This window comes from Leptidea sinapis, chromosome 32 (assembly GCF_905404315.1).
Source record: "Leptidea sinapis chromosome 32, ilLepSina1.1, whole genome shotgun sequence".
NCBI lineage: Eukaryota > Metazoa > Arthropoda > Insecta > Lepidoptera > Pieridae > Leptidea > Leptidea sinapis.
In genome coordinates, this window is record NC_066296.1 from 4,038,380 (window position 1) to 4,182,558 (window position 144,179).

At 36.2% G+C, this 144,179-nt stretch overlaps 1 protein-coding gene across 1 annotated transcript; it reads right to left on the reverse strand.

Annotated features, from left to right (window-relative positions):
- Nucleotides 1–59,834: 59,834 nt before the first annotated feature.
- LOC126974530 (vesicular acetylcholine transporter) lies at nt 59,835–116,215 on the reverse strand. Its single transcript, XM_050822045.1, has 3 exons — nt 116,079–116,215; nt 113,402–113,785; nt 59,835–71,639 (listed from the first exon to the last, which is right to left on the reverse strand). Exon 3 carries the CDS (start codon nt 71,470–71,472, stop codon nt 69,670–69,672), a length of 1,803 nt encoding a protein of 600 aa, XP_050678002.1. The 5' UTR covers nt 71,473–71,639; nt 113,402–113,785; nt 116,079–116,215; the 3' UTR covers nt 59,835–69,669.
- Nucleotides 116,216–144,179: the final 27,964 nt, after the last annotated feature.

A 144,179-nucleotide genomic window follows, 5' to 3' on the forward strand; every position in this document is an offset into this window, starting at 1 on the left:
GCGTGGTCACTCCCTTCTCGTTCCTGGGCACTAATGGCATCTTTCCAATCCCACTTCTGACACCAATTGACACGGGAGTGGGTCAGGGATTGGAAATAATACTCCGCTTATAGGAACGAGTCTTTATTTGCGTTCACTTTTTCTGAACTTGCACTTCGCCGGTCTGCCGCTGTTCCTCTTGTGGGCGGCGGTACCTTCAACGCGTCACACTGCACCGAACACTACTTCTCTTCTGTCTTCTTCTTCTTAGAACACTTCCACTTTTCACTACTTCTTCTTTTCTTCTTCTTCTTCTTTACACTTTCGAGTCAGAACTAGAACTGCCGTAGGCCATGCTTAGTACGGCTTATATACCCCCGGATCCGTTCTATTTTCAAAATGATTCTCCCATTCCATCTTTAAATTTAAATTGTACTAGAAAATTCTTTTAACTATTTTTATCCTGCTTACACATTTTCCATCCCTTTTTTTCTGTTCGATTTGATCCTGAACTTACTAGAAATTTCCTTTAACTTTACAAAACCCAAAAAAATCCATACACTGGTAGGGTGTATCGAACCCGGGTCTACAGCGTCTAAAGTAAACACTTTTCCGCTGAGCTACGAGTATTGCTGACAGAGCTGTTGAAATTAACAATGTCTTGAAGTTTGACAACTCTCGTCATATACTTCGAAGGGTTGCTACGCAACAATATGAATATATATATACATACACCGAAATAACATTTTTTACAATTTTCGTCTGTCTGTCTGTTTGTTCGGGCTAATCTCTGAAATAGCTGGACCTTGGATTTTGACGGGACTTTTATTGGCAGGTAGCTGATATAATAAGCAGTAACTTAGGTTACGTTTATTTCAGAAAAATCTTTTTTATAAGAATATCCCTATAAGAAAAAAAAGGTAATGTTGCAATGTCCAAGAACCGGTGTAACTCTAAATATAATTTATATGGCAAAACAACGTTTGCCGGGTCAGCTAGTAATCTGTGATTTTTTTCTTAACAAGTTATATAACTTTTACTGTGTCGAAGCTCGCTCAATAATTAATATTTCTTGTTAGAAATTAAACTATAACAAATATATTTGTATATGGCTCTTTACTATAACGATCTGTTAACAGTTAAAAGTACGTTTGTGTGTATTTCATAATACAGGCTATAACAGGTTGCTGAACTTGATCAAGAAAGATGCAACTTCCACAACGGTATTTAAGACACAACTTCGAAAGTGGCTTCTCGAACAAACGTTTTAATCAGTGGAGGAGTTTTTCAAGATGCCAAGATATTTGACTAAGTAATATTTACACAGGTAGACTTATTTTACTATAGGTAAAAATATATATATTTTTATATCACATAACAACAATTACATAATATTGTATTATTGAAGTTATACTTCTTTTGGCGCCATGGAGAAAAATGATGAGAGTGAATTTTTACACACCTGAATTCTACATCGTGAAGTTAGTTCTAGGTGACATGAAAATCGATAACTAAGTTCAAGTTGTATATTCTAGTATTTTTATATTTAGAACACGTGTTTCGTAACAGTACAATTAAACAGTGTGAATAAATAAATATAATTTTGGTGTTCTAATTAAATCAATTTCATATACGAACGGTGATAGTATTAACTAATAATTTATTTGTATATCAATATATATTGAATATTAGTGATAAAACTAATTTGAATAAACTGTTTTGAGTGCATTTATAGATTTGAGGTTAATTGTCGGTATGTATAATTTATTTACATCGTTAAGTCAAAATTATTAATTTTTATCTATAAAATTATTTTTTGGTATATTAACAAATTTTATGTATAAATAAAAATAAAAAAAATAATTTTCTATACTTGTTTTTATTAACCTTGAATGCTGAGTGTTTATACTATCTTTGATCTTAACTATTTGTTAAAATTTGATTTATTTTTCCATACGCTAAAGAAGTATAACTTCTAACGCGTGTACATAAGTACATACACTATTTATTTGCTAGGTACTTCCCCACCTATATATCTAAAATGATGATTAGAATTATTAATTTAGTTATTTTTTGACTTGTAACAATTGTGTTAATAATACCTGTGGGAGACTCCTTTGCACAGGATGCCAGCTAGATTATTGGTACCACAACGGCGCCTATTTCTGCCGTGAAGCAGTAATGTGTAAAAATTACTGTGTTTCGGTCTGAAAGGTGCCGTAGCTAGTGAAATTACTTGGCAAATGAGACTTAACATCTTATGTCTTATGTTGACAAGCGCAATTGTAGTGCCACACCAAATTTTTGGGTTTTTCAAGAATCCTAAGCGGCACTGCATTGTAATGGGCAGGGCGTATCAATTACCATCAGCTAAACGTCCTGCTCGCTTCGTCCCATATTATCATTAAAATAAAACTTGATTTGATTTCTTATTGATTTCTGTTTACCTGTCAAGCATCTCCTTATAATCCAGCAGGTCATCAATGTAGAGCGCGGCTAGGTCAGCCACCTCGTCGATCTTCGCGAAGCGCCGCCTCGGGAACACCATGCCTGGGCTTGAGTTGATGGGAAGTGGCAGCCTGATGTTCAGGTACATATCATCCAGCCACCATTCAGTTACCTATTTTTAACATTCATTAACATTAACAAACTTGTTATGCCTACTACTCGGTGTAGTCGAGTTAGTAAGTTTTTTATTTCTTTTATTTGCTGCAGAAGAGGGCTATTCGCGCTATATATAATCTAGGTCCTAAAGAATCATTAACAGAAGAAAATGCAATATATTCTTGTTAATGTTCTATTTGAAAAAAAAAGACTGTAGAGTAGTACTTAAGAAAAAATTAAAAGAGCACTTTCTTAAAGTCTCCACATAAGCCTTAATATTTAAAGTAGTATAGTTTAGTTATATGTATACAGGTAAGATTTTAAAATGTTTTTAGGAATATTATGAATTGATAACTAAGTAATGATATGTGTGTAATGTTATATGTGTATTAGTAATAGTGTATAATATAACGAACAAATTAGGTATAATTTATTATAGATGCACAATTGTATAATATTGTCTAAGAGCGTAAACTCGCCAACAAACTGTTGCAACAGTTTGGCGAGATGTAAAATTTAAGTACCAACTGTGCATATATTTATGATTAAATAAATTTGTAAAAAAAAAAAAATGTTCATACGCACATTGAGGAATTTGCTTGAAACTGTGACAATCATAATGTTAAACGAGTAACAAATTTAAACTTGTTATACCTACTACTCGGTGAAGTCGGGTTAGTAAGTCTTTTACGAGGCGATGTTTTACAATATGATCCCAGAAAATGTACAAAACAAAAGCGTTCCGAAATTTAAAAGAATTATTAAAAAAACGTTTGTGTGGGAAAGGTTACTATGACATAAACGATTTTCTTAATGATATCACAGACTGGGAATGAAGCGAACACTCAGGCTCTTTAATTATAAATGTTTACTGTACGAAATTACATTGTAATCCATATTTTGCTTACAAAAGGAACGCATCCTATCCCAATCTGCTGACTTGTAATGCCAAACCAGCTGAATTCCTTGCGCTCATTCTTCTCAGATCTGAGGCAGTCTATTTTGGATAAAAATATTTGAAATTGAATTTGAATTAAATACAAAATTTTGTAGAGAACAAAATTAGAACTCATTAATTCCAAAATATATTAAACTAGCTCTCACCCGCGGCTTGGCCCGTGTGGTTATTTGATAAAAGAACATAATATGGGAAGGCTTCCAACTTCAAACTATCGGTACTGAATTCCCGCTGACTAATGAAGAAGTTTCACAATATTCCAAATATTATATTCAACGTCTTAGATAATTCATACGCCTATATAGAGTCTCTTGTTGTTAGACAACTGATAAAAACAGGCCAGGAATATAGGTTTTGTGTGCGTGACAAGGTACATCTTACACTCGCGGTTTGTATGACACTGTGTTAGTATGCGTGAATTGCTCAAAATAGAGGGTAGTTCTAAAATTATTTTTTTTCGACGTTTTCACAGCCGTCATAGTTTAACTAGACGTATATATGATCTATGCTCAATGTCATGGTATAAAAATATCAGATTGAAACTAATCAATAACCACACACAAATTATAGCATTAATAATATGAAGTTGGATAAATAATTAGGATTATATATAACACTAGCTGACCCGGCAAACGTTGTTTTGCCATATAAAGTATAATTCACGCGATAGTTTTATAAGTAATAAAATATTGCCTATATTATAGCCTGTACACATTGTTCTATTGTCAATAGTTTTTACAGCGCACGCAAAAATAGGTTTTCGATTTTACACTTTGTGTTACAAAATAGCAATTTTATTACGGATCCCTAATTTTGAAAAAAAAAAACCACGATAAATGGAATACCCAACACTGAAAGAATAATTCAAATCGGACCAGTAGTACCAGAGATTAGCGCGTTCAAACAAACAAACAAACAAACAAACACTGCAGCTTTATATATTAGTATAGTATTAGTATAGTATATTATTAATAGGATTAGTAGGATTTCTTTTATATAGCATAGGAAAACTACTTTGTATGAGAATAATAATTAGCTAATAAGTTGTAATAAAGGATGCCAGGTGACTTCATACCAAATTATATTAGTGTGGCCGATAGATACACTAACACGTACACTATACTCACATATACTTACACAACAGATAACTTATTACTATCTACTTACTATTTATAATTATCTACGATATATATTTTATTACACTACAATATTAATATGCACACTTAATTATATAACCAAAGCAACTTAACTATATTAATTACAACACAAGGACACACAAACATACAGAATAATATTCAACATAAAATATTAAGTATTGTGCAGTGGAAATCCACCGCTTGTAACCGGTGAATATTGCGCCTGCGCAGAACGAATATCGTTCAACGACCCGCGCCCGCGCCGGTACAGCAGTCGTTTCTTGATCATTCGCAGCGAAGGCCGTGTCGCTTGTCTATAAGATTTACCTACTTTGCAACTGTCGTGTCGTAATATCTGTACCTCCAATTACTGTGTTTTCTCCTTCTTTCTATATTGTAAAGGTTTAACTTCATGTGTATCAGTGTACTTAATGTGTGTGTGAATTGTTAAAGTATATTAAACTGTCATAGTGTTAGAATTGAATTAGTTTTATTCAATCGCCATCAATACCACCATATCACTACTGATAGCCACCCAACGATCATAACTGGTGACCCCTGAAGAACACAAGTATACCAGATAATCCAGGTACCACTATGAGTGATAGCAGTGAATCTGTAACAGATGTTGGTTCGCGTAAGGACGACAACGTGACAACGCGACGAACTCGACGAGTGCGCGTTTCCACTGAGCGTGAAAATAAAGGAATGCAGATTTTAAAAAGTAAAGTTCCCCCGTTCTCACCCGAGGATCCGGAATTATGGTTCGCACTTCTAGAAGGTCAGTTTCTAAGCCACTTTATTACTGATATACGTCACAAAATTTTAATAATGTGACAAATAATTTAGACGTGCAGTTTGCAAAACATGTGAAGGATGTAATTATTAACCCTCCACCTAACAATAAGTATGACAAGATTAAGACAGAGCTTATTAAGCGCTTATCCGCGTCGCACGAGAGAAAGGTTGTGCAATTGTTGACGCATGAGGAGCTCGGTGATAGAAAACCTTCACAATTTTTGCGACATTTGCAAGACTTGGCTGGCCCCTCTGTACCTGATGACTTTGTAAAATCCATATGGTGCAACCGACTCCCGCATAATATCCAAACGGTACTGGCGTCACAACAAACCCAAACTCTGGAGCAGCTGGCAGACCTGGCAGACCGTATCCATGAGCTCACGTCACCATGTAACGTAACAGGGCATATACATCGAACCAGTCAGATTAGATTGCGGAGTTAAAGAAGATGGTTCAGCACCTGACTCTTAAGCTGGAAGAGCACACTAAGACTTCTTGCTATTCTATGGACCGCTCGAGACCACGTGACCGTCGCCGCTCATCTTCGCGACACCGGAACTGGTCAGAATCCAGTTATCGCAAGTTTCCTGTGTGCTGGTACCATAGCAAGTTCGGAGCACAGGCTCATAAGTGCCTGAAACCATGCGACTACAACAAGGCGGGAAACGCCGCCGGCAGTCGGTAGTGGCGACAAACGACTGTCCATCTTATAAGGGTCGCCTTTTCATCACCGACCGCAGTATGAATGTCCAGTTTTTGGTGGACACCGGCAGTGATCTTTGTGTCTCTCTCTGCACTTCGTGAACGTCGAGCCAAGAGTAACTTCGAGCTCACCCGGCCAACGGGTCTATTATAGATACATACGGTTTTATTGAGCTCAACTTAAATCTAGGCTTACGGCGCAATTTTCCATGGAGATTTATTGTAGCTAATGTAACCAAGCCAATTATAGGCGTTGATTTTCTTAGCTTTTATAATTTAATAGTAGATTGCCGACATCAACGCTTACTAGACAATACTACAACCTTGTCATCAAATGCTTGTATTGCTAATAATAATGTGTTTTCTGTTAAGGTTCCAACAGACGACACGCGCTTTCACGCTATTTTGAGTAAGTATCCGGAAATCACACGTCCCGCAGGTACGCCTGCGTCTCCAAAGCAAAATAGAGTACACCACATTAGGACCACACCCGGCCCTCCTATTTCATGTAGCCCTCGCGGACTGGCACCGGATAAACTTAAAATCGCCAAGCAGGAGTTTGAACTCATGCTTAGCAATGGTAGAGCGCGTCCCTGGTCTTCTCCCTTACACCTTGAAGAACTTACCCAAGAAGGAAAACGGCTGGCGACCTTGTGGTGATTATAGGATGCTTAATTCACGGACCATACCAGACCGTTATCCTATTAAGCACATTCATGACTTCACCCACGCTATTTCTGGATGTACTATCTTCTCCACAATTGACTTAATGAAGGCCTATAATCAGATTCCCGTTTTTAAGGAGGATATACCGAAAACCGCGATCACTACTCCCTTTGGCTTGTATGAATTTCCCTTTATGACCTATGGTCAAACTTTCCAAAAGTTTGTAGATGAAATGACGAGAGGCCTCGACTTTTGCTACTGTTTCCTTGATGATTACTTAGTCTTTTTAAGGAGTGAAGCCGAGCACGAAGCCCACCTTCATCAGCTTTTCAACCGCATGAAGGAAAACGGCGTCCTCGTCAACACCTCAAAATGCGTCTTCGGTGCACTAGAGGTAACGTTTTTAGGTTATCGAATATCTGCATCTGGCATTAAGCCGTTAGATTCTTAGGTTCAGGCTATAATAGACTACACCATACCTGCGACAGTCAGACAACTCAGGCGATTTTTGGGGATGCTCAACTTTTATAGAAGATTTTTACTCAAGTCAGCTGCCATACAAGCCCCTTTAAACGCTTTACTTACTGGCAACGTCAAAAATTCGCATTCTGTGGACGTTACAGGAGAAGGTCTATTAGCTTTCAATGAGTGCAAGCAAAGTCTGGCCAATGCAGGCGGATCTTGCTCTAGTAACAGATGCTTCCGACCTGGCGATGGGTGCAGTGTTGCAACAATATAAAAATAACTAATTCTAGTAGGCTTCATAAGATACATAATAGCTTTAAGGGTAAATGTATACACTTCTACAATAAAGTCCCAGGCACTGTTCAGGCATTATCTATAAATAAATTTAAATGTTTTATAAAAAATGGCTCTGTCGTAAATCCTATTACTCCACTGCTGAATATCTAAATGATCGGACAACCTGGGACTAGATTGTGATTATTTTATAGCGACTGTACGATATTGTATATTTTTATTGAAAAGAGCGCATAAAAAAAGAATGCTGGGAGAGTTTCTTGCGCCGCTTCTTCTCTCTCAGAGCGCCATTTGTTTCCGAAGCGGTAGTAGTATCTAGTAGTATAAGAAATGACATCAAAAAGAATTCTAAAGGAATCAGTTTTGAGAAAATAAATGCCTTTTTATGCCTTTTTTTATGCCTTTTTTATGGGAACCTCTCGCATTCTTTTCGAGAAAGCTGATTCCCTCACAACACTAACAACAGTACTCGCCATATGACCTGGAGCTATTAGCTATATATGACAGCATTAAACACTTTCGGCATATGCTAGAGGCAAGGCATTTCACTGTGTTTACTGACCATAAGCCACTCAGTTACGCTTTCAATGAAAGGAAAGCTAACTGCTCACCAAGGCAATATCGTCACCTCGACTACATCTCACAGGTAACGACCGATATCAGACACACATCAGGTAAAGACAATGTCTTCGCTGACCCACTGTCGCGTGTCGAAGAACTAGAGATGCCAGTAGATTTAAATGTTTTGGCCTCATCGCAAGTGTCAGACGTGGAATTGACTCAACTTTTGAAAGATTCTTCACTTCGTCTGAAAAAGTTGAAGCTTCCAAACTCTCACATGGAGATTTATTGTGACATCAGCACCACTACGCCTAGGCCCTTTGTCACTAAAGACTTGCGGAGAGAAATTTTCGATAGTCTTCATAGTCTCAGCCATCCAGGCACTATCGCAACGGCTTAACTTGTTTCCGAGCGATTCGTTTGGCCTGGAGTACGCAAAGACTGTCGAGAATGGTCTCGTCAATGTGTGCCATGTCAACGGGCAAAGGTGCATCGCCACGTTTCTTCTCCGGTGAAAATGATCGGATTCAAGCATCGCAGAACAACCGCGTATCACCCAGCCTGTAACGGGCTAGTCGAAAGATTCCACCGCCAACTCAAAGCAGCTATAATGTGTCACGCTGATTGTAATTGGGTAGACACATTACCCTTAGTCCTGCTTGGGATAAGGAGTGCATTTAAAGTCATCTTCTGGCGAACTAGTGTATGGTGAGCCACTACGCCTTCCTGGAGAATTTTTTCAGACTGGTTCTTTTAACAGCACGGATATTTCGGATTTCACCTCTCGTCTTCGCCAATTTACAGCAAAGTTAACACCGATTCCAGCTTCACGTCACTGGAAAGGCAAAATTTTCGTCTACAAAGACCTTATTACGTGTAGTCATGTGTTTTTAAGGGACGACACAGTACGTGGTGCTTTACAGCCGCCTTACACCGGACCATATGAAGTTCTAGAACGGGGTGAAAAGACCTATAAAATACAAGTCAAAGGGAAGAGCGTTACGGTATCCATAGACCGACTCAAACCGGCCTATATACTGATGAACCCCTCTAACGACCCTATTCCTATTCCCACTCCTATCAACAACCCCAACTACCTAGCCCTGTACTTCACCCTGATCCTATAGAGCAGAGTGCCCCAGCTCAGGGTGACATCAAAAGGACTCGTTCAGGCCGCACAGTCCGATTTCCCGATTATTATCGCCCATAGTGACGGTCTCTGGGGGGGAGTGATGTGGCCGATACATACACTAACACGTACACTATACTCACATATACTTACACAACAGATAACTTATTACTATCTACTTACTATTTATAATTATCTACGATATATATTTTATTATAATATTGTATATTAATATGCACACTTAATTATATAACCAAAGCAACTTAACTATTATTAATTACAACACACACACAAACATACAGAATAATATTCAACATAAAATATTAAGTATTGTGCAGTGGAAATCCACCGCTTGTAACCGGTGAATATTGCGCCTGCGCAGAAAGAATATCGTTCAACGACCCGCGCCCGCGCCGGTACAGCAGTTGTGTCTTGATCATTCGCAGCGAAGCCCGTGTCGCTTGTCTATAAGATTTACCTACTTTGCAACTGTCGTGTCGTAATATCTGTACCTCTAATTACTATATTTTCTCCTTCTTTCTATATTGTAATGGTTTAACTTCATGTGTATCAGTGTACTTAATGTGTGTTGTGAATTGTTAAAGTATATTAAACTGTCATAGTATTAGAATTGAATTAGTTTTATTCAGTCGCCATCAATACCACCATATCACTACTGATAGCCACCCAACGACCATATTAGTATATATATAGTGAAGAACAAACAGACAGATAAACAACACACAATCTTCTCCATTCCTTAGAATATTAGCGCCTATTTCTGCCGCGAAACAGTAATGTGTAAGCATTATCGTGTTTCGGTGTGAAGGGCACCGTAGCTATTGAAATTACTAGGCAAACGAGAAAATAACATCTTATGTCTCAAGGTGACGACTGCAATAATTGTAGTGCCGTTCAGAAATTTTGTGTATTTCAAAAATACTGACTGGCACTTCATTGTAATGGACAAGGCGTAATAGTCTACGCTAGTGACATCAATATTAAGATCACAAAGAACACACGTGAAATCACACCGCGACATGAAGTTTAGGGACAAGGGCATCGAGCGCCTCCACTACAGAAATATTTTCAGGCCTGTAGGCTGTGCCCAGGGCTATGTTTCCACCAGGCAGTTTAACTTCTAACCATAGTTGTTATAGCGAATATGGAGGGTTTTGTCGTACTCTAGTCACGATGTTTTTCCGTACATAAAAACCAACAGCTCCTCCTCTTCTTCTTTCTCTGGGTCTGTGTATAAACGTTTAATTTTATATTGCAGGAGCGAGAGACTCTTCCCCAGACTTAAGCCATGACTTATTAATCGCTAAAATGTCAGGTGAGTGATTTAGAAAAGTAACAAGGAATTCATCTTTGCCAGTGTTTAAGGATCTGGCGTTGACTCCAATTTTCTTTGCCAAACTAAGTACGATTTGAATGCAGTTCTCAGTCGTCTGCTGTGCAACCCCCGATAGTAGGGTCGCGCTCTGCAATTTCCACCTGCAGCTGCGCGACTGTGCTTTCAATTGTTTAGGGCGATGACTGTGCCTGCTCGGCCTTACTCTTTAGTATGGTAATTCTACCCTCAAGGTGTTCAATACGCGTGTTTTGACTTTTTATAGTATTTTTTAGTTCCACAATAGCCTGCCGAATATTCTCTGTTTGGCTGTCAAACAGTTCTCTCTCAGTTACTCACAACAGTACTCATTTCAATTCAGATAACTAAGAAGTTTCAACACGTTTATACTAATAACAAACAACAAATATTCAAAATTTTGGTAAAAAAATTACGGTTCATGGGGGGAGGGGGTCGAACTCGGTACTTCGCGATTCGTTTCCTCAGTTGTTGTGTGCTTTTCTTTTTATTATTTTTAATTTTTATTAATTTTTTTTTGGTGATGTTTGAGTGTTAATGTACTTAGATTATAATGAGGCTGACATTTACATATATTTAATAGCCCTTAAACATATAAAGGAATAAAATAAATAACCTTTTAAAAATGAAACAATTTATTGTCATTTAATTTATTATAATTACTAAAAATATCGATTATAAGGCACGGTGGGACTGAGGAAGAATATTGTCCTTCTTTTTCTTTTAGTTGTCGACCGAGTTGTGCCGGTTATCGTCGAGTCACGTTCATTCCACCAACTTCTTCTGAAGTAAGACAAGGGATCATGGAAGTTTTCAATCTCGTAGCTACTTAATATTTTCTGTAGACTGGACTCTGTAGTTTTTTTATAACTCATTAAATAATTTTTCAATGAATTAATTCTATCTCTTACAAACTTTGGCCTAGACTTAGCATGATGATTCAGCGGTTTCTCAATAATATTATTTATTCCATTTTCAATTTCATAATTGCCATCATTGACGAGTTCTGCTTTGTATGCTCTGTTAGTCGCGTATGAATTCTTATGAAATTCTACACCGTTTCCTATAAGTAATGGCTTGGGTCTAAAATAATTTTTGTCAATAATAATTTTTCTTTTATTTTCGATCGCATTAAAGTTGGGTCCTACTTTAGTATATTCTTTTACTCTCGGAGTTAGTATTAGACGATTATATTCAGTTGTAGGTCGATTCGGCTTAAAACGATAACGTTGTTTTGAAAAAAAGTCATTGCTGTTCAACGCGAGTACATCTTTGTTTTTATTTAAAGAAATTCTTTTCATCACTTTCCTATGATGTCTTAAATTTGATTTATCTATTGGAAATAAATGGGTTTTTGAAACAGGATCTTTAATAATCTTTGACAAGGAACCCAATTTCCTAAGATTTTTGTACAGATCCGTGTGATTCATTACTTTACTAACAGCATTCACCATGTGAGCGGTGTTCGTCGTTTGAGTGTAGAAGTCTATTTGAATATAGTTCTCCGTATTTGCCAATATCTCTGTTTGAAAGTAGGTCTCTGTGCGAGTGTAGTTCTCTGTATGGATGTAGTTTTCTGTATGAGTATAGTTCTCTGTATGAGTGTAGTTTTCTGTATGAGTGAAGTTCGCTGTATGGGTGTAATTCTCTGAATAGGTGTAGTTTTCTGTATGAGTGTAATTCTCTGTATGGTTGTAGTTTTCTGTATGAGTGTTATTCTTTGTATGGATGTAGTTTTCTGTATGAGTGTAGTTCTCTGTATAAGTGTACTTCTCTGTATGTGTGTAGTTGTCGGTATGTGCGTCGTTCCAAGTTTTGTAGTACTTCTTCGTTTGATCGATGTTCTCTGCAACATATTCTTTGAATGTTGTTATAGGTTTGTTTACGTGAACTAAAGCTGCAGGTATCTTTTTAACACTCTTTTTGTTTTCAAGTATGAATGTAGACACGTCAAGATCCTCTTCGATTTTTGGTTTAAATGTATTGTACACAATTGTTTTATATTTTTTGCCAACTTTATCTTTTGAATTATGCGAAAGTAATAAAATACTAGATCTATTGTGATTTGACTGTGCACGACTATTTTCTTTTTGCTTCATAAAATAATTTCTATCACTCAAGCTTAAAATATTAGCAATATTATTACTCTCCGTTTTGCTATAATTATTTATGTTTACTTTCAATCCATATGCGCCTCTTTTTCCTGTAGTAGCATTTGATACATCAAAACTGATTTTAATATCATTCCTTGAACCACGAGATTCAAATTGAATTGAATCGTGTAAAGTTGATTTAGTTCTCACGTTGTTTAATGCAGCACTCTTGTTATTCGTGGTTAATGTATTTTTCGGTAAAACGGTTAACAATCTAGAATTATGAATTGCTGAGCTTATCGTGTTTTGAGATTTTTCTATGCTTAACTGTTTTTTGCTTTTGCCTTCTAACTTATTGCCAAATACGCTACTCTTGTCCACACATTTGACCATATTTCTGTTCAAATTAACATCGATACTAATTGTATCACATTCTTGTGGCTTCCTGTTGTATAAAATAAAATTAGAAGGTTTTTGTTTGATGCCATTATATTTATTATTGCTTTCGTCTAAAACTAATGTTCTATTTGTATTATCATAAGTAGTGATACCATCGTTATTTGATTCAGTTGTTTGTGATTTTCTTTTATTATTATTTGATTTCATGATTTTATTTGTAGCTGATTTATTTAATAAATCATCAGAATTTTCTTGTGGTTGAATGGTAGTTAGAATACCCTTACTATTATTTAGTTTTGATTCTATTCTTGTATTTGTTTTAATTACATATTCATCGTAATGTTTCTGATGTTCTGATATTAGTCCCAGTATGTCTCTTTGATCAGGTTTAATTAGGGATAAAGTTTTTGTAATTTTATCAGAGAAAATGGATGTTTGTACTGTCTCTTTATGATGGTTGCTAAAATACAAATTTTTTGTTATTTTCGCATTTTCATAGTAAGATTTAGGTTGTAAATATGTGTTCGACATCAATTCAGATATTTTTGTAAATCTATATTTTGAGCTTGTTGATCTTACGTCATCGGAAAGGAAATCCCGTTTAATGGTCGACCACACCTGCTCAATAAAATTTTCACTTGCCCCTGTACTTTTCATATTTGTCTTATTAGAATTACTCTTATTTAATTTAGTTTGAATGTTGGATGACAAAGTACTTATGGTATATCCTCGATTTAGATATGGTTTTGGTATTTCTTTTGTATTTGTGTAATAATTATGTGGTTTTTGCTCCATAGCTGTCACATCCAATGAATTTATCAAAATTGTATCAATATTTGTTGGCTTAGCAAAATAAGAATAAAATTCATCAGTAATTGGTGAAATACTTTCCGTTTTGTTGTAATTTAAATAATTCTGGCGCCCACTAGACAATTTATGGAAACTTTTTCGGGTCTCATTTGAAATTGCGTTTTCTTCAGTGTTTATTTTATATTTCACTGTTGTCTTATTTTTGGTTTGGCTACTATATGCAATTTTACCATTTACTTTATGAGTAGGTTCTGTTCTAGTAATTGCCCGGGAATAAATATGTGGTTGAATAGGTGATATATTTTCAAATTTAGGTTCATTGGCAGATCCAGGCTTTGGTCTTGGTATATCTGTCGATCCAGTGGGATATTCATAAATATACGTTGAATATGTTGGTTGAAAATAGACTGGTGTCTGAGGAATGATTGACATTAAAGTCGATCTATTTAATTCAAAGATATTTGCAGTCTCATCATGTACATAATATTTAGTTTGCTTATAGTGAAGAGGATTCGTTGAAGAGGTGGTCAATATTTCATTATTACTTCCATAAGAATCTATCATTTTAGGTGACGTTACATTTTCATAATTATAATTTGGTTCTTGTTCCATGTTAGAAAAATAAGTGTTTGTTCTTGTTACATAATATGAGTTGAGAAACTGTTTAAGAGTTGATGAAAATTGTGAAGCATTACATTTAGTTGTCTCACCCGTTGTTTTATTTTTATCACTCTTATGCAGTTTTTGTACAACATTCGACATCGCCGAATTTCTGAGTACCAAATTTGATTTAGTTGTTTTTTCATAGTTCGTTTTGTATTCCTCATGACTCGAAATTAGTTTGGATTTGATATTTTGAGAGCTGTTTTCAACTGTGGGTGTGATGTTAATAATATCAGATTTATAATTGAAATCTTTTTGACTAGCCAGCGCCGGGGTTTTATAATATGAGGGTTGTGATATAGTTTTACCAAGAAGTATAAACTTATTTGTCTTAATTGAATTTAATTTCGCAGTATTTTTTGTTGATAATATATTCAAACTGCTTTTGTATGGTGGTTCTGGAATAGTTGACAATTTTTTTAAGCTGCGCATAGATGTCATATCTTCTATTGTTTCTGTGTTACTTCTTTCATACTTAGAAAGTGATTTTGTTTTTATACTTGAATAAAGTTTTAGATTGTTTTTGTAGGGTGGTTCTGGAATTGTAGCCATGCCTCTTAATTCATAATCATTTAATGGTATTGTTTGCAATGTTGATAAAACACTAAAGCTGCTGTTGTCACGTGGAACTGTTGTTATTACTTTATCAGCTTTGCCAAATGTATTAAGCGGTTTTGTTTTCATACTTGAAAATACATTTAAACTGCTTTTGTAAGGTTGAACGGGTAATGTTGTTATTTCACCCCTTTCATATTTATTTATTGGAGTTTGTTGTATTGCTGACAATATATTTAAATTTTGTCTTAAAGTTGAATCTGGATGCGTTATTGGGTCAGGTGATTCATAATATTTATTTTGTGAAGTTTGTTGTACTGTACGTTTGGAAGTCGTGAATGGTAATATAGTAACGTAAGATTTCTTAAACCATTTGTAAGTTGGATCTGGTAACATTGCTATTCCTGTTGGAACAGTTTGATGCATTGTCGGCCAAAAATTTAAACTTTGTTTGTTAATATAATCTGGGAATGTTATTTTGTTATTTCTTGTATACTTAAGTACAGGTATAAGGTGCATAGTGGACAAAACATTTAAATTACTTTTGTAAGGTTGCACTGGTGATGCTACATTTCCAGCTCTTTTATAATTCAAAATGCTTTTGTAAGATGCATCTGGTAATGTTGCTTTTCCAACACTTTTATAATTATCTAGTGGTAATAGTTGCGTTGTAAGCCAAAAATTAAAACCTTTTTTGTTAGAAGGATCTCGTAATGTTGATATTTGTTGCATTGTAGACAAATCATTCAAGTTACTATTGTATGGTTCAACTGGTAATTTCGATATTTCAGCTCTTTTATTATACAAACTGTGTTTGTTAATAAAATCTGGTAATATTGTTATGTCAGGTCTTTTGTAATCATGTTGTGGTTGTTGTTTTGTTGATAAAACATTTAGACTGTTTTTATAAATATCAAATGTACATTTTGGTATTCCGACACTGTTATAAATCGAACTGTTTTTAATAGTTTCATGTATTAATGCAGCTGTATCAAACCCTTCATAAGTATTAATTATTTGTGTCTTTTTTATTTCTGACAATACATTTAAACTGCTATTGTACTTTGTATTATAATTATTTTGTGCTGTTTTTGTCGTTGTTGACAAATTTGAATCAAATCTGGTTTTGTATGGCTTTTCTGGTAATATTGCTATTCCACGTCTATCATACACCAAACTGCTTTTATAAGTTGGATCTAGGAATGTTGTTACGTCAGGTCTTTCATGATCGTTTTGTGGCCCTTGTTCTAGTTTTGACAAGTCATACAACCTACTTCTATAGGGTTGAATCGATAATGTTGCTATAACAGTGTCTTTATAATTTAAACTGTCGTTATAGGTAGAAACTGGCAATGGTGTTATGTTAGCCCTTTTACGATCATTTTGTAGTTTTCGTTGCATAACTGACAAAATACTTACGTTGCTATTGTCAGGTGGAGCTACTATCTTTGCAATATCACCTTTTTCAAACTTATTGAGTGGTTTTGTTGTCATAGTTGAAAAAACATTTAAACTGCTTTTAAAAGGTTGAACTGTTAATGTTGTCGTTTCAGCTCTTTCATGATTATTTTGTGGTGTTTGTTGCATTGTTGACAAAATATTCACACTCGCTTTACAAGGGGAATCAGGTAATGTTGCTAATACAGCTCTTTCATAATTATGTTTAGGTATTTGTTTCGTTGCTGATAAAACGTTAAAATTGCGTTTATAAGTTGAATCTGGTTGTTTTATTTGGTCATAATTATTTTCTGAAGCTTGTTGTACTGGACCTTTGGAAGAAGTGAATGGTAATACAGTAACATCAGATTTTAACTCATTTTGTGGCAATTGTTGCATTGTTGGCAAGCTTCTTATTGTTATTTGTCTTGGAACTGTTTGCTTGTAAATATAATCTGAGAATGTTATTTTGTCATCCCTTGTATACTTAAGTGCAGGTGTAAATTGCATAGTGGACAAAACATTCAAATTACTATTGGAAGGTTGCACTGGTAATGTTGCATCTTCAGCTCTTTTATTATTCAAACTGCTTATGTAAGTTGCATCTCGTAATGTTGCTTTTCTAGTTCTTTCATAATATTTAAGTGGTGTTTTTTGCATTGTTGATAACACATTAAAACTGGTTTTATATGTAGGGTTAGGGACTTTTTTTGTTCCAGTTCTTTTATAATTATTCAGTTCTGTTTGTTGTCTTGTAAACAATCCACATAAACTGCCTTTACAAGGTTTGAATAGCAATGTTTCTTTCCCAGCTGATTTATAATGCGAACTCCTCTTGTTAGTTGAAACTGGTAATGTTGATTTAACACCTATTTCATATTTATTTAGTGGGTCTTGTTGCGAACTTGAAATGATATTCGGATCGCGTATAAAAGTTGAATATGGGAATGTAGCCGTTATAGTTCTTTTACAATTATCTAGTGATAATCGTTGCGTTGTTAGCAAAAAAATTAAACCTTTTCTGTAAGTAGGATCTGATAATATTGGTTGTTTTACTGTCGATAAATCATTCAAACTACTATTATATGCTTGAACTGGTAATTTTGACATTTCAGCTGTTTTATTATCCAAACTGTGTTTGTTAGTAAAATCAGGTAATATTGTTATGTCAGGTGTTTTGTAACCATTTTGTGGTTTTTGTTGCTCTGTCGACAAAACATTCCGACTATTTTTATAAAAATCAACTGTATATGTTGGTATTCTTACTCTGCTATAAATAAAACTGCTTTTACTGGTTCCATCAGGTAATGTCACTATATTAAACCTTTCGTAATTATTTTTTTGTGTATTTTCCATTTCCGACAAAACATTTAAACTGCTGTTGTACGTTGTATATAATAACGATGACACGTCAGGTAGTATATTATAACTCTGTAGTGTTTTTGCCGTTGTTGACAATAAATTAATGCTGCCTTTGTATGGTTTTATCGGTAATGTTGCTTTTCCACGTGTATTATAAACTAAACTGTTTTTATAAAATGGATCTGGTAATGTTGTTACGTCAGGTCTTTCATAATCGTTTTGTGGTTCTTGTTCCATTGTTGGTCTACATGTACTATCTGGTAATTTTGATATGATAGGCCATTTAAAATAATTTTTAGGATTTTGTTGCATTGTTGACAACACGTTCGTTCTATTTTTATTAGGTTGAACAGAATTTATTGGTATTCGTGTTCTATTATAACTCAAACTGCTTTTACTAGTTTGATCTAGTGATGTTGCTGTATTAGAACTTTTATAATTATTTGTTTTTGTCTCTTGCTTCGTTGAGAAATCACTCCATTTGGGTTTGTAATTAGGTGTTGTTATTTTGTTAGCTCTTGTATAATTATGTATTTCTTGCATGGTCGACAAAACATTTAAACTACTATTGTAAGGTTGAACTGGTCCATCACTGTTATAATAATTGAAACTTTTACTAGTTTGATCTGATAATGTTGCAATATCAGATCTTTTATAATTATTTGATTCTGTCCGTTTTATTGCTGACAAATCATTTAAGCTGCTGTTGTAATTAGCGGCTGGTAATGTTATTATGTAAGTTTTGTTATGAATGTTATATGGTTTTTGTGGCATAGTTAACAAAACATTCAAACTTCTATTGTAATTAGAGTATGGTAATAATGTTATAGCCGAACTACGATCAAAACCATATGGTTTTCGTATTTTACTAAATATTATAGTCGGTGAACTCGTATTTAGTTTTTGAATTAAATTAGATTTCAATTCCAAGTCACTTGTGTTAGGAGTTTTGGTTACTTTATTCTCCTCGCGTTTACTTTTATCATGCACAACACTTGATTGGTATATTAAATTAAAACGAGTTTTATTAAAACATTTTACTTCTGGTGTACTTTTATGATAATGTTGTGCTTTTTGTTGAAACATATATGTTTTCGTTTCATTTTTATTTGTGTAATTCATAGATGAATGTTCCATTATTCCATTTTTATGAAAATTTTGTTGCGTCGTTTTTGTTTGGTAATTGTAGGGTTCCTGTAGACTATTGGATGTCGTGTGTAAACTTGTTCCATGAACAGAAACTATCACCGGTCTCGTTACATATATTTCGAGCTGATTTTCTACATTAGACGTAGTTTCATATTTACTTCTATGCAAAGGCGTTATTTTTGTAGGTGTTTTACCAGTTACAAGAGTGAAACCATGTGACCAAGGGATATTTGATACCATTTCTAAAGAAGATAAATCAGAAGAGTTTGATATTATTGATTTGATGTTATGATTAAGTGGTTCCTGGATTAACGGTAGTTTTATTATATTTCTTTGAGGACTAGTTTCTGTTGAGGTCACGTAATAGTATTCTAATGTTTCTTTAATATTCTGCGTTACGTCAATAGTATTTCTAAGAGGAATGTCAGTTATTCTTATTCTGTTAGTTTTTATATCATTTCTATCAATAGTCTGTACCATTTGTGATCTGAAATTCAGTGTACTTTTTCGTAAGGCATTTAATGTTTTTTTACTCATATTATTATTCAGCTCATATGGAATAGTAGAAAACACACCTAACAGACTTGACAAAACTGGTGTTATTTCATTCTTTACATTCATATTGTCTCGTTCCGTTTGAATATCCATAAGCTTTTGAAGTGTCTTTCCATCAGAAATCATTGGTTTTGATGATATGTATTTTAGTGCCTCAGGAGAATGTATGAGTATCTTCATTCTTTCATTGACATATTTACTATTATCGTTCAGAGAAGTGCCAAACATCACTTTCGATGTATGGGCCTGATTTAATTTTATTGTCGATTCGTCATTATTAAATTTATTTGTGAATTCCTCAGAGAGTCTCTCTTTTCCTTTCAATTGAGTTCTAAGGGAATCTTGAGTGGTATTTTCAAAAAGATTTGTTTTAATCGTATTTGACAAATAATCCGATTGTATGTTTGTCGTCAACTCATCATTTTTAAATTCTTGGACTGAACTCAGTAATGTATCACTTTTTTGTGAATTTGATGTCGTCATACTATGTGGTTTTTCCGGTGTGGTTGAATAAACCCCCCGCGTTATTTTATGAGAAAATATTTTTGATGATTCTTTATAATGATTATTTGATGTTTTTGAATTTTTTTCATGCAAAATACTTCCATGTGTAGTTTCTGTATTCACCAACATTCGAAGCATTGGAGAGGTACCATATAAAATACTATCTTGTTTTGAATTTATTCGACTGACATTATAACGACGCTGTGGTTTCTCTGTAATGGTTGGCTGTATACCCAATACCTTATTTACAGTATTATGAACAAAGTGGTTAGGAGTTTTCTTTTTTTTTGTTACTTCTTCAGAATTCGTTAATGCTGTTATATTTTTGTTTTGGTAGTGACTATGATTTCCCAATGTTATCTCAGTCAATATTCCTTTGTGAGAAGTACCAACGTCTGTCCCATTACTATTAGAGTTCTGCATTTCCTGTTCATCTGCTGACACAACATCTAAATTCTTATTTTGATAAACATTTTTCATTAATGTCATTTTGTCATTCATATAACTAGTATCTTGACTTAGTGAAGAACCCAATACCTGTCTCAATAAAATCTTATTGAAACGACTGTCGCTTATGAAATCTAGAGTATTTTCATAACGAGGTATTGTTCCTGTTGTCCGTACATTCTGGTTCAGTTTGTTATGAAAAGTTTTCCGCATCATATTTAAAGTAGTTTTGTGTAGAGAGCCCAATATTTCGCTTGTTACATTAGTCATAAAAGTATAGTTTAATTTTCGAAGATTGCTTGATATAGCTGAAATTGTTCGTGTGTAATTGCTCTGTTGCATTTTATTTATATCTGAATATGTCGTGTATTGGTTTCTAAATGGATTACTCATAGTCGTATTTTGCAAATACAAATAAATAATACTATTGTTTTTTATCACTTTTTCTTCTAATTTAGCTGATGGAGTTTGTGTTGTTGAAGCTTTGAAAAAATTCGTCATAAATTTAAAAGAATTTGTTTCATGTTTACTGTTCAAGTTTAAAAATATGCTCTGTTTATTAGTAGCATTATGTGGTGATGATTCACTATATGAGCTAAATGTAGATGGTGTAATTTTAGTTGTATATACATGTTTCGTGCTATAGTTTTGTGTTTGACTACTAACTGAGAGTTCAGTAGTCGCACCAATCAGATTGAAATGTGAATTTGCAGCAAGTTCCTTTTTATAGTAAACAGAAGTAAAAATTTTATTGGCATCTTCAGAAGAATTCAAAAAACTTCTGTCCTTATAGACTTCAGGCGACAAAATTGAAGTTTCACGTTTACTGATATCATTCATATTTTGTGAACTATGTAGTGGTTTCTGGGTAGTGTCGTAAAGTTCTAAAATGATCGGAGCTACACCGTTATTGGTTATATTGTTATGATTCGTGCCCACTCTCTTGAAAACATTGCTACAGTCTGTATTGGTACTATTCAAATATTTTGTGCTTATCATTTTGATCAAAGATTTTATCTTTATTAAAGTGTCGTTATTGATTACAACTTTAGCTTCATACGCATTATCAATGGAGTTTTTATCTAAGATATCGTTTTTATGCAAACGCTGTTTGCAATAATCGTTTAGGATCACCGTGCCGTTTTCACAACAAAGTGTTGTAAGGTCGTGTTGCTGTTCTGTTATGATATCTATATAAATTTTAATAGTATTACTTACATGAAGTATTTTGAAATTATGTATCTTTTTCCATTCATTATGCAGTGACAAAAAATTGTATATGGAATTAAGATTGCAGTCTCTTACTAGCTCGCTTTTGTCACTTTTTGAATCACTTTCTAGAAATGGTAAGTACTCATACTTTGTATCTATAACATCTATGGAAATCAAATTATTCTGTTTCAACAAACTATCGAGTTCACTGCTATCCACGTGTTTACTATTCAAATGAGTATTATTGTCACACTTTAAAGAGAATATAACAATGACGTTATGTTCGGGATCTTCTTGTACGATTTTCTTATTTTTTTTACTATGTAGACTATATTTTCGGATACGATAATTATGAGAATGTTTATTATTAATCAGCGTACGATATAAAATATCTTCAACTTTACTTTCACTGTATTCCACTTTTTCATAATTATGTGTATTCATTTTATTTTGTTGCTGGATGAATTGTTGAATGAATTTTTCAGACACTTGATTCCGTAACTCTATACACGTGCGTTTATATACTCTTTTGTAAATATCAAAAGTTCTATGTTCATTACTCAAATTATTTAGACTTTTAGCGAACACTCTATTTCCTTTTTCCACTAAGGATTGATTCATACACGTACACAAACTCTGTAATAACTTTAGTGTCACATTGTACAAGTGTTCGTTGCTCTCAGCTAAGTCGATATACTCTAGTATTTTATTTATGTAAATATTGTCGTTACTTTGAGTTTCAACCGCATCTGACGCACTAACAGCCGGCACCAAACAAAATGAATATATAATAAGTAAAATAATTTTGAATTTATAAAACATGTTAAAATGAGAGATGTTTTATTCACTGGCATGTTTATTTTACTCAAGCGCTGAGTTTGTACGAAACAAGCCAGTCACGTAACTCAATTGTTTTGAGTTATGAATTTCTAAAAGGAAACTTCGTCACTTGCTGCTGATAAGAGGCAGGCGGCTGTTCTGAATTCTAATTTACAAAAATTATAATACTCTGTGTATTTTATTTACTAAATGTTTTATTATTTTTTAAATTTGTTTCATGAATTAAGCGAACGTGAACGTTATTTGGAATAGACGCTATGCAATATTGTCAGCGATGTCCCGATGTTCCCGAGAATCATTTTAGGCAAAGTGGACATCCTCCATGGCCGGTGGCCTCTACAATAACGTGGCAGTAATAATCTATAAACATTTTAAATGCGTTCTTATATTGAACTCATGCACTTACGCTTATTATTAACCCAGAGATTGCTGGAATAAAAATACTACAATACTATAAAATACAATGAGATAAACAAAAGCTTTTTAATTATTTTAAATCCATATTAGATCTAAACTTCGCCTTGCTCTCTATATGTCATCGTCGTCTCTTAGAGTACTGGTGACAAAATGACCTAAATATTTAATCTTCTCTACTTATTTCTATATAAGAGGGGGCAGTATGCTTTTTTCTTGAAGGTCCCTAAGTCGTATCTGTTCGGGAAAACCGCAGCCGGTAATTAATTCCACAAAGTGGCTGTGCGAGGCAAGAAATTTCTTGCAAGACGCGCTGTTGAGAAATGTCAGACGTCAACGTGATGCGGGTGCTACTTTGCACGTAATGTCCGGTTGTAGAATTCGGCTGCTGGAATCAACCCCAACAGCTCCTCTGACCACTCTCCGTGGTCATAGGAGATGAATGCAACAAATAAATGCGACAGAAGATGCAGAGAGAATCCACATCTCTACGCAATGCCAAAGAATGGCAAGAATCAAGGCGATCGTCGACGATTTTAGCCGTTCTTCGTTGTATGCGGTCAATGGAAGAATTCATCGATTTCGGTAGGCTTAATTAATGGATTCAGATTTTGCAACAAGTCTAGTGCCAATACTCTTCGTAATCTATCCACAATCAGAATAGCTTAGAATATCATGAAGTAATTTATGCGTTATATTTAGTAGCCACAGGGCACGCTAATTGGACAATCAGTGACATGCCTTCATCATTACTACCACTTTGGAAACGATTGACACGCCGAGAGAGACGAAACGGCGCTAGAAACTTTTACAGTATTCCTATTTGCGTTCCTTCAAAAAATACCATAATATAAAATTTTAATAAAAAAAAGTCGCTCGCCGCGTCATCTGTCCATCTCATTACGGTAAACTCAAAAAAAAAAAAATTGCAGTTTTTACTAAAAGACGTATTTCATGATGAAGGTTTTGGTGTATAATATGTTAAGGTTTTGTATAAAATGGTTGAAATATGATGATGATTCTTCAAGATGTTGGAAAGAATCAGGCCGGCTGCGAAATTTTCATTGAAAATGCTGCCCTTTGGGATATAACAAAACAATATACGGTGGGATTTTATTTTATACATCGACAGAAAAGTTTTCAGTGGAGTGTCTATCGTTTAAGGATATTTTTTTTCGAAGCGAATAGTAACTTATTATTTAGTATTTCCTACTATACAAAACTTAAAGACGGTCGCAATAAAACGCAAAAAATCAAAATAAAATTGTAAATATGTGAAGACTCCACATATTAACATTTTTTTTTATTCTTTAAAAAATTGCTCTATTTGCAATAATCACTACATATTATAAAACAAAGCTCTCCGCCGCGTCTGTCTGTCTGTTCGCGATAAACTCAAAGCAATAGCACCGATTTTCATGCTGTTTTCACCGATGAATAGCGTCGTTCTCGAGGAAGGTTTAAGCATATAATTTGTTAAGGTTTTGTATATATTTTTGTATATATGAACGGTGTTTGTTGGAGGTGTGAGGCTTTTCCGAGAGGAAAAAATAAGCTTTCTTTCAACGATAACGCTGTCTAAAACCTTAGAGATATAATAAAATAATGTATGGTGGAATTGTGTATCTTATATAGGTCTACAGAAAAGTCCATGGCATAGGTCTTTCTATTAAGAATATCCATTTTAATTTTTTTCTATTGACAGAACAGCATCAATCGGGTCAGAGAGTAAGTAATAAAAATAGAACAAAAGTGGTACTTATCATTTGTCAATGTTTTTTTTTTGTTGTTATATTGTTGGGAGATTGCATACTAATTGAGAACGTTATGTCTTACTTTATCAGTTACATGCTTTATTCTTTTCTTTTTTTGCTTCATTCTACTTCCATCTTCTTTCTCTTACTAGTATAAGTTATTTTAAACTTATATCAAGTTCGCATTTTTAGTTTGTTCTAAAAACAGATTTTAGGTTTTGATTTATGCATTCAATAACTTAAAAGGTGAGAAGTTCTTTTGAAATGAAATTTATTTATTGTGTCGAATACAGTTTACATAATAGATCTTAAATTAATTGTAGTGCCCTCTATTCGGCTTATTTAAATCAGCATGCAAAAAAGTTACTTAAAATTTATATTTAAAAAAAATCCTTAACACTGAAAATTTTTGTCGACTAACCATTGAAAGAAGAGTCCAGTAAATCGTTTCTGTGATAAGTTTTTTTTTCCATAATGGAATAATTTTATACTATTTAGGTATAATTTTGTTCTGGGACAGTTCTGATTGTTGTGAAATTTTGTTTTATAGAATGTTATTAATTTGTTACGCCTGAATTATTATCATGAAATATTATACCTATGTTGTCAGGGGTACAGTAAACGACAAAGAAGTTTTGATCCCGAAATTTTAAGATTTCCCGAGAGAGCGCAATTTTAATTTTAGGTCGGGTGCACATATTATTCGAATACTAACATCCCTACTAATATTGTAAATGCAAATATAAGTTTGTTTGTTACGCGTTCACGCCTAAACCACCCAACTGATTATGATAAAATTTAGTACAGAGGTAGACTAGAGCTTGAAAAAGGACATAGGCTATCTTTTATTACAAAAAAAATAAATGGAGGGTTGAAATAGGGGATGGCAGCTTGTATGGAAATTCGTCATTAACGAAGATAAAATCATGAAACTTTGTATTTAGGCACTTGATAAGAAATAATTTCGAGCATTTTTGAAACTTTGAAGTTCATGGGGATGAAATAGGAGATTAAATAAAGTACAGGGAGACTGTCCACTATGACAAGGGATATGCGTTGTATCATAGAAGAGCGCTGCCAGCAGGGGAAAGAGCAGTTTGTATGTGTATTATTTGAAATGTATCCTAAAAATCAAAAAATGCCAAAACTATTCAACGCGGACGAAGTTGCGGGTAATAGCTTATATTATATATATACAAAATAAAGTTATTGAGATACATAGAAAAAGATTCCCCGTAAGCTTTAAAACGAATTTGGTGTTATTTGTGAAATTTTAGTTGGCTACTGCGCAAAATCCTTAGTAATATTATAATTATCATTGTAATAATGTGCATATAAGTTCTATGGTTCTAAGGGATGCAGAGAACGAATTTGGGATATTTTTGAAATCCAAGATGGCTGTCGCGCAAAACTAAAATGTCAACGAGAGTGTTTAGACCAGGATCGATAATTTTTGAAACCAAAAAAAATAATAGTAGGATGAAACCTATTGGTAAAGGACGAGCATATAACAAATATGAAAGGAAAAAATAAATTACGGGCGATTGAGGTCGGGAAGTGGAAAAGGGGGGGTATTTTAGGGTAAAAAACGGTTTATCTGGATTTCCGGCAAAACATGGCAAAGTTGTAGAACTTTTGTTTTTGCATAACCTCAAAGTTTATGTGAAAATTACAAAAAACTAAGTTCTTTGTTTTTTATTTTTATTTTTAACATAAAACAATTAATCAAATCTATTTATTAATGTAGAAAGATAATGATTCAGTATTATTTTAACTTTTTTTTTTCATTTTTATTGTTTTTCTAATCCATATTTTTGCTGCTACGAAATAACAGGTATGAATTCTCTATGAAATGCCTTTTGATGGGCATAAATTTTCCGAACATTTACAATTGTAATTTTTTTTTATACCATCGCAAAGATAAGATTTCAACAAATATAAAGCACACAAACTTTTTGAAAAAAAATGATATTTAGACGGGTGAATTTTTGATTGAAAATAGGGGGTTCTTTTCCGATATTTCAGTCAAAATAAGGTGAAAAAATAAATATTTCAATTCAAATAAATTACAGTGTATTTAGGACACAAAAAGGTAACTTTTTACAATATTTCGTGAAAAATTTTTTTTTGTAAAAGATAAAAATAAAATTCCAAACACTTGGTTTTTTGAAAAAAAGTGAAATCAAAAGCTTTTTATTACCTACAACTTTGTCATTTGACTTTTTGCCATAGGACTTGAAGTGTTGCCGGAAATCGAGATAAACCGTTTTTTTACCCCTTTTCCACTTCCCGACCTCAGATCGCCCGTAATTTAGTTTTCCTTTCATTTTTGTTATATTTTCGTACTTTTCCAATGGAGACGTCCAACATCCTATCATCCTACTATTTTTTTTTCACTTTTTATCATTTTCAAGGCTTCGGCACTGGTCTAATTACAGAACAAATTTGAATAATTTTTGATATACTAATAATTACTACTACGTGAACGACTAGGAAGGCTATGGCGCAAGAAATAATATTTTATACATGGTTTTAGTATTCCGTACATTCGAGTGAATAAATCTGTAGCCAATCGTAATGTATTGTATATTTGTATATTTTTATTGCAAAGAGCGCAAAAAAAGAATGCTGGGAGAGTTTCTTGCGCCGCTTCTTCTCTCTCAGAGCGCCATTTGTTTCCGAAGCGGTAGTAGTATCTAGTAGTATAAGAAATGACATCAAAAAGAATTCTAAAGGAATCGATTTTGAGAAAATAAATGCCTTTTATGCCTTTATGCCTTTAATAACCTACGTGTCTAGGATTCTTGAAAATACGCAAAAATTCTGAGCAGCACCACAATTGCTCTCGTCACCTTGAGACATAAGATGTTAAGTCTGATTTGCCCAGTAATTTCACTATCTACGGTGCCCTTCAGACCAAAACACAATAATGCCTACACGTTACTGCTTCACGGCAGGAATAGGCGCCGTTGTGGTACCCATAATCTAGCCGGCATCCTGTGCAAAGAAGCCTCCCACTTGTAAGTTACCTTTCTGGATTGCTCCTTCTTGGAAAAATGCTCTCAAAATTTGTGACCGCTAGTAGCCCAGTCGTTAGTGACCCTCCCGGTCCCGGGTTCAAATCCCGGTAGGTGCAATTATTTATATGAGGAATATGAATGTTTGTTTCCGAGTCTTGGATTTTTATATGTATTTATGTATGTTTATGTGAGTATATTGTATGAAATATATCGTTGTCTTGTACCCATAGTACAGGTTATGCCTAGTTTGGGGCAAGATAATTTGTGTAACAGTGTGTCAATATTATTATTATTAATTATTCAGTACTAGCTGATACCTATAATACTTATAAATATCTTTATATCTTAAAACTTTATTAACTTTATGAACACATCGCCATACTGTGTCAATTAACATAAAAGTAATTTCATAGATAGTCAACAACTGTAAGTAATCCACCAACTATGGTAGCCTAAAATTAAGTTTATTTTTTACCTCCTGAGAAAGTTAGAAAGATATAAAAGTTCTAATTAGTTATTCATTTTTAAACTATTATTTTTATTTGATTTCTGAACGACGGGGGACACATCAAAGGAAAATCAAAATCGTTGTTTTTATTTCATTCCGAGCATTTTCATATTTATTCACCTTTTAAACCTTCTCTGGACTTCCACAATTAATTTAAGACCAAAGTAAGCCAAATTGGTCCAGCCATTCTCGAGTTATAGCGAGACTAACGAACAGCAATTCATTTTTATGTATATAGATTATGAATCCTACCCAATTAACTTTCTCTTGCTGTCGTTGTTGGAGTACCGACTGCAACTTAGGACCAAGGTCTTCCGCAAACTTCTTCACCAGCTCTGTCGTATTTTCTAGTTGCTGCTGGTTTGTGATTACTGAAGCGAACTCGAGGTATGAGTCCAGGGTCGCCTGGAGCTCGGGTACAGGCAGGTTGGCTACTTCGATTTGCTGAAAAAGTAAATTCAGTTGTATAATGGTGACTATATTTGAACGTAAACAATTTGTTATATTTTAAAGTGATAACCCTCACTTCTGGGACTAATTGAACAATTTTGATTTGAAATATTTTACCATTGGAAGGCTCCTTTGCACCGGATGCCAGCTAGATTATGGGTACTACAACCGCCTATTTTTGCCGTGAAGCAGTAATGTTTAAGCATTACTGTGTTACGGTCTGAACGGCGCCGTAGCTAGTGAAATTACTGGACAAATGAGACTTGTCAACTTATGTTGTCTCAAGGTGACGAGCGCAGTTATAGTGCCGCTCAGAATTTTTTGGTTTTACAATAATCCTGTGCGGCACTGCATTGTAATGGGCAGAACGTATCAATTACTAACAGCTGATCGTCCTGCGATGGACGCATTGTCCATCCCGGACGTGTCGTCCCTTATTTTCATAAAAAAATAATTAAAACAAAGTTATGATCCATGTTGGACTCGAACCTAGGACTTCCTTCCTTGCGAGTGTTCTTGCAATTAAGCTAACCGTTCGAGTGACGTATCGTCATAAAATCTTATATGCTTTGTCCGAATCTCTTGTGGCTTCATCTACAGGAACTACTTTACAGTTGATAATGTATGGTTCATAAATTTTGTTTTTAAATTTGATTCGTATATTTGTTGAAATCCAGACATTTAAATGTGTTCAAAGTCAATAAAGCATTTTAGTTCTTCACATATTAAACAGCAAAAAGCTGCAATATATCATCATCAGATAAATTACGTGATCTTCAATCTCCTTATTCATAAATACATATATTATTTATGGGTGATACTCGTTTTTTTTTGAAAATTCGTCTACCACACGTAGGATTTTTTTTAATAAAATAAGAAATATATTTTATCGTAATAATACTGCTACTTTTTGAGCTGTTAATTCTACTAAAATAACATTCAACACCGTGGAACATTTATTTTAATTCCACTTTCACCCATTCCACATTAATATATTTTTTTATGGAATAGGAGGACAAACGAGCGTACGGGTCACTTGTTGTTAAGTGATCACCGCCGCCCACAATCTCTTGCAACACCAGAGGAATCACAGGAGCGTTGCCAGCCTTTAAGGAAGGTGTACGCGCTTTTTTTGAAGGTACCCATCTCGTATCGTCCCGGAAACACCGCACAAGGAAGTTCATTCCACAGCTTTGTAGTACGTGGAAGAAAGCTCCTTGTAAACCGCACTGAGGAGGACCGCCACACATCCAGATGGTGGGGATGATATCCTAACTTGAGGCGTGTCGTGCGAAGGTGACATAATAAGTGTATATCTTATATCTTTATCTATGATCATTACTTAATCCTGTTACACATATCCTTAAGTCTTGTTTGTAGGTTGCTAATGCCCGCTTGTTATAGTTCACACTCCCGAGTCTTTTTGAACTACCACTTTTCTTTGCAGTTAAACAAGTTTTTTGGCATGGCAGGACGTATTTTTTAGTACTACTCTCAGTAAAGTTATTCTTATAGCTTTTACCTATTTTGTGTAGGTACATTTATTCAGATTAGTAGTGAATAACGAAGATTGTAAGCAAATAAACTATTTTCCACGCAAGAATTTTGAAAATATTGGCTTTGTTACATAAATGGCGAGCCAGCAGCCGTGAATTCATATCGCTCAAGGTCGCTAGCATTTAGTGTCGCCTTAAGTATCGTCATTACCTGGAAGTAGTCGTCTGCAGTGCCAGACAGCTGGGTACTCAGCCATTTTTTGGGCAAAGATAAGATTGACTCTCCCCATCCTGCAAAAGAAGTTTGACATTGATTTTTTTTTATATTGACACAACTAGGCAAAAAATACAACAATTTAATATTTGCTATATATATGAATATCGATAATGATCATCATATAAATGTTTGCACCTTCCGGGATTCGAACCCGTGTCCATAGCTTTGTAGGCTAAATGGATATTTTAATTATTTATGTATATTATATTTTATTTTTTTATTTTATTTCTTAGGGACAACAAACAGTTCACACAATACATCTTACAATTTCAGAGTATAGTAGATATTAAATTAATTTTAGTGAGAACCCACACCGTTATCCACATGTTAATTTTATAGTTACTAGTATCTTACATGATAAATAACAAAGTTTAACATTAATTAAAGTAATATGTACATACAAAAAGAGGAAAGAAATATAAAATTAGATGTCTTAAAACTAAGTTATTTACAAAATTACTTTACATTGAAACAAAAGAGTTACCTAATGAGATTTTATATAAAAAAATATGTTCAAATTCAAATTCAAATATTTTTATTCAAAATAGGATGTGAAATCACTTATTGAAAGTCAAAAAAAAACTACCACCCATTCCAAAATGAATACCTCAGGCCTGAGAAGAATGGGCGCAACAAACTTAGCGGGCTTTTTTTTTCATCAAAAATATGTTTTACAATTAAAGTAACATTTACAAAGTAACAAAGTAACATTGTACAATTAAACTTATTATTTTAATAGCCTGAGGGCAGTCGCTCCATTCCCAATCTGTGGTATCATTAAGAAAGTCATTTATGTTATAGTAACCTTTACCACACAAACGTTTTTTAACAATTCTTTTGAATAACGTAATACTTTTGTTTTGAACGCTTTCTGGGATCTTGTTGTAAAAGCATATACATCACCCCACAAAAGACTTACTAACTCGACTTAGCCGAGTAGTAGGCATTATAAGTTTATGTTAATCCTGTTATTAATCCTGTTCACTTAAAATATCATTTACTTGCTCTTTAAATTTTGCTTTTGTTGAAAAGAAAATGTCAACTTCATTAAATTTTTACTGGTTGGTATAGTATAATTGAATAGCACTACTACTGAAAGTAATTAATATAGTTATTACAAAACCATCTTTGTGCTGCAGAAGAGGGCTATTTGCGCTTTTTATAACCTAGGTCCTAAAGAATCACTAAGAGAAAAATTTAAAGAAATAAACATTTTGACTGTTGCATCTCAATATATTCTGGATAATGTTCTATATATTCATAAGCACATTGAGGAATTTGCTAGAAACTGTGACAATCATAATGTTAACACGAGGAACAAACACAAAGTTGTTATGCCTACTACACGGTTAAGTCGAGTTAGTAAGTTTTTATTGGGCGGTGTATATGCTTTTACAATATGATCCCAGAAAATGTACAAAACAAATGTGTTACCAAATTTAAAAGAATTGTTTAAAAAACGTTTGTGTGGGAAAGGTACAAACAATTTTAGAACATAAACGATTTTCTTATTGATACCACGGACTGGGAATGAAGCGAACAACCTCAGGCTCTTTAATTATAAATATTTATTGTACGATATTATATTGTAATCTATATTTTAATAAAAAAAAACTCGCTTCTTTTTCTTCTCACATTTCAGTTTCTTCTCAGATATGAGGTACTTTTTGACGTTCAAGAAGTGATTTTGAATCCCATTTAGTATAAAAATATTTGAATTACTTCTAATAGGCACCATATTATACTAACGGTATTCCTTTGAAACTGTCAGAGTAACCAACCTTAGTAATTAAAATTTATTTAAACTTAAATTAATATTAGTATTTTTTATTTACAATAATTATAACAGACAGCTCCAGGAATACCACAAATATTACCTTTTAATCTCTTAAAGGTTTATAATGTGTGGAGGCAACCCAAACAGACAGACAATTTTATTTTCCTAAACAAATAAGTGAATTTGCTGACACAGGGCTGTATAGGATGGTCCCGGGGGAGAAGGGGAGTGGGGGAATAGGGTGGAGGGGGTGAGAGATGTGTAATATCCTGCAGGTGATTGCACGAACCTGACTGTTGCACTGAAGACTAGCCTTATATATAAATAGTACTAGCTGATGCCCGTGACTTCGTCCGCGTAGATAAAGGGTTTTTAAAAATAGCAATTTTAGAATTGAAGATTATCTCATGTCCTATTCCAGTTCCGGATCCGTTTCCGCTCCCGTTCCCAACACATTATATGAATCTTATTTCGAGGTAGATTGCTATGGCAAACTAAACCTACTATTGGTATAGTTATAGCTCATCGACATGAATTACAGTTATCCACAAATCCCGCGGGAACCATGAATTTTTCGGGGATGTATGTGTCTAATAAAAACCTATGTCCTTTACCAAGCGCTGTACCAAATTTCATCAAAATCGGTTCAGTGGCTCCGGTGTATAAGCGTAACAAACTTACATTCACATTTATAATATTATAGTCGAGATTTTTGCGTTTACAGATCAATGCAAATAATGAAATAAATCAAAGATACTTTTTTTTTAGCATAAAAAAGCATTTAATTTTCTCACAACGTGTATCTTATACGAGTACATAATATTCTCGCGTCTCAGTATTTGTTACCAAACTCCTTCGAAACGGCTGAACAGATTTGTTTGAAATTTTGTGTGCATATTGAGCAGGTCTATGAATCGGCCAGCATCAAATTTTAATACACCTAAATGATAAGCCCCTAAATATTTTATTTTGTATTGTATTGTATTGATTTAGCATTGAAACATTAAATACATCTTCAAATTTTCACCTTTTTACGATAAACCCATTATTTTTAAACGCCATTTTTATATTATTCTGTTCCATCCACAGATTAGCAATGAGTTGCAAGATGGTAATCGAATATTTACTTTAGTTATATTTTTTTTCTCAATTTCGATTAACCTTCAACCATCGAAATGTGGCAAAACAACGTTTGCCGGGTCAGCTGGTAGCCTAGTAGTATGAGAAAAGCTTAAAATCGTTGAGTTTGGGTTTCTAGGTGAAGGTATGGAGTCCTGGTACATGTTTCTAGGATGACACATGATTTCAACCGCTATAAAAGACACTACTACCACCGCTACCATATTTATGTTCTCTTGGTGTCTATGAAGAAATACGTCATGCGAATGACGTCAAAATATATTATTAAGGTCTTACAATCATAATAATTACATAAGACAATCTCTTCTTTAACTATGAACCCCTGGTACCAAAACACTTTATAATGCTTCCTATCTCATTTTCTCCCACGTTAATTACGTTATGAATTTTTATATATATGTCTGTCTCTTTTACTGTATCGCTTTTTCGTTTCATCGACTTTCAAATCACAACGACGGTAAAGAAGTTTCCCATAGAGATGCATTGAAAATGAAGTTTGTTCTAGTGAACGTAAGGAGCGCTCCTAGTTCAAATATGATTGTTTTACTTATCTGTCGAATCACACTATCTCACAAAACATTTCTCATTACCAGCTTAAAGTTTCCGGAGCTAAATGTTAATGAAACCAATCTCGCTTCTACATTTAATTTACGCAATATTTGAGTTTGCTCCGTATACTCTATCTATTCGGACATTACAAGATAATATATCCACCCCAAAGAACGTGCAGTACAATGTTTTAATTAGCGCTGATTAAAGCACCCGGGGGCGGCTTGCACTCCATAGACACAGCAATGTGTAGATAGAACACTCTGAAATAAATGTTGATTTGTTGATTATCTTGGCATGCTACCATGAATTTTCTATGACTCTATTCAAGTGAATTACATCAAAATATTGTTTTATTTATCGATGGTGTATGTTGTCCATGAGGCAACTTGTGCACTGCGATCTAATATCAATGAAAATGATTTGTTATGAGAAATAGTGGCGCGACGACGAGCACATCATGGTAAGTGATACGCCCTGCTCACTACAACAGAGTGCTTTTCAGGATTGTAAGAACACACAAAAGTCTGTATAGCCCAGTTATTTATTTAACTACGGTAGTACTAGTATGATGTATCACAGTTCATAATAAAATGAAACATGAATAAAAATCAAAAAATATTAGAATTTGATCAAAAATTACGATATTATTTGACATAAAATAACTAAATAATAACATATAAACACTTTACACGTTGATTACTATTCTTAAATTGTATTACATACTACATTGTACATTATTTATAATTGTAATATAATACAATAATTTGTGTACAAAACTTTTAAGTGAAATAAAATGGCTTCTATGTCCGTTTCGCAATATTTTATTTTTTACAGCAGACTCACTTAATTAAATGAAAAATGTAATGATTAAACACCAGACATGTAAGACTTTTTCAACAAAGATTATTTAATGATACTTATAAAAAATGAAGAGTTTATGTTTGTAAATATGGTCATGTAATATAAATAAAATAGTCATTTTGACCGCTGCCATAGACCAGACTCCCGAAAAAGTTTCTTAGTGGATGATAATTTAGTAATTACAACACACTGTTTCTAATTTACTTTCTTGACTCAAAAGAAATAGTTCTTCAAAGTTAGTAGAAACAATTCAAAAAGCATGGAATTTATCTATCAAATAAAATTTTATCAAATTGAATAGATTTGCAAGAGCGACATCTCAAGTCAATTTCCTAATATCCAAATATTGAGCAGGTTATCAACTGTAAAGTAGATCTTGTAGATGAAGCCATAACCTGTGAGTTGAACAAAGAAGAGCACTCGTACGGAACGCGAGTGGGTTCGAGTCCCGCATCGTTCATCAAATTTTGTTTTCAAATTTTATTTGTGTATTAATCCAAGAAATGAGGGTTATCACTTTAAAAACATAACAAATTGTTTATAAAACAAATCATACCACCACGACACCTAGTCTTAACTAAACGAAGTCAAAGCAAGGCTCCGTCTAATATTTACAAGCTCTTAAACGTCCAGATAATATATCAAGTTCCCGGTCGCTCGAGACAGCTCTGTCTCTCATTCTCATCATCAGCGGGAGGCGGACATTGAATCAGTTGCTAATGTAACAGGCCACACAGAAGATTTTACGAAAAAAAGTTTTTATGTATCAAGTTCTGGCTACTTGTAATTATTTAAAAATATGTGATTATTTACGAGTAAAAATATCTTCGTTCGAATTTCAAATATCCCTCCATATTTTTTTGAGAGCTAAATTGAAGTATCGTGTCTTATTGGGAAATTGATCTACGTCGGGAACATTTTCGTACAACAATTTTTTATGACTTCAAACCAGACAAGTCATTTGATCGACTTCAAATGGTTATGGATGATGGTCCTTCAAATGCAACCTTCTACCGTTGGCATAACGAATTTAAGCGCGGTTGTCAATCGTTGAAGAATGAAAAGATCGTCCTTTGATGACTGTTACCGGGGAAAATGTGCTAACAGTAGAAAATTTAATTTAAGAAAACAAAAGAATTATATACGACGAAATTCAGGATGTACTGAAAATTGTATCAGGAAGCCTTACCAGATTCTACACGAGCACCTTCATGTGAGAAGGATACTTACGATAGGATGAGCTAACATGATCAATAAATATGAAGAAGGCTTCCCATCGTGCTATCGATATTGTGATAAGTGACAAATCCTGGATTTATCATTATGATCCCGGAAGAAAACGTTTGAAAACGAACCAACGCCTACTAAAGTGAAGCGATCGAGGAGCGCGGGTAAAAATTTTGACCGCTAATTTCCTAAGTGTGACGGTGAATTCCTTTACGAAATCAAAGCTGCATTAACGCTGCTAATGGTATACTACAAAATGTCTGCTAAGTGCTAGCAGTTTTCACTGCCATGAGCAACAGGCGACCGAATAGGTACCAAAACGCGTCCACGTCACCCTACTAACAATCCTGATCTCGCACCATGTGCCTTCTTTTTATTCCCTAAAATAAAAATAAAACCTGTTGCTGGAAGATGCGCCAATAGCGTTCGAGAGGAACTTGGAAGGAAGTGGTGTCTGCAGCAGAATGGAAGAAGTGTTTCGAAAACTGGTTTAAACGCATGAGACTTTGTGTAGAAGCAGGTATGGTGTACTTTGGAAAGAATTAAAAAGTTTGGTGGAATAAGAAGAAGGAACATCATGGTCATAGACTAGCTCCTTAAGCCGAACAATTTATTTATTTTTATTGAAAAGGAAGACAAACCTACACTCGGGTCATCTGGTGTTAAGTTATCACCGCCATCCACATTTTCTTGCAACACCAGAGGAATCACAGGAGTATTGCCGGTCTTTAAAGAAGGTGTACGCGCTTCTTTTGAAGGTATCCATGCCGTATCATCCCGGAAACACCGCACATGGTAGGTTATTCCACAGTTTCGTAGTACGTGGAAGATAGCTCCTTGAAAACCGCACTGTGGAGCCGCCACACATCCAGATGGTGGGGATGATATCATAACTTATGGCGTGTCGTGCGAAAGTGGAATTCGGCGGTAGGAATCAGGCTCTTCAGAACACTCCCCGTAATAGATACGGTAGAAAACACACAATGAAGCGACGTCTCTACGCAACGCCAAATGATTCAGCCGTTCACAGAGCACTGGGTCCCCGACAATTCAAGCTGCTCTGCGTTGCACGCGGTCAAATGGATCGAGCTAATAATAAAAATAAAACACCAAAAGATAACAAGGTGCTCCATTTTGTACTTGATCCTGGCGTGTAGCTTATTTTAATAGTAAGGGTTTCCATCCTTAGCACTGGGGGAGCCACAGCATAGATATTTTACTTATTTAGTATAAGAGTTACTTAGAAGTAGCCTAAATGATTCTAGTAATGGGTAACGTTTCTCCATTTTTATAATTTGTAAGTAAGGAACCAGTGGGAGGCTCCTTTGCACAGGATGCCGGCTAGATTATGGGCACCACCACGGTGCCTATTTCTGCCGTGAAGCAGTAATGTGTAAACATTATTGTGTTTCGGTCAATTTAATTAATTTTACTGGGCAATTGAGACTTAACATCTTATTTCTCAAGGTGACGAGGCAATTGTAGTATTGCCGCTCAGAATTTTTGGGTTTTTCAAGAATCCTGAGCGGCACTGCCTTATAATGGGCAGGGTGAATAAATTACCATCGGCTGAACATCCTGTTCGTCTAGTCCCTTATTTTCATAAAAAAAAGTATAATTTAAACAACTCACTGAAATTAACCATTAAAAGCTTAAATCAATTGCATTTCTTTTGCTAAGATACTCGTATAACTACAAAAATATAGCTCTTATATTCAAAACACCAAACTGTAAATTTGATGTTTTCCGCAACTATCCCTCCGTTATACGTTAGCTATCTCCAAACACAATTATAAATGCCACAAAATGTCGCTGTGGCTTCAACTAAATTAATTCCAAGGGTCTACCCTTAACTCTGACACTAAATATTTTAATATCATCTAATCTGCTTTCCAGATTGTTACACCACACATATTTGTTTGAATGACCTTGAACTTTTTACAACTTTGAAACAGGCGATTAATGGTATTTTTTTATTATGAAATAAGGGATGAGACGAGCAGGACGTTCAGCTAATGGTAATTGATATGCCCTACCCATTACAATGCGGTGTTGCTCAGGATTCTTGAAAAACCGAAAATACTGAGCGGCACTACAATTGCGCTCGTCACCTTGAGACATAAGATGTTAAGTCTGATTTGCCCAATAATTTCACTAGCTACGGCGCCCTTCAGACCAAAACACAGTAATGTTTTCACATTACTGCTTCATGGCAGAAATAGACGCTGGTAATTTTTCATACCCTGGTTTGGTTTGGTTGATTAATGAAAAATAAAGAACTTTTTCACTCACTTTTAAATTAGGTATAAATAATATTTTTACATATTTTGAAATAGAAACTTTTTCAAACTCAACCTAAAATAATAAAAACGTTCTAGATATTGTGTAAAGTTCAGCACAACTTCTTACTAAACTTATTTCGCAGCGAATCTTGGAGTGAATGAGAGAGTAACAAATTCAATTTACACAGTCTAGTCTTGGAAGCTGAACCTATTTTATTTTATTGAACCGACAGCCGGTACCCGACACCCGAGTACTCCGACTCTGGAAAGTTGAGACGAAGTCGGTGTAATGCAGACTAGAATTACTAAGAGAATCTGTGAAGATTCACACCATCATTTTATTCTCTAGCGTTATGTTTCCCAAACATTGTTCATGGCCCAGTAATTTTCACATATATTAATAGTAAAAGGAGCTCCATACTTTGGTATCGCGTATTTAGTCACAAAATTTTAGTGCGAAGTATGTTGCTGCTTATATTTTTTACTAAATAATTCAAACAATTTGTTATGTTTTAAAGTGGGACCCTCACTTCTGCGACTTTACAATTGATAACATGCTCGACCAATATATGCATCAGTAGATCCGGTAGATGAAGTCTGAGAGTTGTAAAAAGCGTACAAAATTTTGTCAACTATCGTTGATAAAATCACTAGGTCAGTTGTCTCAGTTGGAAGAGCGCTCGCACGGAACGCGAGAGGTCCGAGTCCTGCATCGTTCATAAAACTTGTTTTCAAATTTTATTCGTGTAAATAATTCATGTTCGCGGTAAATGAAGAATGGTCTTTTTCTTTAAAGAAGGCGGAAATGTTGCGACCCGGTATTTTTTTTTATAAAGGCCCGGTAACGGGTCGCGACCCGGCAAATGGGAAACGCTACTCTAGCATATGGAAATGTTGCAATTATTATTGAATAACACATATATTATATTAGATGTAGTATTGGAGTGATGTGAGAGTATCTCATATATCGTAAAGTTTTCTTATTGAAGTGAAAACTTCTGTTCATCGTTGTGAACTGAAAGTTGGTGAAACGAAAAAGCGAGACAGTAATAAGAGACAGACACATAAATTCGTAAGATTTCGTGGGAGAAAATGAGATAGGAAGCATTATATGGTATTTTGATACCAGGTGATCATACTTGAAGAAGAGATCGTCTTATGTATGACGCGAGTTTTCCTTCTGACGTCATGTGTATGACGTATTACTACATAGACGCAAGGAGAACATAAGTATGGTAGCGATGCGTAGCGTAGGTGATAGTAATGTCTTTCATAGCGGTTGAAATCATATTGTGTTTTCCTAGCAACATGTACCAGGACTTCATATACAGTTTGAATTTTGCATCGGATACAGCGATTCCGTTGATTGAGTTTAGTTAGTTGAGTATCAACAACAAGATCAGTAATAACGCAGTACTTTTCGAAATATATAGAGTATATTAAGACCAAAATATTTATTTCATACTTTAGTTACCTCTTTAGTAGCTTCTTGTATCATTTATCGAAAATGTAAGCTCTGAGTTTGAATAAATATATGTAATACTTAAATACGAATCAAATGTAAAATAACTATCAAACTTTGTATCACTATGATCATTAATAAAACCTACAATTATCCTCTTCCCAAAATTTTACATTCGTCTCATTATCTTGAAGCAAAATTTTTTTAAGGTTTCACTTCTGCCACGTGTAAATTGCACACATGTTAAATTTTTGATAACTATCGGTTCGTGGATGTAGTTGACATACCCGCATTTTCATGGGTGGTAATTTAAATTTCCATGATTGATGATATATTTTACCGAGTGGACGGCTGTGTTTCGTAAATACAAAAACAACTGTGTCTAGTCAACGGCTTATAGATCGTGTTATTTGGGTTGGTACGCTGAGTTAGCTAACAACTCAGCCTTACACCGAAGCCTTCGTGATTTTTTTTCTCTACGAGTGCAGACCGAAATAGCTGTGTTTTTAATTAAGATAAATCAAATTGTACAAGAATGTCCATATTCATTATATTTTATGATTATTTCACTTTGTTATGGGGATCAACTATGTACACATTTTCAATATTTTTAACATTGTTATTACAAAAAAATATTGTACACTTGTTATAATAAAGTTCTATTTCAAATTTGTGTCGTTCTGTTGTTTACCTACCGTTCAAAATTCTTTAGATATTTCTTATACTTAAACATTAGTCCAAGCTTGTCTAAGGTGTGTCTAACAGATAGATCATACATATTCTTAAGGAAAATTTAGATTATATGATGACAGATATAAGACTGTAGTCCGGTCAATTTAGAAATTCGAAGGTGCATAAAATACCAACAAGCTGAAATCAGTAAAATTGTTCAAAAAGTTATTAAAGGTGTTATCGTCATAATATACACACGTTTCCACGCCACCTTTGAGGTAGTGAGTTTGACGACTGTATAGCCGAGTGGTTAGCGATCCTACCTACTAAGCTAGAGGTCCCGGGTTCGAATCCCGGTAGGTGCAAGCATTTATATGATGAATATGGATGTTTGTTTCCGAGTCATGGAGGTTTATATGTATTTATGTATGTTTATATGTATTTATCTATGCTTAAGTAAGTATATTGTATTAAATATATCGTTGTCTTGCAACCCATAACACAGGCTATATATGCCTAATTTGGGGCAAGATAATTTGTGTAAAAAGTGTGTCAATATTATAAAAAAAAAATAGTGTACTTAGCGCGTTTTATAACTGTTTGAATCGTTTTATCTCAGAAACGGTGGCTCGTAGAAAAAAAAGTTTGAAATATCTTTTATAGATAATTTTATGATCTACAATTTTTGTTTAAAGTACTTTCATGATAAACCTTAACGTTTTGCCGAAAATCGTGATAAACTCATTTTCTTGACCTTTGACCATGAATAAAAAAAAATCCATACGCCGGAATGATGGGGAACTTTTAAATATTATTTATAATTATGATTTGAAAAATTTTACTGATTTTTAGCTTGTTGGGATTTTATGTACCTTCACTCTCATTTTTTCGTCTCGATTGACCGGACTACAGCTACCAAAAATTGCGTTCCGTTCCTTTAATTATTATTCCTTGGTTTATGTTGTGCTTAACGACTTATTAAATAAACACAAGCTAAACACCGTCTTGTAATTGAAAAAGATAAACTCAATTTTAGATGTCGTTATTGTTAGGTCACTCACGTTGTTATAATTAGATCACTGTCTTACAAAACACGTGTCTAAGCTATGTTTATTTTTTTTTTAAAAACACTGTTAATTAAATTACTTATATAACTTTTGTGAGTCAGTATTAAATTATTTATTAATACGGGAAATTTGGAAACCAGTGTTACAAAACGCGTCTTGCAATAAGACCCATAGTCTCGATGATCATGTGGTGGATATTGTGAGTACATTCTGTGCACCCGTAGACACCAATAATAATTATACAGTGTCAGTGATACCGTGCTCATCATCCTCACCCCGCGCCCCCCGCCCTGTCCACCCGCGACATACGAGCTCAAGTCTGCAGTAAGAGGTGCGACGTTATCGCGAACCCACCACACTCACCCTGATGAAGGACCTCCGAATGGTCCGAAACTAGTCGGTACTGACACCGACAAGACGTGAGAAAAGCCGTATAAATAAATAACACCGCTAATGTTAATAGTGATAATTAACAAACTACTAGTCAGATGCTACATCTTCATTTTATGACAATAAGGGACGAGACGAGCAAGACGTTCAGCTGATGGTAATTGATACGCCTTGTCCATTAAATTGCAGTGCCATTCAGGATTCTTAAGACAACACAAAATTTCTGAGCGGCAATACAATGCGCTCGTCACCTTGAGATATAAGATGTCAAGGAAACACAGTAATGTTTATAAATTACTGCTTCACGGTAGAAATGTAATGGATACCTGCCTCCTGCCGAGTTTACAATATGGGTGTCAAACATGGACATACACAAATAAAGTGAAACAGAGGTTACTTTCTACACAGACAGCAATGGAAAGAAGCATTCTGAAAATAAACAAAAAACAAAAAATAAAATGAGTCCATACGACAAAAACCAAAAGTTTCAGATGCACTGACACAAGCCCTGTAGCTTAAATGGCAATGGGCAGGATTTCACGATACACTTATAATCGATGGACAATCCTAACCACGAGATGGATTGGACCAACATTAGGCAAACGTAGAGTCGGCAGACGAAATAAACGGTGGAATGATGACTGAAAGAGATAGCAGGAAAAGACTGGATGCATAAAAGCAAAAATCGAACACTTTCAAAAAAAACTGGAGGAGGCCTTTACTCTAACAAGATCCACAACTCAAATAAATAGAAGCATAAGCAACTAATCTAACTAACACCAAACTATTACAATTTTATCTTACCTACTAATACTACTAATAATTCGCTTTGTGTAAGAAAGAGTTATGGAATAAATGAGGCTTTATTATTATTATTATTATGAAATTTAACATTATCTCATGTCCTATTCCAGTTCCGGTTCCCGTTTTCGCTCCCAACACATTATATCAATCTTATTTCGAGGTAGATTGCTATGGCAAACTAAACCTACTATTGATATAGTTATAGCACATCGACGTGAATTTAAGTTTTTCACAAATACCGCGGGAGTCATGGATTTTTCCGGTATTTAATGTAGCCTATGTCCTTTCCCAAACTCTAGGCTATCACTGCACCAAATTTCATCAAAATCCATTCAGTAGCTCTGGCGTAATAGCGTAACAAACAAACTTACATTCGCATTTATAATATTAGTAGGGATTGCTTAGAAATAATGAATACATATAACTTAGTGATGTGCCAACTCATCCCAACTGTTAACTGAAACACGAGGCTTAAAAATACATTTAAGGTAACAGGAATTGTGAGGTAGTTAACCTCCCTCCTCCCCCCAGCAACCCCGACACTAGCTGACGTACCACGTGTCGATTCCCACGGGGTCTCCCCGCGTTTACTTTGTAACTTATAGCGCTGACTTAAAGTGGATCATGTTGGATCAATACAAGCTCACAACAAATATACAAAAAGGAATTTATTTTCTTAAAATTGATTCATTTAGAATTATTTTCGTGGCTATTAAATCATGACCGCCGTATTAAAAGCTAATGCCAATCTGAGAGAGAAGCAACGGCGCAAGAAACTCTCCCAGCATTTTTCTCATTATTAATAATATTAACATTAATACAAAATAACAATTTCCATAATATTTATCTTATCCAAATACAATAAGTAAAAACTATCATTACAGGGAACCATACCAAGAATACTGGCAGCATTTCCACGTTGGATAGGTAGGCTGATCCGTTGACCTAAATAGCTGCCAGGGCTTGGATTGCCAGTAGCCCTATTGAGGCGAGAAGATAGTACTTTGTACATTCTCCGCGCCTCTGTGCCCCACGGGCAAAGTGTCTCGACACCAAACGGCACTAAACATTTTATAAATTACATACAAAAGGAAGTCAGAAAGCTAAAGATTGATGATTTCAAATATTGCTTATAATGTAATTTTGAATAGCATTACAATGTAATGATAAATAAATCATGTGAGTCTCCAGATTTCTATTTTATGAGATAGTGACCCGACGAGCAATATGTTCATCTTATGGTAACGCTATGTCCATTACAATACAGTGCCGCTCTGGTTCTAGATTGAATCCAAAATTATGAGAGGCATCACAATTATGCTCGTCACTTTGAGACACGAGATGTTAAAATATCTCATTAGCCCAATAATTTCACTAACTATGACACCCTTTGTCAAAAGTTACCTTAATACACTTATGAAAGTTTAATAAGTGTCCAAGTTAAAATTCAGTCAAACCCAAATAGACTTTATTCAAATAGGCTTACATTATAAATATTTATTTTAAATTACTGAATCTACCATATGTTCGGAAAAAGTAGAGCTCGTGAGAAGAACCGTGGCCTGGCACCACTTAAGCCGAAAGACAATAATGCTTGTACATTTTTGTTTCACGGAAGAAAAACGCGCAACAACAAACTAAGCTTATACACCCAAATATCCAAAGTATACACCTTTTCCGATTTCAAAGACTTTTTGTGAGTGATACAGGAGTACTGCGGACACAGGTGACAGTGTCCTTACCAGTGGGAGGCTCCTTTGAACAGGATGCCGGGTAGATTATGGGTACCACAACGGCGCCTATTCCTGCCGTAAAACACAGTAATCTGTAAGCATTACTGTCTTTTGGTCTGAAGGGCGCCGTAGCTAGTGAAATTACTGGGTAAATGAGACTTAACATCTTGTATCTCAAGGTGACGAGCGCAATTGTTGTGCCTCAGAATGTTAGGGGTTTTTCAAGAATCTGGGCTGGCTGGGCGTATACATCATCTGAACATCCTGTTAGTCTCGTCCCTTATTTTCATAAAAAAAAGTGATTGTGCTGATGTGTGACCTGATGAGTGACTCGCCAGCTCGCTCGTCCCAACTATCTGTAACGGCTGATTACTACATTCAATCGCAATTTGAAATTGACGATTCGAGATTGGTTTTTTTATATCTATTTTCTACTAACCGATCTATGGAACATATCTCTCTTTTCAATTTATCCCGGCCATAAGTAAGCCTTATTAGTGTTTTTAGATTGCTATTTGTATGAATGTCACAGATAAGCGTTTTCTTTACTATGGGGATTTGGAAATTAAGGTTACCATCTTATACTGGACTCTAAATAATATTAAACAAGAGATGGAATCCCAAAAGCGGCCGTAAGAAAAGGCATTTATTTTCTCAAAATTGATTCCTTTAAAATTATTTTTGATGTCATTCCTGATATACTAGATATTACTACCGCTTCGGAAACAAATGGCGCTCTGAGACAGACGAAGCGTCGCAAGAAACTCTCCCAGAATTTTTTTTGCGCTCTTTTCAACAATATATATATATATAATATATTTTACAATTTTTTATAGTCATTGCTATTGCTATAAAATAATCATAATCCAGTCTAAAGCTGTTGGATTACTTAGATATTCAGCTGTGGAGTAGTAGGATTTGCGACAGAGCCATTTTTGAATGTAACAATTAAATGAATTTATAGATAATGCCTGAACAGTGGCTCAGACTTTATTATAAAAGTGTATACCCTTAAAAATGGCGTATAACTCTCGCTCAGTTTCATCCGGGCGGCCTGGCGGCTGCCAACACCGCACTACGCAGGTGCTGTATCGATCGTGTACACCTCGCCCTTACTGACACACACACACACACACACCTGTCTCCACCTGTACTATACTCTACAGACCTTATTCAATCTACTGCAAGCGCGATCATAGAAACTGTAACTGTATTTATTCACTTGGAATTAAAACTGTACGCTGTATATAGATACAGTTTAAGGCTCCTTTGCTCAGGATGCCGGCTTGATTATGGGTACCACATACCCCATGGATACCACAACGGCGCCTATTTCTGCCGTGAAGTAGTAATGTGTAAACATTATTAAGTTTCGATCTGTAGGCGCTGTAGCTAGTGAAATTACTGGGCAAATGAGACTCAACATTAAGATGATGAGACATAAGTGTCATTTTAATTGTGTAATTTTTGGAAGAATTTTGAAGAATCCTTCGCGGTATTTCACTGTAATTGGCAGAGCGTATCAATTAAAATCAGGTGAGCATCCTGCTCCCCTTGTCCCTTTTTGTCATAAAAAATACGCTCCATACTATCTCTATTTATATATAGGTAGATTCCATCACAAATTGCAGTTATTAAAAAATCCCTAATTTTTGTACTTAAACTGAATTAATAATTATACCTATGCATATGGAAATAGTATGTACAAAATTCATTAAGTTGGTTAAAAACATGTTTTACAAACTAGAATTTTTATTTGTGCATAATATATGAATAAAAGATTTTATAAAGTCTCCATTTCCTGTCACGATATGAAAGTTGCCGAAAAGCCGAATGTGTAACAGAAACTTTTACTTTTGATTTCATTAAAATAAACAATATTTATAAAAGCTCTATTAAAATAATAAAAGAAGAAATGTTATTAATTGGAGTGTTTACGTCAGTATCTGGAAATTAATTAATAAAATACTGTTTTTTATTAATTTGTCAATAATATTTCATAACATCAAGAATTATTTCGTAGATTATGCTCCCTGTTGTTATAATGTAATTGTTTCACAGCAGAACTGTCAAACCATGCGTCAATAAATTATCTCATAGCAAATATGTCCATAAAAAACAAATATTTCCAAAAAGAAATAAAACTATCCTATCTCTCAAGTTGGACTAAACTGCACTCCATGAAGTAATCCCCATTAAAATCCGTTCATTAGTTAAGGAGTTCACTGGAAACAACCATCGGGACATGAGATTTATATATTATAATAGCTGACCCGACAGACGTTGTTCTGTAGATGATAAAAAAAATACTGTTTTATAGAAATTCGCCAATAATATTTCAAAACATCAAGAATTATTTCGTAACGTATGCTCCTTGTTGTTATAATAAAGTTGTTTCACAGCAGAACTGTCAAACCGTGCGTTAATTAATTATATCATAGAAAATATGTCCATTCAAAATATGGTATTAAAAATAATTATGGGTCCCAAATCGGAATAAAAACTATCCTATCTCTTAAAATGGACTAAAATGCACTCCATGAAGTAATCGCCATTAAAATCCATTCATTAGTTTAGGAATTCACTGGAAACAAAAAAATAAACACTGGATTTATATATGTTAAGATTGGAAAACTCAACAATAATAATTTCACTGTTAATATCGGTACATTCCGTATGGTAGTGGTATTTAATCTGTGGTTTTTGAGAGGTTGTTGGTTCAGTAATTCCTATCTCATGTTATTAATTAATTAGCCCATACCGCTCTCCTGATAATCCACCTCATACAAGATACGTGTGTGTGTCTTCGTGTATTTATACCCTCGAGGAAAAACACCGGGTCATGTTGCGTGATACATGTTTATTAATTTCAGCACACTGTAGAGGGTCGCTTACCTGTCCCCGACTAATTTCAACGTCTGATACAACTTTAACCTCCAATAGATTGAATGAGTTTTCGACCGATTCTTTTTATTAATTTATTTATTAGGTTTATTTACAATCACTTACAGTTTACACAAATATAAAAAGTAGAACTAAAAACTAAATGTAGTGATTACTTACAAATAAACACAGCAGAAGTAATTATTTTTAGGTATTATATTTCTATATTATTAAGTTACGAATTAAACATTTTTTTTTTTAAATTAATAAATGAGTTATACACAGTTACATCAATTTTCCAATTAAAACATTATTAAAGATTACCAATGATGCTGCAAATCTTGCGGAATTTAGCTAAGGCATCAGCAAATATGTCAATATCAGCTACGCTATAAGAATTTAAAATTTTACATAATTGAAGGACTGGGGAATTGGTACCTAGGATCGTTCGACGAAGCGGAGGACAAAGTGGAGTAATAGGCTGCTTACGTGGAATTCTTACTGGTACTCTTAGACCAAATTTATTTAGCAATTCGGGACAGTCTATCGTAGTTTTCATAGTTTAAATTTATTATTTAATAAACTTTCACAAAAATCGCTTATTGCTCTTTCATTATTATAAACTGGAAATAAGGGATTGCCTGCAGCAAATTCTAGTAGGCTTCATAAGATACATAATAGCTTTAAGGGTATACATTTTTATAATAAAGTACCAGCCACTGTTCAGGCATTATCTATAAATAAATTTAAATGTTTTATTAAATATTGGCTCTGTCGTAAATCCTACTACTCCACAGCTGAATATCTAAGTCATCGGACAGTATGGGACTAGATTATGATTATTATAAAGCGGTAACAATGATAGTACAATATTGTATGTTATATTAAAAAGAGCGCAAAAAAGAATGTTGGGAGAGTTGCGCGCCTTCTTGCGCCGCTTCCTCTCTCTCAGAGCGCCATTTGTTTCCAAAGTTTCAAAAAGAATTCTAAAGGCTTTAATGCCTTTTAGTTTGATGACTAACCGAGTGCATCGGTCGAGCGATGTATTATCAAGTTATAATCTTTAATATATATATTTCATTTGTGCGTCTGTTGTAACTGAACTCCTCCTAAACGGCTGGACCGATTTGATGATTTTTTTGTATATTCCAGTGAATTTGAGATTGGTTTAGAGTCTCAATTCCGTCCATATAGCATAATCCTCCTGCTCATGTGTATGTAAGTGAACTCCTCCTAACGGCTGGACCAATTTTGATGATTTTTTTGTTGTGTTCCAGTGAATTTGAGATTGGTTTAATTTCTCAATTCCGTCTATATAATATAATTCTCCTGCTCATGTGTATGTAAGTGAACTCCTCCTAAAGGCTGGACCGATTTTCTCAAATTTAAGACGTGTGTACAGGACATCGTCTTTCGGGTCCACAATATATATCGAAAATTTATTATTTGTATCAGTATATGATTATTATAAAATACACTTTCAATTTAAATGAATTAATTTTGTAATGTTCAAGAATGCTCCTTTTAAATATTTATAACGAGTTAGTTGTGACTATCAGAAGAGTGTTAGATAGTTTTGAGACATTATAACAGAAACAGTAAGCACTCTTTTTTTATGACAATAAAGGACGAGACGAGCAGGACGTTCATCTGATGGTAATTGATACGCCTTGCCCATTACAATGTAGTACCGCTCAGGATTCTTGAAAATCCCAAAAATATTGAGCGGCACTATAATTGCGCTAGTCAACTTGAGACATAAGATGTTAAGTCTCATTTGCCCAGTAATTTCACTAGCTACGGCGCTCTTCAGACCAAAACACAATAATGATAACACATTACTGCTTCACGGTAGAAATATGCACCGTTGTGGTACCCATAACCTAGCCTGGCATCATGTGCAAAGGAGCCTCCCACTGGTAAAGCTGTAATAGCTGCAAGTCTAGCTGATAATTGGACGTTATTCCAGAAAAATCATGTCGAAATTGAGTTAAGACACAAAACTGGTCACGTAATTTATATTAACGGACTGACAAAAATGGCAGCCCGACGATCTTTTTGTGTGTCTCTTTAAATGACATCATGACTTAGTAGCCCAACCCACATGTATGGAATACACTAATATTTATTAAGCTTTAAACACGAATTCCTTAAAATGTGATGTTTGTGGCTTGGAACGTTGTTCAGGAACTACGTACTATATTATAAAAATGATATTTTGTGTTAGTTTTTGCAGTTGTGAGAAGGAATTACTATGGGGCTGAATATTAAAGTAAAGTTGTTTATGTTTCTTTTCGGCCAATGAACTACCAGCTAAATTAAACAATGCCTTACAACGAAATAAACAGAAAATAAACACCATTATTAAATTTAAAGAGTGTCGAATGTTTAGCTATTTAAAATTGCTATTGATATCTTTAATTAATGTCTACATTGTTGTAAATAAATTATTAAAGTATTCCTTATGATGTAAATGTTAATAGTTAAAGAAATAAAGGCAATTTTATATTGAGGCATAGTGGTCAGCGGAAAACCATTAGAGAATCGATCGTAGTGTAGCGTTGGCTACGATGTAGCTGGTTACGTTTTGCTACGATGCTACGTGCTACAGTATACAGACTTTATTTTGAAGATGTTTTTTGTGACTTTAAAAACATAACATTTAATATATTTCAAAATCATAATCAGATATTATTCTTGCTTAATTTAAAAAAAAAAAAGTCATAGCCAAGAAAGATTACGATTCGTAATTTTTATTATTGTTAGTTGTTATAAAATAATAATAATAATATTAACAAACTATTACACAAATTATATTGTCCCAAACTAGGCATAGCTTGTACTATGGGTACAAGACAACGATATATTTTATACAATATCATACACAAATACAAATAAACATCCATGAATCGGAAACAATTATTCATAATCATCATATGATTGCAACTACCGAGATTTGAACCCAGAACCTCTAGCTCAGTAGGCAGGGTCACTAACTACTGGGCTACAGGGGTCGTCAACAAAACAAAATATATACAACTAAACAAAAATTATTATTAACATTCAAATTCAAATATTATTATTCAAAATAGGATATGATATCACTTATTGAAAGTCATAAACTACCACCCATTCTAAAAAATATGCCTCAGACCTAAGAAGAACGGGCGCAACAAACTCAGCGGGCTCTTTTTTTGTTTTGAGGGATGAGATAAAGAAGCATACATAATTACACAAAGAAAACATTAAATGGTTTGAAATTCAATTCTATTTTATCGGCATAATAAGTAAAGTTGGATATATTTAACGTAAGAATGTTTTGAGTAAGACTTGCAGCGTGGCACTACTGCAGCTGGCACAGCTCGCAATATAAACGATGTCTTTGGACAGGAGACGGCTAATAGTTACACCGGGCGTTTTATATTTATTCGCTTCCGTAAAAGAAAAAATTGTATGCGTAAAAAGTTCACATATCAGAAGTGAAACCTGCATTTTGCATAAACCTCTAAACTGCATATGAAGTCCTGGTACAGATTGCTATGACACACGATTTCAAACGCTATGAAAGACATTATTATGACCGCTACCATATTTATGTTCTCCTGGTGTCTATGGTGTATGTTAAGGTATACATAAGACAATCTCTTGTACAACTATGATCGCCTGGTACCTAAACACTGTATAATTCTTCTTATCTCATTTTCTTCCACATTAAATCTTATGAACTTATGTGTCTGTCTCTTTTTACTGTCGCGCTTTTTCGTTTCATATACTGTTTACCACGATGCATTGGTATCAAAACTGATAGAGAAGCACGCTTGTCTATGTTGAACCAGCACAGAAATGAAGGGATTTTGAGACGAATTGTGACGCACGATTATAAGTGGATTTTCTATATCTATACTATAATCGCAACGAAAACCACAATGACTCCATGTTGAACGCCGCAATATTGCCCTAAAACAGTTCAGTAGTAAATGAGAAATTGCAATTATTCAAAGAGTTATGACATGACTCCAATATGACGAATCAGTTTCTTGTGATTGGATCAAATTTGATTAACGACAGCAGAATATATTTGATAACGAATTGCTTAATTGTACCTTCAATGTAACATTTTGCGTTAATCAGAAAAGAATACAGAAATTTGTAGGCAAAGCGCGAGCCGCACTATAATGAACGGCTTAAATATTTGAGTTCCACCCCGCTCCCAACAACCCCCTTCCCTCGCACCCTAGTCCTGTCTTACCTCCGGGCAGAGCTTGTTAAATTTTCACGGGTCGGGTCACCCCTTCGCCGGTATACGTTTAGCTTAGATGGACGAGGGGATTTTTTTAGCCTTTGTGGAGACAGAGTTTTAGAAATATTAAATTATTTAAAGGTTACTTTTTTTAGCCTACACAGGTCGCTGTCGGCATTTATTTGAAGCGAATGTGTACTAGTGTAATAGACATCCACAATGATATTACCGTTAGTACGTTTATTTTGAACAATTATTTGATGCTTCGAACTTTCTTTTTTATATGGAAGAGGACGAACGAACATACATATGGTATATGAAGACTATGACATACTATTTGGTAACAGCAGGTTCACAGAAATCACAAAACTGGGTGTGTCAGAAAACGGTTCTCCACAGTGTAGTTTTTAAGGAGCTTTCTTCCACATACTACAAAGCTGTGGAATGAGCTTCCTTGAAGTTCCTTCCTTTTTACTTCAAAAAAAGCGCGTACACCTTCCTTAAAGGTCGGTAACGCTCCTGTGATGATGCAAGAGAATTTAGCGGCGGTGATCACTTAACACTGGGTGACTTATGTGTTCGTATGTCCTCCATTTCCATAAAAAAAACCAATGGTTCTATCTATTGCACTTCCAACGCTAACCTTCCGTCTGGAGAATTTATTGCTGTTCACCGGTCTCTCATTTAAAGTAGTTTCAGTAATGAATTTCCGGTCACGGTAGTTCTCAAAGGAATGTAGATGTTTGATCCTCTCTCAATACAATTTAATTAAGGCGCACCTTCGATGGTCCGCAGCTAAGCTAACACTCACCTCTCCAGTTAACTGTTCAGTTGAAAGGGTCGAGTGACTCAGAGCGTAAACTCAAGTAGTGGGTGAGCTTGTTGACTTATTTGTAAGTCCCTTTCTGTCCGTATTGAATCAGCAAGATTGTTAAAATAACAAGTAAAAATATTGTCTAACTATTGGATAGCAGATCAGTTAAGGCCACTGTTCTAAGAAATCAAAAAAACCAAAATAGCTCATAGTTCAACCCATTTCTTGACGATTTATATAAAGCTTATATTTTTCCAAAAAATAATTAAAAATCTACAGAATATGAGGAGAATCTTTTTACATTTCAATTTTTTATAGACATTGCGAACAAAAATCACCAAATTACCCTAACTATTACAGTTAGTTGGAGCCATGCTAACCATTCAATAAAGATAAAAATTGTTTAGTTGTTTGTTTAGTTTTATCGTTCTCTTATTTTATAAGTAACAGGGGGGGGGGAGACACATACCACTTTGGAAGTGTGTTTGTGAGTTTCACGCAAACTATTCAGTTTAGAAAAATTTGTTATTACAAACCTCAATATAATTTTTGAAGACCTATCAATAAATACCACACATATAGGTTTGATGAAATAAAAAATTTGAGTTTCAGTTGTACGTATGGAGAACCCCGAAATTTTTTTGTTTTTTCTTTCTATCTTTGTGTTAAATGTTAATGCGGTTCACAGAATACATCTACTTACACAGGTTTCAACAGTATAGTTCTTATAGATTTGAAAAAAAAAGAAGTCATGACGAATCTATAAGGGTTCCGTTTTTTTGCCATTTGGCTACGGAACCCTAAAAAAGATACTAAATAAATTTTAGGAAGTTGTCAAAAAATGTAAGTCACAATTCCATTGAATTTGAATAAGAATCCAAATCAAACAAGGTCACCCTCACTAATTTGACTAATTGCCAATAAATACAAATTCAAGTTTTGTATATTTTGACAGCTACACGCGAACTTCGTATTAATAACGTTACTTGTAAGGTTCAATTTACCTTTGACCTTTATAAAATCGAAATATAATTCTCGTTTAATGTGAAATATGCTTAAACTCAAAGCCATAAAGTTTAATCTAAAACAATATTCTATGAAAGCTCTATCACTAATTCCGGTATGGAATTTTGAACTCTACTCAGTCGTTATTACGTATATATTGTTAAAACAGTAGAATGAATTATTAACGGCGTCCCTAATTGGTTGATTTGCATCTGTAAAGGCTCTACTCTATACCTCCCTGTGTATATTTTTGTGTTTCAAGTGAGTTATAAGTGGCACGTTCAATTCAGATACTTTCAAATATATTTTACATTCAAACAAACGTTTCTTTAAATAATCATCTGGAATCCGAACGCGTTCTCTTGTTGGTTTTTGATCACCGCTGTCACCACATAAGCTCCGTAAAATCTTCTCGTCCCAAATACCACAGGGTCTGAAGACGAAGGTTTTCAACCAGTGTGTGTTGCCAGTGATGTGTGACTTACGGTACGCAGACGTGGTCGCTGACTATGGGCTTGATGATAAAAGCTCATGGTCACTCAGAGGGCAAAGGAGAGGCAATGCTCGGAGTTTCCCTAGTTAGAGGAGATCCGTAGGAGAACTAAAGTCACCGACATAGCCCAAATGATTGCGAAACTGAAGTGGCAGTGGGCAGTGCACATAGTTCGACTTACAGATGGCCGTAGGGGCAGTAAAGTCCTCGAATGGGGACCTCGTACCGGAAGACGGAGTGTTGGTAGACCCTCACAAGATGGACTGACGATCTGGTCAAGATCAGTATACGTTGCTTGAGGGCAGCGCCTGACCGATCATCGTGAAGATCTTTGGGGGAGGCCTTTGTCCAGCAGTGGACGTCTTCCTGATGATGTGACCACATCACTCGTATGTTGCGTGATGTGCACATTTATATATCAAATGATACCTATCAATGTTTAAATATTGACAAAAAAATATATACTCAAAACCTATACGAAAGCAAACTTGTCTTCTAAGCTACATGTATACGTACTTCTCGCTACGTTAGATCAGAATCCTCAGAGATTTAAATATTTCAAAACATTAGACAAGAAAGTGACAAATCATTTGTGGAGCTTTACAGGCAATTGTGAGTTTTAATATTAACATGAGAGAAACATAGCAAGCAATAACTTTTAATAGTTGTACTGACAGTTGTTTCTTGACATTTTATCATTCGGAGGCTCCTTTGCAGACGATGACGGCTACATTATGGGTACCACAACGGCGCTTATTTCTGCCGTCGAGCAATAATGTGAGAGCATTACTGTGTTTCGGTCTGAAGGGCGCCGTAGCTTGTGAAATTATTGAGCAAATGAGACTAACATCTTATGTCTCAAGGTGACAAGCGCAATGGTGGTGCCGATCAGAATTATTGGGTTTTTCAAGAATCCTGAGCGGCACTTCATTGTAATGGGCAGGGTGTATCAATTATCAGCTGAACGTCCTGCTCGTCTCGTCCCTTATTTTCATAAAAATTAAAATAAATAGTCTTAGCAATTAATATATAAATATTATATGATTTAAAAGATGACTGGGAGTTTCTTATCAGTTTTTCTCCCCATGTCAAACCCCTTTACGAACTGATGCAGCTTCATGACGTTTAGCAAGTTTTGTTGCAATGTGTTATGTGATTGTTCTGTATGGTAAATAAATTATATTCCAAACTAGCTGACCAGACAGACATTGTTCTGTATACAATAAAGGAAATAATGTTTTTATATGAATTTGTCAATAATATATCATAACATCAAAAATTACTTCGTAAAATATGCACCCTGCTGTCGTAATGAAATTGTTTCACAGCAGAACTGTCAAACCGTGCGTCAATAAATTCTCTCATAGAAATTATGAATGGACACATCAAAGTAAAAACAAATTTGTTGTTTTTATTGGTATTTAGCAGCATTTTCCTATTTATTCACCTTTTATACCTTCCCTGGGCTTCCACAAATAATTCAAGACCAAAATTAGCCAAATCGGACCAGCCGTTCTTGAGTTTTAGTGAGACTAACAAACAGCAATTCATTTTTATATATATAGATAGATAGATATAATATTTTTATACCCACTACCCTCTTGATTCGAGTAATTAGGTAGTAATAGATCTGCTAACTATCATCATTTCATTTATAAATATTAATGAGCGATTTTAAAAACAAACATAACATAAAAATATTGGAATTAAAAACTTTATGCGTTCACCCGTACATATTTTAATTGGCTATTTAAGCTTCAAAACTACTTCGGATACTCGCTTAGGCGAATCTCTCCACGTCTCAAGTTACCGTGAACAGATCTACAAATGTAACGGACTCCATATTTCGAGTCTGCTCATAACACCGTTTATAATAATATTGATCACTGGTGCATTTAATTGACAAGTTTCTATTACATGTCCAACTATGTTTGAATACTATTGAGCAAACAATGTTTAACTAAAATTAAACAAATATTTTACGTCTTTAGACCTATTTCTGTTCTGTCTATTTCTGCCGTGAAATGTGTAAACATTACTGTGTTTCGGTCTGAAGGGCGCCGTAGCTAGTGAAATGTCTCAAGGTGTCATAAGACAGTAGTGTCGATCAGATTTATTGGGGTTTTCTAGAATCCTGAGCGGCACTGCATTGTAATGGGCAGGGAGAATCAATTACCATTAGCTGAATGTCCTGCTCGTCTCGTCCCTTATTTTTATAAAAAAAACTATGTTTAAATTCTATTAAACATACAAAGTTCGACTAAAATAAGACAAATAAACACATCAAAAAAGTCTAAGCAATATCATGCATATTACAAATTTACCATTTATATTAATTAACTTCTAAGTTGTTTTTTTCATAAAATTAAATGAAAGGGAATTTGTTTGAATTTAAGTGCGTTTTTATTGCTACGTTGAGTCTTGATTTTATAATTTTACCAACCATTTAAATAAAGTTAGCGACAAAATTGAATTGTTAGATATTCTTTACGTCATGGAGCGACGTCATTTGACGGCAAATGAAATGCAAAGAGCTGTAGGGATGTTGCAAGCGGGATGTTGTAATCAAACTCATGTATCTCGGCATTTTGGCATTCATAGAAGTTAGAAGTGTCATTTGTCGTGTTTGGCAGCGCTACAATAATACAAGGGAACCCGCTGAACAGCATTCAGGTCGTAAAAGGAGTACAACCACTCGGCAAGACCGGTACATAAAACTGACTGCAAGACGCCGGCCGATGTTAACCGCTCGAGTGATAAGTTTGAGGCTACAAAATTCAAGTGGTGTTGATGTAAGTTCCCAAACTGTGCGAAATCAACTGCATGTGTACGGCCTACGAGCTACACGCCAAATTAGGTGCCAACCGATCAGTCACGGGAATCGCGCTCATCGAAATGAATGGTGTAGAGAACGCAGAACATGAACCCAGGAACAATGGGATAAAATTATGTTTTCCGATGAGTCGTCACATCGAGCACGCATGGGACATGCTCTAGAGACGTGTTTTGAAGGTCTTGGACGGAGTTACAACAACTCAACACCTGAAGGATTTGCTACAATTGGATGAATGGGAGCGAATACCGCAAGATGACATAAACAGTCTCATTAATTCAATGAATAATCGTTGCCTACAAGTTCTGAATAGCAGAAGAGGCCATACTTTGTATTAAATTATCCTATTCTTTCAGTTTCTGCAGTATAATCCAATATTGTTAATTTCTGTTATTAAAAAAACTTATAAAGACAACAGCTGTTATTTTTACATCATAGTACCCTAAAAATGTTATTTTAAAAATAAAAAATAACGTTAATGTAAAAAACCATCTTAAAATTTAAATTAGTACATATTGCTAATACTTTTTTGATGTGTGTATTTTACGTTTTTTAACGAGTGAACATCTTGCATATCTCACCTATTCTACATCTCCCGAAGAAATGGTAAATAATAACAAATTTTGAGCTGGCTTATCTTTCACCAGTAGGAGGCTCCTTTGCACAGGATGTCGGCTAGATTATGGGTACCACAACGGCGCCTATTTCTGCTGTGAAACAATAATGTGTAAACATTGTTATAGTGCCGCTCAAAATTTTTGTGGTTTTTAAGAATCCTGAGTGAATATTGAAATGGGCAGAGCGTCTCAATTACTATCAGCTGAAACAAAAACTTCGCTTGTTTACTGATCGTTGTCCAAAATCCAAACATGATAAAATACATGCAAATATTATGGAATAGCAATGTGACGTGGACAATTGTGAAATAAATAAAATGATTAAATTGGTGTAACAAGTATATTCGATCACTGAATTATATTTGACCACAAATATTACAATCAAAGATATATCTACTATAATATTTGATTAACACTACAACGCTACTGCGGGGCCCGCGCCGCACCGCACCGTGTCCGCACCGCACACGGAGCGGCTGACACGTCTACATATTACATACGACAGCTTCAATACGACAACAACATTTACAACAATACAATCGAAATATACAGACTGTGAGAGTACGTGTAAGTGCTACTAACTACAGTTACACCTACATAGAATATAATTTATTAGAATTAGTGATGGGCGTTGAATGAACGGATCAGTTCAATCAACCGGTCGACGATTCACATATTTCAAATGGACTAGTTCAATTCATTGACTATGACAGACGTAAAAAAGGAGTTCGTTTGTCGTCCGTTTAAAACAGAAAGTAAATAATGAACTAATTTTCACCACTAGATACTAATCATGTACAAAAAATCTGTTGATATTTTAAGTACGCCAAAATATGTATTTGTATCTGTGTAATAATGCTTTTATTAACTTTAGCTAGTAGAATCCTCAATAATTTATAACAATAAAATTTTAATATTACGAATTTATTCAATATAATCGCGACGAACCCATACAGTCGATTCGGTCTCGCAACGTAATAGACTGTCTTATCTTATTATTATTAATATGAAGGTGAATTACAGTCCACGATTTGAACTAGTCGATTGACCTGTCGGATCGATGAACGGTCTAGTATCGTTCACACTAAAACACGTCGACGACCCATCGGTAATTAGAATTACCTATCGGATTAACATCTTTTATAACTATAATTTAATATTTTATATGAGTGATACAACGGAATATGTTAGTAAGTCTGTTTAGCCACAGGTTTTGCTACAATATCAATCATTATGTATTAATGGGTTAATATGACTGAATCCACAAAAGCAGCGGGATTTGAAAATAAATAAAATTGTCCAAATTAAAAAGAAGAAATAGAATTTTGGATGTTATAATATTATACAGTTAGATGTGCTGTTACCATTAAAATAACTGGCCTAACTATAGAATTAAGGTTATATGTTTGGTTGACCTTCTAAGTTACCTTATATAATTATATCATTTATAAATTTTACAATAACTGTCCTCAATTCAATTAAGGTCCACTTATCCTATACATTAATGAGTTTACATTTTAAATATTCTTAAATTGTAACAAGTATTCAACTATCGACTTTAATATTTTTAAAATAGACATTTCGATATACATACATTCAAATAGATATATTTAGTCTGCTGACCTATAATTTTTTAACAATTTTAATGATAATGCAATGGAAGTTTTAAAGTTGTTCTTTATATAATTTAGTATGACTGTGTACAGACATTTGAAGTGTTCCACTAATATAATTTATTACATTATGATTTAATATATTACTTTTCGAAGCATTCGTTTGATGAATAATTTTATATTTCCATATTATTATAATAGTAAAACTAATAATCATTATATTTATTAAGTATATTTTCCTTAAGTATTATCAAGCAAAATTTAAACAGTTAAATATGTCAGTTGGGTTTCAGAGCTAGATCTAATCCCACACTAGATTTAATCAACTCGTTCAAGGGTTGAGGACTGACTATATATATACAGCCATTAGATACTTATAAACTATACTAATTACAGAGAGAAATTTAATCTTACATCAACGATTACTTACATTTATATAGTCATTCAATTTATACCTAATTTAGATAAATGTTACTGATAACTATTTTTTCATTCAGACCAGATACAACACTGCAAAATACTTATATAATATTATTTACAACAATCTCTGCGATAAATACGTTTTATTATATGAGCGTTATGAAGTTAGTCAGGGAATATCAACTATATATATGGAATATATGGAAGATGATTTACATCAAATTAATAAAATGCAACCAAGTTCTGCACTTAGTTTTATGATTGTAAATGTTTTTGTTCTCTTTAAAATTTATACTCTATGGTTTATTAAGGCTCCCAAAGATCTTACATCAAAAAAGCGAAACTTAACTCAATGAAAATTTCTAAACGTTTTATATTAAGCCTTAATTTTTACAGAAAAATAGTTATAGGTATAGCTACAGAATTTGACAAGAAAAAATATTTTTTTACATTTCTACCTTTCATAGACATGGCGATACAAATTCACCAGAGTACCCTTAACTTTTATAGTTGGAGCCATATTAATGATTCAATCTAGATAAAAATTGTATGAAAACTTATTAACTATTTACCAATACTATTTAACATAACATAGTTTTGTTAATTTTGGAAAGAAAATGTATTATGTTTGTAATAAAAATACTTCTAATTCTGAATTTAAACTATGGCGATTTTGTACGGTAGAGGTAACCTAGCTTCGCTCGATTCCTCAAGGCCGTTGGCTCAGTCCCCAGCCTTAAGTAGACGAGGGATACGATGAAAGTTAAATTTAGCAACCTTACTTATCAGTTACACTAAAAACTTGTTCAGAACATTGCCCACAATACAAGAAAATTAAGATAAAGATCTAAAATGTAAATCAAATAAAAAAAATACTATAAATAGATAAAATATCGCCAACTCAATTTGTACGAGATGAAAGCTAGCGTTAACGATCCAATGAGCGAGGGTTCCGACATCAGCGAAACAAGATTTACCCGCAATTTGATTACAATCAACCGATCAACTGATCTATGTATCAACATCAAACAAACTTATTTATCTCAAAAATAATTACAAAATTCACTTACTGAAATAATACTATTCTAGTAGCAGACAGAAAAAAATTAAAAATAATAACAAAATAACATCTACTATCTATGTGATTTTATTTGAAATCGCTTATAAAATGCTCACAGAATACCTTTATTTATTTACGGTGTGTGTGGATGATGCAGCTACTGTACTTAATAACTTTGTATTAATATACATTTACTTTTTTGACTTACTCGTGTAAGGCATTTACTATTTGACGTTTGAATATGTTTGTTGCATAACTTTACATATTATATTGTAATTGAAATGATTTGTAAAAGGATGAAAATGTAAATCATGATTTAAAAGAGGGCAATGAGTCTCTTGCTACTTCCTCGTATTAGCTCAATCCTCTACGAAGTAGAAGTATATTCAATAAGAATTTTGTTTTTTTGACATTCTTAAGTGTCATTTCCGTGACCTGCATGAATAAAGTGATTTTGATTTGATTTGATTGAGAGTACCTACTTAAAGGGATCCACATATGATGTTGTTATTTTTATTTATTTAATAACACAAAAAATTAATATAATCTACTAAAATGACACAATTTGGTTATCTTTGTTTACGAAAAATCTTTTAAAATGTGTGTTTTTACAAAAACATAAACTTTTAAATCAATCAATTTTGGTACAACATGACTTGGTATATTTAAATCACTTGGTCGTAATCACAAACATTTTATCTAAGAATTACTGCAAGAACTAGTAGAGTATATAAACACATTGTCCTTTTGGACATATTATATACTAGAACTAGTTATTTTGTTAAGCTATTGAGTCGATTTTGCACACAAATAAATATAAAGTGATATATAATGTGCTGATAAGTATTAGGCCTATCGTAGACGACAGACTATCCGTGACGCACTTTTAGTCTGTGATAATAAATCATATAGAATTATATGCAGTACAGTAAAGTACAGTATAGTCTGACACACAAAATATCTACGTAGATCTGACGGACCGCGCCGCACCTCGACGTACACAAAGTGTGACAAAAAAATAAATAAAGTTCGCGTTAACACGCGCTAACGCAGACGACGCTCACTTTGGTCTATAGCCATCACTTGCTAGTGATTGACGTGTATCATGGCGCTAGACATCGATGTATCGATGTTGATTCAAGAAATAGAAAACATACTAGCACTGTATGATACATCTTTAGCAGAGTATCATGGCAGAAATTAAAAAATGAAAATTGTGGGATGAAGTGTGCAAATTTATTTGGATATAGTTTTAGAACTGAATATATAAATATGAAACAGTCCCTTTTATAATCGTTCTTAAAGAATAAGATGAACCCAAAATTCTGTATTTCTTTTTCTTTTTTATATCTCAAGTACGAAATAATACACCACAATCTCTGTTCTTCCATTGCGTGTACATCCCTACAGTTCTGTCGACAAAATGAGCGAAAGTGTATGTCGTGTGCGTTGAGTCTGTAAAATATCTGAAAAAGACATTTTGCACGCAATGCAGACTTTTTGTGTACCGCAGACTCGATAGCACAAAAAGTGTGTCATCTGCGAAAGGCCTTATTGTTATCACTCATTCTGTGTGCCTTTATTCGATATTTACATTTTTGAAAAACATATTGATATCTATTAATATCATTATTTATAATTAAGAATTTAAATATACATGTGACTAGAATGTGAATTAAGTTTTGAATTTATGTAACTTACTTTACATAAAAACTCTCTGAATAAAAGGCGAGACATGTTGAGTTTAGTTTATGATTAAGGTGAAACATACGCGCGCTTCCAAATTTGAATATTTACGACCGTTTTCAATTACCTATCTATCCTTAGTTCAGCTTACGAATACATTCCTGTCACCGTTTAATGACAAGATCTTATCTATCCATAGTTATGTCCAATATAGTTATAGTCCAATGCTCTCTGTCAATAGGTTATTGAAATGTAATTATGCGCAAAAGTATAGATTTGTCTACCTCTGGTAAATTAAACTAAGGGTAGATAGGTTATTGAAAACGGCCGTTATTGATTTATGAAACGGCAACCGTTTTCTATCATTTAGCCTCATTGGAAATTGACGTGCATGTCATCATTGTACTGTTATGTGATCGTTAAGTATTAAATTTAAATAATATACAATTTTAAATAGACCTAGCGGACGGGTATCGATCTAATAGACAACGTTACTAGCTGCAAACACTAACCATTAGAAGTATTTAAATACGGCGCCTATTTCTGCCGTGAAGCAGTAATGTGTAAGCATTACTGTGTTTCAGTCTGAAGGGCGCCGTAGCTAGTGAAATTACTGGCCAAATGAGACTTAACATCTTATGTCTCAAGGTGACGAGCGCAATTGTAGTGCCGCTCAGAACTTTTGGGTTTTTCAAGAATCCTGAGCGGCACTGCATTGTAATGGGCAGGGTGTATCAGTTACCATCAGCTGAACGTACTAGTCGTCTCGTCCCTTATTGTCATAAAAAATACTTCAGGATATATTTTACTATGATCCTAGATCACCGTTTCTGGTGCTATCGAGTCAGAGAAAGCGGTCAGCGCGGGGCTGTAGAAAGTTCAATAAATAATATCTAGATCTGTATATGTGTATTCGAATATATTTTTATTTTTTATTATTAAATATATTATATGATACGCCACACATAAACTGTCATACATAAACATTTGCCAGAAACTGTCATAACCATAATGTTAACACCAGGAACAGGCATAAACTTATGATGCCTACTACTTGGCTAAGTCGAGTTAGTAAGTCTTTTGTGGGGCGATGTATATGCTTTTACAACACGATCCCAGAAAATTTCAAAACAAAAGTATAACGTTATTCAAAAGAATTGTTAGAAAACGTTTTTGTGGTAAAGGTTACTATAACATAAATGACTTTCTTAATGATACCACAGATTGGGAATATAGTGACCACCCTCAGGCTAATAAATAATAAGTTTAATTGTACAATATTACTTTGTAAACATATTTATTCGATGAAAAAAAAAAGCCCGCTGACTTTGTTGCGCCCATTCTTCTCAGGTCTGAGGCATTCATTTTGGAATGGGTGGTAATTTTTTGACTTTTAAAAGTGATGTCACATCCTATTTTGAATTAAATATATTTGAATTTGAATTTGAATAACTTTAAAAATAATAAAATTATTTGGAAGAGAGACTGTGCCAAACACAGTTTTTTATAGTTTGTAATTATAATAGACGGAACTAGTGCTTGCAGCTTGTAGCGAAGACATGGAAAGATTACTAAAGTATATCTCTACATACACACAACACACAGAACCAAAAATCATACATTCACAAGCATACAATCATTCGTAACTAATAACTCTGTAAGAATGAAGCGAGTAAAAATATGGACTGAAGATTTATGTATTCATTACAATGGTAAAATTCTTTTTGTATACAGATAATTGGTTATCACAAATGTTAGTCAAATTGGCGCCAGACGATATGTATTTTGCATAGCTCAATAATAATTTATATTGAAATGTAAAATCTAATATAATATAGTAATATATATACTTAAATGGCAATGTACCACGTGGGTAGCCGTGTGCGTAAATTCACAACATTCATAAAAAATACTTACAATAAGCCATGTCCACACTATCATACCAAGAGTCAGTGACGCTGTGGTCGCTTTACTGAACTATAATACCTTCGCGCTTATAAATTTTGTGGTATTCAGACAGCAACTGATACTTCCTGTTTGTGATCATCCTTCTGATGTCACTAGTCCCAATTAGATAGCATCTTCTGTGCTATATCCCAGCGGATACTCCATAGGGAGTGCCGCTTGCGCCTGTCTCTCCCTAAGAGAAGGTCGCCTTCGATGAAGGCTTAAAGGGCACTCGCCCAAAGCCAACCTCAGGTTGTGTTTAGGCAGGTGTGATTTAAGCAATTATGTTTTACGTGAGTCTCACATATCCAACACAGTCATAGGCTGCGTTGGTATGCATTAGCATTCACCACCTCCTTCCCGTTATCCTGGAGGGTAGCCCTTAGTCTGGGCGTAAAAAAAACAGCAACCGATATTACATCGAATAATCGCTACAAATTGCTTGAAATAATCTTATTTAATTACCCTTTCTTGACGTGCGTCCGTGCAGAATGGGAAGTCAGTATGCCAACTTAATGGCTGACAGGCTTGCCCTGCATCTTTCAGTATGACAACTCTCTCTGTTGATGATTATTCTCATATTAAACATTTTATTGAGATAAAACCTTTAGTTGCGAATGCAACGGGCAGCTAATAGTTTTTAATATTTCGGTTACAATATGTAATACAAAACTAGTATTTGATATTTCTAGTCGTAAAACTGTGCGTGTTTCCATATCCATCAATGCGGCGCGAGCATATTCGTCACGCGAATCGTTCGGTGAAGGCCTGCTAGTGTGGCCATGGCTTTATAATGTACTAATCCTAATTTATATAATTAGTTGTATAATCTTAACGCTAATGATATGTATGTGATATATAGCTGGTTATATTATTGCTAAGATAAAATATTAGACAAAATACCTTACAATTAATATAAGCGATATAATAATGTTACCGACACATGTACTTCTACGACAGTTACCATATTAGATAACTCTAAGAGATGCCACGGTACGGTTGACCTCTGTTTACATCGCACTCAGAACTATAGATCGCCATTCTCTCTATAGCGACTAACAAAACATACACAGACACTTAGATGATAATAATTGGTGACCGCTGCGATCCAACTAGATAGCACAGGCATAGTCGTAAAGTGCGGCAACTAATACTACGCCCGTGGGCGTACTCGAGCCAGTCTCTTGTGGCCTCGTGGAGAACAATGTGTGACGTTGACGTGCCACAATATCAAACTTTGATAATAATTGAAACTAAAATACCCGGGTTGCATAGTAAAACTTTGTAAAAATAATACAACAATAAATAAGAAAGACACTAGGATCACATATCATCAGTACCTAAGCATTTTGTATTTTATTAATTTCAATGTAAACGAAGCGTATGTTAGAAAATTTGTAAGATGAGTGTCAAGATGCCACGCACATAAGCAACTAATAGTTACCGTAATAAAAAAGCTATTGTTCTTAGGTAGCGCGGTATCTAGTAGTCCAGTGGATACCAATCCTTAATCTAAGCCCAGACAAATCACTGTGTAAAGCACTTATCATACTTTACTTAAGTTTTGATGTGTAGTAATAGTTACGCTCTTTTTAGAGTCGAAATTTATCTTGATTTTATAATAAATTACCTAATTTAATGTGTAATAATATATTAATGTGCCTTACTTACAACACGCAACTGTCGTAGAAACACACCAGTAGATATACATTCTCTTATAAACACTTCTCAGCGCAAACTACTAATTAATTGAATTTCGGGAGAATTTGACACGAAAATTGACCTTAAATTACATCGTTACAGATCTCTCTGATCGACTCTTCATTAACACTACAATAATTACTAAAAACATTCAAATAATGACAACTATAAGCAGATATTACTTACAAACTAATTATACCGCTTTTAAGAGAGCGACTTAAATAGATGGATACGCGATAATTATCTCAATGGCATAAAAATGTTTGCCAATGTCACAGACAATATAAACTTACAAAGCGTTAGTCAAATTTATATTTTTTACTGCCGGTTTGCAAAGTTTTTGAAGTTAGCATGACTTTAACTTGGTCTTTGACCTGATTTGATATACTAACAGTAGTGTGCTTTTACAACATACAGAATTGTGACCGAGAACTACATTTCCTATTGTACTCTGCAGGCTAATCTTATGGTATAAAAATTACTAAATAATACATTAATTATATCGCTCGACAATAGAATATGTTTTTAAATTATTAAAGTCCTTCTCATATGAACTTAGTTCAGCAGAACAGAAAGAAATTGTTGTTGACAATTTGTTATGTTTTAAATTGATAACCCTCACTTCTGGGATTATATACACAAATTTAATTTGAATCAAAATTTATGAACGATACGGGAATCGATTCGCTTGTGTAGCACTGTGTGAGAAGGACTTTAAAATTTCGACACAGCAAACTTTAAACTCGAAGCCATAGTCACACTCCCATCACTAATTACTTAGCTCGCTCGCTTCGCGTATATCTATTAATAGATAACGAATATATCTTCATTCATAAAATCAAATTAAAAACGGTACATTTATATATATTTGAAAAAAATTATGGTCAATTTTGATACTAAAATGGGTTGTGGTTAATCTTACGAAACCTGTCGTGGCCGGTTTCTTCCCAACCCGTCAATTTATACTGAAAAGGCTATAAATATGATGTTCTGACACAGTGTTTTTTATCTTTAGAGACCTTTTCAAGCAGAATATGTGCGATTTGTAGTAACTAGAGTTAAATATAATACGCTTTCCCTATAACACGGTACGCTAATAACGCGTTTTCATAATACGCGATTTCAATGATACTTATAATACGGCTATGTCTCGATATAACGCGAGAATTCTCACATACATATTTCTGTACTGTGATATTTTTAATTATTTGTATGGTTCTTAATTAGCTTCGCGTATCTTTGCACGTGTGTCAATTGTGTTATTACAAAATTAATTAATTTTATTAAATTTGTGTATTAAAAACCCTAATAAAATCGTAAAACTAGGCAAATAATACTTATTACGAATTCTGATTAATTATTATTATTATGAATTACGAGGTCGTAAAAACGCGTTATACGAATCCTATAAAGCGGCTTTCTATGACGCGGAACGCGTTGTTATAGGAAGGAGCACATGTATATATCTCAGCAACATTATGAATAAATTGTTAATAATATTGAAAGTTAAATATATTGAGAGCAGCGTGGCTATGGCTCCGTGTTCTATCACCGCACTCCAACAATTGACGAATCGGTCACGTTGCTATAACTGTCACATCTAACATATTGCTATAATTTTATTCGTACAAACTGACAGATCTGATGGCCGCCTCTTATGGCTATGGTTGAGGTGATTCGGATGTTACGTCATGAGAAATGGACAATGTTTTGTTCTGGTTAAGGCGACACTAAATGCCAGCGATGATGTATGAGTTCACGGCTGCCGGCCCGCACTCTATGTAACAAAGCCAATATTTTCAAAATTCTTGCGTGGAAAACAGTTTATATGCTTACAATCCTCGTTATTCACTTCTAATCTGAATAAATTAACCTACACAAATAAGTACAACTTTTCTGAGAGAAGTACCAAAAAAATGCGTCACGCCATGCCAAAAAACTTGTTTAACTTCAAAGAAAAGTGGTAGTTCAAAAAGGCTCGGCAGTGTTAACTATAACCAACAGCGAGCATAAGCAACCTACAAATAAGACTTAAGGATATGTGTAACAGGATTAAGTAGTGTTCATAGCTCGAAATGCTATACTTTCACCACAAAACTTGTCTAAAAACACCATGTTTGCGTGTTTTCTGCTTACGCTTCGCCTTAAGCCATTCGTTTCGCAATAAATGTAAATGAAACTTTAATGTCATCTCAACGTTTCTAGTTTTACATTTCACCAGAAAATTACGTTGAATTTATTTACCTTGATTTTTATTTTATATATCAGAAATAACGACGAAACACGTGTAGTCAACCTTTAAATATTTTTTGATGACAAGAATTATTTAAATGAATAATTACTTCGACTCAATATTGATCACAACTTATACAATATAATAGTGTAATAATTGTATAATAATAAAACGTGGTAATGCCAGTTGTCCAAATAATATGCAACCCTTTCACTAACCCGTAACTCCGCACTTTCACTAACTCGTAACATAGAGGATCCCAGGATCCTCTATGTTACGAGGACCGGCCATTATCTTTATTCCAATTATTCCTATTCTGTTCACCTGAGTGATTTACCCCACAAATACAGTCCACTTAAATTCCCTGGCGCAACCAATGCGTTATTATTATCAGTGATTTTATTTTTACAAAAATGTTGTTTCTAAGAAAAATACCGTTCTTAACTTCTTCTTAATTTTGTACTTCTTGATACCATAAGTTAGAACTGAAGAAAGCGTCTCAAAAATTAAAACTCTTGCTATGAAACGTGACATTTTTGAAATTGATATTGAATCCATTCATTTATTCAAATATGAATCAAGTTTTCATTTCTCAGGTTCGAATCACCTCAATAATATGTAAGTTCTTAAGTCTATATTAAGTATTATAATATCGATTAATATACAAATATAACTAGTTGTTATACAAACAAAAATATATTTAATAAATTATCTTAAGCTACGGTGAATCAAAAGATTCTGATATGTTTGGTTACCTTGGTTGCAACGAGCTATCACAAGTTGAGAGCTAACTTACCTAATTGATATTATAATTGATATATCGTTACTCTTATATCTAAGTAAATATAGTAGCCTAATATTGCTGTAAGCCAATACAAGTAATGTCTTACGTAAGAACCTACTTCAAATATACACACATCGAAGACAATGTAACTAGCTACGTGAAAAATTTAAGACATATTTCAAATATGATCTTAAGATTTAAAAAGTTAGGAAATAAATATAATATATCATATGATTTAACATACTTATTAATTTATGTGGGTAAGAAAGTAGATTGATTTAATTTAGGCCAGCATTATGTGATTTATATTCATGGCAGAATTAGTGTTGATATTGTGTATTTTACTCGAATAAAGATTACAGTTTCTTAGATTAAAAATATTAAAATACGACATCAAATACAACACAAAGTATCGATGCTGGTTTTAGATATTTACAGCAAATGTTAGAAACATTTTAACGGTGGTAATCAGTAAAATATAATATTAAAACAATTAATAGAGAAAGATAAATGCTGAGAAAATGGCGTCTCAATAAATTGAATGTTTCATCCAATAACACAACTACAGCGTCAACGTACATAAATGTTGAGATACCATTTTGTGAACAAGTCAATAATGTATAAGTACTACACATATAGCACGTTACTAAAGACATCGAGTAAGATGATGATGTCACACGAATGCGGCTCAGTGATCGAAGACTAGAAGACTATAATTACACAACAAGTTAAATTTAAATAGACAACAATACTACTGAGCTCTAAAAGCCTTGTCGGAATGGGTTCCGCACTGGATTCTGTACGGGAGGAGCCGCTGAGGGTGCGGGGGCAGCAGCAGGCCCGGGAGTGGTCGCGGTTCTGAACGGGTTACTTGCTTGAGGTTGCGGCTGGACTGGCAGTTGCCGCGGTTGGCTGTAAGGCTCCTGTTGGTAGCTTTGTTGCTCATATCCTTGGGAGTAATTCTGGTATTGCTGCTGATATTCCATTCCCGTGCCGTCTACATTCGACTCCTGCGTGGTATCTTGTCCCTGCACGCTAGAATACTCTAAATGATTCTTGAAATCCCCATTCACAGGTCTTTGATCTTGCAGGGTATACGTCTGATACTCCTTATCGGGGGGATCAGCCATTAGTATATTTGCCTCGTTTTCAAATGGCTTAAAGTCATAAATATGCCTTAGATACATCAAAACTGGAGCATACAGTAGATTGCTAAACGCGATGAATATATTAAGGGCAGTAAAGCCTATTGCCTCCACAACTTCACCAGCTATTATAGGTCCCACGGCGTAGGCGAACGAGTACGAGATATCCGCTATAGCGTAGATACTTCCATACACTGACACGTAACGGATGTCAACGAGATATCCCAGGGTTGGCAATAGAGCGGTGTCGATCAAAGCAATACCGAAACAAATTCCACAAATAGGAATCATGAGCATTTTGTACGAACTGGCAAAAGGTATAATAAAACAGCACAGCCCTTCTAAAGCCAAGCCACCGGCGGCCATCAGCCACTGGTGTTGAGGATATTGCTTTGCCATTTTTACTGTAATTACGACACCGAGGACGTGCGGAAAAAATGCTGGCAACCAGATCATACCAATTTTCCAATTATCCTTAGTCAGGTTATCTTCCATCCACAGTGAAATTGTTGGTTCTATAAAAGCTAGGGCAACGTTGGACATCATTAGTGCACCTGCACATACTGCAATGTATGGGTCCATCAGAAGTTTCCATATTGGAGTACCCGCTGTCTTCGGCTGGGATGCTTCTCTTATTTGAGTTTTTAGAGGTTTCATTACCAGTAGTAACATGAATCCGTCCAATAAAGAAATCAACGCAAGTATCAAGAATGGTACTTCTTTCCCCGCAAACTGGTATAGAGCTCCCCCAAACGGTGGAGCGACCAAGCAGCCAAAACTGATGAACGCTAAAGCAATTCCTAGAGCTTTTGATCTCTCATTTTCTTCAGTAAACCTGTCCGCAATCATTGCTAATCCAGACGTATCAGCGAATGCGGAGCCCACGCCTTGCAAGCTTCTAGCAAAAAAAAGCATTCCGTAGCTTCTCCCACAAGCAAAGATAGATGTCGATAGAAACATTATTATAAGTCCAAACATCATTGGTAAGTCGTATCCAATACGATCGATTAAGGCACCAGAGAAAGGGTTTATCATGAGTTGTACTATAGCTTTCGATGCAAAAAGAATTCCGGTTGCGGAGTCTTGACCCTCATGTGAAGCAGGGATGATTTTAGTAGGTATGATAGTCCTGTTGCCTTCAATGATAGGTTCAAGGGTGACGACGTGGTCGTAGGCATCCTCGCCCCACGCGCCAACGTAGCGCAGGTAGTCGGGTATGATGGGCACGATCACCATATACAACATGTTGTCTAACAGCAGAGCGATACAGACGATCACCAAAATTATTTTTCTTTGCGAAGTTGGCTCTTGTATTTTCTCCCATAAAATCTCCCTCATTTCTCGCACCTCTAAGTTGACAAAAGGAACCATCGTGCTGTCTATTTTCTGCCATATTGTCTGTGGCCCTTCCTCCGCCATGATTGCAATTTTTTATTTGATCTAGTGGGTGTGGTTGCCAGTGACTCTCATTGTAGTTTGCACGGGTTTTCTTATGGCCGCTCGCGTCGGTGTGTCTTGAACCGTAACTGCTGGATTCATTTACGAAGGGCGCACCTCGCAGCGAGCCTCGAGTGGGAGTTCGGAACCTGACAACAAACAGAAACGATCATTAATATCATTTCGTCGTCGTGCAACTGTCGCTCTGTCGTTCCCGGGAATGACAGCTATTTCAAAAGGAATTTGAGTCGATCTTTGTTTCTGTCTGTTGACATGGTTCCTCGATCCCACATTACAACATCTTCCATTTTCAAAGACGATTCAGAGTCCTTTTGAACATAGCACAATAAATATATTAGAAGGTAACATCTTGAATCAACAATATTTAATTCATATTATATAAAGTTATTTATACTATTCTTATTGCTCTTGGCTGTACAAACTTAACATATTTAATGACTCATTGGTGGTATCTTCGATTATAACCATAGAATAAAAAGTTATTATCCAGACATAAAGGAACACCTTCTAAGAAGTACCTTCTTTAAATGCCCGCTAAAAACATTCATATTTAGTCGTACTCAGTTCGCAATTACCGTGGACTCACAATACCTTAGTAAATTATTACAAAACGTTGGAATAATACGCCTGAGGCGCGAGAAAATGGCAAAAGACACCATTTTCTTTCATAGCTCTTTACTTGTGGCTGTAAGATCAAGGACCCATCTGATAAAGCCAAATTTTACTTACAACTTGTATGGTGGCAGAGGAAAGAATTACTGACTTAGTTTGCCTTATCTGGTACCTAGGTGGAATATATGTGTATCCTGAACTCTTTATAAGTTGCTCCGTGATTGAGTTTCACCTTTACTTCTATCAAATGAACAAATCGAAAAAGAAACTACCACCTTGAGGGTTTCCCACGTGTGTTTTCGTATTTAAACATACGGTGTGAAACGTGCCTGTCTTAACATCTAAAGTGTTTGATTTATAGCAATCCGATCATAATTTTATTTAATGGAAAAGAAGCACAAACGAGCGTACGGTTCATCTGGTGTTAAGTGATCACCATTGACATTCTTTGGCAACACCAGAGGAATAACAGTGGCGCTGTTGGCCATTAAGGAAGATGTACTTTTTTGGAGATACCCATATTATATCGTCCCTTAAACACCGCACAAGGAAGCTCATTCCACAGATTTGTAGTACGTGAAAGAAAGTTCCTTTAAATCCGCACTGTAGAGGACCGCCGCACATCCAGATCATGGGGATGATATCCTAATTTGTGGCGTGTCGTGCAAAGGTGGAATTCGGCGGTAAGAATCAGGTGAAACAGCTCTTCGGAATACTTCACGTGATAGAATTAAACTGGGTCCCCTGGGTTCAGAAATAAAGTAAAGTAAAGAAGTTAATACGCGGGCGAAGCAGAGGTCGCCGACTTGTCTTTTCTAAGGTTTTTTCCATCTATGTGAGAAACAACCAAATCCAACATTTAATTTTTTAGAATTCAACGTCAGAGTGTAACAAATCTCTCTGACACAAATCATCTAACGACTTGTTTAGCCCAAATCCAATTTTCTCGGAGCGGGTCCCTCGTCCTTCACTCACCGCGCCCCACCCCGCACTCAGCAACCTCATTATCGGTACCCACAAGAGGGAACGTTTCTGTGATGTTTCAATAACATGAAATATTCGAATGCCTCTCATGTGACAGGTAAAGAACAGTACAGGTTAAGTTGAATTAGGAACTTTTGATTTACTAGCTCACCCGACAGACGTTGTTCTGTACGTAATAAATAAAATACTGCTTTTTTATGTATTGGTTAATAATATATTTTCATAACATCAAGAATTTTTTTGTAAAAAAATGCCCTATTTGATTATGAAATGTCAAACCGTGGTTATATAAATTCTCTCATAGAAAATACATATATCAATACAAAACAAATATTGGAAATAAAAATAATTATGGGTCCCAAATCTAAATTAAAACTATCCTATCTCTCAAGTTAGTTTAAGATTATTATTAGTTTAAGAGTTCATTAGTTTAAGAGTTCACTGAAAACAAACATCAGGACTCTGGATGTATATCAATTGTTCTGTATTCTGATATTATATTAAGATAAGTTCCTACGAACGATCTACCGAAGAAACTACAACCTACTAGCATGAAAACTGCCATTAATTATCCAAAAGCTAAAATAGCTCCGACAGAACCCTACGCTCGACTTATTATCATACAATAATCATTTCTCTTCTATCAACACCATCAGCAATCGGTCGTAAATCTGCGATGTCGAATAATCATTTGAAGCCGTAACAAGACATAAAAATTCAAAGGAGGGGAAATCCTTAAGATCTGTGACGTGCACGGGATTGTAATAGGATACCTCACTGAGGTGACCAGGGCTGCCACGTTTTTATATTTATGAATATCTTCTTAAGATATATAAATAAATAAAAATTGCGTGCGTACAAAGTACACATGGCAAAAGTGAAACATGCATTGTGCATGAACCTCTAAAGGCAAATGAAGTCCTGGTACATGTTGCTAGGATGACACATGATTTCAACCGCTATGAAAGACATTATTATCACCGCTACTATATTTATGATCTCCTGGTGTCTATGTAGTGGTATGTCGTGCGCGTTACGTCAGAATATATTAAGGTATACTCGCATCATAAGACAATCTCTTCTTCAACTATGATTGCCTGGTACGAAAACACTGTATAATGCTTCCTATCTCATTTTCTTCCACGTTAAAATCTTATGAATTTTTATGTGTCTGTCTATTTTTTCTGCCGCGCTTTTTCGTTTCATCGACCTTTAAATCACAACGATGCTAAAAATGTTCATAGTGCTTCAATAAATAAATAAATAAATAAATAAAAATCATTGACTGACTAATATTATCTGAGTATTATTAATTGCTGGCAGTGTTAATTTCCAATCTTCTATCATATTCAGACATCGATCAGTTCCGGTATTATTATAGACCACTGGGAGACTACTTAGCACAGAATGTGGGCTAGGTTCGGTGGACGTAGAGGCGCCATTTTCAGCCGTTAACCAAACATGTGGGAGTATTATTGTCTCTCGGTGTAAACGTCGCCGTAGTTACTGAAATTACTAGACTTAACAGATTTAATATCGCAACTATCAGAATTTTTAGTTCAATCAAGAATTTTAAGCGGCACTGCATTGTAATGGACATGGCGTATCACTTACTATCAGGTAAACATTTGCACTTTACACTTTCTCATAAAAAAAATGTATTACAATTTACTACAAACTTAATGTAATATATACACTGTGCTGTTGGCAGCCCTGGTAGCGGGTGTGGGTCTCGCCGGGGGGAGGCGGGGGGAGACAGCGGAGCTTGTTACACGCTCGAACGTACTTACAGGTGTAGGGGTGAACTTTGGTGAGGAGAGAATGTTTGCTTAACGATTCATACCAATTATATACAGCGATAGAATTTCAATATTCAGCCAAAAGTTTTTGTATTATTTTGAATGACCAACCATTATTTACATTATTTAAAAGATTATTTCAGTATTTATAATCAATGTTGTTGCTGTTGTTAACATGTTTTATAAATCTCTCAGGGTTATATTCACACACAATCACTTATTGAACGGCATTATCATTTTTTATGGAAAAGGAGGACAAACGTGCGTACGGGTACCTGGTGTTAAGTCATCACCGCCGCCCACATTCTATTGCAACACCAAAGGGATCACAGATGGAAGAAAGCTCCTTGAAAACCGCACTGTGGAGGACCGCCACACATTCAGATAGTGGGGATGATATCCTAATTTGTGGCGTGTCGTACCAAGCTGGAATTTGGCAGTAGGAATCAGGTGAAACGGCTCTTCGGAACACTCTCCGTGATAAATCTTTATGAGGATTACAATTTACCGGATTAGAATTGTAAGGGGGCACTATGCCCTAATTATCTTTTGATTTTAATAATAACTGTATATTTTAATTCTAAGTGGAAACCTTAAAATACAGATATAACAGTTATATTATGTTCTCTTAAATTACCAACCCTTTCTAAATAACATATCATAGGCTGACATCTCTCGTTATTCACATGGCACGAAACTTAAATTGTATGACGCTGTATATCTAATATAGGTAATGCAATATTTCCATGTCAAATGTTTATGGTTTCCGAGAATACGTAAACTGTTTCCAAATGACCTCAATACCGTTTCCACCGCCGCTGTGTCCTTGAGCCATATTTCAATTTCCCAACAACATTACATAACCCTTTTTAGATTGCTTGCTTTTACCCGCAACTTCGTCCGCGTTGAATAGTTACTTTGGGAAATTTTTATTAATTTTTTAGGATACTTCTCAAATAGTACACATACAAACTGCTCTTTCTGCTGCTCTTAATATTATACACCGCATATCCCTTGTCATTGTAGACGGTCTCTTTAATAGTATTTCCTTGCGAACTATTATCTCCTATTTCCTCCCCATGTAGGTCAAAGTTTCAAAAATGCTCGAACAAATGCTCATAAATTATTTCTTATCCAGTGCCTAAATACAAAGTTTCATGGTTTTATCTACGATAATGACAAATTGCCATACAAACTGCAATCCTCTATTTCATTTCTGCCGTGAAGCAGTAAAGTAAAATTACTGGGCAGACTTAATATCTCATGTGACGAGCGTAGTTGTAGTGCCGCTCAGAATTCTTGGGTCTTTCGAGAATTCTTAGTTGCCCTGCATTGTATTAGGCAGGGTGTATCAATTACTGTCAGCTGAACGCCCTGCCTACTCGTCACTGATTTTCATAAAGGTTAATTATTCACATAATTATGGTAGTGGTCACAGAAAGGTGATACATTAAGAAAATTTTAAATAATTACTATTATAGGACTATTTAAATCCTTTTACTTCAGGAAGCAAATCAAAATCATATTATTATGTGCATTCAAATGGGCTTTGGATACTTAAAATATAGATTATTGCGCCCCGTTGTGTAGCCGTCCGCCGCCCGGCGCCCGGGGCGCTCCGGCTTTGTATTGAAGGTAAACAGACGCATTAAATTATAATGAAATTGCTATTTCTGTGGACGTGGTACGGCGCGCCCTGCGCCCTGGTACACACACAGGGTACCGCGTAGCTCAGCGAACGACCAATATCGTTCTCACATGTTATTAATTTAATTCTTGTATAACTTTCTGACGTTCAGTACGATTCCTTTCCTTTTTTTCGCGTGCCTCTCCGACTAGCGAAGATTGGCAGTCAGCTTTGTAATTTCAACTTTTTGACCTTCGCGAGGCGAAATACTACTGTTGCACTCGCGATACCAGTCCACTCTCGGATGTTGCGCAGCCAAGACTTTTTTCTGCGACCTACGCCTCTTCTTCTGACAACGTAGGAGTTCCTACCTCTCGTGCCTAAGCACGTGCCCTAAATATGCGACTTTTCTCATCTTGATGGTTTGCATAAGTTTGCGTGTTTGATTCACTCGGCGCAGAACTTCATTCGTGACCTTGTCAGTCCAGCTAACAGTCGACATACGTCTATAAGCCCACATTTAAAATGCTTCTATTAGTTTCTTGAGGTCTTCTTTAATAGTCCACGCCTCACATCCGTATAGAAGTATGGGCCTGATATAACAGCGCAGTAAACGAGTGCGCAAGGAAGCAAAAGCAAGTACTTGTTTCATTTTACTAAAGGTGCTTCGAGCCACTTCAATTCTGGTTTTGATTTCTTTGTCGCTATTCCAGTTCTCATTTAACCACGTACCTAAATATTTATATTTGCGCACTTTTTCTAGTTTTTGGCCTGTTACTTCGCTACGAATGCCTAACTTAATACAATTCATTCAATCAATTCAAACTTCTTCTCAATCGGTCACTCTGATAAGAGTGGTCATGGTCGCTAAGATGATGCAACATTAGTCGTCGTTGTTCTCCTTAGTTTTGGGTCACAATGCCTCCCGCGCGATGTTCCTCCACTGGTGGCGGGTTGTAACATTGCGGGAGCACTCCACCACAGTCTGGGCCACTGCTTTGATAAGATCCGTCCATTGTGTGGGTGAGCGTCCTCTCGCACTTTTCCCCTCTACCTGGCGCTGCTTTATCAACCGCTCAATCGATCCTTAATTTCAGGAGATGTGACCAAAGAACTTCAGAATTCATAGTTGCACAGTCGACGATAGCCTTTCTTTTATCTTCAGTACTTTTAATATGGAATGGTTGGTTTGGAACTTTTAAGAAAGAGGCCGTCCAAGGGATCTTCATGAGTCGCCTCCAACACCACATCTCTAAGGCATCAATTTAGCGGCAGTCTAGGGGACCAGGTTTCAGCCCCTCATAACTCGAACCTTGGTGGTTTTGATGATCCTTCTGTCCTTCCAGATCCTCCTATGCTTCAATTATTGTCCCACATTTATTATTTGTAAGATAATAGTTTCATGTTTTGAAATATCTGTTTGGCTAACAATAACAGTTCATAGGTAAGTAAAAAGCTCAATTAAATGTTTCGAATTAAATCAGAACTTTGAAAAAAATATTTTAAGCATCGCTCGGAATCAATACACTCTATACTTTATACACACAACAAAGACACATAACTGCAGACAAAACCTGCTTTGAAATATATATAAACACAATAAAAGAGATAATCTTATTACTTCTATGAATTAAATTCGTACGCAATGATATATGTAAACCCTCCTTGACACCCCGATGACCTTAGGCTTCGAGGTTATCAAGCCTGTTGAAATAATTGTCGATTGAAAATTGTAGATAAAAAACTAAATAATTAATTCTATTTATATTGCTTGACATATCCAAGGTATTCTGTGGGTGTACTACAGTCGGCGTCTTTAATGTACAGGTGAGGGTAGTTTCAGAGGGCGCGCTCCCGAGAGAGCGGCTCACTGATCTGTCTCACTCTACTACTGACTCTGTGTCCTAGTTCTACGATCATAAGGATTAAACTCGAGTGTTCACTCTGGATGTAATCAATATTCAACTTTATACACCAAGTGTTAGGTATGAAATTGAAATATCAAATTTATTTCAGTGTAACGCGCACTGAGGATTTATGGGGAAGGTTTTGAATGTTTTTATGAGTTTGTATTTAACCCCGTTTGAGCGTTTTATCACTTCAATAATCAAAGTGCGTTTACGAAGTAATTTGTAAAACTTGCAAGGTTGAAATCCATGCTACCAAGTTTTTGTTCTACAGCACAAGGTTCGATAATTAATGATTAAGTTTTATACAAATAATAATATTTGGTTTTGATACTTTTAATAGTTCGATTAAAAAAACAAAGTCAAATAAACTTATTGTACTATGCTTACACTAAGCGTTTTTGAATCGTCACTACAAATATTTCTTTTAAATAATTGATTTTACCATATGTTCTTAAATAGTTGTGCTCGTGAGAAGAACATATAAGAAACTCAATGGCCACTCTTTTCAATCAAATAGAGTATTTACAAAGGCTGTAATATTCAGAACAGTTATTAAAGGAACTAAAATTTTATAGATATTTTATATGGTGGCAAAATAGTTAAGCGACTTTATACACACTATTTATATTACTAGATATATATACTCTATATCCAACCAAAGTTAAAGGTATTTTCTAATTAGAAATTCAAAAAGTTATATTAATGGTGAAGTAGGGCTAAGAGGAATGAGAGGGAATACTCCTATTTCTAACTGAAAAGTGTAAATTTTAAAAAAATAACTTTTTTGAAGTTGGTGGTAATTACTACCAAAGAGCAATACCGATACGGTACTTAATAAAAGTATTGAATATCTAAATTTTCATGACATCTCTATTAATATTATAATGTGAATGTAAGTTTGTTTGTTACGATTACATGAATGATGATTGGTTAATGAAATTTGATACAGCGATAGCCTAGAGCTTGGGAAAGGATATAAAAGAAAAAAAAATTGCGTGTGTACAAAGTACACATGTCAGAAGTGAAACCTGCATTGTGCATGAACCTCTAAACTGCATATGAAGTCCTGGTACATGTTGCTAGGATGACAGATGATTTCAACCGCTATGAAAGACATTACTAACACCGCTACCATATTTATGTTCTCCTGGTGTCTATGCAGTTATAAGTTGTGCGTGTGACATAAGAATATATAAAGGCATACCTACTCGCGTCATACATAAAAATAAAATAGTATGCATATTTCGGTCTCATTCTTTGCCGGCTTCATCCTACACATTTTTGTATTTGTGTCTCTTAACTGTCGTTCTTTCCGTTGCATCCGGTTTGAAACCACAACGATTCTAAAGAAGTTTCACTTCAAAAACCAAGACTACCGCAGATTTTGTATAAAACTGAAAAATAGTAGGTTTAGTTTGCCATAGCAATCTTCCTCGAAATAAGAGTCATATAATATGTTGGGAACGAGAGCAAAAATGGGAACCGGAACTGGAATAGGGCATGAGATAATCATTAATTCCAAACATGCTTATTATTTTTAAAAACCCTTTATCAACGCGGATGAAGTCGCGGGCATCAGCTTGTATATTATATAAATATTGTTGAACATTTTTAGTTTGGTCACCTTATACTAAAGTAAATGAAGAGAGGTAAAGAGTCGGTGTTTTTTTAATATTAATATTTTTAATGGAACGCATGGAGGTCTTAAGTCGAAATGAAAGACCAAAAACAAAGTGAACAGTTTTTTTTGTAAAAGTGTTACATCAATATCAATCCAATCAAAATAGATGACCCAATCGAAGCTAATAATTGTACTACCGCGCAGGTAAATGACGATCAATTGGGTCCTGTAAACTAATTCCCATGGACCTAGATGTAAAATATCATAAGAAAATATTGTCACAGGTCATTGCGCTGTTTTTTTTCACTATTGACTCGCTACTACTAACTCATTTAACCAATATTTCTTGAGGATTTGTTCCCGTGTCCTTTTAAAAAAACTACCTGTTCTTGTTGTTTTGCCAGTCTATAAATTACCTTATGGGGCATGGCAGTTCGCTGGCATGGGAGATAAGATGGTCAATGCAATGGTCCTGTAATTGTTGCAGTTCTTGACCAAGCCCTATTTTATGGAAGAGAATAACAAGTAAGCGCGTCACCTAGTGTTAAGTGATCACCGTCGCCCACATTCTCTTGCACCATCACAAGAACAACAGCAGGGTTGCCAGACTTTTAGAAAATGTACGCGCTTTTGAATGTACCAATGTCGTATCGCCTGTTTATTTATATCGCCTTATGAAGAATGACGGTACCTTTGTTACCGCGTGATTTGAAGGTGCTGTTTACATTTTCTTAAATACACTACTCAATACTCCATATGTGGCTGAACCTGCGCTTTGTGGAACACTAGAATGTGGGCCTGCTTGAAGTATTGCCATGCTCTATTTATGACGTCCAGTTTCTTCGCAAATGATGGAAGTCTCTAGAAAACCGCCTTGTGCCATAGAGTTAAATAATCACAAACAAACGTAATATACAAAAACTTTCTTCTAAACACACTGCTTCTTATGGTATAAGTTTTATTCTATCAGTTTCTTAGTTTTCGCAGTATAACTGAACAAAAAGAGGCTCACTATTTATTAGTAAAGATAAAAAAAAAAACTATTTTTGAACAGGCTTAACAATACCAAAGGGTGACATCACCAGCACAACCCCACTGCTCGTATAGACAAAGAGCTGTTGAACAACTCTTGACTCGTTTGGCACATCGATAGGGCACGCTTGACCTTTCTGCCAAAAGCGTTTTCTATGAGAGGGGACTCCACGACGTACACGAGTGCTCTCAAAACGATTTGTATATTGTTACAAGCTCTTTGTTAGATTTGTTAATTAATATTCCTGTTTCAAAAACTATATTGTGCTGATGAGGAGATAGTCTGCACGTTATTTGAGGGTATGTCATTACCACCCGTGCTCACCAACACAGCAATTACGTGGCCTGCTTTAAAAACCAGCAACTGTAGAAATGAGTGAGAGATGATTTTTTGAAGTGATTTGAAACTCTATGAAACGAAAAAGTGAGATGACACAGAGAGAAGACAGCTGAATTCAGATGGCGAGAGAATGAGATAGGAAGCATTATACAGTGTTTTGATACCAGGTGATCATAGTTGAAGAATTCTGACGTCAAGCGCACCACGTATTACTTCATAGACACCAGGAGAACATAAATATAGTAGCGGTGATAGTAATGTCTTTCAATGCGGTAGAAATCATTTGTCATCCTAGCAACATGTAAAAGGACTTCATATTATGCAGTAAAATAAGTGCGGATTTTAATGTAAATTTTGCATCGGCTACAGCGATTCCGTTAATTGAGTTTTTGGACGCCAAAATTAAAAGACCAAAAACAGTAATTGACGCAGTATTCCATATTAGAACCAAGGTATTTATTTCATATTTTAGTTACAAAACACTTACTGGTAATATGTGATCCCAGTGTCTTTCTCATTTCTTGTTGTATTATTTTTACAAAGTAACTACGCAACCCGGCATTTTAGTTTCAATATTTATTAGCAAATTTTTACACAATATGATGCACGTCAACGTCACACATTTTTCGAGAATGGGACGAGTGCGCCCACTTGGGCGTAGTATTAGTTGTCGCACTTTGCGACTAAGCCTGCGGTATCTAGTTAGAGCGCAGCGGAGACCAGTCCTTAATCAAAGATTATAACAAAGTTTTTATAGATGCTATTTAAAAAGGCAAAGGTACGAGTTGGGTCAATACCGAGCTTGACCTAAATAAACTCATGTTCGTGTTTTCGCAGTCCAAGGGACCGAGCCCTTAACGAAGACACGTCGACCCGTAAACTCCAGATTTATATATTTATGTAACATTTACTCACGATCATATATTAAGTAAGTTAAATGTCAAATTTACACAAAGTAAATATTTTTTTTGTTGATTCGGATGAATTTATTGTGTATTTTATTTATTTTTTATTACTGTACTTCAACACATTAACATAATAATATACTTTTTGTTTGTTTCAATCTCTATTTTTGATGTTATGAAAAAAAGGATGTTATATTATCCTTTTTTCATTTATAAATAGATTTGATAATCTATAATGAAATATATAAGATATATAGAATAAATGATAATATATAAGATAAACAATGAAATACAATTAGTAATCCATATTTTTGCTGCTACGAAATAACAGGTATGAAATGCCTTTTGATGGGCTTCAATTTCCCCAACATTTACCATAGTGATATTTTTTTTTCACACCATCAAAAAGAAGAGATTTCAACGAACAAAAAGCCCACCGACTTTTTTGAATAAGCTGATATTTGTATTTTATGATTAAAAATGTTTGATAATGTGCTGCCCCGGGGCGTAAAAAGAATAGGGTAGTCCCAGGTCCAAGGGTGTCGTAAGAGGCGACTTCGGGCTTTTTGAAAGTGGGAGAGTCACGCTGCTGTCTTATGACGTCAGCACAATCGGGCCAGACTCGTCCGGGTTACTTACCACACTCGCACAGAATACCGGCGTGAAGTAGCGGCCTAGTGCCGCTATGTTTCGCATAGGTTAGTGTCGAGGACCGGAGGCCATTCCCCCCCGTCCTTCCCCCCCCCCCCAACAAAAAAATGAGAGCGGTCCTAAAAAAGAAATTACCCCAGGAGGGTACCGGCTCTTGTAGAGCCGGAGAATCCCTCCCCGAGCATTCGCGCTCGGGCTGCCCCTCGTATTCTGGGGAGGGCACAGTACCGCGTATGTCACAGGACAAACAGGGCAGCAACACCACGGCACCCCGCTCCACGCTTAATGTGGACTTTTGTAACATCCGGGGAATTCACTCCAACTTAAACGCCGTCCACCACCACCTTGAGACGGCGCAGCCGGCCTTGTGTTTCCTTACGGAGACGCAGATATCTCGACCTAGCGATGCGATATATTTAACGTACCCCGGGTACAAAATTGAGCATAATTTCATGCCTCATGCCGGGGTATGTGTGTACGTTAGGGAGGATATCTGCTGTCGCCGCCTCGGCAATTTTGAGGGTAGGGGCCTGTCTACTCTCTGGCTCCGCGTAGATTTAGAGGACCGCGTCCGCATCTATGCGTGTGTCTACTGGTCCCATAGTGGTAACGCAGAAACGGATCACCTCATGGGCTGCGTTCAAGCGGCATTTGATGACGTGCTTGCTCAGATCCCCTCCGCTGAAATCGTAGTCTTGGGTGATTTCAACGGGCACAATGCCGTATGGCTTGGATCACGTACCACAGACTACGCAGGGCGATCTGTGCATAATTTTGCATTGGCGTATGGTCTGTCCCAATTGGTTGAGTCGCCAACGCGGCTCCCGGATGTGGATAGCCACATGCCGTCCTTATTACATCTTCTGCTGACTACACATCCCGATGGTTAACAGGTCTCTGTCGACGCCCCTCTCGGAACGTCCGACCATTGCGTGGTCAGGAGTGTAGTGCCTATCCGACGCCAACGTCGCAGACCACCAGCGACCCGCCGCGTTTGGCACTACAAGTCAGCAGATTGGGATAGGATGCGTTCCTTTTTTGCATCCTACCCTTGGGGCAGGGTTTGTTTCCCTTCGGATGATCCTAGTGCCTGCGCCGTTGCAGTAGCCGATGTGATACTGCAGGGCATGGATATTTTTATACCAAGCTCTGTAGTACCGATCGGTGGCAGATCACAGCCCTGGTTCGATGCGTCAGTTAAAGCAGCATCTGACTGCAAAAAACAGGCGTATCGAACTTGGGTTGCGGCGCTGGGCTCAAAGGATCCGAACTGCAAAGTTCTGAAGAAGAAATATAACCGTGCCTCCAGATTTTTTAAGCGGCAAATCGCCCGTGCGAAATCGAAGCACGTCGTCAAAATTGGCGAGCAGCTTTCCAGTTACCCGACCGGAACACGCAAGTTCTGGTCGTTGTCGAAAGCTGCTCTTGGTAACTTCAACCAGCCGTCCATTCCGCCGTTGCACATGAGGAATGACACCCTGGCCCATACTGCAAAAGAGAAAGCCGATCTCCTGTGCACTCTTTTTGCCTCCAACTCGACTCTTGACGACAACGGAAAAACACCGCCGACCATCCCGCGGTGTCAGAGCTCCATGCCTGAAGTACAGTTCCTACAGAAAACTGTTAGGCGATCTCTGTTTTCGTTGGACGTCAGGAAGTCGAGCGGGCCGGATGGCATTTCTCCAATCGTGCTTAGAACGTGTGCCCCTGAGTTGACGCCGGTGCTAACGCGTTTATTCCGGCACTCTTATTCAAAAGGCGTAGTCCCTGATTCATGGAAGTCAGCCCTTGTCCATCCGATCCCAAAAAAAGGAGACAGTTCGGATCCGGCAAACTACAGGCCTATTGCTATTACTTCCCTACTCTCCAAAATCATGGAGAGCATAATTAACCGCCAGCTCTTGGTATACCTTGAGGGTCACCAGCTGATCAACGACCGGCAGTACGGCTTTCGCCATGGTCGGTCGACTGGCGATCTTCTGGTATACCTAACACATAGATGGGCGGCGGCTATTGAAACCAAGGGGGAAGGCCTGGCAGTTGGTCTGGATATAGCGAAGGCCTTTGATCGTGTATGGCACAAGGCGCTCCTCGCAAAACTTCCATCATTTGGGTTTCCCGAGAGCTTATGCAAGTGGACCTCCAGCTTCCTCACTGGGCGCATCTCCCACGCTGTTTCTTCTGCATATCAATGATATGTTGGACACCGTCAACATGCATTGCTATGCAGACGACAGCACTGGTGATGCCGTATACACGGGCCATGCAGGTCTCTCTCGGGAAAACGTCGACCAGTGCCGGAAGAAACTTGTGTCTTCTATCGAGTCCTCTCTCGAGAAGGTCGCGGAATGGGGTAAGTTGAACCTTGTCCAGTTTAACCCCCAGAAGACTCAAGTTTGCGCGTTTACCACTAAAAAAAGCCCATTTGCCGTATCACCGCTCTTCGAGAACACTTCCCTTAAAGCCTCGCCTAGTATCGGAATATTGGGTCTCGAAATCTCAAGCAATTGCCAATTCCGTGGCTATCTGGAGGGCAAAGCCAAACTGGCTTCAAAGAAACTGGGCGTCATAAATAGAGCACGGCAATACTTCAAGCCGGCCCACATTCTAGCGCTCTACAAAGCGCAGGTCCGGCCTCACATGGAGTATTGCTGTCATCTCTGGTCTGGCGCACCCCAGTATCAGCTCGATCCATTTGACCACGTGCAACGCAGAGCAGCTCGAATTGTCGGGGACCCAGTACTCTGTGAACGGCTGGATCACTTGGCGTTGCGTAGAGACGTCGCTTCATTGTGTGTCTTCTACCGCATTTATCACGGGGAGTGTTCCGAAGAGCTGTTCAACCTGATTCCTGTCGCCGAATTTCACCTTCGCACGACACGCCACAAGTTACGATATCATCCCCACCATCTGGATGTGTGGCGGTCCTCCACAGTGCGATTTTCAAGGAGCTTTCTTCCTCGTACCACGAAGCTGTGGAATGAGCTTCCTTGTGCGGTGTTTCCGGGACGATTCGACATGGATACCTTCAAGAAAAGCGTGTACACCTTCCTTAAAGGCCGGCAACGCTCTTGTGATTCCTCTGGTGTTGCAGGAGAGTGTGGGCGGCGGTGATCACTTAACACCAGGTGTCCCGTACGCTCGTTTGTCCTCCTATTCCATAAAAAAAAAAAAAAAGATTAAAAACTGCGGTTCTTTTTATGAGTCAAAATAAGTTAAAAAATTCAAATTTAAAAAAATACAGTTCACTTGGGATATTAAAAGGTAACTTTTCACCAAATTTCGAGACAAAATTTTTTGGTTTTATGAATTTTTTACACAAATTTTGAGGTTATGTGAAAACAAAAGTTGTAGATCCTTTTAATTACCTACAACCTTGCTATTTAACATTTTTCCAAAGTACTTGTAGTTTTGCCGAAAATCAAGATAAATCGTTTTTTTCCCTTTTCCACATCCCGACTTCAGATCGCCCGTAATTTATTTTTCCTTTAATTTTTGTTATATTCTCGTCACTTTCCAACAGGTTTCAACCTACTATTTTTTTAAGGGGATCCTCCAATCTCACCAAAGAAGTTGCATGAATCGTTCCATTTTCAACCGACTTCAAAAAAGGAGGAGGTATTTTTTTAATTTTTTGATTTGTTACCTTAGAACTTTCGAATGGGTGCACCACTGATTTAGATGATTCTTTTTTGTGTGAAAGCTGGTGCTTCCGGTGCGGTCCCATTGTAATTTAAATTGAAATATTTCCTTGGATGCATTTAGAGATACCAACAATACGTAGCACATCATACGCACTTCCCACAATTCTTAAAATAAACAACTCTCTGCAGTGTCGTATGCTATAAATGCACCACCAGCCATACCAGTGGAAGGCTCCTTTGCACAGGATGCCGGCTAGATTATGGGTACCACAACGGCACCTATTTCTGCCGTGAAGCAGTAATGTGTAAGCATTATTGTATTTCGGTCTGAAAGGCACTGTAGCTAGTGAAATTACTGGACATATGAGACTTAACATTTATGTCTCATGGTGACGAGTGCAATTGTAGTGTCGCTCAGAATTTTTAGGCTTTGTCAAGAATCCTGAGCGGCACTGCATTGTAATGGGCAGGGCGTATCAATTACCATCAGCTGAACGTCCTGCTCGTCTCGTCCCTTATTTTCATTAAAAAAAGTCAGCTGGAATTGACAGAAGCAATGAATAGCGTCAGGAACGAGGCATAACCAGTTCAAAATACAAAAAGGCAAATGGCATTTCTGAATCCCATTTGGCCGTAAGAATGATGAAACTGGATTAGCCCGACTCGCTCCCCGGGGATACGGACACTCGGTACGGAGAACGGGCCAGGGGAGACGGGGGTGACTCCCATAGTAATCTTGTTTCAACAGTTTGGTTAGCGGCGCGGTCGACCTCTCGCCGCGGGCTATGCGCTTGTGATAGAGTTTCATGGAGCAGCATGAATATTGTAAGTAATTTATTTTCTGAAGAGGTAAGAATTATACTGATCTTTTATTTATAAGTTATTTAATTTATTGGAGACCAAAACAGCAACAAAAGATTAAATACACATTCAAATAATAACTAACTTAAATAATTCCCTTGGAACCGAGAACTTTGAACACAGATGTTAGGCCGCGTTTCCACCTGCAAGCAAACTCGCGGAAGTCTTGCATGAGTTCATGCAATAGTGTTTACATGTCGTACTTATTCCTGCAATTTATTTCTGCTATGAATGTCTTGTGTGAAACTCGCGGATCATCCTATCGCAATTTATTTCGGAGGTGTTTACACACAATAGCTTCTATACTATGAAATCATGCCGTCAAGACACGCACCTGTAGCAGCTGCATTAACAATTTTATTGTTGAATAACAAAAAAAGATCAATTTTGGTTCGAGAAAAGATTTCTACGTGATGTGAAGCTGGTGTTTACCATAATTTACGTGAAATATAACTGATAGATGGTCAACAATATTTCAATTTTATTCGTATGACCGCAATTGATGTAGAAGTGTTATAGGCAAAACTTGGTGACGTTATAAAAAAAAAACAAGTCACAAGACACACATTTCAGAGATTCGATATCACTGAAGGAAAGACAGTTGTAGAGAATTCTCTTACGATGGATTTCAGCACAGAGCTTTTTTTAATTTGATTTTTATAATCCGCATGCCGTTTCTCCCATAAGGAACGATTGCAGTCATAAAATCCTATTAACTTTATAGTTTCTTCATGAGACCATTTACGACTTTGCCCTTTATTTTCAATTTAAACAAAATCTCTCGGGTTTTCTCTTCATCTTCTACCGCATTTATTACGGGGAGTGCTCAGAGGAGCTGTTCGGGTTGATTCTAGCGGCCGAATTCCACCACCGGACACTACGTGCAAAATACCACCTGCACCACGTAGACGTCTGGCATTCCACAACCGCGCGTTTCGTTAGAAATTTATTGCCTCGCACAGCCACTCTGTGGAATCAATTACCGGCTGCGGTTTTCTCGAACAGATACGATTTAGGGACCTTCAAAAAGAAAGCATAAAAAACACAAGCCGTGCGGATGACATTTGCTGCGAGATATACGAAACTAGAGCGATAAGCAGCGAGATCTGTCGCGAGTCGATGCAGACATGTCTAGACATGCTTTCGCAACTACTTGCAAGAAACGCTAAACAAACTGTCGCGACAGCCCTTGCAATGGGGTTTACACTCGCAAACTGCTGTCAAATAGACTGTCAGACATTTCTCGCGGAAGTTATCTTGCAGGTGGAAACGTGGCCTTAAAGATAAAAGCGACATCTGCTTAGGTGCAAGCGTGCACGTACAATTTACAATAAAAGTTAATCGCAGCAAAGGTAAGTAATATTTGGTAAACGTAAGCAAAAATAATAAGATTTAAGTTTGATTAGAACTGAATATTTTTTAAGATTAGTTTTATAGGTAAAAGGGGAGCACGAAAACATGTCAATGTGAGATATATTCAACGTGAGATTATATGTAGTGTACATATTCTGTGACTTTGCCTATAAATATATAGGTATATAGTAAAACACATTCACATTTCTCAGTATAAAACCCAGCGATAACCGTATCTGGTCTAACATGCTCTTCAAACATCACGATGAGTCGCGGTGAAGAGCAGCTAACATAAAACGTTACTTTATTTTGTTTTATGTTACGTCCTAAATTAACTCGGCCCAGCCCGTTGTGTCCCAATATATTCCCGGACGGTTCCCTCGGGAACTGGAGGCGCGAGGCACTCAGCAGTAACTCACAATGAGCTCTGCCATTTTGAGTTCCGATGAAGAGTGGCCCTTTTGTTTGGATATTAGATTGCTCTTATCCGGGTTTTGGGAATTTCTGATTTTAGATAGTTTAAAGAGAATTCAATACTAAATAAAAATTTGAGCTAAAAGAATTTATGACGTGAAAACTTCTTTAGCATCATTGTGATTTGAAAGTCAATGAAACGAAAAAGCGAGACAGGAAAAAGAGACAGATACAAATTCATATGATTTCGTGGGAGAAAATGAGATAGGAAGCATTTATCACTCTTTTAGTACCAGGCGATCATAGTTAAAGAAGAGATTGTCTAATGCATGACGCGAGTATACCTTAATATATTCTGAGATTATGCGCATGACGTTTTTATTACTATATCGACACCAGGAGAACATAAATATTATGGTAGCGGTGATAGTAATAATGTCTTTCATAGAAAGTGAAACCTGTGTCAGCCTAGCAACTTAAACCAGGACTTCATATGCAATTTAGAGGTTTATGCACAATGCAGGTGTCACTTCTGACGATGATGTGTACCTTGTACGGGCGCATTTTTTATTATTTTATTTATATTATCCTTCGTTGTTGTTCAAGTAATAAATTGTGAAGATCCCATAATCTAGCCGGCATCCGGTGCAAAGGAGCCTCCCACTGGTAAAAATTGAGCTCGTGAGACTCATCGGCCACTCTTTTTTTTTATTGATAGAGTATTTTATAATCGCTGTAATATATAAAACAAGTTTGTAAACGCTTATAAGAAATATATTATGAATATTGTTACTTATAAGCGTTTTAAATATCAAATATTTCAAGTAATAAAGAATAAACTGTATGCATTTAAATTATCTTATATTCAATGCATGCTTACCTACTTACTTTTCATTTTTGTCAAAGATTGGATGTGTATCTGTTTCAATAGATATATAATAATTATCTAAATATAGTATATCTCAATCGCGAACGGCTAAGGTGAGCTTATAAATAACTACGAGGTATTACCTACTACGTAATATCGCTACGGAGCTACAAGTCTTAATGCTATGTTTCTACGATGATATCTTTGCATGCCCTTTGCTTTACATGCTGTGCATGGTATATAGGCATAAAATATAACTATAATAAATAATATATCTATAAATAACGTAATATTTTTAAGAGTAAAGGTATACTTTTTAAAAAAACATTCCCAGTCTTTGTAAAACTTTGACTTTAGAGTCTTTAGTATTAATTTTAGAAATAAACATAATATTAACTGTAACGTCTCAATATATTCTTGATAACGTTCATAAGCACACAAGTGAATTTGCTAGAAACTGTTATAATCATAATGTTAACACCAGGAACAAACATCAACTTGTTATGCGTACTACTCGGTTAGATCGGTAAGAAACCCTTTTGTTGGGCGATATATGCTTCTAAGTCATCATCCCAGAAAATGTACAAAATATATGTGTTTCGAAATTGAGAAAGTTGCTATATCGTAAATGACATTCTTATAATACCACAGATTCAGAGAGAGAGACTAGAGTAGAGAGACTGCCTTCATAATCGAATAAGAGAGGTAAAGTCAAAGTCAAAGTCAAAGTTTTTATTTGAATAAACATGTTAGATTGATGTTACATAAATATTATAAAGTACATGTTTGCCATATTTTTGACGGGCAAATTTTATAAAATACATTTCTTAATCATTAGTAACAATAATATCAATTTAACAAAAGATTATTAGCAGTATTATATAATATATAGTCAAGTTTTTAGTTGAAAATATTCGTCTAATGAATATAAGCAGTTTTTACTAAGGTATATTTTCAATTTAGATGAGAAATTCCTATTTGACGATACCTCTCTTATTATTTTTGGGATGTGATTATAGATTTTTATGCACATACAAAAACAATTTCTCTGAAATAATGTAGTTCTACAACAAGGTACTTGTAGTTTGGTGGGGTCCCTGGATGGGAAAAGAGAAGTGTTTTCCTGTTTACTGAATTCGCAAAATTTTTTTCGAACAAACATACACCGCTCAAATATGTATAATTCAACAATTGTTAATAAGTTATATTTTTTAAATACGGGTCTGCAGCTTTCAAGGGTCCTTTTCCCGCTGCAGCCCTCAAACATTTTTTTTGCGCTATAAAGACTCTATTTATTACTGTTGAGTTACCCCATATTATGATACCATACCTAATTATAGATTCTACGTAAGCATGGTACGCCGTTAAAGCCGCTTTTTCCGATATAGTTTGTTTTTATTCTCCTTATTGCAAAAACAAACTTATTAAGACGTTTGCATAATGATTCGACGTGAGCTTTCCAATTGCAATTATTATCCATTATTATGCCTGAGAATTTGGTATTTTCAAACTCATAAATTTTAATTTCATTGTATGTTATGTTTTTAAGGGGTTGATAAATGATGTTAGAATTTTTAAATTGTATAAGTTTTGTTTTTATTATATTAATATTTAAATTTTTATTTTCTAACCATTTGCCGATTTTCATAATTTCATCATTTATGACCGAGTCGTATGGTCTTTTTGAGTTTGTGTCAGGGATAATTATTGTAATGTCGTTAGCATATAACACACACTTATTTTCTGTAATATTTGGTAGGTCGTTGATATATAGTAGAAATAATAATGGTCCAAGGACACTGCCCTGAGGTACCCCGGCTTTAGTTTGATTATCGTCTTGGTATCGTCAAATAGGAATTTCTCATGTAAATTGAAAATATACCTTAGTCAAATCTGCTTATATTCTATTGATATGAATGATATTTGACGAATATTTTTAATAAAAAATTTTACCATTTTTTGAAATACTATAATAATAAATAAAAGTGCTACTAATATTTTGTTTAATTGATATTATTGTTAGTAATGATTTAGAAATGTATTTTGTAAAATTTGCACGTCATAAATGTGGCAAACATGTACTTTACAATATTTACGTAACATCAATCTAACATGTTTATGCAAATAAAAACTTTGACTTTGAGTTTTGACTCAGGTTCCTCACTTATACGTATATAAATATTTATTATATATGTATTATAAGTATATTTACAATATTACGACTACATAAAATTAAAACTATCATTACGTGGAAGCGTACCAAGAATACTGGTACGTTATATTGTACTAAATTAAATTGTGTCGAAATTTTATTGTGCAGTAGTGTGGGGTGGAAGTTTTTGACGTTCAATAAGTGATATATGAATCCTATTTTGAATAAAAATATTTGAATGCGAATTGAATTAAGAGAAATTAAAAAATAATGCTAAATAAAAACTATAAAAATGAGACCCATTGAAATTGCACAAATTAAAGATCCACAAGGATACATTCACTTTCAGAGATAAACGTAAAGTTAAGATGTTTTCGTAACTACCCTCACGCACACGTTGCGAGGACAGGGGGTGCGGAACGGCGAGGGGGACGGTCACTCTGCGCTGTCCATTAGCCATTTATTATTTCCCTCTGTTCACTCTAATATATTTTATCAGTGTTTAGCACGAGGGTGCGAGAAAATTCCTTGTTACGGTTTTGTTCAAATCAGCTCTATTGTGTTTAAAAGCCCTACAACCTACTATAACAATTTTTCCTGTACTTGTACTATAGGTACCTGGCTACTCGCCATATCTCAGAATCTTGGTAAATGAAAAGTACTCCAGCCTAGCGAAACTCTCTGAGAAGAAAGCGACTCACTCGATTATATGAAACGTGCAATCATTGATTGATTGACAGATGACGGCTATAATCTTGTAAAAAACGGAGAATTTTATACTGACATAATAAAAGTAGAATCAGAAACGTTGCTAAAGGATGTAAGGAAATCGTTAAAAACATCTGGAGGGATATCAACAAAGTTAAATTTAGCCACTACTTTATTTTATAAAAAAATATTTCATGTTAATATGTTTGTTTTTACAAGATTTAGAGTTAGATATTAGATTTTATGTATTGATCTTAGATTTAGTATTGATCTCCGCTGCGCTCCAACTGAATACCCTACTACCTAAGAAAAATGGCTTTTTTATTACGGCAACTATTGCTATATGCTTGTGTGCGTGATCTTGAAACTAAGTGGCATATTTTATATTTTGTAACTTATATGCATACGCTTCTTGTTATTTTATATTGAAATTAGTAAAATCCCAATGTTTTTCTTACTTCTTGTAGTATTATGATACAAGGGCTTGAAAAAGGATATACAGAACAGGCCTACCTTTTATTGCAAAAATATTAATGAAGCGGTTGAAATAGGGGATGGCAGTTTGTATGGAAATTTGTCATTATCGAAGATCGATCGAATCATTAAAACTTTGTATTTAGGGACTTGATAAGAAATAATTTATAAACATTTGTCGAGCATTTTTGAAACTTTGATCTACATGGGTCGAAAATAGGAGATTTAAGTTCACAGGGTAATACTATTAAATAGAATGTCCACAATGACAAGGAATATGCTCTGTATAATATGAAGAAAGAGCTGCAAGCAGCGAAAAGAGGGATTTGTATGTGTATTATTTGAAAAATATCCTAAAAAATAAAAAAAATGCCCAAAGTAACTATTTAACGCGGACGAAGGCGCGGGTATAAGCTAGTACATCATAAACATTAGAGTACTAAAAATACTTGATAATTTAGACGAGTGATTAGACTGCTTGTAAGCTCCGCGACAATTAAATGCCGCGCTACTTCAACTGCACTTAGGCCCGGTATCCGCCAAAGAGGAGCGGAGAGGAGACGAGAGGAGATAATCCGCAAAGCTGTCAGTCTATTTCCACCAAAGCGGAGAGGTGATGTGAGCTGTGAGAGCTCGAAATCAGTCAACTGTTATCTACGAAAGGAAGACGACATTACGCCTGCCTTAACTATCACCGCTCTGCCGCGCTTGATTACTCGACGCGGCAGTTCTATAGAAAAATGAGACATCTCCTCTCCTCTCCGCTTGATCCATTTCCACCGAAGCTAAGCAAAGAGTAAATGTGCAAATAACGAAATATGACTTGGTTATCAAATATATCTCCTCTCCTCTCCGCTTTGTTGGATACCGGGCCTTATCCTATTCCTGCCACTCATCTCGTCCCCGACAACCCTCAATGTATCACAACGCTTCGACAACAATCGTTCCCGCTACCACATCTATTTGCTACACCAGAAACTTATTAACGTACAATGGAGACGGAACAATTTAACACGACCCCAACAAAGACGAAGGAAGTGGAAACAATAAAGAGTGAGCCGCAATGCGACCCCCCTCACACACCCCCCCACACCCCCCGTAGCCCCAGTGGTTGCGGCACCCTTGCCGAGGGTTCATTAACAAAGGCCAGCTTGCTTTATTAAAAATTATATAATCAGTTCTGGATCTGAACACCGATTGGGCTCAGAATTGCTTTACCTATCATTTATATTTAATAATATTGGTTGCGCCGCAATTTTATGTTATGGCAATCTATAGTCCAGATTATTCCTGTAGAACTAGAGAGACACCTATAGACCACAGACGCAATGGTATCTGATTGGCTATTCGAATGCCAAATGACTCTCGTGCTGGTTAATAATAAATTGTCACCGAACTCAGTCGCACGCAATACGCATATAATTGAATACTTCATCAGTGGGCAACCATCTAATCACATCGCATCAAAGTACTCGGTGTAACACATGTCGTTCTACAAACGCCGAGCCCGAGAGTACAGTAAAGCAACATTTGCACCAGGAGTTCCAAGACAATAAGAGGGCGCCCCCAGCTGCAGACCATCTCTTCCTCGGAATCTCAGGTATGTCTGTCTATCATTTCGCCATAACTGATTTTCATTTTTAATATATTATATTTTCCTACGCACGCGCTAATACAAATATTCTAAAATATAATACTAGGCAATTGTTCCACTATCTATTAAGCTGCAGTAAATGTAATATTATGCGTCTTTGTAGTAGATAAGAAAGCATAGTAAGTTTTTCATCCAATCTACTCGAAAAGGACGACTTAGGTTGCCTTTAAATGCACCAATAGGTGATGTTTTCTATAAGAAACTTGTATAATCTCACACGTCAAACAATAAATGCAATTGGAATATACTTTTAATGCATATACATCATAATTCGTGAATAGAACCCCATAAGATGATAAGATCAGGTGTAACGCTGTCGTTATAACAAATAGCTCTATCGAGAGTGTAATGGTGCGTAACATGACGCACTAAACATCGGGACACGGGACACGGGAAGTGGGAGGACTATTATACTGCAATAATATTTGCGATGCGGGCTCCAAACAAGGATAACCGACCCACCAATAAATATTTATCTCGGAAAGTAATAAATCAGATTGTTGTGACGCTTTGAGATGATGTCGTTACAGATAAAGTAAACATTGATGACTATGTGTTGATGGTATTGATAATAATGAAAATGAAAAATTTAATGTTTTGATCTTAGAGGTTCACTTTGAAAGATACCACAGATTAGGAATGGAGCGACCGCCCTCAGGCTATTAAGTAATAAGTTTAATTGTACGAAATTACTTTGTAATCATACTTTTTATGAAAAATACGCCCGCTGAGTTTGTTGCGCCCGTTCATCTCAGGTCTGAGGCATTATTTTTCTAATGGGTGGTAGTTTTTGACTTTCAATAAGTATATCACTTATTGAAAGTTAAGAATTACAACTACACATCCTATTTTGAATAAAAATATTTCAATTTGATTTCGTTTTCAAAATTGTGGAATATCTTTAATTGCCCCAAGGTTCTTGTAGGCAGTTTTTTTACGACTAAATCTTAGTAAAATATCTATCTACTTTTATTACCATAATACTATATTTGTATCTTTATTATCATGTAACATATTTACCATTTAGTAGCTTACGACATAATATGATCACATATTTTTCACGTTAAGGTCACAAGCTATGGCTGACAGGCTGGTAAGAGCTCTTCTGTTATCCGGTATGGTACGGTTCCAGTTATTTCCAGTGCTCTTGAATAACTGCCCAGATTGATCCAAAATGTCATGCAAGGATTATATATGAAATCCAATATATGTCCCTCTCCTAGCTTTCCATGTCTAGAGAAGATTATGGAAGTATAAAGTATTGTTGACCAGGGCAAAGAATGGCACTAGACCGCGCGGACAAGGGCAGAGTGAAAGAACTAATCTGGATGACCTCGGAGAGAGGTGGCGGGAGATTGTAAATATTAATGGTGATAGTTTATAACAGGTAAAAGCAACGTCCTTCCTTGGTTTTCAATTAGACCTAACTTCGTCTTGGGATCACCACATCGAAGTGAAATGAAAAATTAAAATGTAATGAAAATGAATTTATTTTGGAAGAAAAATTGACACATTCACAAAAAAAAGTTAACGAGAACAAAATAAATACTCTAAATCTAATACTTAACTTACTTAATACAAAAGAAACAAAAGCAAAACTTAACGTGGCAGTGGTCTTCCAAAACTAAGGTCCACTCAGTTATAGTTGTGTCCATACATGAGTACAACACTTATTTTCAGTGACCCCATTGTGTGAAGTAAGGAGCTGAACTGACATATTTTAAAAGGAAAATATAACTACATGTGGCACTAAAATAAATATTATACAAAATTGCAGGTCTAAATGAAACAAAGTCATTATTTTGATAATATGAGCTGAAAGGCAAGCGCTTAAAGGTGAGCAATCTTAACAATCGTTCCAGTTGTGTAACAAATTCTCTCACCATTTTCAAACACAACAACTGCGGCTCCCCTACACATGTTCAATTTTCTCCGGTACCCCGCGCCAAATTGGCCGGCGGTAATGCCGCAAGGGATGATAATGTCAGAGGGGCGGGGGTGGCGCGGTGTGGGGGGTGAGGTGCAATGATTTGTGTTGTTGATAAGGTGCTGCTAATGTAACACTGGTGGTAGTATCCATAATGCGATCTTTATTACTTTATTGTAATAACTTGCAGAGAATGGAGGGCGAAGAATAAACTCAGAGGTTCCAATAATATATCGTATTTTTAGTGAAAGAGTTGGATTTTCAGATATGAAAATGAAATGTACAGCATTAATTATTTCTGCTTCATATTCTTAGCTTATTATTAAATAAGCTTATTTTTATTTAAATCTTGAAAAAGCACAAACTGTAAGGATTTTCTAGTTTTCCATCAATCGTCTGGCAATCAATTAACTACTACAACATACAAGACAAAATATAATTAAATAAATAAATAATAGTTTATTCGCTGGAATAAAGGCATAAAAAGGCATAAAAGGCATTTATTTTCTCAAAATTGATTCCTTTAGAATCCTTTTTGATGTTATTTCTAATATACTAGATACTACTACCGCTACGGAAACAAATGGCGCTCTGAGAGAGAAGAAGCGGCGCAAGACTCTCTCCCAGCATTCTTTTTTTGCGCTCTTTTCAAGAAAAATATACAATATTGTACAGTCATTTCTATCGCTATAAAATAATCATATTCTAGACCCAGGCTATCCGATCACTTAGACATTAAGCTGTGTGGAGTATTTACGACAGAATGTGGGAACAAGCAGATCTTACATTAAATTTAATCACCTTACATATTCCACCTAATCTTGGTGTGCAAATATTACTGACTCGTTAGTATTAAAATTATTCTAGTTTGTTATATAATAAAATTAAAATTTCAAACATTACTGAATTAGATAAAATAAAATAAGAAATTCCATGTCATTATAAGTACCAAAAATAAAATGAAATATACAGTTATAACACAATATGAGCTAGTCAATTAAAAAATAAGATCACAGTTTGTCAGCGCACATAAATATCCAGATCCATCAATAATTATTATATTATAATATTTTACCAATGAAATAGTCATTAATTTTGATGAATTTAAATTATGATTCACACATAATATAACAAGAACTCAATGAGCAACCCGTAAACCGAACACTTATCTCATATTGGTACATTGTTCCAACGACATCGTCAAATGTTTAAATAGAAATGACGAGGAATGCCACAGAGGGGATATGAGGGATACTCGTGATCGCCAACATGCAAGGGACACCTGCCGGTCGATACTGCATAAACTGCGACTATTGCTACATAGCTCAATTATCGTAGGGTATCAAAATTATCCAATTGATATCACTACAGATCATGTAAGCTGACTCAAATTCAAATATTTTTATTCATAATAGATTATGATATCTCTTATTCAAAATCAAAAACTACCACCCAAAAAGTATGCCTCAGACCTAAGAAGAACGGGCCTCAACAATAAATAATAATAGTTTGTGGGCGGTATCTCCATTCCAAATCTGTGGTATCATTAAGAAAGTCATTTATATTATAGTTATACCTATATATATATAACTTTACCATACAAACGTTTGTAACAATTCTTTTGAATATCGTATAATACATTTGTTTTGAAAATTTTGTTGTAAAAGCATATGCATCGCCCCACAAAAGACTTACTAACTCGACTTAGCCAAGTAGTAGGCATTATAAGTTTACGTTTGTTCCTGGTATTTTTGTTTGGTTATCTGCGTCGTGGCAATCTGTTATTTCTGAAAGATTCATTGTCTAGAGCCCGAAATTGATGTAAAATTACTTTGCATCAAACTCTCCATTTATTATTGATATCTGGTATTAACATAATGTTTATGCCAGTTTCTGGTAAATTCACTTATGTACCTTTGTACATACATAACATTATCAAGAATATATTGAGAAGCAACATTCCACCTTCAGAGAAAGGACAATTGTTATGAAAATCTATTTATAATTTCAAAGGAGTGTTTGTTCTAAATTCTTCATCTCAAGTAAAATAAGTTATGTTTCTTTGCAAATATCGTGTGAAATTATTATTGAATTTTTAAACTGAAGTCAAAGGGTTTTCCTGTGCTCGGTGGAATGTTGGCCACTAGCCCTATGTCATAATTAGTCACACGATGTAAAATGTATCGGTTGTTACAAGTAGCACGTGCCAACCGGCGTCGACCACCACTGTAGGTTTTAATCATTACTGACTATCACATTCACTTACAGCACTTACCTACATTACAATAGGGTCATTCTTAATACAAATCAGCCTTTCAGTTACTAAACGTATAATTGTTGTCACGTGTTTGATGAATTCAATGAAGTTTCATTATTATAACACTAGAAATAAGGGATTGCTTGTAACTAATTCTAGTAGGCTTCATAAGACACATAATAGCTTTAAGGGTAAATGTATACACTTATATAATAAAGTCCCAGCCACTGTTCAGCCATTGTCTATAAAAACATTGTCATTGTAATAAATTTAAATGTTTTATAAAAAAATGGCTCTGTCGTAAATTCTATTACTCCACTGCTGAATATCTAAATGATCGGACAGCCTGGGACTAGATTGTGATTATTTTATAGCGATAGAAATGACTGTACAATATTGTATATTTTTATTGAAAAGAGCGCAAAAAAAGAATGTTGGGAGAGTTTCTTGCGCCGCTTCTTCTCTCTCAGAGTGCCATTGTTTCCAAAGCGGTAGTAGTATCTAGTAGTTATTAGAAATGACATCAAAAAGAATTCTAAAGGAATCAATTTTGAGAAAATAAATGCCTTTTATGCCTTTTAAGTTGTACTTCAATGTTCATAAAATGATTTAAGTTTTCTTTAGTGTTAATTCCGCCAATATTTGTGTAAAAAAAAAACAATTCGCCACGTGTTTCGCCTCTATACGAGGCATCCTCAGGACGTGTTGTTTCGTGCCAAATTTTGGCGAGACAGCAGGTCTCGAGGATGGCGAAACACGTGTCAAATTGTTTTTTTTTTTAACAAATATTGGCGGAATTAACACTAAAGAAAACTTAAATCATTTGTATAATTATGGATTTCCGCAAAGTAACGCCTAATTCAATAAATTTTCTTCAATGGTCATTCAAAATTGTTTAACTTAATATAATCACTGAACTGCCTGAACCTAAAACAATTACTATGGTATATTTAATAACTAGCTTTTACCCGCGTGTTCGTGTGCGTGAAATAGTTACTTTGGCCAGCAGTTTTTATTTTTTAATATACTCACTTTACAAATAATACACAACAAACTGTTATGGTTAATACAGTTTTATAAGCTACCAACTAAAGAACTTTCGTCCCCCTTTTTCATCTCCACACAGGTCTAAACTGTAAAAACGCTATGACATATATTTATTTATTTCCAAGTGCCTAAATACAAATTTTCATGATTTTATCTTAGATAATGGTGAACTTTCATAAAAATATCCACCCTCCATTTCAACCCTGCCAAGCCTTTTATTCGCAATAAAAGGTAGCCTATGTCCTTTCTCAAGCTCTTGTCTATCTCTATTCTAAATTTGATCAAACTCGGTTCAGTGGTTTAGGCGTGAAAGGTAACAAACAAACTTACATTCACATTTATAACATTAGTAGGAATTATAAGTAATACGTCCCTTACAGCGGCTTTTTAACGAAAGCCTCTTCAGATTTTAATCGAAAATTTTCGCTATTAGAAATTAACTATCATCAACCTTCTTATCAGACAGCGTAGCCTCGTGAATTAGGACTGGCGATTTTTTTAAAGTATAAAAAGATCTTCACCACATAGGACGGTAATATCTGACACACCCATATTAAAATCTATACTTTTATTGAACCCAATAATTTACACTTAAGTAGGCATGAAAATTATCCTAATTTTTCATCATTTGCTTTTTCAAATAAAAAGAGTATTGGGGTCGCTTGTTGCTTTACCTCCGCCGCCGCTCGCTCACCCGACCAGAGATCATACGAGAGTTGTTGGCCTTTGAGGTATATTATTAACAATGCTTAAATTCGACAATAGACATGTATGTTGTATGCATGTAATTGTAATTGTTAGTGTATTGATGACTGTCACTCGAGGATATACACTGGCCTGCAAAAGTAAGTATCACACTTTTCAAATTATTTTTTTTTCTTAACTATAGAAGGTAGAGATTTAAGATTAAAAACGTTTTGTTGCAAATTTTATAGGCTTTAATTCTTAGAAACTAAAATTATAAAGTAGTAATAATAGTTATAGTAGTAATTATAAGTGTAAAAAAATTCAACTAAAATGTATTACATGTTATTTAATTTTTAATAACTGGTATTGCCTCCTCGAGCTCTGATTACAGCTTCGAGCCGGTTTGGTATACTGAACACTAGGTTTCGGAGCCGATGTTGGGGAATATTCTCCCATTCTTCTACCAGGGCCTGCTTTAGTGCCCTGAGGGTAGTAGGTGGTGGTCTGCGATTTCTGACTAGCCTCCCGAGCTCATCCCAGGCGTGTTCAATCGGGTTGAGATCAGGACTTCTTGATGGCCAAGCCATCACGCTGATACCGACCCCCTGAATATACCCTTGTACGATATGAGCCGTGTGTGGCCGGGCATTATCGTGCATCAGCATCGATCCATCACCCAAATTTGCTAAATACGGCCCTGCATACTCATTGAGAATCTCTTGACCATATCTTTGCCCAGTGAGGGTGCCATTTTCTATGGCTACTAGCTCTGTGCGACCTTCTGAAGATATGCCAGCCCATACATGTACACTGCCTCCACCGTATTGGACTCATTCTGAGATGCAGGCTTGAAGGTATCGCTCACCAGGTCGCCTGTAAACACTTCGCCTTCCATCAGAAGTGTAAGGGGAGAATCGAGACTCATCTGCAAACAAAATTCTTGACCATTCTTCTTCATCCCACTGCATGTGTTCACGGGCGTATCGCAGTCTCGCTACTCGATGCTGTCTCTCGAGTTTTGGGCCACTCGCTGGTCTTCGCGGTTTCAAATTTGCTTCAGCAAGTCTTCTTCTCACTGTACTGTCACTAATGTAGCCCCTCCGGGTTGAAGTAGCTGTTGTTGGACTTCAACTGCATTTTGGTGGGAATTTCTTAACACAGTGGAAATAATATAACGATCTTCTAGGGCACTGGTACACCTGGGTCTACCATTACAAGGTCTCCTCAGATGGTGTCCAGTCTCTTTGTACCTTCGCTTTACCAGAAGGTAAAGCGAAGAAGTCCAGAAGGACCGTTCGTACCATCACACCCACCATTCTTGCAGTGCGACGCATACTGATGCCTAGTTCCAGAAAAGCCATGATCCTAGCACATTCTTCAACTGACAGAGGCATGATAAATAAATGTTATGTGCTTTTTAGCATAAATAAAAAAAATTTAAAACAGAAAGAAAAATGTGAATGGTAAAATTGTAATTCGGAAACGTCCACTTTGAAAACGGAATGGTTTTGTTTTTGAAGTTTTTTTTCAGCCAATTCTGAAAAGAAGGTTACCGACTATAAAATTTTTATGTACAAAATTAAATTCTCTTTGGAGTCCTTTTTATTTCGAAAGTATATCTTGTGAACTTAAAACGTTATCCCAATTTTAAAAGTTTGATACTTACTTTTGAAGGCCAGTGTATTTTAAATTCAAGGGAGCCAATAAGATTCCATTTAGGTATTTGAACCGTTAAATATATGATGAAAGAAAACGGTGAAGCATAAAACGACTTCTTCTCAAGATGATTTTTAAACATTGGTTATTTTTTATTTTTATTTATGAAAATAACGGTTAACAAGACGAGTAGGACGTTCAGCTGATGGTAATTGATACGCCTTGCCCTTTACAATGCAGTGCCGCTCAGGATTCTTGAAAATCCCAAAAATACTGAGCAGCACTACAATTGCGCTCGTCACCATTAAAAATAAGATGTTAAGTCTCATTTCCCCAGTACATTCACTAGCTACGGCGCCTTTCAGACCGAAACACAGTAATGCTTACACATTAATGTTTTAGGGCAGAAATAGGCGCCCTTATCCTATAGCCGGCATCCTGTACAAAGGAGCCTCCCACTGGTGAAATTCGGTATGATTTAACGACATAAAAGCTAGTATGAAATAGACGTAGATGCAATATTATGATAGAGTTATGATATTGGCATGTGGCGCGGTAGAGAACGAGCGGGTCGCGCCGGGAGACCTATCAAATATTCATGCCCTGGGACGTGATCGCGATTGTCCCCAGTCTCCCCCATCCACCCCAATTCATCGCTGCAGGTACTCTGAGTATACTAATACTGCTCATGATTCATGTGAATATTTTTGATTTATTGAAATACAAGAGAATCGCGAAAATGCCCGTCTTATCTCCATCTGTTCAGAGAGCTACAATTGATCATACGTCTACGTTACTTATCAATATAAGGTATATACTACATTTACACCAAAGCTAAATTATAATAAGAAATCTTAAAATGCCTACTACTCGGCTAAGTCGAGTTTGTAAGTCTTTTATGAGGCGATGTAGGTATATGATTATACAACAAGATCCCAGAAAATGTTGAAAACAAATGTATTACGAAATTCAAAAGAATTGTTAAAAAAGTTTGTGTGGTAAAGGTTAGTATAACATAAATGACTTTCTTTAATGATACCACTGACTGGGAATAGAACGACCGCCCTCAGGCTATTAAATAACAATAATTGTACGATTTTATATTGTTACCATATTTTTATATTAAAAAAAGACGCCTGCTTAGTTTGTTGCGCCCGTTCTTCTCAGAGTTGAGGCATACCTTTTGGAATGGGTGGTAGTTTTTGATTTTCAATATGTGATTTTTTATTCTATTTTGAACAAAATATTTGAATTTGAAATAATTTATAGTATAATTAATAATTGCATTTTGGGAAATATAGAAGCAACTTTCTAGTAAGATTTTCCATTCCTCCTCATTTTTTCCTTGTTACATTCTTTTTGAAGTTATACTTCTTTAGAAGCGTTATGAAAAAATTATCAGTGAAATAAATTATGAGTGAAATTTTAAGATCCGCCCCCATCACTGTAACACAAAAGTAACAGGGTGAAGTTAGTTCCTAAAATTTTCTGTCGTTTGCGGCATTCGTTATTTTTTTTCGTTTCTTCGTCCATTATAGGATAGGCGAAGTATTCAAGACCATACAACCGTATTCCTAATTTAATAATTAATCGTAGCAAGGCTTTACAATGTTGTTCTTTCTAGAAACGTACGAGGAATAAATAATTTTAAGGATTTTTGCTTTGTTCGGCCAAAGAAGTATAACTTCTTCCGTGCATACATAAGTACACACACACTGTTTTCCTCCTCAGGAACAGTTACCCGAATTGATTTAATACTCTTATTTTAAATTGCATCTAACAGATAGACTCAGCTCTGCGGCATATGCCGTTAGAAAGATTAGAGAGTACACGAATGTTGCGACCTGTGATGTTGCTAGAGAAGTGTACTTCAGTTATTTTCACAGCATCATGACGTGCGGTATTTTACTGTGGGGTCATGCTGCTCACATTGATATAGTGTTTGCTCTGCAAAAGAGAGCTGTTCGTGCTATATATAAGCTTAGTTATAGACAGTCTCTCAAAGAAAAATTTAAAGAAATAAACACTATGACTGTTCATTGTCAGTACATTTATGAAAACTTATTAAACGTTCACAAAAATCGTCACCTTTTTGCTCTTAATAGTGATTTTCATTATTATAACACTAGAAATAAGAGATTGCTTGTAAATAATTCTAGTAGGCTTCATAAGATACATAATATCTCAAAGGGTAAATGCCTACATTTTTATAATAAAGTCCCAGCCACTGTTCGGGCATTATCTTAAATGTCTTATAAGAAAATGGCTCTGTCGTAAATCCTATTACTCCACAGCTGAATATCTTAGTGATCGGACAGCCTGGGAATAGATTATGCTTATTTTATAGCAATAACAATGACAGTACAATATTGTATATTATTTATTAAAAAGAGCTGAAAAAAAGAATGCCTGGAGTTTGTCTGGCGCCGTTTCTTCTCTCTCAGAGCGCCATTTGTTTCCGAAGCGGTAATAGTATCTAGTATATTAAAAATGACATCAAAAAGATTTCTAAAGGAATCAATTTTGAGGAAATAAATGCCTTTTATGCCTTTTTAAATTCACGGTAAATACCGATCGGGTTACAGGTACGAGGGCCTTCCGCAGTAGAGGGCACGCAATACGAAGCTCGGGAGTCGGGAGGCGAGGACGCGAGGGCGCCTAATTGTTGCTTGTAATTCGATTTATGTCGTACACTAATTGGGTAATATTAACTGAGTTTTCTCTGAACACCATAATTGTGGAATCCATTAGAAAATAAGATAAAGCTTACTCCAGTTTTGGGGATTAGCTACCTTGTTGTTTGATAACATTTTTAAATACCTATAGAACCTGAGCCGATTAGTGGTGGATCCTTTTTATCAGTAAGAGATGAGACGAGCAGGACGTTTAGCTGCTGGTTATTGGTACCCCTTACAATGCAATGCCGCTCAGGATTATTAAAAAAGTGGCGTTACAATTGCGCTGATGTAGATGATAAGTCTCATTTGCCCAATAATTTCACTAGGTACGGCGCGTTTCAGACTGAAACACAATAATGTTTACACAATACTGCTTCACTGCATAAATAGGCGCCGTTGTGGTACCCATAATCTAGCCGGCATCCTGTGCCAAGAAGCCCCCCACTGCTGCAGGTTTTTGTGCTGTGAATGTTTAAAATCGATCCAAATAATTAGACGTTGGTGGTGGAAGCAAAATCGATTAAATAGCAATGAACTTTAGAATACTTAACAAATAATTTGAAATCAACGGCTCTATTTCAATTTCAATTAATTGCAATTCCATAAATATAGTCCTTAAATATAACATTTGGAGTTTATACTATAATTATTATACAAGGCAGTATATTATGGATACCCAGTTTGGGTGTCGCAATTTGGTCTGAACAGCAGACCGTAGTAGGGAGACCCATATTTTAATTTATTTAAGTTTGGCTCGTTTAAAAAATCATTTACGGCATAGTAGCACTTTTCTAATAAAAAGTTTTTCAGTGCTTAAATAAATTCATTTTCATTATTTATGCTTCGAATTTTATTTGGCAGATTATTAAGTAGGTAACTAAGTATGGATTACCTTAAGTGAGCTCATGCGTTGATTATGAACATAAAAAAACCGTGGGTTAGTACTTTTTGTGTAGCAACAACAAAACTGGGCTAAACAGACTAATTTAAAAATGAGGAGTTTCTCAATTCGATCGGTATTTTTATATGTTTGTACACCGATTACGCTGCGATTTATGAACCGATTTTCGATATTCTTATGCTTTAGTTTGATGCGGAATAGTCCCCATAAAAATTTCGCATGGTTTGGCCCAATAGTTTTTATTTTATGAACATTGATGTTTAAAAGGCATAAAAAGCATTTATTTTCTCAAAATTGATTCCTTTAGAATTCTTTTTAATGTCATTTCTAATAACTACTAGATACTACTAGCGCTTCGGAAACAAATGGCGCTCTGAGAGAGAAGAAGCGGCGCAAGAAACTCTCCCAGCATTCTTTATTTGCGCTCTTTTCAATAAAAATATACAATATTGTACTGTCATTTCTATCGCTATAAAATAATCACAATCTAGTCCCAGGCTGTCCGATCATTTAGATATTCAGCAGTGGAGGATTTACGACAGAGCCATTTTTTTTAAAACATTTAAATTTATTTATAGATATTGCCTGAACAGTGGCTGGGACTTTACTATAGAAGTGTATACATTTACCCTTTAAACTATTATCTATCTTATGAAGCTTAGTTTAGATGGATAATGTTCACCGAATCGGATGGCACAGAATTATAATCTATAGGCAGCACATATAAATAAAAGTATTTTATTAATAGTAAAAGTATTAAGTTATTTTATACTTTTAAGTTTTTGAAGTCGGTTTTCTAAAAGTAGTTTATTTTTTATTATATAATATCCGTAAAGCAGTTTCAAAAATTATTTCAAAAACAAACACATAAAAAAATATTCTTTCCTAGTTTTTTTGAGAATTCTTTTAATCTACCGGTCCGAATTGTATTCAAAATCTAAGTTTGGTCAAGCCCTTTCGAATTACACCAACCGGGAAAAATCGGTCGAGCCGTTCAAAAGTTAAAAGAGGTTTACATGCACAGGAAGCCGGCTAGATTATGGGTACCACAACGGCGCCTATTTCTGCCGTGAAGCAGTAATGTGTAAGCATTACTGTGTTTCGGTCTGAAGGGCGCCGTAGCTAGTGAAATTACTGGGCAAATGAGGCTTAACATCTTATGTCTCAAGGTGACGAGCGCAATTGTAGTGCCGCTCAGAATTTTTGGGTTTTTCGGGAATCCTGAGCGGCACTGCGTTGTAATGGGCATGGCGTATCAATTACCATCAGCTGAACGTCCTGCTCGTCTCGTCCCTCATTATCATAAAAAAAAAACCTTTAGTTGCGAATGCAACGGGCAACTACTAGTATAGTTTTAAATTTCAAAAACACGCACAGATTAACGATTTGTATCGTAGTCATTACGTTACGCTTGTGTGCCCCTGGCTCGCCAAGGAGTCAGGGAGCGCGGGAAAACAGGGACGAGCTCCGGGGGGCTGCTGCAGATGACATCAGGTTAATGAGGTGGCTCCGAGGTCGCAGTTTTTGATCAGGTACAGTTGGAGCGTGGAGCACAACCCCCTTCATTGAATTCATTTGTTATTGATGCGTGAATAGTGTTACTATTCAAAAAGTTTCAAAGTCAAATATTTATATTCAAACTAGGATTCATAATCACTTGCTGAACGTCAAAAATACTCTTTCGAAAAAGTATGCCTCAGATCTGAGATGAATGGGCGCAACACACAACTCAGCGGACTCTTTTTATATAAAACTAGCGGACCCGACAGGCGTTGTTCTGTTAAAAAAACTCTCGCCGATGGAATTTCGTAAATCACTTATTTTTAGTATTAGCATACATAATACATAGGAATAAGTATAGTAGGTATGTTATTCTTCTACTGTATCGTGTGTAAGAATATAAATAAATTAATACCCTGAATGTAAATAAATCGCCGTTCTTAGATAATGTCTGCCCCAAATGAGGACATTTGGAAACAAAAATTGTATTTTTGAGTGTTTTTTCTAGAAAATGTCGTGATTCGGTAGTTTCCCACTAAGGCAGCACAATCCTGGCGTTTCTCCGGAAAATACCGGATCCGGAAAATGGTGTAACTAACATGACTTTGTTTTAAATATATAGATATCGTTGCAATATATTATCGTTCAATTGCCTGAGGGTGGTAGCTCCATTCCCAGTATATGATATTATTTAGGTTATTATGTTATATTCACATTTACACACATAAATACCGCTGGCGTAGTCGCAAAGTGCGGCAACCAATCCGACGCCCATGTGCGTGTCCTCGAACCTCTAACAATATGTGACGTTGACGTGCGACATGTTCTCTTAAACCTTGCCAATAATCAAAACTAAAATGCCGGGTTGCGTAGTAAAACTTTCTCTAAATAATACTACAAGAAATAAGAAAGACCCTGGGATACATATCATCAGTAATTATTTTGTATTTTATTAATTTCAATATAAAATAACACGAAGCGTATTTTACAAAATTTGAAAGATGCCATTAAGTGTCAAGATGCCACGCACATAAGCATCTAATAGTTACCCTAATAAAAAATCTATTGTTTTTAGGTAGTGCGGCATCTAGTTGGAGCGCAGCGGATACCAATCCTTAATCTAAGGTGCTGCTATAGCCTGAAAAGGTATTCTGATTAAAATGAGACTCGAGTGTATCCTACTAAGAGTCATACAACCATACAATTTATGATTGCTTTTCATTTTTATTTCTGAAAGTAGTTTCAAGAAAATATGTCGTTTCTTATAATATTCCAATAGCATTGAAAAGGCGAGTCACGCGATGGCTTCACAAAGCGGTCCAAGAACAAGCTTATGTTTCAGATACGTATAGTTCCGCACGGTCTCCGTCCGCCCCGTGTCCGCTTTCTATCCGCTCGTCATCCGCTTTTTGCAAGCGCTCTTATTGAATATCATATTAGACATCGTTCCTTGTTTTATCAAACAACTAGCAATGCCTCGCGATTTGCCTCGTGAAGATACCGATCACGAGATAGTGAATAAATTTATTTTTGTTAAAAATAATAGTTTGATTTCACTTAGTTATTATTTTATTATTGGATAATGTCTCGTCGTAAAAATAATGAGATCAATTAATTTATTAAAACAACTATTTCAAGTGACCCGGATAGTTTAATCTCGACAGTAGGTACGAATGTATAACAGAGAATTACAACATCTTACAAAAAATTAAAATTGAATTAGGCGTTACTTTGCGGAAATCCATTATTATACAAATGATTTAAGTTTTCTTTAGTGTTAATTCCGCCAATATTTGTTTTTAAATACAATTCGACGCGTGTTTCGCCTGGCACGAGACTGTCTCACGACGATCAGTCTCGTGCCAGATTTTGGCGAGACAACACGTCCTGAGGATGCCTCATGTAGAGGTGAAACACGTGTCGAATTGTTTTTAAAAACAAATATAGGATGGAGGTACTGGAGGATACTGAGGTAAAGACTTTTTGAAATCAGTCAAGTAGTTTTTATGTGGAAACATTACAAACATACATACAAAAACACAATTTATTATATTAGTTTAGTATCAACCAATCAAGTCGTAATTTTTACTTTTCTTTTAAGGATTTCTTTTCAACTTATGCTACAGACTAAGGAAATGTCAAAAATTTTACTTAACACAACCTCAAGTACTTGAAGGAATTTTATTTATTTATAATTAATAATAAAGTTGACATATTTTATTTTCATACAGTCATACATGGGAATTTAAACACCTATAAATATTAATTTAACCATTTAAGAAGTTCTTTACTCTCTTTAGTGGGAGGCTCACTTTTTGCACAGAATACCGGCTAGATTATGGGTACCCAAACGAAACCTATTCCTGCCGTGAAGCAGTACTGTGTAAACAATATTGTGTTTAGGTCTTAAGGGCGCCGTAGCTATGAAATGACTGGGTAATTGAGACTTAACATCTTGTCTCAAGGTGACGAGTGTAATTGTTTTGCCGCTCAGAATTTTTGTGTTTTTCAAGAATCCTGAGCGGCATTGCATTGTTATGGGCAGGGCGTATCAATGATTATATTCATTAAAATAAACTCCTTTATCATATTTTATTCAATCCTGAATAAGTAGATAAATATTATAGTTAATTGTTTTATTGAGTCATTATCCATATTTTCTGCTCATACTATTTCAATATTTAATTATACTTTTGTTACAACTTGATCACGAATCAAATACTTATTTCAATGAAGATGCAATTTGATGGGGAAATCCCGAAGCAAATAACAGTAGGTTTCCTACTACAAGTATATCATTTACAGAAGATAGAGATCTAGTGCAGACTACTGTTCTGCTCATCATCATCTATTTAGCTAGAAGACGTCCACTGCTGGACAGAGCCCTCCCCATAGATCTCCATGACAATCTCCTGCGCTGCCCTCATCCAACCCGCTAATAACAAGATGTAAATATTTGAGAATCGTTATAACACAGGGCGCGAGCACGGAGGGTTGTATTACGAGCGTCTTAACAAACACTCCCTTTTGTTGTTTTGTATTTTAATAATTTAATAGAGACATTGCTATTGGGAGGGCTTGACTGAACCTCATACAAGTTGCAAGTTAAAAATAATGTTATAATATTGATTAAAAAGTAATGTTAAAGTCGACAATACAAACCAATGACTAATTATCACTACTAACAACACTAGAAATGGAACTGAACTGATTTGGATGAAATTTGATACAGCAATAGATTAGAGATTTGGAAAGGACATAGGCTACAATTTATCCCAGAAATCTCCATGGTTGTCGCGGGATATGTGAAAAACTGAAATTCACATGGATGAGCTATAACTATACCAATAGTAGGTTTAGTTTGCCATAGCAATCTTCCTCGAAATAAGACTCATATAATATGTTGGGAACGGGAGCGAAAACGGGAACCGGAACTGGAATAGGACATGAGATATACTTCAATTCCAAACTTGCTTATTATTTTTACAAAACCTTTATCTACGTGGACGAAGTCGCGGGCATCAGCTAATATGTTATAATTGATTGTTATGCACCCTTACTACATCATAATAAACCCAGTCATATCTTATCTAAATGTTTGTATGAACATACAAATAGGAAATCAAAAGGCGGAATATTGTCTTAATTCATGTGTCGAAGCTTGTGGCGTTTGATGTGTGGTCAAGTCAAAAAAATCTTTATTCACTGTAAAACTTTATAAGTTAATAGCTGACCCAACAGACGTTGTTCTGTAGAAAATAAAATAAAAATACTGTTTTATAGGAATTTGCTATTACTTAGAAACATAATAAATTATTTCGTAAAAAATGCTCCCTGTTGTTATAATGAAATTGTTTCACAGCAGAACTGTCAAACCGTGCGTCGATAGATTCTCTCACACAAAATATGTCCATACAAAACAACTATTGGAAATAAAAATAATTATGGGTCCCAAATCGAAATAAAATCTATCCTATCTCTCAAGTTGGACTAAATTACACTCCATAAAGTAATCCCCATTTAAATCCGTTCATTAGTTTAGGAGTCCATCGCGGACAAACAACGTGTCACGTAATTTATATATATTAAGATTTAGTGCTTGGTCAGGATGAAGTACAAAGTTACAATAGCATTCAAATGAGTATAACAATATTCATTAACAAAATTTAGAACATTAATTCCAACTATATTTATCATTCAAATAATCTTTCGCATTATGATGCCTTAGATTAGGCCTTAGATGTTAATTTATTTTTTCACGATACATTAAAATTTTTTAATAGGTAATATTTTAATATCATTTGGGAGTTTATAATAAAATATAACACAATCCACTTTAAAAGATTTAGCAATTTTACGGAGCCTAGTAGATGGAAACATCCATTATTATGTGGTTTAGATGCCCACGCCTGACTAACCAAATTAAATTTAAATATTAATGCATATAATATAATGATGAGTCTATCGGCGCCGGGTCATAAAGCTCGGTCTACGCAGTCTTGGTTGGAAACGTTTCGGACTTCATCAGAGCTGAAGACTGGCTGTCGTCTACTCCTACTGGATTATGATTTATGGTCAGTTTTAGAGAGTACGGCTTGCTCTAAACGCCATTATAATTTGGAGTCCCTAAAACAATCCGTACGATTGGCAGTCAAGAATTTTCCCATTGAAAGAGTGCGTGCTTCTATTGATAACTGGCTTCAACGTTTAAAGGACTGTATTGCAGCCAATGGAGACCACTTCAAATAAGCTTTTTATATTTCAAATTGTTTTATATTTATGTATTTAACTAACACACTATAAAAGTAATAAATGTTTTTTGCAATAGAAAAATTTCTTTTTTTCTTTGTGTGAGTATTTATGGCAAGAATAGGTATATTGATATAAATATATGTCCAAGGAGCTAGCGTGATGGGAAGTGATGAGGCGATCACTCATCAACGTCCTCATCATCGGGGATCAAGAGATGCGTTGCGTTTAAGATGAGAATGAAGATCTCTAAGTGGTATCAGTATATATTGACATAATAATATTGACAAACTTTTACACAAATTATCTTGCCCCAAACTATGCATAGCCTGTATTATGCGTACAGGACCACCAGAGGGAGGCTCCTTTGCACAGGATGCCGGCTAGATTATGGGTACCACAACAGCGCCTATTTCTACCGTGAAGCAGTAATGTGTAAGCATTACTGTGTTTCGGTCTGAAAGGCGCCGTAGCTAGTGAAATTACTGGGCAATGGGACTTAACATCTTATGTCTCAAGGTGACGAGCGCAGTTGGAGTGCCGCTCAGATTTTATGGGGTTTTTCAAGAATCCTGAGCGGCACTGCATTGTAATGGGCAGGGCGTATCAATTACCATCAGATGGACGTCCTGCCCGTCTCGTCCCTTATTTTCATAAAAAAAACACAACGAAATATTTAATACAATATACGTACTGAAACATATATAAATACATATAAACATCCGTGACTCTGAAATCGTGCATATTCATCATAATATAAATGTTTGCACCTACCGAAATTTGAACCCGGACCTCTAGCTAAGTGGGTAGGTTCACTAACCACTGCGCTATATGTGTTGTCATATATTATGTGATATAGATACAACAGGGGTGGCTCACCTGAGTCTCTCAGCTGCAGAGAGTGCACCTTATCGCTGAGGTATCCTCGGAGGGAGCTGGCCACTCGGGAGGGCGAGGCCGCCGCGACGCCGCCTCGCAGCGCGCCTTGCAGCCGCCCCAACAGCGCTCCTTCCTCCTCCACGGTCACGAGTCGGGGGCGAAGCCCCACGCAACTTACAAAACGAACACTAACTTATCGAAATACAATTCAAAAATTCACTTCTAAAGGTACGGGTAGATAGAGTTTGTTTGTGCGAGAGTATACGTTAGACTTAAGCTATCAGTGCGTAGTTGATATGTAACTGTTGTGCTCAGAGCCCGCTCATGGTGTGTCACTACCGCCGCCAGCTGGGTGTCACCACCGCGCGCCGCCGCCGCTCGTTTCTGTAACAACGTGTCGCGGTCATTCACGGTTCTGAACATACACACATCTTTTACCACTTTATATTTTATCTTCATATTATCACAAGTTTATACCTAGTTTAAAACGTAGTTATTATAATACCAGTACCAGGGATTATGGGTACCTCAACGGCGCCTTTTTCTGCCGTGAAGCTGTAGTTTGACAACATTGCTGTGTTTAGGTCTGAAGGGCGCCATTGCTAGTGAAATTACTGGGCAAATGAGACTTAACATCTGATGTCTCAAGGTGACGAGCGCAGTTGAAGTGCCACTCAGATTTTTTGGGTTTTTCAAAAATCCTGAGTTGCACTGCATTGTAATGCGTAGGGCTCGTATCAGCTGAATGTCCTGCTCGGCTCGTCCTTTATTTTCATAAAAAAAAAATATGATATAGAAATTTAATTTAATGTAAACGGCAGTAACTCCCCAACAATCAGTATATTTTCAGTATATTCACTACGATTATAGTGTAGATATAGAGCTTCCTGTTCCAGTTTTTAAAAAATTTAAAACAAAATATTAAAATAATTTTATTTAAATTCTCATAAAGTTTATATGATCTCTATAAGTATTTTTATATATTTGTGTTATTCTAATAGACTGTTCGCTATTAAACATGTTAATTAAGGAAAGTATAGGTCTGGTATCTGTTGTTAAATTTAGTTAATCATTTCTAAGACTGTCTGTTTCTGAATAAATAAATAAAATAAAATCATATTATTATAATAAAAAGTGACCAAACGATAACTTCTTCACTTGATAATGGTTCATGTTTCCCACTATAATGTTGAATTCAATACGTCAAATCCCAATAGCACAGAATAATCCGCAGCTACGGCGCTCAAACCGTTCCACAAATAGTGCTTGGGGACAGAAGAAGACTGCAGTGGTACCACCTGGCTGGCAACCTCCAAAAGAAGCCTTCTAGCGACGGCACTATCACTAAACATGTGCTTTTTATATAACAGACATGTCCTACAGGCAACAAACTATTGTTAGTTAGTTAGTTTGCTGTTGGAACGCTGGTGATGAGACCCGTTTTAATTTTTAGGGTTCCATAGCCATATGGCAGAAAACGGAACCCTTAAAGATTCGTCATGTCTGTCTGTCTATCCGTGTATGTCACAGCCATATTTTCCAAAACTATAAGAACTGTACTGTTGAAACTTCGTAAGTAGATGTATTCTGTGAACCGCATTAACATTTTCACACAAAAATAGAAAAAAAAACAATAAATTTTGTTCCCCATACTTAGAACTGAAACTCAATGATAATACTAAAACAAATATATGATATACGTGCAAACTTCCACCGATAACTGGTTTGAACGAAATCTAGTTAGTAGTTTTTTTAATACGTATAAATTATGAGAGCAATACTTGTTGAAAGTATTTCAGTTTTTGCTTATAAAACAATAAGTTAACTTTGACATTTTCATAGCCTGTTTAGAAGTTATACTTGAACGAACATTGTAGCCCGCAAGAAGTACAATAAAGCAACGGAAGTCATAAACCAGCGGCCTTCCGCAAAATGGCGGCCGGAAGCGTCTCGATGGTCTGTTTCCGGCGTTCTACATCTAAAATACTTGAATCAAAACTATACTCTTTACGCAGTATAGTATATGTTTTTTCTGTATTGATTATTTTTGACAAAATATTGGATTTTGAACAACATATTAATTCTTTCATTAACTTAATGCTTATTTTACGAACTTATCAAAATATTTTTGTATAATTATTAACTTAAGTTATTATAATATAATATTTGGCTTATAATCTTTTCGAATGTGTGGTTAGATTAAAATCATTACCCATCCTAAAGATTAAAAAAATTTTTTGAATGAATTAACTTAGATAATGAAACAGGTCTATATCAGGTAGAGTCGCATTGTCTAAATAATAATATTAAATAATTATTTTATATAACTGAACAATTATCATAATCAAAATCGCAAATGTATGTGTTTATTTTGAAATTAACAATTCTTTAAATTATTAAATAGTTCTAACTTTTACAATCATTTCGATGTTATTTTTAATTTAATTTTAAACAATTTCTAAAACCGATGTATCTATCTCTTTTCTTATCATGTGGTATAGTTGGCGTCTCACTCGCACACGTATTACGTAACCATCTATTACATAACAAAATAACGGCGATACAATATATTATCAATAATGTTGACACAACCCAGACAGTGCACTCCGACATTAATGTACAATGACGTCACAGATACGGTTAAGGTAATTAGATTAGTTAAAAGTGAATATAGAACCTTTGTTAATGTTGGCGTGATCTCTGCACACCGTGCGGCTGCGGGCCCAGACTGGCAGCCTGCGGGCGAGCTCCGCTGAAGGCTCCAGCGCCATGCGCACAGCCTGCGGCTCCCATTGGCTGTCGTAGCTGCGTGACGTCATAGGCACTCCGCCAATCGCGTGCATCTGAAATTCATGTAGGTACTGACGGTGAGATGGGTCGATTACTAAAAATAGGACCGATGGCGAGCGGTGCACCGCGGACGGTAGTGTCGAACCCCCGCCCCCCGCCTGCCCCCCGGCTTACCCCTCCTACATCATGATGACGATATACTGTGCTTTATTACCAGTGTATACACGTACCGAAGAGTAGTTTAAGTTTGTGTCCTTAATTCCAAATTTAGAAGGGTTGAAGACTTGACACTGAAGAATTAGCTTGTTCTTAGTTGTACAACATATGCGGTTAAAAAGATTAGACAATAATTAACTGACATAGTATATTGTTGTGGGGCAATGCAGCCAATATTAATACTATTGCTAAATATAACATATGTCCTAGCAAATCATTCTAGATGTTGCGCCACCTCCTCTAAGTGCAGTAAGTGGTCTATTGCGGGGCGAAGGCTTTTACACGAGGAACCCAGAAAATGTACAAATACATATTGTGTTGCGAAATACGTTTTTTTTTATAAAAGTTTGTGTGGTAAAGGAAATGATCAAGCAATCGCCCCCAGCATTATTTATTGCACCAACAAAGTATACACTTATACCAAAGATTAAGGATTGGACTCCGCTGCGTTCCAACTAGTTACCGCAGGCGTAGTTGCAAAGTGCGGCAACTAATACTACGCCCAAGTACTCGAGCCGGATTCGAACAATGTGTCACGTTGACGTGCCACATGTTCTGTTAAATTTAGCTAATAATTTAGAAGCTAATACGGGCTACGTAGTAAAACTTTGTAAAAATAATACTACAAGAAATAAGAAAGACACTAGGATATATTATCAGTAAGTATTTTGTATTTTATTATCTCACTCATCACGGTATCTCTGAAACTATAAGGCCCGGAGTCTTGAAATTTGGCAGGAAATATTCCTTTCGCCGAGTAGAAGTCAGCTTAGATTTTTTTACGGATTTTTATGAAATTCCACTCGCACGAGTTTTTTATATCATTAACAAAACAGCGTCGGTTGGGTCAGCTAGTATAGTATAAAATGTAAATACATATATTTTAAGCATATTAGTGATGACGTGGGTGAGTATAATCAAAAACCAACACACGTGTTTCATGACCCTCTGGTGGTGACTGCGTTAATAAAAACTCGAGCGGTGGAAACGTTGAACAAATATAAATGTTCTACGGCCATAGTACATACCGCTCATTGCATACGTCGCACAGTATAGGCTGTGTGTACTGTGGCCTCGTAAAATCAATCTTTCACTGCATCACTAGTATTAATGACAATATCAAATGACTCACAACCTATGTTCAGCTGATGGTTAAAGGAGAATTTGTACAGAGCCACCATTTATTGAATTAGGTTTTTTTGCGGATCTCCATAGTACAATTGGAGAGCTATCATGGTTATAGTAATGATGAGAATAGAAAGCAATGACTGCGGAGCCGGGCTCGCGGTGATCGATCGATACAGTCCATATCTTATGCCTCTTCTCCACAATCGGCGATGATCGTTACTTGTGTGATCGTTGTCATTGGCAAGTTAATCGTTAATTATCGTGTCATCCACACAATCGTCCGTGATCATTTATTGTGTGGCATTCCTTCAAGATGGACGTAATGATTTTCATGATTCAATAATATTATTCATATTGGTGAGCGATTATAAACCTCATAGTAACGATAAATATCTGAGTACCTACCTATATACCTTCCTTATTTTTATCTTTGTAATATTTATGTTTGGGATTCCATACTTTTGGGTAGTTCTATGAATTTAAATGTTTCTTCATTTGACCTCCCAGTAGTTATTGTATCGTACACGCGCTATGTAAATACAAGGAAACGCGTGTAGTTGTGGGTATGCGCATATAACTACACGCGAATTCATTTTGATGCGTGCCCGAAAAACCGACAAGTCACTGATAGCCGCGATGAGCGATCACTATGGCCAGTATAGACGATGATTAACTAGAAGCGAATATTTTTATTCAAAATAGGATGTGTCATCTCTTATTGATAGTCAAAAACTACCACCCATTCCAAAAATAATGCCTCAGACCCGAGAAGAATGGGCGCAACGAACTCAGCAGGCTTTTTTTTACCAAAAATATATGTACAAAGTAATATTGTACAATTTAACTTATTATTTAATAGCCTGAGGGCGGTTACTCCATTAACAATATGTAACCTTTACCACACAAACGTTTCTTAACAATTCTTTTGAATATCGTAATACATCGCCTTTAATCGCCGATTGTGGAGAGGTGCCATTAAGTAGTCATTAACAATAGCAGCCGGCCGTGAACAGGCCGCAGCGTAGCGTCTACTACGACACGTGCGCAGGTGAGATTGTATGTAACGCTCATATACGATGTAAATTACTATATTATGATAACCTGAATTACAATCGTCCTCTTAATTGTGCAATGTTATTAAAAATTGGTATATAAATATGGCCAATGTATGATCAAACAATAGTATCATTTACTGGTTTAGCGTCAATATGTCGTTTGACGACCCATATAGCCGAATGGTTAGTGATCCTGACTCCTAAGCCAGAGGTCCCGGGTTCGAATCCCGGTAGGTGCAATCATTTATATGATGAATATGGATGTTTGTTTCCGAGTCATGGATGTTTATATGTATTTATGTATATTTAAGTAAGTATATTGAAATTAAATATATCGTTATCTTGTACCCATACTACAGGCTATGCCTAGTTTGGGGCAAGATAATTTGTATAAAAGTGTGTCAATATATAAAAATGAATAACATATTGTTAAATCTTAATATATATATTTCTTTTGTGCGTCTGTTGTAACTGAACTCCTCCTAAGCGGCTGGACCGATTTTAATGAGACTTTCGGTGTGTCTTCAGGTGGATTCGAGAATGGTTTAGATTCAAAATTAAAGTACCGCTGGACCGATTTTGATGATTTTTTGTGTGTTCCAGTGAATTTGAGATTGGTTTAGATTCTCAATTCCGTCCATATAAAATAATTCTCAAGCTCATGTGTATGTTAGTGAAGTCCTCCTAACGGCTTTTCAAATTTAAGACGTGTGAACAGGACAATGTCTGTCGGCTCCACTTGTAGTCATATAAAATCAAATCAAAAATATTTTTATTTTATAGGTAAATCATATTACACTTGAAATGTGTAATTTTTTTCATATAGCTCATTCGGAAGGCAGATTTCCTCGGAGAAAGCAAGAAACTTTAAGATTGTTTTTTTTCAAAACAGAATAGGTGTTACAAGCTCTTTTTTTTAATGCAATTTACAAATCATTTCAATTACAATATATGCAAAGTGATGCAACAAAAATACTCAAACAACAAAAAAAAAAGTAAATTAATAATTATAAACACAAGAGTTATATACCATAAATAAATAAAGGCATTAAGCGAGCATTTTAATAAATAAAAATATACTTACTTTAATTTTAAGATAATTAAATAAAGGAAATAAAAAAACCAAGAAGAAGACCTCACGGTAGCAAGATCATCCAGCCACCACAAGTAGCGCCCATTCACGAGCATGCCGCATGGACCAGCCATCGTCTCCCTTGACCATATTTTAGGGAAGAGACGACGCCCCACGTAGCCGCCACAAGCAGTGGCATTTAAGCCAGCATGACGATGCCTGTTACGAGAAATCTACCGAATAACAAAAGAATGTTCATCTACATATAACGCAATACTTACTAAATGCCTTTACTTACAATTCACCATTTGGTTTCAATTTCTTAAGACTAAATTAACCGCGCCAAATGTCACAAATAAAGATGATGCCACCAAGTATCCAATTGAATTCCTAAACTCCTTCTGTGTGCCAGGCATACCACTCCACAACTTACGACTAAAGGTTGGCTCACTCCCTTTTCTTTTTTTTAACTTAAACAAGTAAGTCAATAATTATGGTGCCCTACTTTACATAAATCGTTTAAAATAAATTAACAAAAAAACAACCGACTTCAAAAACACTATTTTAAAACAATAGATATAATATGCACTTAAAAGTATAAAAATAATGTTATACAATCTAATTAATTAATCTAATTCTAGTTACGGTTATTGTCATTTGGAATCGGTGTCCTTCCGCCGCGACTCGCTCTCGCCTCCGCACAACTCAAGCACATCTCACCTACAGCTATAGGTATGTAGTTACAAACCTATCTTGAATGACACCTACTCCAAAAATTACAATAATCGTAACCAGAATTAGATTCATTAATTAGATTGTATAAAAAATACGCAATTATTTTACAATGGGACCACCAAGCACTAGCTTTCAAATAAAAAAAGAATTTACAAATTCGGTTCACCGAGTCGAAAGTTTTGAGGTAACAAACATAAAAAAAAGAACATACCGACGAATTGAGAACCTCCTCCTTTTTTGAAGTCGGTTAAAAATGTAAAATGGTGGAGTGGAACTGTAAATATAGATTCAAAAGAGTGGTAATGAGTTTCTTGCCAATTCTTCTCATTAAAGTCCAATTTTTCCGAAGTGGAAGAAAAATCTTTGACATTCATAAGCTGTTTCTTTTAACCTTGAATAAACTCTTTTTTCTTTCTTTACTTGTCTGCTTACTGCTATCATTGTACACACCCGGTACTAGATACCACCATCATTCAATCATATTATCAATAAAACTGCAGTACCTCTTTTTTTTTATGAGGAGAAAATACTGTTACGTATTCATGCCCCAGGACGCGGCGTTATATGTCTGACTCGAGTGGCATGAGCGGACACCCTATATTGTGGTGTCCTGCACTCCTGCAGTACCTTTTTTTTTTTTTTTTTTGAGAGGAGGAAATACTGTTACGTATTTACGCCCCGGAACGGGGCGTAATATTTCGGACTTACTTACTTACTTGGAGTGTCCGCGTAAGCGGACACCCCATACCGACTAAAACCTCCTCTGTGCTGTTAGCAGCTCTGGCTTTCACAGCGAAGTAGGACGTGGGCCGTGGAGGCCGCAAAGACTACGCAACAACAGTCGCGGGGCGTCTCCTAAGGAGACTCGAACCTCAGACCGGCTGTGTGCTTGTGGGAAGGAGAGAGAATGAAAATGAAGATGAAAGATGAAAAGGTGATAAGAGCACACTCGCCGGCGAGTGTGGTGATGATTTGTGTAATGTATGTAAGTGTGTATGTATGTGTTTATGATTGCATGTATGTGTGTTTGTATGTATGTACGTAGTGTAAATGTTTGTGTGCATGTATGTTTGTGTTTGTGTCTGTTTGTGGAGTGTGTTTGTGATTGTGTAAGTGGTGTATGTCAGTCCGTCAGTCAGTCCGTGTGTAAGTGAGTGTAGTGAAGCGATTACAGGACGAGGACTAACGTCTCGTCGGGTATCAAAACAATGTGTGGTGTATCTAGGGTGCGGGCCGCTGGCCATCGTCAGAGTGACGAGTGCCAGTGGTTTGCGGTGGTTGACCGCGCCTACGCCTGCGAAGGCGGTGTGTGCGTGTCTGTGTCGGTGTTTGTGTGGGTGTCGCGTTCGCGATGGTGATGTCGTCATCCGGGTCTACCGTTACATGTCTGGGACGTCTTATTGGGTTGAGACTATGGTGAAGGGGGGTGTACCCGCATGCCTTCCTAACCAAGATGTTGGGATGGTTAGGCGCCTTGTCAAAGAAGCGTCGCGAGATCTCTTTAAAGTGTTGAGCTATTGTCGGAAGCTCTAGGTCGCGGTGAAGGTCAACGTTTCGGATGAACCACGGGGCTCCGGTTGCCATGCGCGTGAATTTATTTTGAACTACTTGCAAACGACGTAAGTAGCTCGGTCGGGTGTGCGCGAAAACGACGCTTGCGTATGACAGTATGGGCCGTACGATGGTTTTGTACAGCGTCACTTTGTGTTTGAGCGGAAGTTTGCTTCGCCCACACACAAGTGGATAAAGGCGACTGAGGACAAATCTGGCTCTATTGCATACCGTATCAATATGTTTCTTGAAGTTCATATTGCTGTTGAACGTGACTCCTAAGTATTTGTAATCCTTCACCCACGGTATGGGTGTTTCGTACAGTTTAATAACGTCAGTCGGTTGTTTTTTAGCGCGGATGCTATTCGCGTTACCGAAGAATACCGCTGCACTCTTGGTGGGGTTCACTTCAATCCGCCATTTTCTGAACCAGTTGCCTAGTTCATCAACGGCGGCTTGAAGCACTTTAATGTTCTTGCTCAAGGTTGAGCGGTTGGAGCCGAAGTAGAGTGCCGTGTCGTCAGCGTACTGAGCGAGCTGGACACTCGGAAACTTGGGAATGTCGCTCGTGAAGAGCGAGAAAAGAGTGGGAGAGAGGACCGAACCCTGTGGCACGCCAGACCTGATGGGTCTGGGTGAGGATAGGGTGCCCTCTACTCGATATCGGAAGGAGCGATCGGTAAGGTAGGCTCGAATGATGCGCACGAGCCTGTCTGGCACTCCCAGTTGATACAGCTTGAATACTAAGCCGTTGTGCCATACCTTGTCGAAGGCCTTCGCGACATCGAAAAACACGGCTGCCGTGGTAGCGTGAAATTGACGCCGTATGAGAATGTACTCGGTGAGTCGGTGAGCCTGCTGGGGACACGAGTGAGCGGTTCTGAATCCGAACTGTATGTCGGGTATCAGGTTAAGCTCCGCGATGTAATGATTAAGACGCGCGAGAATTAATCTTTCGTAAAGTTTCCCGATCGAGTTAATTAAACTAATAGGCCTATAGCTACTCGGATTAGCTTTAGGTTTATTGGGTTTTGGGATACCGATAACAATGGAATCCTTCCATTGTTCGGGGAACGCTCTATTAGACAATAGAATATTAAAAATGGTAACCAATAAAGTAATAAGGGTCGAGGGTAGGATTTTAAGAACCCTATTGTTTATAGTGTCGGGCCCCGGGGCCTTCTTGGAGTGAAGCTCCTTAATGATTAGTTTCACCTCTTCGTAAGAGGTGGGTTTTATTACGTCGCCTGAAGGGCTCAGAGCGGAGCGACGTTCAACTTCACGATCAACTTCGTCAACGTGTGTCGGGTCGGCTGCTGCATTTGGAGAGCACTGACTCTCGAGACTATCGGCGAGGCATTCAGCCTTCTCATCGTCATCGAGCGCCGGCTGCAGTCCCGGTCTGTCCAAAGGAGGCGTGACAGTGGGCGGCTCCTGTTTGAACGCGCGAGGCAGCTTCCAGAAAGCCACATGTGATGGCTTAAGGTTGCCGAGCAAGCGGTCCCAACGTTCGCCGCGGAGTTCCGCGATACGTTCCCGTACCACCCGCTGTAGGTAGCGGAGGTGGCGCCTATTCTCGACCGACGGATACCTGTCGTAAAGTCTAGTGGCTCTGTGCTTCTGTGTAAGTTCCTGACCTCTGGAGGCAGGTTTAGGCGATGCGGTTGCATCGACGGAACCTGCCTGGAGCAGGCCTTGATCCTACTCTGTATGTGTGACGTCACATGAGAGATAGCACTGTGAGCCGTGTCGACCGAGTCGATGACGTCCGGTATACGGTCAAGGTCGTCGGACTTGATAGACTCGAGATCCTTTTCCAGCCGTTGCCAGTCGATCACTGTTTTCGTCGGTGGTTGAAAGTTAGCCGGTGGGCCTAGATTTAGGACGACGGGCCGGTGGTCTGACTCTAATTCGTGAAAAACCTCGATTGAATTTACATTGAGCGTTACGTTTTTAAGTAACGCAACGTCTAGAATGTCGGGTCGGTGCGCGACGTTATCCGGATAACGTGTTGGTTCGTCGGGTGCTATTACTGAAAAGTTCCGCGTGTCTGTGAGACAGTCTAATAAAATTCCGTTTCTATTTGTGGCTCTACTGTTCCAGCTGGAGTGTTTGGCGTTAAGATCGCCGCCCACTATGACTGCGGCCCCGTGGCCGAGTAATGCTTCTATATCTGTGTCTAATATTTGTTTGTTCGGCGGAAGATAAGCTGAAATAACAGTGATCGGCTGGTGATTCGCCATACTGACCCGGATGGCAGAGGCCTCGATGTTAGTGAGGACCGGAGGATCTATAGGTATACAGTGTAGAGACCTTTAAAAATAAATGAGGGTGCCGCCCATACGGGTGGTGCGATCATTCCTAACTAAGTTATAATTAGCGATACGCGGATCGCGTATACGTGGTTTTAAAAATGTCTCTTGCACTAAGAATAGGTCTAATTGATGTTCGTGAGCGAACTCCTTCACCAAGTCTAGTTGAGGCTTAAGACCTTGGGCGTTAAAATACGCTATACGGAGCGTATGTGGTTTGACCCGTCCGCTTACGTAATTAGGCATCGCGAATGTTGTTTTTATACTTTAGCCCTATATCGGTGAGGGCACGGAATATTTTGCCGTTGTCTGCCATAAGTTGCAGGAGCGACGGCGGGTCTTCACGGACAGCATCGAGCCTGCTGGCCAGGGCTGTTATTTCATCAATGTCGAACATCTCTGACAGTTCGAACATGAACGCAAAGGTGCTGCCGCCTTTGCTACCTGTTGCCGCGGACGCGGGCGCCGGTGGCCTCGGTCGCGGGACCGACGCCGCCGGGCGGGACGCTAGCGGAGGCCGGAGGGGCGCGGGGGCCGCGAAAGTGGCCTCTGTGGCAGCGTTGGCAGCCGGAGGAGACCTCGCCCAGGCGTTTACTTTCGGAGGCGGCGCAGGTTTGAAGGTTGGAGTGAACTCCACCTTCTCTGCTCTGCCTTGCGGCTGGCGGCGCCCTGGGTGACGCTTGTGTTTGGGTGCCTTGGGACACCCGCGATAGCTCGCGGGGTGCCCCTTCTCCCCGCACAAGACGCAGGCCGGGGGCTCCGCGCATTGCGCTGGTCGAGGGCACTCTGGCGTGCCGTGTTTCCCGAGGCACTTCACACACCTCGGGGTGTGTTCGCAATTTCGTGCCGAGTGCCCGTATAATTGGCATCTGTGGCACTGACCGGGCCCCCCGCGGTTGCGAGGAGCTTCGGTACGGATGCCCTGAAGGGAACAAACCGATTTTATATTGAAGATTTCCTTTCCCTCTTGCGTGAGGTCGAGGACTACGAGAACCATGTTAAATGGTTGTTTATTGTTGGTTCCGCGCATACGGTGCACCTCGTGTGCAGGGTAACCCTGCTCTTTGAGGTCCGACAGAATGTCGGCCTCGTCTAATTCTTTGGGGACGTTTCTAATAACGACCCTCAGACGCTTCTCCTCAGGCAGGGCGTACGTGTGGAAACCCACACTCAGCTCTCTAAGAAGAGATGTCAGGGCGCGGTGGTCCGCTACCTCTCTGGTCTCTAGTTTGATTAGAGATTGGTACGCCCTCGCCTGGAAGGAGAGCGTCTTCGGGATCCTGTTTTTGACGGTTAACCATCGGCCTCGGTCCCCTATAAAAATAGGAGGCGGGCGCTTGGTCGGAGGCGGTACGCGGGCTTTAGCGGGCGCGGGCGCGGGAGCGGAGCCAGTCGTGGCCGCGGCTTTCTTCGCGGGTGTGCTATCCAGAGAAGGCGATTCACGACCGCGCTTCTTCTTGCGACTGACGGTGATGAAGCCGTCAGCATCCGACGCGACACTCTCCGCTCTCGACGGTAGAGCGGTTTCCGGCCGGGCCGGTGAAGCACTGGAAGCCTGAGGGGCTACCGTGCGGTCAGGACTGAAAGCAGTACCTCACAAAAAACAGCCTTACACACTCTTTCGTAGAAAACAGTTATAGCGCGATGCAAAGTGCATACAATTAAATACAGCGCCATCTATCAAGTGAAAGTGTAAAAATTTTGGATAATATTGATTAAAGCGTAATGAACGAATACATTCTGAACAATCATCGTATTAGAACGTAGTTCCTGATGATGTAATAACAGACACGTGATGCTTTTCATCTTTAAATATCATGGTGGTAGTGGGACTTTTATGAGTTCGATTTACACTTTGGCATAGGCAGGAATAGTGCCGGTAAACAACAGCTTCGTGTAACACGTCAAAAACGAGTTATGTTGTGATTGATGACGCACACACAGTTGATGATACGTCCCCAGCCCCCACCCACCTGGGCTGATGATGTACTGATGTGGAGATAGGAGGTGGTACTCCTCGCGGTCGATAGCGCGCCGCATGCGTGACATCTGCATTGACATCAATACACATATTTGTTACACAATTCTACAAGGCGTTATATTTATAGCATCAATAGCTGACCTGACATACGCTTTTCTGTCAATAGGAATTCGGTATGATGTAGTCTAAAGTCATCGGAAATGTGTTATAAAAGTTATTAAATTAAACAAAACCGTATTTTTAAATTATTTTATAGTAAATTATTTAGTAATAAAATGATAAGGATTAATATCGTATTTGTGTAAACAGCTTTTACATTACCGCTCTATAATTGCTAATTTTTTAAAGTATTAAAATTGATGTAGTTTGTTATCTTTAATAGATAGACATATGCCATCGCGGACTTTATAGATATATATAGAGCTTTATAAGATACACAATTCCACCATACATCATTTTGTTATATCACAAACAGCGTTTTCGTCGAAAGGTCCCAGACTGCTTTTTTTTACTACACCTCTAACAAATATAGTTAATGTAAAGAAAAAGGTATACAAAAACTTAACAAATTATACACCTTGTTCCTCGGGAACCACACTATCAATTGGTGAATATCGAAAATCGGTGCAGTAGTTTTTGAGTTTATCACGAACAGACAGACACGGCGGAGGACTCTGTTTCATAATTATGTAGTGATACCCATTTGTATTTCCACGTTTTCTTGACAGTTTCTTTTCTACAACATTTATAACGATACAATAAATTTCGATTAATACCAGAACAGAAGAAGATTATCACTTTTCACATTGCAATAATTTTGTTATTTAAGTCTGACAACTATCAATAAAAAAAAAATTTACCGAAGTTCTTGTTAAAATTATATAGTATAAATTAATAATATACAATAACATACAATAAATTCCGATTAAATCCAGAACAAAAGAGGATTCTCACTTTTCACTTTGCAATATTTTTGCTATTTATGTCTGACAACTTTAGGAGATAAAAGTGACAACTACTAATATAAAAACATTTTTTACCAAAGTTATTGTTAAAAATATTATAATATAAAAGTATAATTTTTACCAATAACTTTATATTATTTAAGTAGTTACTCGCTCGCCATATAAAGGATTTTTGAAGTTATACAATGTCTTTAGACGCGTTATGAAAAAATGATGAAAGTGAAATTTTAAGATGCGCGCGCAACACTGTAACACGAAAGTAATAGGGTGAAGTTAGTTCCTAAAATTTTCTGACGTTTGCGTTTCACAAACATTCGTTTTTTTTTTTTGGTTTCTTCATCCATTATTAGAATAGGCAAAGGGTTCAAGCCCGTACAGCCGTATTCGTTATTTAATAATTAATCGTCAAAGCCATCGTTGCAAGATTTTTACAATATTAAAGATTTTTATTACAATTTAAGGATTTTTTCTTTGTTAGGCCAAAGAAGTATAACCTCTTGCGTGCATACATAAGTACACAAACACATTTTTTTTTTGTAATAGTTGGATACTATGGGTATATAGGGGGAGATTAAGCCGGGATAGGAATGCAAGTTTTTTTTTAAAGGATAGGACAATCAACTGCACTAGAACCGATTTTGACCAGGTTATGATAATACCTAATGAAGAAAAATAACCCAATTTTATGTTAAATTTATCAAGTTATGAGTTATATAAAATGTTGTTAAAATTTATGTTTTTATTTGTAATTTATACTTGAATTAAATCATTATGAAATATAGAAGGTTATTTTATTTGCACATACATTTTTAAACTCCGCAAATTTTTGCATGATAATTGTTCTAAACCGGGTCAACTACTTTATAATCGCTTAAGTTCTAGTTATTGTAACTGTAAATGTTATGCAATTTAATTAATTCTTTAATGAACATAAATAATTTCTCACCTCTTATATATGGATGATCAAAGTTATATGCACGGAATAAACAGGACTTTATATCGTTATTAAAAGTCACGCAAACATTAGTCATGACATTGGGATGGAATTTGGTGAAGTTGAATGTGCAACCATGTCATGTACTCAGAGGCAGGGTTGTAAATCAACTCCAATCTCTAACTGTAAGGTACGTGCTTTGAACAGCTGGGTAATGTCCCTATTAATATACACTTTTAGCATACTAAGGTAGACTCAGACCGAGCTTGACGCCCTAGATAGAAAGATCCGTAAACTACTGACGACATATGGTCTACGAGATTATACATCCCACGATGTGGATGTCGCGGATATCCAAGTGCCAAAAACCTGCATAATCGTGAGTTGCATAATCTCAGGGAATATTTCCTACGTAAAGAATGGATAATGCATCAAGAAATTGCGGTAGTGGACAATGGACTTACTCCGCTATCTTTATCTAAAGAGAACTGACGAAAACCGGTGAATGTATGGAGGGGAAAAAGCTTCATGGTCGGTTTTATCGGGCTCCGTACGGGCCTGATGTAGATTCAATTTCGTCTGTGTTATGGCTACGATTTGGTGACCTCTTTGGGGAAACTGAAGGATTTGCCTGTCCAATTTCTGATGAAGTTATCAAGATTAATAACTACCGGAAGTACATCGTGAAGGAAAGGAGGCACAGTAGACATATATCGGGCGCGTCATCATCCTGGTGAGTTCATCAAACTGCACTCGATGTTCTGATTTTATATGTTAACAATAGAAATAAGAAGGTGGATGTAAATGGCAGCAGGTCTCCTGGTACTCCTCTCAGTGTGGGATTACCACAAGGGTCTATTCTTCGACCGTTTCTCTTCCTTATCTATACATATATGGGATCTTGCTAACCTTATAAAAAAATCAAATGGTAGTATTGTTTGCGGATGACACTTCACTGATATTCAAAGTGAAAAGAAACTAAGTAATGTATGACGAAGTAAATTACTTTCTATCTGACATAGTGTACTGGTTCAGCGCTAATAACTCAAATAAAAATATTTTTCTTCAAAATCATTTATTGAACGTCAAAAAATCCACCCATTCAAAATAGACTACCTCAGACCTGAGAAGAACGGGCGCAAGTAACTCAGCGCGCTTTTCTTATAAAAATATGGATTACAATATAATATTGTACAATAAACATTCAGCCGCTCAGGATTCTTGAAAATCCAATAATTCTGAGCGGCAATACAACTGCGTTCGTCACCTTGATACATATGATGTTTAGTCTCATTTGCCCAGTAAATTCACTAGCTACAGCGCCCTTCAGACCGATACACAGTAATGCTGTTTAACGGCACAAATAGACGCCGTTGTGGTACCCATAATCTAGCCGGCATCCTGCGCAAAGATGCCTCCCACTGGTAAACTTACTTGGCTTAATGCTATCACGATTGCGATATGTAATTTGTTTAAGAAATTGAATTATAAAGCGGTCAATATAATTTGTCCTTCGCCTTTCGAAAGGTATCTATCTCATCGCGTCTATTTATGTCGGATAAACATTGGCTTGTGAGCTGTGACGTCAGAACACGGTCTAATCCTGCTTGTAATCCTTTACAAGGGAGTGAGACTGATAAAACAAACGTTAGGCTACGCGATTGTATACGCTATGGTAGGCTATTAAAGTTCATATTCATTTCATATCCTTGAATAGTTCACGCAAAACTTCTATCACGAAATTCTGTAATTTATTTTTGCTTACGAATCTGCACTCTATCACGATATATTAAAGATTTTATTTAAATGCCAATAGCTGTGCAAGTTTAAGCTTTTTATATTTTTGAATTTTGCAAGTAATTTTCTTAAGAGTGTTGCAAATGAAAAGTAGCGTTGTCTAAGTGTTTTATATTAAACTATGTTTAAAGATCTTTCATTTTCGAAATATTTAGAAATATTTCTGCTTGCATCATGTGATAATTAGGTCAAATGGTCCACCAGCCTAGCAAAACTCTTTAGGAAAAAAACGATTCACTCGATTGTATGAAAAGTGCAGTCATTGACATCTTGTAAAAAAGGAGATAGCCGAAATCCACTACGTTTTTAGCAACTTTCAAACTGAGCCGGATTATATATACTTCGTAGCCAATCGCGATACTGTAATTACTACTATTTCAAACTTTTGTCTAATGACTGCACGTTTTATACTACACCAGTGGGAGGCTCCTTTACACAGGATGCCGGCTAGATAATGGTTACCACAACCGCGCTTATTTCTGCCGTGAAGCAGTTATGTGTAAGCATTACTGTGTTTCGGTCTGAAGGGCGCCGTAGCTAGTGAAATTACTGGGAGTAATTTCACTAGCTACTAAAGAAATAACTGGGATACTAAGAATTTTTAGGCTTTTTCAAGAATCCTGAACGGCACTGCATTTTAATGGGCAAGGCGTATCAAATTACCATCAGCTGAACGTCCTGTTTGTCTCGACCCTTATTTTCATTAAAAACAAATTAAATTAAAACTAAATTTCAATTTTTACTTAGGGGGTTCCGCCTCTTATTACATAGTGTTTACATCCTCTTTGTGGTCCAGCTGATTGGAGAAACGAATTTTTTATAAACCTTTCTGGCTACGGATTCAAACACATAAAGCTACAACTCCACAAGGTTGCCAGCTATAAAGCTGTCTTTTTACATAATATTGATAATATACTGCAAACTGGGGTCAACATAATTCCTGCCGCCGAATTCTAATTTCGCATGAGATCCCACATATTACAATATCATCTCCACCGTCTCCACAGTGTGGTCTTCAAGGAACTTACTTCTACGTATAACAACGCTGTGGAATGAGCTTCCTTGTGCGGTGTTTCTAGGACGATACGACCTGGGAACCTCCTGTAATTCCTCTGGTGTTGCAAGAGAATGTGGACATTGGTGATCACTTAACATCAGGTGACCCGTACACTCTTTTGTCCTCCTCTTCCATAAAAAAGCCGAACAAAAAGGAGAGCGTCCTTGCGTTATCACAACTGTTGTTCTACGTTTTAAATAACTCGTATAATACAAGAATCTGTGTTGCCAATTATAGTATCCGGGGGTTCAGAATTAAATAAATGTTAATGATCTATCAATTATCCCAGTATCAGCTCGATCCATTTGACCGCGTGCAACGTAGAGCAGCTCGCATTGTCGGGGACCCAGTGCTCTGTGAACGGCTGGATCACTTGGCGTTGCGTAGAGATATCGCTTCATTGTGTGTCTTCTACCGCATTAATCACGGGGAGTGTTCCGAAGAGCTGTTTAACCTGATTCCTGCCGCCGAATTCCACCTTCGCACAACACGCCACAAGTTAGGATATCATCCCCACCATCTGGATGTGTGGCGGTCTTCCACAGTGCGGTTTTCAAGGAGCTTTCTTCCACGTACTACAAAGGTGTGGAAAGAACTTCCTTGTGCGGTGTTTCCGGGACGATACGACATGGGTACCTTCAAAAAAAACGCGTACACCTTCCTTAAAGACCGGCAACGCTCCTGTGATTCCTCTGGTGTTGCAGCAGATTGTGGGTGACGATGATCACTTAACAACAAGTGACCCGTACGCTCGTTTGTCCTCCTATTCCATAAAAAAAAATATCTGAAATACTAAAAATAGTAACTTATTGTATTAAATAAGGTATATGGAATAATGTAATATGTAGCTAGATTTTAAGTAATGTTGACCTCGCTAATACAAATAGAAACTCACTGATTGAAGTTTTTCAGCACATCTTCAGCGAGACTATCGACCGGCCACGCCCACTGACAACCTCACCCCCCACCCCCCGCGTGACAGTGGAATGAGGGGGGGGGTCCTCCATACTGTCCTATGCGAGTTTGGTCACAAACTGATGCCACAGTTGAATTCAAATGCAGGCCTCATTTGTGTATGTCGGTCAAATTTACTTTTGTTACTAATTGAGTTTAACATAATAGTTGGACGAGTATAAGACTTGTTTCCTAAATGAGGACCAAACTAGTTTCCAATGTGGCATAATAAATCTAATAATATTTAATACAAATAATGACCATAGTACTGAAACAGCACGAATACCTTCCCTACAGCACTGAACTTATTGATAAGGGACGCAAAGATATTGTTTCTCCTCAAAAAACAAAAACAAACTTTGTTTTAATATCAAAGTTTTCTATATTCCTAGGACCGTTTCTTTACACTAAACTAAACGCAATAGCAAACATCTATCCCCTAAATCTTATATCTTTAAACGAGCAATTCTTGTATATAAATATATATATAAACTGAATCTTGGAAACGGCTCCAACGATTTTAATGAAATTTAGTATACAGGTAGTTTCGGGGGCGAAAAATCGATCTAGCTAGGATTCAATTTTAAATAATGTAGTTTTATTCGTGTTTTAATGAGAAACTGCTACAATAACATTAGAATACTAATGGTAAATTTCGCCACTATATACCAGACTATAATAGCTGGGTGAACCGGAAAGTAGAAGACCCCGGTTCGAGAATCAACATATTCTATTAGTTTGTTTTTTGTTAAAATTTTGTACTTTCTTAAAAAGCCGAGCATAGCTCGGTCGTCCAGATATTTATATGAATTGTAAGAAGGCTCTTCATGAAGCATTTCAAAATATGTCCTATGAAGATACAGAAAAATTACTAATAGTGTTAAAATAAATATTATCTATATTTTATTTGTATTACTTAGTAGTCATTACTTTGAAGACATTGTTTATTTATATACTTAACCTGTAGATTAATTTATACCTTTTTTCTTTATTAAATTTCTGTTTTTTGTGATTATTTAGTTTTAATATCAGCTTTTTACGCCTGAAACACAGGTTTACCTAGTTCAGGCACAGTGTTAACTAGCTTAGTAAGACTTGTATGATTATTCTTATTTTGTAATTTAATAATCTCTTAATAAATAAATTGAATTGAAATTGATTTAAATTGAATTGAAATAGTAGATAGTAAATAAAATGTTATAGTGACTACCATTAACAGAAGATAGGACAAGATTACATACTCAATACACTGTAAGTTATCTAGTGATAAGTTTTAAGTAGAACAGTAAGTGAACAAGTGACCACGCCCACAGGACTCCTCGCTGGTCGGGGGGCTCGCGACGGGGTGCTGTTTCCCGATTTAACTTTTAGAAATTTTAATGACACTACAAGAATGAAGAAACAATTAAAGTATTTTTTATGTAAGATTGTTATTAATAATATTGATAAAAGGAGTCAAGGTCTAAGATATCCTTTATTTATTATTATTTTTAAAGGCATATATCCAAGGAAGAAGCGATATCATAGGTATCATACCCCATGTCATACCACATATAAAATATTATTATTATATTAAAATAACACGAAGCGTATGTTACAAAATTTGAAAGATGCCATTGAGTGTCAAGATGCCACGTACACAAGCATCGAATAGTTTGCGTAATAATAAAGCTATTATTCTTACGTAGTGCGGTATCTAGTTGGAGCGCAGCGGAGACCAATTCTTTATCTAAGTTAAATACATTATAATGTAATAGGCCTATTAAACGGAACGTTATCTCTCTGTACAGCGAAACTTATCCGGCCAGCCAGACCCCAAGGTCCATCAAATCGGTATAGACCGGATTACTCTGTTATGAGTTGTTGTGCAGATGATCGTCTTGACCCCAAGGGAACAAATATGTATCCATCAATGAATGTTTGAATTATAGAGAAATTATAAAAAAAAAATCCCCCTCCTCGTCGTTCTTGTAGTGTTGTATTGTTTGTAAATAAAATAATCACTCTGTATATGAAATAACAATACTTGTAGTGTTAATATTGAGGGTATTTGTAAATTATTTGCTTATGCTTTTGTTTTGTTTTGTTTTTTTTCTGTATAATTAATATTTGTAGGTAGTTTTAAGTTGTTTCATTATTCTTTTAAAATAAGTAATTTAATTTAAGTAGTTAATTAAGTATTAAACTTTAAATTTAAATAATATTACATGTATTCCGACGACCTTATTTTACACTGTAAAACTCGGAATGAGTTTATGTATGTTCAATAATTTTGTTACCTATAATATGTAATTTGTTAATAAGAAATAAATAAATCACCGAGTGATACACCTAGGGTGTAGATTTCTTCGGCAGTTACAATATGAGAAAACGGTAGCGTGTCTACTCAAGTATCATTCCACACCAGCGGCTCGCACGACCCCAGAACCAGAATCAATGTCAGGCAATCTTCAAATACCACTAGGCTGCTGGACACCTGGCACCAGAGGCTCGACGCAACCGTCGACTCGTTTACGACCGGCGACATGGCGGGAGAGACGACCCGCACTGCGGAGGCATGGTGACCTGTCTAGGCTGCCTCCGCAGCGGCACATAATATGGGGAACTGTTCTAAGTAGGTCCAGGTTCCAACCAACTACGGTTGAGAAGCTGTAAAATATTCTTTTTCATGACAGTAAGGGACGAGACGAGCAGGACGTTAAACTGATTGTAATTGAAACGCCATGCCCATTTTGCCCAGTAATTTCACTAGATACGGCACACTTCAGACTGAAACATAGTATTGTTTACACATTACTGCTTCACGGCAGAAATAGGCGCCGTTGTGGTACCCATAATCTAGTCGATATCATGTGCAAAGGATCCCTGGTAAATAATATCAAAATAGTCTAAGAGTATGTTATGTTAGTAAAAGGATTAGCCTGCTGCCAGTACTGTCTTTCGCTAGTGGCAATAACATTAGCCCTGTTTCAAATATTGTCACATGAGATGCTTAAATTTAATTAAATTAAAAAAATAACATTGCTCCACTCTCAACTTATGGTCTAGATTCATGAAACGATTAAGCCGTCTCTTAGTTGAATTATACCTAATAGAATAGAAAATACTTTACTAGCAACAAAAAAACACACATTAAAATCTTAAAATACTAAATTGAATAAGGTAACAAGTATTATAAAAATTTAAATAAAATTAATTGTGTGCGCGTGATTCCTTGCTAAAAGGATCTGACTCAGTATATTATTGTGTTACTGCAGCAGTCACCAACACAACAATGGTTTTCAGCAGAGCCTCGAGACATTTGGAGTAGACATTTGCTATAGTCTTCCCATTGTAATTAATTTGTGTAAGTATCATAGACTGAATATTATATTTTGTTAAGTTTTTTCTGAATTTATAGTGATATTAAATAAATATAAAAAAAGGTTTGTGTGGTTTTATGAAACCACGGTAAAAGTGAAACTATTTTCACATTATAGACATTTAACTAAAAAACAAACAAAATAACGTGGAGCAATGGCACAAATGAATAGTCTATACACTCCACTCCTGCTGCGAACTATAGGCGCCGCCCGACCGTCACGCGACATGCAACACACAGACGAAAAAGCTTGAGACGATGTAATAAAAGTTTTACTCTAATAAATAATTGTAATAATAATACAAACTAATTAATATGTTCTTTTTTTATTTTATAATAATTTGGGAAACTTACATCTAGTTTACAATGATTACTTGTGAAATAATTAAAATTATTGATGGTTACATAAAACATGATGATTTATTTAAATTGAAGCATATATTTTTATTTGGTACGCTTTCTCTTGTTAATATATTCAAAACAAATGGAAGAGCCCACGTGATAACATCAACAAGATAATTATAGTTGCTATATTATTATGTACCGACATGTTACAACACAACTAAACTATCTGCAACAATTTACGCCACTCGGTGACTTTCTCAAATCACTTAATTTTAAAGTAATTATTTTATATCATGATGACGAAAATGAAGTGGCAGTGGGCAGGACACATAGCTCGGGGGACAGATGGCCGTTGGGGCAGTAAGGTCCTCGAATGGCGACCACGTACCGGAAGGCGTAGTGTTGGTAAGCTTCTTGTGGGGGACAAGATGGACCGACGATCTGGTCAAGATCGCCGGAGTAGGTTGGATGAGGGCAGCGCAGGACCGATCGTCATGGTGATATTTGGGGGAGGCCTTTGTCCATCAGTGGACGTCTTCCAGCTGAAATGATGATGACATAATATCATATTTTACACCATGAGTTTGAAAAGTCAAAGTCAAATAAACTTCAAATAGGCTTAAACTCGTAAGCATATGTTCGTAAAAAGTTGAGCTTGTGAGAAGAACATTCAAGAATCTCAACGGCCACTCTTTTCAATCAAATAGAGTATTTTACAATAGCTGTAATATACATAAGAAATTTGTTTGTAAGGTGCTGCATCCGATATATATGAGTCGTGTTTAAATAATATAAATTATTTCATATCTATACTAATATATAAAGCTGCAGTGTTTGTTTGTTTGAACGCGCTAATCTCTGGTACTACTGGTCCGATTTGAATGATTCTTTCAGTGTTGGATAGTCCATTTATCGAGGAAGGCTATAGGCTATGTTTTTTTTTTTCAGGGATCCGTAATAAAATTGCTATTTTGTAACACATGGTGTAAAATCGAAAACCTATTTTTGCGTGCGCTGCAAAAACTATTGACAATAGAACAAAATGATGTACAGGCAATATTTTATTACTTATAAAACTATCGCGTGAATTATACTTTATATGGCAAAACAACGTTTGCCGGGTCAGCTAGTAAATGTATAAATATAAATTATCGTATGTTGGATGCATAAACTATCGTGAACATTATGGTAGTGATTACTGTCACAATTAGTAATTGCATCCAACAAATATTCATTAGATATAACTGATCGATCAGGTACCTCAAGCAGTAAAAAAATATAGAGATGCTATTGTTGAGTATTGTCTTTGTATGATATTAAATATCTGAGAGTACAGAGGGTGTAGTAGGACAGACATTTACTGTAAACTACGTTACCAGCGATCTGGAGTCGGTTACTGTTTTCAAAGTAGTGTTAAAAACTTCATAATGGCGTCGTTTTTTTATGAAAATAAGGGACAAGACGAACAGGACGTTCAGCTGATGGTAATTAAAACACCCTGCCCATTACAATGCAGTGACGCTCAGGATTCTTGAAAAACCTATGATTTCTGAGTGGCACTACAATTGCACTCTTCACCTTGAGACATAAGATGTTACGCCTCATTTGCCCAGTAATTGCCCAGTAAAAACTTTGACTATACATAAATTTTAATTGACGAATTATTAATAACAACGAGATGTGAGTTCGGGAACCGTAGCGACTGGAGCACGCCAGTTGGCACGGAGATGTTATCTTGGCTAATAGATGGGCCGACACGGTGGCCCAGTGCGCTCTCTACTAATTGCGATTGACTTGTTATTTACAATGCCAGTACATACATAGCTATTGTAATTAATGAAAAGCATTTCATACTGAATGCAATGCGTTCTGTTTATGTTTGTTCTGCAGTTCCCTTTGAATTCTGTAAAGTGTACCTAAATGAAATAATTTAGTAAATTAATGTAATGCAATACTAGATGTTCTATTTTATATTATACTAGCTACCCCGACAGACGTTGTTCTGTAGATAATTAAAAAAAAACCGTTTTATAGGACTTTGCCAATACTATTTCAAAACATCAAGAATTATTTCGTAAACAATGCCCCCTGTTGTTATAATGAAATTGTTTCACAGCGGAACTGTCAAACCGTGCGTCACTAAATTCTCTCATAGAAAATATGTCCATACAAAACTAAATCGAAATAAAAACTGTCCTATCTCTCAAGTTGGACCAAACTGTTCATCATGTGTTTAAATCCGTGTCCATCGCGGACAAAAAACGTGTCACGTAATTTATATATATTAAGATTAGCTGACCCGACAGACGCTGTTATATCTATGAATAAAAAAATGATTTAAGTATATGGTAATATTGTAGTCTAAATTATCATGTAGTCTAATTTTGTAAGGTATTAAGATGGATATATTATGTTATCCTTAAGAGATAGACTTATAACATTATAAACTTTTTCGTAGATCTATATTAGATACACAATTCCACCATACATTATTTTGTTGTATCTCAAAGGGCATATACAGAGTTTTCGTTTAAAGCTCCCAGGTGGCTAATCTTTATATATATGTTGTTCAACTCTCAGATTGTGGCTATTCGGGGAACGCAATAGCTTGCGGGTTCGAGTCCCGTATCGGTCATAAATTATGTTTTCAAATTTAGTTTGTGTAAGTCCCACAAGTGAGGATCATCACTTGTGGGACACAAAAATAACAAATTATTTAAATTACTATTATATTTACATTCCTATTTTTTTAAGGAATTGCACGAACGTTTTATAAGAATTCTAGTAAATTTGCAAACATCCGGGTTGTTCTGAACTGTGCAGATGATCTCGAGTACTTCTCAGAACTGTGAGTGTCCGGCTGTGTGTGTGTGTGTGTTTGAAGTGCCGCTGTTCCAGCTACTGTCCTAACGTGAACGCTGTACGTGCAACAGATAATCAGTTTTATTTAACATTAGCTGACCCGAAGATGTTGTTCTGTACATAAAAAATAAAATACTGTTTTTATGAAGTTGTCAATAATAATATTATCAAGAATTATTTCTTGATGTTAGTTTTTCAAACTACTACTAACTGAAAGTCCCATAGATGCACAATGGGATTAAGGTCAGTACTTTGTGCTGGCCAATCTAAACTGCGGATCCCGACTACCCTTAAGGCGAAGGGTAAGCATTAAACACGCAAACAAGGTGTTTTTAGACAAATTTGATGGTTAAAATATAACATTTGGAGCTATGAACACTACTTAATCCTGTTATAAATACCCTTATGTCTTATTTGTAGGTTGCTAATGCTTGCTGTTGGTTATAGTTAACACTCGAGAGTCTTTTTGAACTACCACTTTTCTTTGCAGTTAAACAAGATTTTTCGCATGGCACGACGCATTTGTTTAGTACTACTCTCAGAAAAGTTATTCTTATAGCTTGTACTTTTATGTGTAGGTAATTTTATTCAGATTCATCATGAATAACGACGATTGTAGGCATATAAACTGTTAAAATGTTACGTTTTCCACGCAAGTATTTCGAAAATATTGGCTTTGCCGTGTACTTATATCGCTCAAGGTCGCTGGCTTTTAGTGTCACCTTAAGTATGCGTCTTCTTTGCCTGCTGTGTGTGGTGTTCTCGAATATTGGCATCCATAAACACAGCAGCACTTCCTGTAACAGCTAACGCTGGTTGTACATGACGAATTAGACTTTCCGAGATCTAGCGTTGTGCATTTAGAGAGCCATTTTCTATGAAAACTATCTCTGTATGATCTTCGGAAATTATGCCAGCTCAAAACATAACAGAACACCCACCGTGCACCGTGATTTCTTCAAAACCTGTGCATTACGGTCTCGTGGTCTTCTTAGCACTGTACGAATTCCGTCATCACCAAACAATGAGATTCTAATAGAGATCTTCGAAGAAATTAAACAGATTTTACAACATGTAATAATAAAAGGTATTGTATGTATAGTTATAAGCATTGATATACTATTAAGCGGTTTAATTAGTTAAATATTCATAATTAAGAACTAAGGTCAACAGGAAGATAATGCTTCAGTAGTGATAAGCCTTGTGACTTTCTACTTGTCGGTGAATTGTCCTATGGTATATTGCTAGGGGGCAACGCTACCGATATTAATACAATATTTGTGCTGCAGAAGAGGGCTATTCGCGCGATTTATAACCTAGGTGATAAATAATAACATACATAATAGCTTTAAGGTTAAATGTATACACTTTTATAATAAAGTCCCAGCCACTGTTCAGGCATTAACTATAAATAAATTTAAATGTTTTATTAAAAAATGTCTCTGACGTAAATCCTACTACTCCACAGCTGAATAACTAAGTGATCGGACATCCTGGGACTAGATTATGATTATTTTATAGCAATAGCAGCAGTGACAGTAAAACATTGTATATATTATTAAAGAGAGCGCAAAAAAAGAATGCTGGGAAAGTTTCTTGCGCCACTTCTTCTCTCTCAGAATGTCATTTGTTTCCGAAGCGGTAGTTGTATTAGAAATGACATTAAAATAATTCTAAAGGAATCAATTTTGAGAAACTAAAAGGCTTTTATTTAAAATAATCATTGAGAGCAAAATTTAAAGAAATTAACATCTTGACTGTTGCTTCTCAACATATCTTGATAATTTTATGTATGTATATAGGCACATAAGTGAATTTTGCTAGAAACTGTCATAACCATAATGTTAACACCAGGAACAGACATAAACTTTTACTGCCCACTACTCGGCTAAATATAGTTGGTAAGTCTTTTATGGGGCGATGTATATGCTTTTACAACAAGATCCACAAAAATGTTGAAAACAAATGTATTACGAAATTCAAAACAATTATTGAAAAACTTTTGTGTGATTAAGGTTATTATAGCATAAATGACTTTCTTAATAATACCACAGATTGGGAATGGAGCGACCGCCCTCAAGCTATTAAATAATACGTTTAATTGTACGATATTACTTTGAAACCTTATTTTTATAAAAAGTAAGAAGCCCGCTAAATTTGTTTCGCCCGTTCTTCTCAGGTCTGAGGCATACTTTTTGGATTGGGTGGTAGTTTAGGACATTCATTAAGTGATATCACATCCTATTTTGAATTTGTATTTGTATTTGAATTTCAAATCCACTTGCCAAGCGTCACGTAAACCATTGCGACAGAGAAATAGCTGCGGGTACAATGAGCATTCTACTGGTACTCTAATAACACCAGCATGCTAAATTTTAAGCAACTAACGTGCGTCCAATTAGAACTCCTATCTTGTAGAAGATAGTGTCGAGATTCATTTGGGACGGTCGGTGACACAGTAACCAAAATAATGGACACATAATTATGCTGACATTACAACGATTATCTAAGAAAAGTATATTTGTGTTATGCAACACGCTGTACTATACTTGTTGTAGTGCCACAGCGTGCTTTAGACGGAGCGTCTCCCAAAAATTATTTTGTTACTAGCTGACCCGACAGTTCTGTACATCTATAAAATATATAAATGAAAGTCGTGTTAGTTACACCATTTATAACTCAAGAACGGCTAGACCATTTTTTCTGTTTTTGATTTTATGGGTTACTCTTAGTCCGGAATAGGATAAAAAGTAATAAAATATAGAAAAAATCACAAAAAAATATTATTATAAAAACATTTATTTTCTCATACATTTTGTATGGATTCACATTTTCATGACATCTCGAGAATAGAAAGAATTCAATAAAGTTTTTTGTTAGTTTCACGCTACATGAGCAATAAAATACAACTGACAGTGCACGTCATGTTTTTCAAGTTGACTGGTGGGTGCAATGACGTAATATAACATTCTATACATAAGATGTATACATGTACATTGGGTGGGTGTTTGTTTCGAGTTTCTATTAGCTTATTGTGCCATCTTTCGATTATCCGACATAGACGTAATGCAGCTAGGATTCGAAACATTGCGAATTGGACTGACGAAGAACAAGAAATTGCAGGTAAAAAGCACCGTGAGGGTGGGGGTCGACATTGTGTTTTTGAATCACAAGAGCAAAGCGAGGCAGCCAGTAAACCTCAGAGATCAACAACAAGATAATTTTCGACGCGCAAAAAGAAATTTATGAAGTACTGATTTGAATCGAGCAGCGTTTCGATACGATTGCAGTACTGATTACCTACCGCTTGCATACTAGCGCTCACATTGGGTCGAAGGACGTTGTTTGCAAGTATTTTTCCGGAGAAACTTCAGGATTGTGCTGCCTTAGTGGGAAACTACCGAATCACGACATTTTCTAGCAAACACTCAAAAATACAATGTTTGTTTCCAAATATCCTTATTTGGGGCAGACATTGTCTAAGAACGACGTATTAATCCGATATTCAGTGTGTTAATTTATTTATATTCTTACACACAATAGAAACCGTAGAAGAATAACATTCCTACTATACTTATTCCTATATTATAGTATATAGTATTATGTATACTTATTCTAAAAATAAGTGTTTACAAATCAGTAATACGGACTTTGCTATTGATTTTGTAGATACAAGGACAGATCCACCATCGAATTGGATCATTGCAATCTCTCGAAGTTGCACACCATAAATTTTAACAATTATATTTCATGGGCACCATGGAAGAATAAAGACATGAAGAGATCAATGCAGCAATGATAATAGCATTTCTTCATGATCTGCAGCAACTACTTCATGAACATTTTGCATGTCGAGTTAGCCCGCAAATCTTTAATTTCCGATCCGTCTTGCATTCGCCATGACCATTAACAAATCTCAAGGCCAATTCTTCTTATTCTTGATAGTTTGTGGTCTGAATCTAGAAAATCCATTTCCCATGGTCAATCTATATATATAGGGTCTTTCAATAGGGACTTCCGAACTTTTACAGTTGATAGCGGCCATCTTGTTGAAGCTACATCTGTCAAATTGGCTGTCATTTATTCAGTCTGTTTTGCCAAATCACCATGGATGGATATGCGTTCAACAACACGTGCAAATGATAAAATTGTTTTATCAAAATGGGTGTTCTGTTCGGGCAACGTTCCGCGCGCTTCGCCCATTTTACGGGCGCCATAATCGTCCTACCGAGAGGACTATTCGCAGTGTGGTGGATAAATTTGAGTCCACTGGTTCAGTAAACGATCAACCAACACCCGTACGTCGACGAAACGCAAGATCTACCGAAAACATCGCCGCTGTCCGTGAGAGCATGCAGGAGAATCCGAAGCAGTCGATTTCACGTCGCTCACAAGAACTCGGCCTTTCACAGACCACAACTTGGCTAATTTTGCGTCGTGAATTCAACTGACCCAGGAGCTGAAGGTAAACGACCATAGACAAAGACGCTTGTGTTCGCTGAATGGGCTTTGGAGCAGTTGGCAACTGACCCTAATTTTCATCGAAAAATCATCTTCAGCGATGAGGCCCATTTCTGGATTAATGGGTACGTGAACAAACAAAATTGTCGAATTTGGGCCGATACAAATCCACATTAGATCCAAGAGCGTCCAATGCATCCCGAAAAAGTCACTGTTTGGTGTGGATTTTGGGCTGGCGGCATCATCGGTCCATATTTCTTTGAAAACGACGTTGGCCAGGCCATCGCCGTAAATGGAGAGCGCTATAGGTCGATGATTACCAACTTCTTTTGGCCTGAATTGGATGATATGGACACCAACGACATGTGGTTTCAACAGGACGGCGCTACGTGCCACACAGCTCATGCCACATTGGACATTCTGCATGAGCGGTTCGATGGCATGGTCATCTCACGTGGAGATGATGTGAACTGGCCACCGAGATCGTGCGATTTGACCCCATTAGACTATTTCTTGTGGGGTTTTCTTAAGTCGCAAGTCTATGCGAATAAGCCACAAACCACAGCGGCCCTCAAAGCCAACATAACCCATGCCATCGGTCAAATTCAGCCTGATTTATGCACCAGCGTCATGTAAAATTGGACATTTCGGATGCGCGCCACCCAGAGAAGCCGGGGCGGACATTTGAACGATGTTATATTCCACACATAATGGCATCGATAGGCCTTTCAAACGAATAAAAATTGTTGATGATATCTAACACAAATTTTGTTTTATTTAAATTTGAAGATAGGAAGCCCTTAATGAAAGACCCTTTATTTAAGAGATTTCCACGTATATAGTAACTCATCACGATATCTCTGGAACCATAAGGCGTAGAGACTTGAAATTTGGTAGCAATATTCCTTTCGTCGAGTAGAGGTCAGATAAGAACGGATTTTACGAAATTACATCGGCGAGATTTTTTTTTAACAGAACAACCTCGGTCGGGTCCGCTAGTAATAAAAAAACACTGTTTTTTATCAATTATCTATAATATTTCATAACATCAAGAATTATTTCGTAAAATATGCTCCCCGTTGTTATAATGAAATTGTTTCACACCAGAATTGTCAAACCGTGCGTCAATAAATTTGGTCATAGGAAATAAATATGTATGAAAGAAAAAAAAAGAAATAATTGTGGTTCCCAAATCAAAATCC

What these genes read in the sequence shown, in the direction of transcription:
- LOC126974530 (XM_050822045.1), bottom strand. Translation starts at nt 71,472, where the DNA reads ATGGCGGAGGAAGGGCCACAGACAATATGGCAGAAAATAGACAGCACG.